Below are 144,179 nucleotides of genomic sequence, written 5' to 3' on the forward strand. Positions count from 1 at the left end.
TCTATTCTGAGGGCATGTAAATAATTTTTGTAAGTACAAATATTGCATTTTAAGGAGAAAATTATTCTGAGCAAAGAAAAGCTTAATTTGAGCGAACTGAATTCATTTTTGCGTACAAGAAATGTATGTCAGTGTTTGCTATTATCCATATACACACAATAACAGCCCCTGTCGCTCAGGTGTTGGCATTTGCTGTTGCTCAGGTCCCTGCTCGGTGTGCTGAGAGACCAACGTAGTATGTTTCATTTTGAACAGAATTACATCATTTTGATTGACAGCATTACTTTTCTACACAAGTATATTTGTCTTATTTCTAGTCAAAATATCTCATTATACTTCAAATAACACACAATAAGCTAAAGAGTAAAATTTCAGTAAGATATAATTGTTTTTAGACAGTGAATCATAAAACTAGAAAATTTTCACTTGTTCCATTGTCAGATTTTGCACTTATTTCAAGCAGAAATATCTTGTATTAAGTGAAAAAACCTGTCAATGGAATGAGTGGAAATTTTCTAGTTTCAAGCCTGTCTTAACCTGTCTTAAAACAGGTTCATATATCTTACTGAAATGTTACTCTTTAGCCGATTGTGTCGTATTTTAAGTGTAATAAGATATTTTGACTAGAAATAAGACAAATACACTTGGTGAGATTTTGAGCTTTTCCAGTATACAGCAGATGTTTAAGTTCAGTTTAAAGGGGAAGGAAGAATGGAGGCCACTGAGAAGAAGAAGTTACATTCTTATCTATACGAGGAAAACAGCGGCTCTTTCTTCTACTTATTTATTTTTGGAAACGAAAACACTTAAAGATTAGCTGTGGATCAGAGTGCAGCAGAGCTGGATGTGAGGATGAAGTACTCTTTGCTCTGTGTACCGGGGCTATTCTGTAAGTACAAAACTGATTTTCTCTGTTTATATGACACTGAATAAAGAAAACAGTTTTTCATTGTGTAACTTGAGAGTTTTTGAAGGGAGAACAAGTTTGTCTAAGAATTTGATTGGCGCTACATTGTGTTCAATTGTCTTATATCAGTTTAAAGTCTATAAGCACATAAATTAGAGAATGAGCACACAGTGTAATCTTCACCTTTTTATAAATGTTTTAGTTCATAATGAGATGATTTTCTGTCACTTTGATGATGTTTCAATCTTGATTTTAGTGCTCAGTTCATTCTTCTATGGAAATGCTGAAGGTAAGATGTGTTTTTTTTCTTTTGTTCCTCTTTTTTTTACATTAACAGTATAAATTATCAGGTAGTATATTTCTATAGATACCAAACAGGTCACTGTAAGAAATGTGGGGGGCTGGTTATCCATGGAGAGAAAGCCCCTGGCTCTCTGTGTCTTTCTGGTTTGATGAGGAAAGCCAGGAAGTGGGTGCGTTAGAATAAATTCGGGGTTACCAACAGGAAGTAGAAGGGAGAAGTGAACCAGCTGAGTGAGGCCAAGTGGTCAGGATAGATGAGAGTCTAAGAGAAAACAGAGATGGGGTCAGTAAGAACCGGAGTGAGTACAATTTAACTGAGTATTTGATGTGGCAGTTTGGGGATTTAGGTGCCCAGTATTTAAGGCTGGAGCTGCAGTGCTCCCAGCATACGTGAAGCTTCAGCTGTACTGGATCATAACAGAAAGTGAAAAGTGGAAGAGGGAATTACTGGAGGATGAGGTTGAGGGAGCTGATCTAACAATTTTATACGATACATTTGAAATTAAATTTAATAAATTTCAGTTTTAAAACTACCAGGTGAGAGCCAGAGTGTGATTTACTGATACAGATGTTTCTTTCTGTGCACTTATTTCATCATTTTTACAAACTGAATTAGTAATCCAGTACCACTGATGCCAAAAGTAGAACAGATATATTGCCTCACCTGTTTGATGTATTGGGGTACAGACTATCACAATGTACCTTTGTTGTATTAACTGAAAGACTCAAAGGTGTAAAAAAAAAAATAAATAAAAAAAAATAAATAAATAAATAAATAAATATATATATATATATATATATATATATAAACAAAACACACAAAAAAAACTACACATACAGACAATAATAGGAATAAATACTCTTGGAATCTGTGAATTGCAAGGATGAATACAATTCTCTGGCAAAGACTTAAACACTTCCAGGGATTTAAATAAAGCTGCAAGAGCAGAATATGCATCACAAGACCCAGAAATTCAGTTTCTCTTCATATCTTCATCTTTCTTCTGTGGATAGATGATCCAAATAGTCTTGACTACTTTTTCCCAGCAGTATTACTGACTGTCCACTATTGGACATCCTGTTTTGCCCACGAGGGTAGCGAGTCAGTCACATGACTGAAGACTATCAATACTGTATGATGAAATAAGTTTAAATTGAATGTGTTGTTTCAATAGAACAAGAACAGAATTAAACCCAAATTCAACAAAAATCTCTCAGGTTCGAATCAAAAATACACTTGGAAACTGAGGTCAAAAATGATTCAGATGTACAAATATCAGTGCAGTTATTGAAAAGATTTTCAAAGATCAAATGTGCAAATATCATATTATTATGAACAAGAGCAGCTTAAAAACAGAAGAAGAATCTAACACATTTCAAGGAAATATATTCAACCCTCTGAACATTGTAGTGTAATATGATGGCTCTGGGGACCTGCTGTCTATTTTTAGCCACAGCAATCTTAAAACTGCCTGCTCCCAAAAGAATTACTTTGCATCCCGCGGGACTACAGTCCCAAAGCTGGCTCTAATGCTGAGCTCCTGGACAGTGTGGCATGATATTTGGTGTCTGATGGATGGAAGCATAATATCCCAGAGGTGTTAAGCAGAGGATTCCAATGATTGGTGGGAAATCAATGGAATCAATTCCTTCACCCTCCAGGAACTGCCTGCATAGTCTCATCACAGGAGGTTGAGCATTGTCGTGAACCAGGTGGAACCCAGGACTCCAGCACAGGGTTCTACAATGGGTCCAAGCATTTCTTCGTAGTACCTTATGGGAGTCAGGGTGGTGTTGCCTGGCCTGTAGAGTTCTGTGTGTCCCTCCATGGATATGTCTCCCCAGACCATCACTGACACTGAAAAAGTGATGCAACATTATTTTCACAGCCTGTTTGATATAAAATGTGAATAATGATCTTGTTTTGTTGTATTTCTAACTTTCAGAACTTGGAGAGAAGGTCACTTTGACAGCAGACAGCACAAACATACCAACAGGGGACAGTGTGACACTGACCTGTGATGTGAAGGAGTCTGTTAAATTAAAATATGAATGGTTCAGACAAACTTCATCTGAAGAGAAGTCCATAATAACTCATGAATCAGGCAGAGTGATATCTGTCTCTAAAGGAGGAAATTACACCTGTAAAGCTGAAGGGAAAAATGTCACCATAACAGAAAGTGACTCAGTCACCATTCAGGAAACTGGTTAGTTTAAACATTTCATTTGGAATAAAACAACAAAGTCTTTAAGAAATCAGTTTGAAACTGTGTCTGTACAGGCACAGATAGAAGAATTCAGTTTTCTGTCTGCTTCTTGCTCAGTATGTTTTTACACATTTTTTATGTGTGTAGAAAAATGTATACACCTTTAGTTGTTACTGAAAAACATTAAATCATAATTCATGCAGTGTAATCAGTGAATTAACAATGTATAACAATATATTTATTGATCTGAACAGAAAAGTAAATAAAAATACAATGAAACAAAAATAACATATTCATTCTGGATCACTGTATGTTATTTTAACTTACCTACAATAATATAATAATATGTTTTATGGAAACCATTCATCTTTTAAATTTTTAATCAGCTTGCAGAGGAACAAACACAGCTTATCAAAATCTTAAAGTAGTTAACAGATGAGAATCTGCACACTGAATGAATCCTAAAATCAATATATGAGTTAATTTTAAAGATTGCTGCACAACAAGTCATTCACATAATTATGATAAAAAGCTGCTGCTGGAAACAGATATGTTTTTCTTTCCCAGTTCGTAACAGCATTACAGTGAAACTGCAGCACAGCTGGTCTCAGATATTCACTGGTGAGACAATCACTCTCAGATGTGAGATTCAGGGAGGTGAAGGAAAGGTGTGGAAATATGAATGGACAGCACCCAACACAAACAGCCCTCCAACATCCAGTGAATACAGGATCAGCAGAGTTTCAGTGTCCCACAGTGGAGACTACAGATGTCGGGGTAGCAGTGACTATCTCTTAACAGGATGGAGTGATGCCTTCAGACTGACAGTTTCATGTGAGTTGGACCATGATTCATGCTGACATTTAATGTTTTCATGTTTACATCTGTCTTAACAGGAAAACTCCAACAATGATCCAGCTGTCTGCAGGCAGCTCAGGACAACAGTTTTTCTCACTGTGCAAACAGAAAGGAGAGACACCATGGAGGCTCTTAAAATATCAGCAAGTTTGATAAGAGAATGATAAATCAGTGAAATCTTCAGTTACAGGCTAATGTGCAATTAATCTTTGTGTTCATAGATACATTACTCCATGAATGTTTAAAATGTGATCAGTACTGAAATTTGCTCTTAATGATGATTTAATGATTTAATGGTTTTGTTTCTTCAACAGCAAGTAAACCCAGAGCCACACTGACAGCACACAGTTCAGTCATACCAGCAGGGGGCAGTGTGACACTGAGCTGCTCTGTGGAGGGCTCTGCTGGCTGGAAGTATAACTGGTTCAGACGTGATTCAGTCTCTTCTAAAGCTCAGCTCATGAGAGGAAATAATGCAAACAGAGTTATTAGTGTCTCACAAGGAGGTCTGTACCACTGCAGAGGAGGGAGAGGAGATCCAGTTTACTACACAGAGGACAGTGCTCCAGTTACAATTCAGAAACAAGGTCAGAGTTAAGTTTTGTTGTGAAGTAAAACACAAAATAATGATTAAATTGAAATTAGAATTTATAACTATGATTTTTTTTTAATTCATTTTTTTTGTTTGTTTCCTGTTGATTTTTCTTTAAATGTTTGTTTTTTTGGGAACAGTTTTGGCTGCTGTGAAACTGCAGCACAGCTGGTCTCAGATATTCACTGGTGAGACAATCACTCTCAGATGTGAGATTCAGGGAGGTGAAGGAAAGGTGTGGAAATATGAATGGACAGCACCCAACACAAACAGCCCTCCAACATCCAGTGAATACAGGATCAGCAGAGTTTCAGTGTCCCACAGTGGAGACTACAGATGTCGGGGTAGCAGTGACTATCTCTTAACAGGATGGAGTGATGCCTTCAGACTGACAGTTTCATGTGAGTTGGACCATGATTCATGCTGACATTTCATGTTTTCATGTTTACATCTGTCTACTACTCTTTGGTGTTTGTGGATCAAAAGGTTAATTACTATTTGAGGTATGATTTTTTTTATTATTAATTAATTTATGTTATTATTGTTATTTTCCCTGAAGTAAATGATAATCTAACGTACCCCCCCCCCCTTGTAAACACAACAGCAAGTAAACCCAGAGCCACACTGACAGCACAAAGTTCAATCGTACCAGCAGGGGGCAGTGTGACACTGAGCTGCTCTGTGGAGGGCTCTGCTGGCTGGAAGTTTGACTGGTTCAGACGTGATTCAGTCTCTTCTAAAGATCAGCTCATGAGAGGAAATGAAGCAAACAGAGTTATTAGTGTCTCACAAGGAGGTCTGTACCACTGCAGAGGAGGGAGAGGAGATCCAGCTTTCTACACAGAGGACAGCAGTGACGTCACAGTTAAAGAAATTTGTGAGTTTAAACATTTCATTTAGAGTAAACAATAAAGTCTAAAACTCTGAGAAAATTCGGAGAATTGCAGTCACCCTCTTCTTATTGTCGATTTTTAAAACAACATTTTTTTTAAATCCTTGCTACTTACAACCATTAAATCATGTTGTCATGCAGAGTAATCAGTGGGTTAATGATGTCTAAAGTTATTGATCTGAACAGAAAAGTTTATATAACACATTCATTTCAGATCACCACATCTGCTTTCTTTAAGGTTTTAAACTGAATATATTAAAAGGTTTGACTTTGACTATTTTTATAGAAGCCATTTGTCTTTGAAATTTTCAATCAGCTTTCAGAGGAACCAACACACAGAGTCAACTACAGTTTATTAAAATGTTAAAGTTCTCGGGTACTAGGGCTGCAACGATACTGATCTGATACCGATACTTTGTACAAAAACTTAATGTTTTATTGTACACTGGAAAAAAGGGATTGGCCATCTCTTGGATTTATGTAAGCATCTTGCGTGTATTCAACACAATTGCCTCATGCTTTAAAGTTAAGTGTAACTATATAGTGTAGAAACTACATGATATGCAGAGAAGGTATATTAAATTGTTCATATCATGTTCGAGTAAAGTAAGTCAATAATATAGCAATGTTAAATCTCACGACACCGCACGTGATTTCATCTCGCACACTTTGGATCATGGTTTGAGGAAGGCATCCATCTCAGTCAAGTCGAGCAGCCGCCTCTATTTTTGGTATACCGAAAGAAGGACTGTTGGGTTTCTTAAAGTACAAAACCCCGCTGGAACACAAGACCAATAACTGCACGACAAAACAGGGCAAGAAGGTGCTCTTTGTGTTTGTGGCTCGCGAGGCAAGTCAGCCAAAGTTGAGGAAAAGATTCCTTCATCTGAACTCAGCCCACTTCGACTGATTCCTTCACTACAGCCCTTTTTATTGTCAGCAAGCAATCATTCATGAATATGCAATTACAAATACATTCTTAAGCAGGCATATCTGAACAACATCAGTGTCTGTATTCTGTGTGTGTGTGTGTGTAGGTGCATGTGCGTGTTTCCAACCATACTATACATAGACATACAACCTTTCAATGAACTTAAACTGTGTGTATGAGGTATGCAGAAAAGCAGAACTAAGTGTCTCGCTAAATGATAAGAACGGGAACTTGCAATAGGTCATGTCTCCATGTCGCCCTCCATGCATGGTAAGGAGCAATATTTAACATGTTTAACAATGTTTTACATTTTTACATTTTTCATACATGTATTATGAAACACACGACTACATATTAGTTTGTTTGTTTTTTTTAGACTTAGACTACCAGTGAAATACAATAAAATTCATATTCGAATGTTAGGAGGTGATCGTGGCTCAAGAGTTGGCAGTTCATCTTGTAATCAAAAGGTTGCCGGTTCGAGCCCCGGCACCGACAGTCTCGGTCACCTACTGGTTGCCTACTGCCTACACTGTAAACCCGAACAAGTTGACTGAACTTAAAACTTTTGTGGAAACTGATTACCTCAAAAGATTTAAGTACAAAAACTCATATCTTCTAAGTATGGGGTACTCAAAATTTGTATTTATTGTTAACCTAAAAATTTAAAATTATATTTTATATTTTATTAATTGAGCTTTACTCAAAGACTGTATACTTTAATTTCAATATTTTTGTGTTTCTTGTAGTTTATTATTTTGATGCAACACAATGCAATTATATTACAACCTAAACTCAAATTATCTGATTATTAATTAAAAGATATTTATGTTTCAATGTTTGAGTGTAGACTACTAACAAAAAAAAAAGTACGGAAATTCAGTTACTTTACATTTTGTTTATTTAACATTTTTTCATGAAAATTTAAAAACATCACAAATGTTTTTATAAAACAACTAACATGGACATCGGCACCATAAAGTGAGCATTATAAATTCTGTGTAGAACATTTATCTTTTTATAAAATCACAAAGGACGACATCAGTCCTAATTGCATCTTTCTCAAAATACACAAAAATGCAAAACAAAAAGTCAAATACTAATCACTTTTTTTTAAAATAGAAATGAAAAACAATTTTTTAAAATGGGTACAAAGACGATCAGCTTCCAAATAACCAGATAAGGCAGTCAAGTATAGGAAAATTAGGTAAACTGATGGAGTTAAATCCACCCAAAGCCTGTAGTAAACTTAAAGTGCTTAAAGTGCTTCAAACAAAGTGCTCAGTAACAGAGTGCGTGTCCTAACAAACATTGCCTTATATTCCTTAAGAGCATGTAGGCAGGGGTTTCAGGGGTTTGCCGTCATCAAGCCCCATGAAGATATTTTGGACAAAGGCAAATGTGTGAACCAGCTTCCTGGGGTAGTCTAAATGCAGAGCATAGATCAAGCCAAACAATAAAGAAAATGCATCTGCAAATCTGGGAATATCACGCATCACCTAGCCGCCTTTCACCACAACAGCCATGCTTGAGGAAGTAAAATGGACTGGACTGGGAAGCGCCGTCGGTAACCACTGTGAGAAGGGCAACTGAAGTGTCAATGAGGGTCGACTCATCCAATGCGTCCGCCTGGAATAGACACAGTATCAATGGTAAATGGCCTGTATTTGTATAGCGCTTTACACATTCAGTCATCCAGACATTCACACCCATTCACACACTGGTGATGGCAAGCTACATTGTAGCCACAGCCACCCTGGGGCGCACTGACAGAGGCGAGGCTGCCGGACACTGGCACCAGCGGCCCCTCTGACCACCACCAGTAGGCAACGGGTGAAGTGTCTTGCCCAGGGACACAACGACCGAGACTGTCGGAGCCAGGGCTCAAACCGGCAACCTTCTGATTACAAGGCGAACTCCCAACTCTTGAGCCACGATCGCCCCAATTAAATAAGTAAGGTTGGTTTGAGAGAATGTGATAAGCATGACCTGTAATCTAGCAAAACATTCAGCAGTGTAGTGGGTTACTTTGTAACGAGTTAGGGTACTCTACTTTTTTTGAAAAATGTACATTAACGTGTTAGCTTCTTGCATTACATAATTTGTATTTTTGTTATTTTTCTAAAAAAAAAAGTAATTTTTTATTTCATGACTTTATCTCAAAAAGAAACTAAATCTTGACTTCAGCCTGGTTTTTGGGCCACCTGCAGCATAGCCATAGTGCTGTGATACGCCTGTGCCCTGCTCCTGACCTGTGTGTGTGTTTGTGTGAGGGTTTTCTAAAGAGAGGGTATTTTGTTTGTACAATTTGGTAGCTGCTAGGGTATTAAATTGTATTTAAAAAAATCCATAGCATTTTATCTTACTGGCAGAATTTAAGTAATGCAAAAATACACTTACATTACATGTCTAAAAGAATTCTGGGTCCTCCTCCCGCAGGTATACAGGAAGGGCACGAAGTACTGCAGTGCGTTTCACATTGATATCAGGCGCCTCCTAAAAAGGGAAAAGAAAAGTTCATTTAACGCAAAGTTTTCAGGTGTCATTCTTTGGGGAGAATACATGTTTATGAAACTGCATGACATCAGACTCTACTAAATTTTGGAGACTTTTCTTTTAAGATACAACCTTTCTGTCTCTTGTGACAGAGAGTCTGTTTCTTAATCATTTGACAAAAACCCTACACAGTATTTTAAAATAGTGTTCTCCAGATCAGAGCTGTAATCTATATAGAACATGGGGTTCAAAGCAAGGAAAAATTGTGTGTTTATCAGTGAAAGTTTTAATTTGTGTTAATTTTATCATTATCAATATATGAAATCTTCACCTTAAGGGACTTAATGAATGGTTTCTTCTAAAAATTAGAAATGATTGAGTCATTTCACATCATATGAAAATATTAATTTTTAATACAAATTTGGCCCTATAAAAATGGAAACTCAGTAACAAAGATAATGGAGATTCTCTAAACACGAGCGAATATCACAGTAAAATTGTTGATTGTGATTTACACATTGGATGTATCCTCAGTGATTTGGTACAATTATACAACATTTTATAAGAACTGAACAACTGATGAAACAACTTACTTGTGTGACCACATATGAAGTGTTATAACTTACCAGAAAAGGTGAACTGTGCCACTGACCCTTGGTAGATCTGCACATGATAAAAAAAAAAAATGCATTATAAATACTAACACAGCTATTAATAATTAGGGGTACATTTAAGATGTTAATGTCACAAAATAAAATAGACTGGTAGAAAGAAGTACAAGGAAATGGTAATGGGGGGGAAAATAGATCTTTTCAACATGATTCAGTGTGACAAAGCCAGGGCATGATTTAAAAAAAACAAAAAAACAGGTTGTCACGGTCCTGGGTCAGTGACCCAGTGTTTTGAGTTTCTTGTGCCTCTGAGTTTTTTGTATTATGTTCTTAGTTCTCTTTGTTGTCCCAGCGTATTCTTTAGTGTAGTGTCTTAGTTTGGTGTTCTTGTATTCTGTTTAGTTCTGAGTATTTGGTAGCTGCCCTCTGTGTTTCTTAGTTGCTCTGTCTCCCCTAGTCTAGTTTGCGTCTGTGCTAATTCCTGTTTTACTTTGAAGGTCTGTGTCTCATGTGAGTGTATCCTACTTTGCTCCCTTGTCTCGTCAGTTCTGATTTCTCCCAGCTGTGCTCTCCTTCTGTGTCTCATTCCCCTCGTTACTTCCCATTGTATTTAAACCCTGTGTTTCTCTGAGTCAGTGCTGTGTTGTCCCTCAAGCTGTGTGTTTCCTCGTGTGCCTCTCTGCAAGCTGTGAGTTTATATTTTCCCAGTTTAGTTTTGTATGCTCGTTTTCTGTGAGCAGCAATTAAAGCTGTGATTTTGAGTTCATCCCCTAAGTCTGAGTCCTGCATTTTGGGTCCAACTCCTGCCTGCCGCACAGCGATTCATGACACGGGTCTTTTAACCTAAAAATGTTTTAATGGCCATGAAGAAAGGTCTCTTCAATAGATCTTTCAACTCACCTGTGTTTACTGTCTCCACCTGAAATTAATTGCAGTCTGAATTTTTTTTTTCTTCTGTCTTTTTGTCTTTGGTCTTCAGCCTTGGAAGAAAAAATAAAAATATTGAAAACCTTATCAGCACACTAAATATACAACACCTTGCTATATTTCAATTGTTTTAGATAGAAGTTACCACTGCTAGCTAAGTCACTTTTGAACGATGCTAATGAGAAGGGAAAAAGAAACCCCTGCCGAACAATGAGGGTGCTGTTGTAAAAACGCCAACTTTCTTGCGTTGGCAAGGGGTCGTTAAAATATCACTAAGACCCTTTCTTTATGTGTGATTCTTAGTAAAACTGTGTTTTAATCGGTTAAAACTGTAAAACTGACGACATAATCTATGTTTGAAAAAGAGCGCGAACAACAGCGAACAACAATTCACCACCTGGGTCTGTGCTTTTTAACACAACAGCGCATTCGAAAACAAGTTATTGGCTGCAACATATTAATATACTTGCTTTTTTACGGAAAAAATAAACATAACGAAGGTTCAGTTTTACTTACAAGTTTCTCCAAATGTGTTCTCCAGTCGCTCGAGAAGGGCAGCCATATTGAACAGAATTTTCTGTCAACGTCGTTCAGGTTAGAGAGATGACGTCATGACGTCCACATGCGGAGCTCGGAAAAAAACATTTACTCAAAAATCATAATTAAGAAAGCAGTATTTACTCTTAACTTCTAAGCCATGTACAATTATAACTGTTTGAATCGTTAACCGAACAGAAAAGTTTTAAGTTGTTTCAACTTTGTGAGGAATTTTAATTGTTATATCCACAAACTTTATAAGTCAGGTAGACTGTTGGGGTTTACAGTGTACTGGTGGTGGTCAGAGGGCCCGGTAGCGCCAGTGTCCGGCAGCCTCGCCTCTGTCAGTGCGCCCCAGGGCAACTGTGGCTGCAATGTAGCTTGCCGTCACCAGTCTGTGACTGTGTGTGTGAATGACTGAATGATTCACACACACATTCAGGATGACTGAATGTAGTGTAAAGTGCTTTGGGGTCCATAGGGACTAAGTTTATTTCAACTTAATATGTTTAAACTTTAGTTATTCAATTTATCAAGTATATTAAACAGATTTGACTGGTTTCCAATCTACTCAGTATTTTTAAGTGTAAAAGTGTTGCCTCAAAAAATTTAAGTGAATGTGAGTTTTAGTTTTTAGAATGTAGTGCTCCGATTACCACTGGGACCACTGTTACCTTCACCCTCCACATCTTCCTGAGCTCTTCTCTGAGCCCTTAGGATTTCTCAAGCTTCTATGTTCCTTCTTCCTGATGTTGCTGTCATTTTGAACTGCTACATCTACCATTACAGCCGTCTTCTTCTGTTTGTCTACCACCACTATGTCCGGTTGTTTAGCCACCACCATTTTGTCCGTCTGTATCTGGAGGTCCGACAGGATCTTACCACAGTCATTCTCCACCACCCTAAGGGGCAACTCCCATCTTGACCTCGGGACTTCCAGGCTGTACTCGGCACATATGTTCCTGTACACTATGCCAGCCACTTGGTTATGGTGTTCCATGTATACCCTGCCTGCTAACATCTTGCACCCTGCTGTTATGTGCTGGATTGTCTCAGAGGCATCTTTACACAGCCTGCTGGATTGTCTCAGAGGCATCTTTACACAGCCTGCACCTGGGGTCTTGCCTGGTGTGGTAGACCACAGCCTCTATGGATCTTATGCTTCTGTGCTGTCTTTCAGTCCAGCTTTGTCCAGACGCTGGTAGGACTTCTGGATGTCAGCCACTTCCTCTATCTGCCGGTGGTACATATCATGCAGGGGCCTGTCCTTCCATGATGGCCCCTCCTCTTCCTCGGGTTTCTGCTGCCCAATATTTTTTTTTAAATTTAATTTAAGTTTTTTTTTTGCCTGTCCCGTTCGGTACTTTAGCAATCAGAATTGTTGTCTGAAGGCCAGGAAAGATGCCCAATGGATTTATTTTTTCAAGTGGACAAAATATGCCAATGCCACATTGTTCCACTTGATTAATCTATATTGTCATTGTTTATTTATTTATTTTATTTTAAGTTATTACAATTTGGACAGACAATTATACGGAAAGGGAGAAAGAGAAAGAAAGGGAGAAAGAAAATAGAGGGGAAGGGGGGAAAGTAAAAGAAGACCCTGTGAAAATCCATTGGATCACCTGTTAAAAGAAGAAAATAGCAAACAAACACAATATAGCCCCCAGAGCATGAAGTTGGCGTGGAGGAGACCTGGGCCCGGACATCCACAGCCCAGTGGCTTCTATCTCCTCCTTTGGCCAGCTTATCACCCCAGCAGGGTACCTGATCATGGGCAGGGCGTAGGTGTTGATCGCCCAGATCTTGTTCTTACCGTTCAGCTGAGTCCTCAGGACTTGCCTGACCCTCTGCAAGTACTTGAAGGTTGCAGCTTTCCTAGTGGCCTCTTCATGGTTCCCATTTGCCTGTGTAATCCCCAGGTACTTGTAGCTGTCCTCTATGTCTGCAATGTTTCATTCTGGTAGTTATATCCCCTCAGTTCTGTCTACCTTCCCTTTCTTTGTTACCATCCAACTACACTTCTCCAGTCCGAACGACATTCCAATGTCACTGCTGTATATCCTGGTGCTGTGGATCAGTGAATCAATGTCTTGTTCACTCTTGGCATACAGCTTGATGTCATCCATGTACGGGAGGTGGCTGACAGCTGCTCCATTCTGTAGTTGGTATCCGTAGCCAGTCTTGTCAGTGATCTCACTGAGTGTTTCAGGCCTATGCAGAACAGCATTGAGGAAGGAGCATCTCCTTGGTAGATCCCGCACTTGATGGTTACTTGTGCTCTGGGCTTGAAGTTGGCCTCTAGTGTTGTACGCCACATCCCCATTGAGTTCCTGATGAAGGCTCTTAGGGTCCCATTGATCTTGTACAATTCTAGGCATTCCAGTATCCAGCTGTGGGGCATTGAGTCATAGGCCTTCTTGTAATCAATCCAGGCAGTGCACAGGTTGGTCAGTCTGGTCTTGTAGTCTCGGGCGACTGCTCTGTCTACCAGTAGCTGGAGTTTTGCACCTCTGGTATTCTTGCCAATCCCTTTCTGTGCCCCACTCATGTATTGACCCATGTGCCTGTTCATCTTAGCCAGTATGATGCCTGACAGGAGCTTCCATGTGGTACTGAGGCAGGTTATTGGTCGGTAGTTGGATGGGACTGGTCCCTTCTGGGGGTCCTTGAGGATCAGGACTGTCTGGCCTTCGTCTCTCGTCAACTAGCAACTGGTTCATTTGTGCTGCCAGGCGCTCATGGAGTACAGTAGGCTTCTTCAGCCAGTAGGCGTGAACCATGTCAGCTCCTGGTGCTGTCCAACTCTTCATACTAGACACCCTTTCTTGGATATCTGCCACTGTGATGGTTACTGGACCCTGTTCAGGGATGTTGCTTTGGCCTGCCCTCAGATTCACTAGCCACTGAGCATTGCTGTTGTGGGTTGCGTCCTTCTCCCATATGCTCTTCCAGTATTGCTCCGTCTCCAGCCTTGGCGGTGCTGTTGTCATATTGTTCCCCTGCCACTAAGACTACACCTTAGCTGGTTCTGTGGAGAACAACTGGTTTATTCTCCTGCCTTCGATCTCTCTGGTGTACCTCTTCAAGCGGCTGGCCAAGGCTGTGAGTCGTTGCTTTGCAGTTTCCAAGGCCTCGGGTATGGACAGCTTGCTGTACTTCTTAGGCACCTTCTTCATCGCACCTTTCTGCAGCTCTGATAGCTGGCTAACCTCCCTCCATGCTAACTTGATCTTAGCCTCTAGTCTCCTTCTCCATGGGGGGTATTGCTCCTTGTGGCTGTTCAACTTGTAGCCAAGCATCTCAATGATCACTGCTGCCGTAATGTAGATCAGCTTGTTAGTCTCGGTAATCGTGGCGGTAGGGTTGTCCGTAGCATTCACATCATTTAGTAGACCTTCTGAGGGTACTTCACGTAGTCTTGGTAACCAGCTATGGGGGATCCAGGTTTCAAGCTTCGCCATGATCCTGTCTTTCAGGTCAGTTACTCTCACATTCACTGATCCTTCTATCGCACTTGGGGCTTGGTGCCCGATCTCGGATGTTTTTTTTAAAGTATTTTTTATTATCCTTAATGTGGGTTGGAGATGCAATGACCTTAAAGCTGCAGGTGACCATCTTCACTGACCGCACCATCTGTGACGGAGGACTCATCTCTCCTGGTGTCCTGCAAGCAAACAATCGTATTTTTTAGAACACCAACTAATTTACTTTCCTAAAACATTATTTTCTGCATTTGCTATAGAATAGACCCCAATTTAGACAATCTCAGGCTCCCTCCCCACCAGAAAGGTGACATTCAATGTCCCATTTGTCAGTCTGGATAATTATCAGTCAATTTGGGCCTAAAGAGATATGTGCTTAAAAAAAGGCCCACCTAATTTAAATGTAATCATTACATGCTTGGCAGCACGGTGGCACGATGGTTAGCACTGTTGCCGCACAGCAAGAAGGTCCTGAGTTCAATTCCAACATCAGGCCGGGGTCTTTCTGTGTGGAGTTTGCATGTTCTCCCCGTGTTTGCGTGGGTTCCCTCCGGGTACTCCGGCTTCCTCCCACCGTCCAAAGACATGCAGCTTGTGGGGATAGGTTAATTGGAAAATCCAAATTGCCCATAGGTGTGAATGTGCGAGTGAAATTGAGTGTGAATGGTTGTCTGTCCCTGTGTGTTAGCCCTGCGACAGACTGGCGACCTGTCCAGGGTGTACCCCGCCTCTCGCCCTATGACAGCTGGGATAGGCTCCAGCGCCCCCCGCGACCCTGAAAAGGATAAGCGGAAGCGAATGGATGGATGGATCATTACATGCTTGTTAAAAGCCAACTTCCAATATGTAAAGTTTCTAATCAGAAAAAGGACCAGATAAAACATATGGCAGTGTTTATATGTAACATAGGCAACCCCAAAATGTTTCTTATGATTCAACTGTGGGATTTAATTTAATTCTTTAGAAAGACAAGTTAAAATTACTTTATTTTCAAATATAATGCCAACCTAGACTTTAAGCTAGACTTTAAGTATTCAACAGGCCACTAATCTGGTTTATGGCTTTGTATGGCATTATTTTTGTGCCTCTATTCTGAGCACACATAAAAAAGAATTTGCAAACGCAAATGTTGCATTTTGAGGAGAAAATTATTTTGAGCGAAGAAAAGTTTAATTTGAGCATCTAAAATTCATTGCTGCATGCAAGAAATGTATTTCAGTGTTTGCTATTATCCATATACACACACAATAACAGCCCCTCTCACTCAGTTGTTGACATTTGCTCTTGCTCAGATCTCAGCTAAATCTAGTGGAGTGGTGTGGTTTAAACTAGATTAAAACCAACAATGGTCTTAAAAAAATATAAATTTTAAAATAAAATAATTAAACATACTAACTGAAAATGGATTTAGCTACATACTGGACCGTGTTCCCAGAATGCAGTAGCTAGCGAGCTGATTGGAGACAGTAACAGCAAGGTCGCATCCTTCAGCTGACCGGGAGGTCGAGGCACGATGTGCCGGCAGTGCAGTATTCTCACCAGCTCTTGTGAGCCTTGACTTTACGGTCAGAGGTCTCTGAAAATTGACAGACCTGGGCATCAGTTCCCTCATCTGCAAATGGTTACTGGACTTCCTGACCAACCGCCCCCAACATGTCCGGCTGGATAACCACTGTTCATCTACAATCACGATGAACACTGGTGTACCACAAGGCTGTGTGATGAGCCCTTTCCTCTACTCCCTCTTCACCCACCTATTCGGAACCATGATAACAGGGTTCATGCTGATCGGCGTTGGCTTAGCCCTGGTTTATCAGAGAAATAAGAGAGCGGAACCGGCTGTTCAAACCCCCACAGGGCTGCCCGCTGGATTCGAAGCGACGGGACGAGGCGCGACCTCTCACAACGAACGTAATATGGTCAACACCTTGGAGACGCTTACAGCTGCTGTGAAGGCTCAAAACAACACCATTGAGCGTATGAGGGGAAACATCAGAGAAAGGCCTGCTCAAAATGACACCCTTGAGGGACAGTTGGAAAACATCGCGGAACGGATCACTGCAGTTGTGAGGTCTCAGAATCAAAAGACTGACAACACCATGGAACAGAAGTTTGATACCATCATGGGGAGGCTCGCGGCTCTCCAACGGGAGATCGAGGGACCAGTGTCAGAGTGCTAAATTCGAGCTGCTCACAAAGGAGAAATCAACAATATTCAACATTTGGACACCACGGCGCCAGCTGCTAGGCCCAAGGCTGGAGCCCACCAAAACAACTCCCTGATAACGACTGTGTGATGACTATTCTTCCCGTCCCATGAAGGCCACCTGGGTTGGCTGGCAGACTGTTTACTTAGTCTGATAGAGCGAAGGACACTGTCTCCGCTGAACTATGGACACGCACACACATACACTTACACTGATAGGCACTCACTCATCCCCCCTCCCTTTCCAACGCCTTCGATGCTTGTTTCCGGCGAGGGAACACGGCGGGTCTGTGTGCCGCGCTGGAATGATAGCGCTGTGCAGGGTGGCTGCTGTGTTTCTTCGGATTACTCCTCACCCCCCACCCACCCCTGTGGCTTGTCATGTCTTCACAATGTTGTGCTGTGGACATTTATGTGCTTTTTTGTGCAAAGGAGTTTTTTTGTTTCCTGTTCTCATCCTGTCCTACCATGGAAGCACAGCATAAGTAGGGGTCTCTTTTTCCTCTTGTACTTTCCCCACTGTAGTGTACATTTCAATGTTTTTTCTCTGATTCTACCAATCTCCGACCTGTATCCCCATGTAATGTTTGTGCTATATGTGTAAGGTCTGGGGGGGTCCCATTTCACTGCAGGGCAACCTGCATGTGACGAATAAAGCTTTGATTGATTGACGACTGCAGACCTGCTGATGGTTCCAACACCATCATTAAGTTTGCAGATGACACCACGGTGATTGGCCTCATCAGTGACAACGATGAGGCCGCCTACAGGGAGGAGGTGGATCGTCTGGCTGAGTGGTGCGACAGAAACAACCTGCTGCTTAACACCGAGAAGACCAAGGAGCTCATCGTGGACTACAGGAGGAATGCTGACCCACATCCACCCATCCACATTAAGGGGACGGCTGTGGAGCGTGTGAGCAGCTTCAAGTTCCTGGGAGTCCACATCTCCGAGGATCTCACCTGGACGACCAACTGCTCCAAGCTGGTCAAGAAGGCTCACCAGCGCCTCTTCTTCTTGAGGACTCTGAAGAAGAACCACTTGTCCTCAGACATCCTGGTGAACTTCTATCGTTGCACCATCGAGAGCATCCTGACCAACTGTATAACAGTCTGGTACGGGAACTGCTCTGCCTCGGACCGGAAGGCGTTGCAGAGGGTCGTGAAAACTGCCCAGCGCATCGCCGGAGCACCACTTCCTGCCATGAAAGACATCTACAGGAAGTGGTGTCTGAAAAGGGCTGGGAAAATCATCAAAGACCCCAGTCACCCATCACATGGACTCTTCACCCTCCTGCCCTCTGGGAGGCGCTACAGGAGCCTCCGGACTAAGACCACCAGGTACCGGAACAGCTTCTTCCCCACAGCTGTCAGACTCCTGAACTCTGCCTCCTGACATCTGACCCACGTTAACACATGGACTGAACACCCACACACCCACAATGGACAACTGTACCCTCAAACACACAATAATAACATGGACTGAACCACCACTCACAACCACTAGCACTTTATATAGCCTCTGTAGGAATTATATCTCACTTATCTTAACTGCACTACTGTATAGCTCTGTGTAAATAATCATTCTGTACATTCGATAATTTTTAACCCTACAACTGTTTACAACTTGCATAGTTCCCATTTCTGTATAGCTGTATATCTCAGATTTCTGTAAAGTTATTTATTTCATATTCTGTATAGTTTTTCATATTTATATCCTGTTCATATCCTGTACATAGCTTGTACTCACTACAGCCTGTACATACTTATAGTTATAGAATATTCACAACATACTTCATACCGTGTACATTATAACATACCATAATAGACCCATTTATGTAATATACTCACATATCTATATTATTGCTAATATATATTGTAATATATCTATATCACTAAAGCACTTCTGGATGGATGCAAACTGCATTTCGTTGCCCTGTGCATGTGCAATGACAATAAAGTTGAATTCTAATTCTAATTCTAAAATATTAGAGCACTTTTGCAAATATAAATATATGTTATGTCTTGATAAACTGAGCAGATATTTGAAGTTTACACAGCTACATTCTTGCCTGAAAATATCTTAAAAGTTTATTTTGTGACCCAGTAAAAGTAATATTAAAGCTAAGTAGCTACCACCATTGTTGGAAACTGGAATTGGCTGTGAATTCTGGGATAGGTTGGGCCACGAAGGACACATTTGGAGCAGACTCGAATGGAGAGCCTTCGTCGCCTGGCTGTGACATAATCGGCCTTCAAATGCACCCTTCAATGGATGCGCCCTATTTTGCGCGATCCTGCAAAAGTTCATTTTCATTTTTTTTCCCTCCAATGTCCCTTGCGGGGTTTTGTACAGATGGGGTTTGAGCTGCCAGCTTCGCACAGATCTACAAATGTAAAATGCGTTCAAGCCCCAGTGTAAAATTGGGATATCTAGGCTTCCAGTGTATCCCTGCGTTTCTTTTTCTAAATAAACGGAACAATTCGTAACCCCTTTTACTAGAAAACACAGATTTACCAATTACAGACACTCAACAGTAGCCTATAAATGTTTTCGTATTAGGTTTTTTATATGGTTTTTGTAAGTGAGGTGTTGATCTTTTTTTTTTGCTTGGAAAAGCCAGCCAGTCAGCAGATGGAGGACACATTGGTTGCACTTCACTGTGGATCATCCTCTGCAGTGAGTATATGCAAACTAATATCTGTTTATTTTGAATATAGAAATCATCCAGGTGAAATGGAATAACACTTTGATGGTAATCTTACCATTCTCTAATGAAACCAGGCTAAGATTAATGTTATCCTAATGAATAATCCTAAACATGTCAGGATATGGCAGGCTATTGTGTGGTGTCTGTAGATAATAAATATGTTTTCTCGTAAAAGTGGTTACATGTAGTTTCGTTTATTTAGAAAAAAGAAACACAGGGAAACACTGGAAGCCAAGATGTCGCAGTTTTACACCAGGACATGAATTCATTTTACATTTGCAGATCTGTGCAAAGCCGGCAGCATGAAGTTAGTTTCAAATCTCCATGTGGGTATCAAGCGATTTGTCCACGTGTGTTAAAGGTTTTTTTAAAAAGTAAAATTATTGGATTCATGATGTTGAACTTAATAAATCGTACATAATTGATCAGTATTTATTCACTTTTGGATTTACTCATTTGTAAAATAGATTTATGTGTGGTCAGCAAAGATGGGCAGTAACGCGTTACTGCAATCCGATTTACTTTTTTCAAGTAATAAGTAAAGTAAGGGATTACTATTGCAAAAAAGGTAATTAGATTACTGTTACTTTCCCGTAAGCACGCTGCATTACTGCGTTACTAAAACCGTGATTTCTTTTGCCAGTGTCTCATGAAAATGAAGTGAGTGCGACATTCGTGGCAACAGCTGTGTGCAGATCAACAATGGATAATAAATGGAGTGCAGAGAGAGTATGAGCGTGCAGCGTTTAAAGCGTGGAAGTACTGAACTTTGAGTTTGATTCCGTAAAAAGTGACAAAAACATTAGCGTCCACTGTTCACTGCGTGGGAAGAAAACGTCTTTTTACAGCGAAAAAAACCCTTAATTCCGAGCGAGCACGAGTGCGCTATGATGTAATGGGAAACTCACAGAGAAACTCGCGTATCCTTCCACTGACCGCTGCGGCACACCTGCACCAGGGCAAACATCCGCCTGCTATACAGGTGAAAACAGAGCAACAGGACCGCTGAGTCTTTGATTTTATTTATTTTCTGCTGTGTTTCACTTGCATTTATTTGAAAGACTGAGTGTAAACACCAAGAAAATATTTTATTTTATGTGCTGGAATGTGCAGAAAATTGGTTTATATGTTAAACAAATTTCTTCCAGTTAGAGAATGTTGCATATAATTTAATTTTTGCTTGATGCATAAAGTTAAAAGATTAAAATTAATAAAACAAGTTTTAAAAAGACTTTTCCATTTGATTACATTTTGTATGATGGATTATGCAGAAAAAGTAGAATTGGGCTGAAAGATCTATCGCTTTATCACCTATTCAGGTTGTAAATAGTGTTTTTAAAAAGTAACTAAGTAACTAAGTAATTAATTACTTTTGAAAATAAGTAATCAGTAAAGTAACGGAATTACTTTTTTGGGGAAGTAATCAGTAATTAGTTACTGATTACTTTTTCAAGTAACTTGACCAACACTGGTGGTCAGATTGCTTTGTATTTGTGTGTGAGTCATCCAGGCGCTCTCGAGTCTTTGAAAGTTACACACTTATTGTACACATCTGTAGATATTACTTTACCCTTCTGGATTATGTTGTACACATTTGCAACACTTAACACTTAAGGCAAATTACTCTCCATACCGATATTTATAAACAACCCAGGAGTCCTGTAATATGATCTGAACAGGATTGATTGAAGAGTTTAAAATTTGAAGCAGCCAATACACAAGTAGCCTCAGATCACCTGTATATCAAAGATGTGAGACTCTGCCTCGCACCTCTTTTCCCAAATTGCAAATCACTTCACAGCTGTACTAAGGGTAATGTATGTGGCAGTTATGCCTCATGTGAGCCCAGCATTTTTCTCCTAATTGGATATCTATTTATTTTTCTGTGAACAGTTCCCAGTAAGCCCACTGTGACCCTGCAGCCACCCTGGACTCAGATATACAGCGGTGAGACAGTCACTGTCAGATGTGAGATTCAGGGAGGTGAAGGAGCTCAGTGGACGTATGAATGGAGAGCAGCCAAGTTAAACACACCTCCAACATCCAGTGAATACAGAATCATCAGAGCTGCTGAGTCTGACAGTGGAGGATACAGCTGCCAGGGCAGAAGGGACTATTTCTTCTCAGAGTGGAGTGATATCATCACACTGACTGTATCATGTAAGTTGGAGATCTTTCATCTATAATAGTTAAAAAAAAAATGCTTCTTTTTGATACAACTTTGTAGCTGTCTTAGTGATGCTCACTAAATAGTTTTTGCTTTCAGTGGGCAAAGATCTTAAACAGATACTTTTTTCATTTTTTTTAATAAACTTAAAAGTTTTTTTTCTTTTCTGATGTTGTTGCACACGTGGATTACAGAAACTTGCAGAAACTGTATTACGATGTAGTTAGTTCAGGTCTTACTCTCTAAGGCCAAGGGGACACACAAGTTTGTAAATGTGATAACTAAAGAATGAAGCGACATGGCAGTTTGAAATTGATGCCATAGGTGGGTCTACTGGGAGGAATCCATTGTGTGATGTTTACATCTTCTCTTATGGGAACGCTGGCATCCTCCCACAGTCAAAACAAGTTTTACAAGTACACAACTCCAGAGATGTTGATTTCCACTATTCTTCTCACTGTTAAAGAAAAACCTTAGAATTAGAAAGTGTTCATATCTCTGCAGTAGAAGATATGCTTCTTCTAGAGTCTAATCAGTAAATTATTTCATACTTCAATATAATATTTACTATCATTTCAACAAATATATCTCTAAAACAATCAATTAAATATTAAAGATACAGTGCAGCTTACACTGGAATAAGAGCCTTGAGTGAGTCTGGCTGTGAGTGACACCCTGGTAAACCCATGATGGAATTGCAGGTGTAGAAACAGGAAATCCTCTTTTCCAGTGAAATAGACAAATCAGTCTCACAGTAAGGTTTCTGCTGAGGAGGAAGATGAGAGTTTGCTACACAGAGTATAGCCAGTCAGTTTAGATTAACTTCTTTTTTTAAAATTTGGGTTTAAAACACAATACAAGGTGAATTCATGTTTCTAAATTTCATTGAAGACCAAACAGAAAGACATTTGTTTAACCTGTTTGACATTATGATGTTCATATGGGAAATACTTGAATTATAAGTGGGAACAAAACAGCAGGATAAAAGCTCCAAATCAAAATGAATACAGGATTAGATCTGCTTCATCATCCAACAGTAGAAACTATCGCTGTAAGGGCAGAATGAAAAGTTCACAGCATGAAACAACAGAGTGGAGTGATTCAGTCACACTGACAGTTTCTGACAGTAAGTAGAGTCATAGTTCATTTAACCTGGAAATAGAAACAGTTTGTAAAAATGTGTTTTTATTAGTACATGTTGAGATATTTGACATGTTTAGATAGTCTCACTCTGAAAGTTCATCATAAATATTTGTGAGTCAACATTTTAGTGACATTGAATTCAGAGTTAAGAGACGAAACATTGAGAGAAAATCTTTGTTGAACAGATGAACCCCGTCCTGTCCTCACTGTGTCTCCATCATGGCTGAGTCCTGGAGCCTCAGTAACTCTGAACTGTGAGGTTGAACATCCGTCTGCAGGATGGAGCTTCTACTGGTATAAAGCTGTTCCTGATCTATCAGAGAAATCCTCCAGTTATGAGCTGCTACCTGATGGCAGTGGGACTGCACAGGACTCCTACATCATTCATGGACAGACACACACAGCAGGATATGTGTGCAGAGCTGGAAGAGGAGACCCAGAGTATCACACTGATCACAGTCAACCAAAGTTTGTCTGGTCTGCAGGTGAGAGATTTTGTCTTTCCTCTCCATGACTATTTACCCTCTATTTCCAGTGACAAAGATAAAATGAGATTTAAAGCCCATATTGGCAGATGACTGGTACTTTTATGTTTTCTAATTAGGTATTTCCTAATTACAACCTTTTCTCCACCATGGAAACATGGAGGGCAGATTACACATGGGGGGAGTAAAATGAGGAGATTATTTTGAAAAGAAGAGGACACAGACAGGCCCAAAGAAACAAACATCCACTCATCTGTTGACTTCCTTAACTCTAATTCAGGGTTGTGGGGAACATTGAGTCTATCCCAGCTGTCTTGAATGCTTGGAAAGAAGGAAACAGTTACCTTCTTTTCAAGTGCTCACGACTACGATGACCTGAGAATGAATGAGGACCCACAGATGTATCTCAGCTGTCACAGGGTGGTGAGAAATGGCCTGTATTTATATAGCGCTTTACTAGTCCCTAAGGACCCCAAAGCGCTTTACATATCCAGTCATCCACCCATTCACACACACATTCACACACTGGTGATGGCAAGCTACATTGTAGCCACAGCCACCCTGGGGCGCACTGACAGAGGTGAGGCTGCCGAACACTGGCGCCACCGGGTCCTCTGACCACCACCAGTAGGCAACGGGTGAAGTGTCTTGCCCAAGGACACAACGACAGAGACTGTCCGAGCCGGGGCTCGAACCGGCAACCTTCCGATTACAAGGTGAACTCCCAACTCTTGAGCCACGATCGTCACGAAATGGGGCCCAAGAAATGAACAACAAACTAAAAAAGATGAAAAAGACTGAATCAGAGAGGAAAAGAAAATACTGGTAGAAAAGAGGATAAATAGATGAACACAGAGACTGAGTGTTAACGTGTGACAAGAAATAAAGATTTGGAGACATGCAGAGGTTTAGTAAAAGGTTTACAATATTCACTTTTTCAGATGTTCATTCAGCAGCGTCTCTCACAGTGAGTCCTGACAGAGTGCAACACTTCACCTCTGACTCTGTCTCACTGACCTGTGAGGGAAACTTCACTGAGTGGAGAGTGAGGAAGTTCTCTGAGGACGGCTTCCTGTCTCACTGTGACTGCCAGAAACTGCGTGGATCCTCTTATAAGATCCACAGCTTACAGGAGGGTGTTACAGTGTACTGGTGTGAGTCTGACTCTGGAGAGTTCAGTAATGGAGTCAAACTCACTGTGCAAGGTATTCATTAGTTTTTGTTTTTCTAAATTTAAATTCTTCACAAATCCAATTGCGTCAATACAAATTTTAAAAATTTCATGCTGTCTGTTAGAGACACCACTCAGCAGGTTCTAACAACTGACTCTGTCATTTGTTTCTTTCATTATTAATTTATATATTTATTACTTCTCTTGGATTTTAGCATATATATATATATATATATATATATATATATATATATATATACACACACACACACACACACACACACACACATACACCTGAAATGAGTTTTCTCATTTCAGGTTTTGGACGTGAAAGAAGTTCATTTATCGTTCCGTTCATCATCGGACTTGTTAGTGGAATTATTGTCGTGCTGCTGCTGATGTGTTGCTACAGAAAAATAAAGAGTGAGAGATTTTCTGATCGACTTTAATTTTTTTTTTTTTAATGCTGCGACACTTTTAAACAAACTGATGTAATAATGTTTGTGTTTTTTACAGAACCCTGTTGTAAAAGGTTGGTGCAGCAGTTTAGTTTCATTTTAAACACAACAATAACTTTGAATTATTCCTCATTAAATTTAAATTATTTGCTAAATGTTTCAGTCTCACTCAGTCTCCGAGCACCAATCAAAGCTCTGCTTCACAACAAACATCCAACCAGAATGAAGCTCAGGTTTACTCCTCTCTTCTTCATGGTGAGACCAGAAATGATTACTTTTCTCTTTATTACAGTTTTTAACACTCAGTTTCTTATCAAGAAAAAAAAAAACTTTTATTAGATAAAAACAAAAATAAATCATTATATTTAACTTCTTTTATAACTCCTATTTTCAATGACTTGTAGGTGATCTTTCAGTCTATGAATCAATCAGAGGCTCTGGAAACACTGGAAGTGGTACAAACAGTATAAACTTTGATAATAGCAGAGCTGTAAGAAATGTAAATATTTATTCTGACTGATCAAACTTCATTATTATTTCAGCAGATGAATACAACAACGTCACATCTGGATTTCAGCTTGAAGGTCTTGATAAAAGGAGTGAGTACAAGAAACATGAAATGTAATAATTGGTCGATTGTTTTTGTAACTTGTGTAATTTTAGAGGAAGACAGTCTCCATGTTATTAAATACAATAATCCATCATCACAACAGGCAGACATGATGGCACAGAGGAGAGCTCTGACTAGGGATGGGTATCGAAACCCGGTTCTTGTTGAGAACCGGTTCCCACTGTTTCAATTCCTTGGAATTGTTTGCCATTTTTGCAAACGATTCCCTTATCGATTCCAGTCGCCCCGAATGACGTCACCACGTTGCGGAGCGTCATTTACTAAGCGGCTCAAACGCTCAAAAGTTTGGTTATACTTTACGAGACGACAGGGCAACTTGCAATAGAGATTGAAAATGTGACGTCACTCAGGGGTAAAACTGCAAAGAATTCTGGGAACTCGTGGCAAGAGGTACTAGCGCACGCAGGCTTTCAATTGAAATCAGTTAAACAGCGATAAAAAGAAACACAAAAAATGGCAAGAAGCTGTTGTATTATTAACTGCAATAGCCGGTCGCATGACAGCCACGGAAAGCCGACGGGTAAAGAGATCAGTTGTTATCGGATTACGTCGTCGAAGAGAAATTGTTCGAGCCATGTTTCCGAAGTAACAAAGAGGCGACTGGATTGCAGCCATTCAAAGACCAAATATAATGTCCCAGAACACTCCAGCTCACAGGTTAGTCTGCTCCAAGCATTTCCACAAAGGTCAGTCTGCTGTTGTAGTTAATGCGTCATTTTTCTTAACATAATTGGTGATATAGGTTACAAGCACGTCTGGCGCTGAACAGAAATTGTCGCGCTATGTTCCTTTGTTTATTGTGCATAAATAGTAAATTGTCCTGACCAGTGTTGGGTAAGTTACTTTAAAATAGTAACTTAGTTACATTATTAGTTACTTCTCTCAAAAGTAACTCAGTTACTTCAAGTTACTCGTTACTTTCAAAGTAACTGAGTTACTTTTAAGAGAAAGTAACTTTGGTTTTACTCAGAATTCTCTTGTTAATGTGTTGCTTCCATAACTTTGCCAGTCTTCTAGCTTGCTTACTTGCCACAAGTGCACTGTGCCACCTACCAATAGAAAGGATATGATAACGTGCATATTTCCACAAGAGAAATTCCACGCCTGGACCGTCATTGACTGCTGCCATGATTCTAGCCTACGTCACAGTGTCATGTGCGCCTTTTACATCCAACACAAAAACTGCAGTTGTGGTGCTTTGATTGTACTCAGAACTCGGAAATTCTGCCTTCTGAATAGGAAGATGTAGGCAACACCAGACTGCAGATGAGCTGCATACAGGGCTGGACTGGGACAGAAAATTGGCCTGGGCATTTTGACTAGAGACCGGCCCACCATTATAGGAAAAATCATAAAGCCTTTGAATGAAAATAAACACTGTTTTGATGGTATATATGCATCAATCTATCAATCGTTTGTTGTAAGATTCAGATAATTATTTTTTAAATGCTAGACATTTTAAATGAGAATAAGAAAGAAAAGTATTTCATTGTGGCCCCCTTTCCCTGTTAATGCCCTACATGCCCCCCTGGCAACACTTTGCTAGACCCGCCCCTGCACAGTTACCAGCTGTCGGCTACCTAAAAAAGGATCCTGGGGTTATTTGTCTCTCAGAAACAGTTCATAACTTCCCTTCAACTCATTCATGTCACCTAAAAGGTAAACCTGTTTCTCCATCACCTGTTCAGCTCTGATGATCCAGTAAGGACATCTCCTGGTTTCATCTTCATGTTTCCCTCTCACCAGATATCCAAACCATATCATGACCAGCTGCTTTTTTGCAGCTGTGGCTCCAGCAAACATCAGCTGATACTAGAAATTAATATTAAATAAATTCTAACAACAGCTGATCAAGCTTAAACGTGCTGCTGTTGTTTAGCGCGACATCCGCTGGTTTCCTCTTTCGGCGCAAAGTGGGCGATAAATAAACAAGAGAGAAAAGATGATCAGCTGATCATTGATCAGTTTCATGATTGAAGTAGAAATGGGAGAGGGAGGGTGAGAGGATGAGAGAGGAAGAGGCAGCTGTGCAGCAAAGACACAGAATAACTCCAGCTTTGTGCCTTTTTCATTGTAGCTGAATTACGGGACAAACTGTTCCTTTTCACCTCAATAAGAAACGCGTAATATTTTCTCTGAATACGAGACGGGATGGTTGGCAACTCTAATAACTTATGAACAAAATAAAGTTCAACATCATTAACTTCATAGCACCCACCCAGCTGTATAGAAACTCCGTCATGCTAGCTAGCACGCAGTACGGGAAAAAGTCAGAATAACGAAAATAAACTCCACCTAAACTTGGTTTATATCTGACCCAGAGAGACTGCAGGTCATAACTTCTTACCTGAAGTTCAGTTCACACTTGGACCGGCGGCCGCCTCGGGTCTCTTTTCCTTCTGCGTCCCTTTTCCTTCATCCACCTGCTGGCTTCCACCACTTGCTAATGTTACTGAATCTGTGGAAGCTCCGCGATAGCCACCACACGAAGTAACGAGTAACGACCCTATCTAAATCCCAGTAACGAGTAACGCGTTCCTGATTTTGGCATAATAACTAGTTACCGTGCTCGTTACCACAATAATAACGTAGTTACTGTAACGCGTTAGTCCCAACACTGGTCCTGACACAATATTGCGTTTCGCTTCTGTTATTACCATGGTACATTGACAAAAACATATACTTTTATTCACAGGATAAAACAGTTGTTTTGTATCACTAATTGCCCATTACGATTACAGCATACAATATTATTGTCACTGCTACATTTCTGTGATGCTACCAGAAATAATTTCCACTACTAATTAATTACCATTGAGCTCAAAGGTCCTATTAATAAACTGTTAACGAATGTGTATTTATGAAGACGATTTGTGAGACTGGTAAATATGTACGATGGTCTTTACTTTCTACACGGTGCATTTCAAGGTCCTGTACCCATCCGTCGGTAAACTGTACCTGGGCTTGTTGCAGTGACCTGAAGTTACTAAACTTCATGAGTGTATGCACTCACTCCAAGAACCGTATAATTATAAATATAAGCGTGGTGAAAGTTGGGCAGCACGCTAATGTATTTTGTCCCTCTGTGTGCTCGTAAGGGTCTGACCCTTTCACTGGTTTGATTTTTTTCCTCGTATCTTTTCTTTGTCTTTTCATCAAGTCTGTCTTTGTACGGACCGGCATTGTTCTCCTTCGTTTTGTACATACCTTTTTGGGGGGCAAAGAAAAAGCAAGAATTCACTGGAACCGAAGAATGAACGTTTTGCGGTGCTGCAAATGCTTGCATTTGATGCAGGTACTTGGATTGTTTTGCCACGAGTTCCCGGCATGCAATGCACGAAAGTCACGTGGTCTGTCAATCTCTATACTTGCAAGTAGATATTTCTTTTAAGGGAGGAAACACTACGAATATGCAAAAGCATTTGCTCACAAAACACGCAATGACCTTAAATGAATGTCGTGTTTTTAATTCCGCTCCGGACTCATGAATCTCAACCCAGCAGCAGCGGTAACGTTTGTATGTCCTCTCCCGTTAATGCGGCAGGTAAATAATCAACTAACAGCGCATATTATGTTAGCGCGATCTGCCTTATTACAAAACCTGCCATTAGTGTGCATTTAGGCGACCATGATGAGAGAGACAGACAGAAGCTGTGTTCCAAAACGTCGGCTGCATCCTTCGGAGGACCCGGCCTTCGCGGTCTACGTGGGCTGGGTCCTTCGAAGACCGAGAAGGCCGGAAGTGCGAGGCTGTGAAACGGAACGGTCTAGCCTTCAGATTTGCGTCTAGCCTTCAGATTTGCGTCACCGCTGTCTCGGTGGAGTTTAATAAACTTGGCCGTCTGCTCCTTGCTATCTAAAATATAACAGGACACTGGCGTAAATTCTCGACAGTCTCACACTTCTGTTTAATCAGTTTTCTGTTTGACGTTTATTCAGCTGTGTGAAAATCCCGGAGGAACCCACCAGATAGATTAATAACGTTTTATTTAATCTAATAATCTAATAACTTTGATCTCAGCCAAACTGATTTACTCCGGAACCAATAAAACACCGAAAAAAGGCAAACAATTACATTTTTAAGTTATCCGAGTGACTTATATGTCATGTTTAACCTGAGTAGCGAAAGAGCGGCGGTCTGAAAAAGACGAAGCCGTGATTCCGCTGCTCTCGCCGGCTCGAGTGACCACTGAACCCCCCGGCTTGCTATCCAGCAGGTGGCTAACAGACGTCTCCAAAAACGTCGGCGCACTTTTGCAAATATGCAATGTCTTGATAAACCAAGCAGATATTTGAAATTTACACAGCTTCTTTCTCGCCTGAAAATATGTTAGAAGTTTATTTTGTGACCCAGAAAGATTAATAAGAGTAATTTTAAAACTTAGCAGCGGCCGCAATTGTTGGCAGCTGAAATTTGGCTGCGCCGCGCTATGAATTCTGGGATATGGTTGGCCACGAAGGACACACCCGACCCATCCTTCAAATTCGGGGAAATGAAGGACGCATTTGTCGGCCGCATTTGAAGGAGTCGACGAATTGGTTGGCTCAGATGCTGGCAGTTCTCGCTGCAGTCTACCGTTAGCGTCTCCTTTCAGGCCAGGATATACGAATGCCACCGAGCAGTGTCTAAGTTTGTGGTAAAAGGCTTGCACCCATTTGCACCCAGAAGTGTGAGACGGTCGATTTTCGGTAAGTGAATGTGTTTAATTGTAGGCAGGGACATTACTGGATATTCTTGTGTAATTGCTACAGAAGAATATTTATTTTATTATTTTACATTTACAATTTTTTTTCCTGGGGACCCCGTGACACCCCATTGAAGAGCCATAGGCTGGATCTCTTAAGGATCTCTTAAGATCTCACTGTTGGGTTTGTAAGGCCATGTTACTCCTAAATTTCTATCTTATTCAAAGAGAAGATATAAAACAAAGTTCTAAGCTAATCGACCTTAGTGTTCTCCTTTAAAAAAAAAAAAAAAAAAAAAAAAGAATCGATAAAGAATCGAATCGTTAAACAGAATCGAAAATGGAATCGGAATCGTGAAAATCTTATCAATACCCATCCCTAGCTCTGACTACAATAATGTGAATCCTGAATCAGCCTCAGGTACAAATGTGAACTCTACACACACTGAATCATTAGTAATCAGATTACATGTGCAGTAAAATGTGTGACATCACTCTTAAAGTTTCAGAGTTTTGTAAAACTGATGAGCTGAATCACGACTTTCTTTAGTTATGTTGTGTTTCTGTTGTGGTGTCTGAATAAAATAATGAGCCTCTTAAATTTCAAACACACATGCACCTAAAATGTGGGAAAGTGTAAGTTTCCCTGATGAGATCAGTTCTGTGTGATTAAAGGATGAAAGTGTAAAAGGTCAGAAAGCATCATCACATCTTTGGCACCATTATTTCTTTGTTTTTCATTTTTGAAGTCGTATTTGTTCTGATTTTGTTTCAGGTCCATAAAAAGATTATTTCAACAAAACTCAAGACTCACGAACAACATCAGCAACAAAATCCAACTCAGAACATTTTGACAACGTTTAGAGAACTGCCAGCATCCAGATCAACAGCAGTTATATTAAACAATGACATGCTGTTGGTTTAATGTCAGAAGACTGATAATATGGTTCATCTTTGTATTCAAATCTTATTGTGTTTATTTCTGTTGTAATAAGTGGAGGTTGGATGGTGTTGGACATTGTTTCCATCATGACAAAATTTCATGATTTGGTTCTGTGAGTTTGTTTCAGTCTCTTATTTAAAAAAAATATCTTTATTTATCTTTCACTCACTTCCTCCTGGATTTTACCTGCGATCTTTAAAGCTTACTGTATTACATTTTTATTGCATATTTTTGCATATCAGTAACAACAACAAATAATAATAATAATAATACTAATAATAAGAATTAATAAGAATTAATAATTTTCATGTTAATTACATTACTTGTTGCCAAATTGTGATGCACAAAAACTGTATAGTCATTGTTCAGATTTTACAGTGTGATTCATGTCATCACTGAGGCCATGAAAGAGAAAAAATTGTGTTTGATCAAAATGATTGTTTCTGTAGGTTGTGTCTTTTCTGCTGTGTACAGTTTGATGTGTGTAAAATAATTTTGGTGCTTTAAAAACTAATCAAAATAATATCACAACAACACTTCCTCTGAGTGACCCGTTATGCTTACATGTGTATAAAAATGTTGTTTCTTCTTTATCCATTTTATTAAACTGCTGAAAATGACTCATGATTTCTGGCTGAGCTCCCAGAAAAGAGGAAGTGCAGCCTGTGGATGAAGAGAAAAATGTTTTGTTTAGTAAATGACTTGTTTTAGCAAAGAGGCAACAAGAAATGCAGACAATAACAGCACAGTGGTGTTCTCTTGACAACTTCATGCTGACATTGTCAAATATAAATATACCAAATATTAAACATCATTGTGCAGCACATAAGATCAACAGAACACAGTGTGCGTTGAGGTAGGAGCCAAAAAGGGTGTAGTTTGTGGGTGTGATCACCCGTGTGTACACCTGTGAGCATGGACGTGCTTGTTTTTTATTTTTTAAAAGGTTCCTTCTTGTAATAATCTGCTAGAGGGTGTGGGGGGGCCACAGCCCCGTCCTCCAGGGCATGAAGCAGGTATGGAGGAGAGCAAACTCCAGACATCCAGAGGCCCCCAGAACACAAGAGACCAAGGAAGACCAACAGAGGGGCAGCCGCGCCACTGTCCCGGAAAGAGCTGAGGAGAGTCCCAGATGAGGGCTCACTCAGCAGCTGCGGAGCAGAAGCCAGGGGGAGTTGAAGTGATGCGCCCGTGAGCTCCGCCGGCAGCCAGCCGCGCCTGAGTGACCGAGCCCCAGGCCGAGAGGCCGGGGGCACCCCACCTCCGAAGTGGCCCGACTTCCTAAACGGCCGGGTAAGCAAGACATGCTGTGCCAAAGCATGGAGATAGCACAGGGCAACCTGGCTCCCAGCTGTCTCCTTGTGCAGGTCCCCAGTGGGAGATATTCGTAACTCTGCATTTACTTGGACAGGTGAAATTCAAATAGGTCATCATCATCATCATCGTTTACTTATATAGCACTTTAAAAACACACAAGGCCGACCAAAGTGCTGAACAAAAGAAACACAACAGATACCATAAGAATAATAAATACGATAAAATAATAAACATAGCAAAAACAATAAGATACAAGTCAGTCAACCACTGAATCAAAAGCCAGTGAATAAAAATGCGTTTTCAATCTGGATTTAAAAACCATCACTGATGTCGATTGCCTAATTTGAAGAGGAAGATTATTCCAAAGCTTAGGAGCCACAATAGAGAACGCTCGGTCTCCTCTCAGTTTCAACCGTGATTTGGGGACTGAGAGCAACAGCTGCTCAGCTGACCGGAGCGAACGAGTGGAGACATAGGGCTTCAGCAAATCAGACAGATACGCAGGTGCCAGACCATTTAAAGATTTAAAAACCAATAAAAGAACTTTAAAATGAATTCTAAATTCAATTGGAAGCCAGTGCAGGGAGGCCAGAACCGGAGTAATGTGCTCAAATTTCCTTTTACCGGATAAAAACCATGCCACAGCATTCTGTACTAGTTGCAGGCGTGTCAGAGTGCCCGGTCCAACCCCTATTAAAAGGGAGTTACAATAATCCAAGCGTGAGGTTATAAAAGTGTGGATAACAGTCTCCAAGTCACGCCTTGAAAGAAAAGGTTTAACCTTCGACAGACGCCTGAGTTGATAGAATGACGATTTCACCACCCCATTCACGTGGCCATCAAAGGTAAGTGCAGAGTCAATTTTTAACCCAAGATTGGTAATCGAGGTCATCAGCAGCAACCCAGAGTTAGGCCAGAGGATAACCCCTGTGTCACCTTCATCATTGCCTTTGGACCAACAGAGCATGCAACACACAAAGGATCATGTCAACTGCAGCCTTGTGGAGGTCCAGCTGGTGGACCGCACACCAGGAGGCAAACAGCCCCCAAAGAAAGCAGTAGGCAGTCCTGGTGGATGGTGCACAAAACTCCTGCAGCATTCTCACTTTTAGATCAGGCCAGGCCTGGAGCCTCTCCCTCTCAAGGTACAGGCTGTCACCCTGAGTCCTACTGGGAAAAGATGGAACAGTGACCCCCTCACCTGGGACAGGAGGTCCCTCAGAACAGGGAGCTCCGAGGGTGTCCTGGCCATGACTGGCAGGAAAACTGAAAACTAGCATGTAGGGCCAAAGAGGGGCCACCAGGATCAACCTCAACTCCTCAGTCTGTACCCGGTTAAGGAATAACTGGAGGAGGAAGTATGGAGAGAGAGCTTGTGGCCAGGAGTGCAACAGGTTGTCTCCAGGGAGAAGAACAGATGGCAATGTGTCGATTCTCTGGGGGGAAAAAAGGTCTACTTCTGCCCCTCTGAAGTGACTCCAGATCTGGTGGACCACATCTGGATGGAGTCTCCACTCCTGTTGGATTGGGCTACCCCACGAGTGAAGCCCAAATGGGTCTAGGCACACCCCAAAGGTCTGCTGTCAATTCAGGGTGAGGGACATGGGGGCTCTGTTGGACTCCACGGTCATGCCCAGAAATCATGTGATGTGGGAAGGCTGCACGTGACATGAGCAGAGCTACATGGCTGCAAAACTGTCCTTTAGTGCTGCAGAAGGATACGGCCCAATGCAGTGGGAGAAACTCTCACTCACTGGGTTAACAGCCAGTCAGCCACAGAGAGGACCCACTAGCCACGTGAACGCACTGACAGAGGTGTTCTGACTTTCATGCATGTTTCTCACACAGCATGCTGGTGTTCTTGGCTTCTTGGTCTTATGGGGTGCAGATACTCTCTCAGCACAATTTACCACACTGCTGGGTGTTATATACACTAGTGTATTCAGCTTTGCTGTAATGTTTTGGTTCTGGGTCTCATCATGATGCACCTTCCTTGTGTTTCCGGGGTTTTGATATTATGAAGATTAAGGGCACAACTTCACAAATCTGAATACAAACACACACACAAAGAAAAGAAAGGGGGGTGATGATGTTTCAGATTAATATTAATTGACAGATGCCTCAGCGTGTAGACAAGAAGACATGTGACATGTGAGTCTAGTGGTTCAGGTCACCCTTTAATTCTTTTCTGACCCCCCTTTGTTCTTCTGTGCAGACTGTGATGACTTCATGTGTGTAAAAGACTGTTGTAGGTTTATTTTTATCTGCTGAAAATCTGATACCACAAAATTTCTGTCTGTGCCTCCAAGAAAAGAGGAAATGCAGCCTGTGGTTTCAGCCTGAAGTCTAACGTTCATCTTCTTTAAAGTCAACACAGCAGAGTGGAAATGTGCAGGTATGACAATGTGTGAAAACAGGTTAAAAGTAGCTTTATTGTGGTGATGACACATGCTGGACTAAAGAATAAATAAAGCATGTGGGCATCAAGAGAAACAGTGAAAAGCTTGTTTCTCACGCTCATGTCTTTAAGAGTCTCTGCATGGACGTGCTGTAAATGTTCATTTATCTCTGAAATAAATAAAATCATCCATCACTCTCTCTGTCCACAACATCATATACAGACATGTTTTTCTTCTTACTGCAACTTCCAAACAGGCCAGTTCCTCACAGTATAACACAAAAATGTGTAAGCTGCAAATAAGCTAAAAACATGAAATTATATGTTAATGTATTTTACCTTTCAAAGAGAAAAGTAATGGGAAGAAGAAACACGCCTGCTGTTAAAGAATCTAAAACACCAGGATGTCACCATGTTTGTATGTGTAGATGATACTGCACCAAACCTTAATTATAACCTTTGTAAGAAAGTGTTTGACAGGATTAAGGATGGAGGCTGTGTTTGCATACTTTAACTTAGATTGATATTATAGACTGTATATTGACAATGGCCACTGTCTTGTTTTTTGAGTGATAAACTGAGGTACACTGCATGCTCATATGGAGGGGACTAGCCAATCGCAAAGTTACCACAACTTAAAACATTCACTGCTCTGTTGTTCTGTTGTCTTTTTGGACTAATTTGGGTCGAGCCTATAATAACCTTTATATTGTGAAAGATGAGTTCCACTTAGACAGGTTATGGAGAGACAGACAACCATTCATGTTCACATCTACACCTAGTTGCAATCACCTGAATCACCAGTTAACATAATAATATGTGACTTTTGACTGTGTGAGGAAGCCAGAGTACCTGGAGAGAACCCAGACAAGGAGAACATGCAAACTCCACACAAAAATCCTCAGCTGGTGGATTCAAACCTGCAACCTTCTTAATGTTTAATGTCTGTGTAGGTTCTCAGTCATCCATCGCATGGTAGTCTAAGGAGTTTGGAAAGAAAGTGACTAAACTTCTTTAAGTTTCTTTAAGACGTGTCACCTCTCATCTAAGAGGCTTCTTCACTTCTAGAGGCAAACAGTGGAGACTCCAGTGGGAGTTGTCTCTTAAAAAGGTTCGTATACCCAATACTAATCATGTGTGTCATCACATGAGCGAAGGTGTGAATAAAGGTTTGGGTCATTATGCTGCATTGAAGACACCTCTGAACTCGGATGTTGGAAATTGGGAGTGACGTCACTCCTGAGTTAGCATGTTGCAGAAAAAGCTAGGAAACAGGATTTGTTTTGGTTCTTGGTAAATTAGAGCCACGCAGGTATGAATAGCAGTGCAGCATAATACTTGTTTTTTTGACTAATTGGTGCTCAAACCTAATCACAGCTTTTTTAGTGAGTCAAAAATACACCACAGTGGCAGTACAGACTTTGTCGTGGCCAGATGACTGGAGAGTGGCGCGAGCGCAAAAGCGGACGGTTGAGACAGGAATGAACTTAACAAAAAACAAACCGTTTACTTTAGGCTGGATCAACAATATAAACAAAAGCAAACAGAAACTAGGACGATATTAACAGTAAACTAAACTGGGGAAAACTAACACTAGACACAGTGAACATGAAACCTGAATGTGGCTAACATGGACATGAATACCTGAGACTTGACTGAACAGAAACATGGCACATGGTGAAAAGATGACCTGCCAACGAACGAATGAAAACTCACACCAAAAATACACAAGAGGCTGACGAGGGAAGTGGAACACACGGGAAACACAACTGCAATAAACATAATGACGCACGAGGAAGACAAACCAAACACAGGACGTGATACTGTCAAAATAAAACAGACAAAACGGAAAAAGACACCTGAACCAGGGAAGAAACAGACATGGGGACATAGAAGCAGAAATGGGAGGCGAAAACAGTGACATGACTGGACACAGAACACACGTGGACATACAAGACTGACAGAGGCGACATGGAAGTACGAGGGGAACGTGGCAAGGGAACAAGGAGACGAGACACGGACATGACTAAGGAACAAACACAGAGTTCATGACTCAGACAGGAAACAGGAAATGACACAGCGACAAGAAAACATCCATCAGAAATATGACTAAACTTGGAAGCAAAACCAGGTCTAACCTCAATACTAACTAATAGAAAACTAAAAGATCACAACACAAAGAAATCACAAAAACACAAAAAACTCAAACTGCTGGGTCAAACGACCTCGAACCATAACAGTTTTACTCCTGTTTATGTTCAGTGCCGCCATCTTGGATCGTTAACTCAGAGTACGCTGGTCTGCTCAGACTTTCAGAGTGGGAGATCTGAGTTGAGGAAGCGTTCCACAAAAAAAATTCTGACTGTCAACTTTTGACTTATTCAGGAATTCTAACCAGAGATTTCAGGGGAGACCTTGCCTCACCCTATCATGTGACCAATTCAAGTCACCTGTGGTAAAATTTCTTATATGAATAAGAATCTTTTAAAACAATGCTCTAAGTTTGTTTGTTTTGTTTGATTTTCTCTCAGTTTGATCCTGATGCTGTTTAATCTTTACTTCATTACTCAGTACTCTTTTCTACGTTAATGCTGATGGTGAGACATTGTTATTTTTCTCTTTACTCAATAAATAATTAGATTTTTATTTTTACTTTTTAATGTTAAGAAGAGTAAAGATCACTGCAGATGTTTGCATTTTAGAAACGCAAATATCTGCAGTGAAACTTCAGAGACAGAACATATCAGAGTAGTTTTATCATTGTACGTGTGTAGAGTAGGGTTGTCCAAAATTGACACTTCCTTAGTAATCATCACTAAAACAGAATGAAGATGCTCATTTGCATCAATGTTGATATCAGTAGTCTTGTCTTGGCTTCCTCCAGCTGAGGCATAATTTGACAGCACTGCTGCAGACAGACAGGGACCCAGCTCCTCCCCTCACTAACAGCTGAATGATCATAATGTTCAACACTTTAGTAGGAAAGGTCAGAGGTTAGCAAAGCTCCTGTTTCAGACGCTGACATCATCAACTTCAAACAGCGTGCAGTCAGGACCTTAGAGGATGCACGAAGCATGTGTTGGGTGGGTGAAAGTCCCTCCCAATGAAAAGTCTACACAGTCGACACATTTGCAGGACTCTGCTCTCGAAGCTGAATCCTGCTTCTGTGAATCAGCTGCGCTTTGATAGTTTGGAGGGACACATAGTGCCACCTGCCGCAGAGATATTGTTAAATAGTGGTTAAAAATCTGTAAATGATATCAAACATAAGATATGAATGCTGTAGAAACTCATTAACCTGAAGATGTAGAGCACAGAGCGATGAATCAAACATTTTTATTCCCATTAATTGTTTTATTGTTGAGTGCGCTCCCAGTGCAGCTGTTGATTTCTGAGGCTCTGAAACTTTAAACTGGATCAATTTAAACTTTAAAGGTTATAGTCCCACAGCCTAAAAAAGGAAACATGGACATAACTTTATTTGCAGATGAAAGTGAAATAAATTTGATTTGCATGATCAGACACTCAGAATCAGAATCAGAATCAGAAAGGGGTTTATTGCCAAATGTTGAGCAGGTTTACAACATTAGGAAATTGCTGCGGTGCTTCAGTGCAAACATAGTGTCATAAATAGCACTTAAATAGACATGAAAAAATAAAAGTAGGGATAAGAATTAAAAGTGCTACGTAGAAAGATATGTGCATGAGCTATACATGAGATATATACATGAGAATAAGAATTAAGAGTGCTACGTAGAAAGATATATACATGAGTGCAGGTGGTGATCAGTGCCAAACATGGAATGATGCAGTGAACACAGCGTAGGGTCATGTGTTAGTGGTGGGAACAGTCATATGGTTATTGTTCATGTGTCCAACAGCAGAGGGGAAGAAACTGTTCTTATGGCGATGCATATCTCTTGCATCTGTTCTCTGTAAAAGACACTTAGTATCAGTCAGCCTAATTTCTGATACAATGGATCCATGCTTTCATGATGTTATGCCAAATTCTGACCCTACCATCTGAATGTTGCAGCAGAAACTGAGACTCATCAGATTAGACAATGTTTTTACAAACTCATGTTGTCAGGTTTTGGTTTTGAATTATAGCCTCAGTTTCCTGTTCTTAGCTGACAGGCATGGCAGCTGGTGTGGTCATCTGCTGCTATATGACATTTACTTCATGTTGTGCATTCAAAGACACTGTTCTGCATATCTCGGTTGCAATGAGTGGTCTGGCCATTCTCCTCTAACATTGAGTTATTTTCACCCAGTGAACTGCTGCTCACTGGTTATTTTCTCTTGTGACTATTCTCTGTAAAACTTTGCTGCAGTGTTAAATCTAAAAACAGACATAGATCAGGAAACTAAACTAAACTAAACTAAACTAAACTAAACAAAACAAAACTAAACATGGTTTAAAGCACAAATGTTAAAACTACATTCTTCCTGTTTCACCACTTACAACATTCATATAACTGCTGTGTTTGTGGCTGTGCTGTATCCAAATATTTAACCTTCCAAATGAGTTATTATCATCTGTTTTTACTGCAGCTGTTCTCACTGAAAATATTTTATGAGAATTATTTGTGTTATTATTTTATGTTAACAATATTTAAATAAAATAATTGTTTTTCACACTTAAAACAAGTCTTGGACTTTTGTTCTCCTCATTTCCTCTTTAACCCTCAGTCAGCTCACATATGTGTAATGAAACTTACTGTCTGTCTGTTATTGGTCAGTTTAGTCTGTGTGTTAAAGGCCTTTTCATAAAAATCTGGTCAGACCTTGTTAAGTTGTTATTTCTGTGTAAAAGGAAGGAAGCAGAGAGAAGTTTTAAAACCTCTTTGTTTCCTTCTCAGCTCTTTGGTATCTGCTGTGCTGCTGCTTCACTCTCTCTCTTTAAAGAAAGTTGTAGAAGTTTTAAACTCTTTGTTTCCTTCACAGCTCTTTGGTATCTGCTGTGCTGCTGCTTCACTCTCTCTCTTTACAGAAAGTTGTAGAAGTTTTCAGACGTGTCACTGCTGGATGTGAGGATGGGAGCCACTTTGCTCTGTGAGCTGGGCCTATTCTGTGAGTACATCACTGACTTCTATTGTTTGATTCATACTGATCCATAAACATGTTTTAGTAAGAAGAACAGAGCATCAGTCATTTGACCATTTCAGGTCATGTGATCAGAGGACTCTCATGTTTGTTACCAACATGGTTGTTTGTAGACTGGATTAGATTTTAAGATAAGATAAGATAAGATAAGATAAGATAACCTTTATTAGTCCCACACGTGGGAAATTTGTTTTGTCACAGCAGGAAGTGGACAGTGCAAAAGTTATGAGGCAAAAATTAGAATACAATAAGAATAAATACAGTACACAACTGTACAGAATAGAATAAAATAAAATACTATATACAGTAGAATAAAATAAAATAAATATACAATAAGATAAAAATAGAATACAAATACAAATACTATAAACAACTGAGTAAAAATACAACGATGACAGAAAGGATTATTGCACTTAGTATTATTGCATATGTATGGATGTGTGTGCTTGATCAGTTAAAGTCTTTGTTGTGGAGTCTGACAGCAGTGGGGAGGAAAGACCTGCGAAATCTCTCCGTCCCACACCGTGGGTGCCGCAGTCTCCCACTGAAGGAGCTGCTCAGTGCTGTCACAGTCTGCTGCATGGGGTGGGAGATGTTGTCCATCAGGGATGACAGCTTAGCCGCCGTTCTCCTGTCACTCACCACCTCCACTGGGTCCAGAGGGCATCCTAGAACAGAGCTGGCCCTTCGGATCACCCTGTTCAGTCTCTTCCTGTCCCCAGCAGAGATGCTGCCGCCCCAGCAGACCACGCCATAAAAGATAGCAGAAGCCACCACAGAGTCATAGAATTTCTTCAGGAGTGGGCCCTCCACTCCAAACGACCTGAGTCTCCGCAGCAGGTACAGCCTGCTCTGCCCTTTCCTGTAGAGGGCGTCTGAGTTATGAGTCCAGTCCAGTCTATTGTTGAGATGAACACCAAGGTACCTGTAGCTGTCCACAGCCTCAATGTCCATACCTTGGATGTTCAGTGGTTGCAGTGGAGAATGCTTGTGCCTGCGGAAGTCTACCACCAGTTCCTTGGTTTTACTGGCGTTGATCTGGAGGTAGTTCAGCTGGCACCAGTCCACAAAGTCTTGGGTCAGACCTCTGTACTCCTTGTCGTCCCCATCAGTGATGAGGCCGACTATTGCAGAGTCATCAGAGAACTTCTGCAGGAAGCACTGGGTGGAATTGTGGGAGACGTCTGCAGTGTAGATGGTGAAGAGGAACGGAGCCAGAACCGTTCCCTGTGGGGCCCCCGTACTGCAGACGACCCTGTCCGACACACAGCCCTGAGTCCTCACATACTGTGGTCGGTCGGTGAGGTAGTCCAGGATCCAGGTAGTGAGGTGATGGTCCACTCCAGAGTTCACCAGCTTGTCCTTTAGAACCGAGGGAAGAATGGTGTTGAAGGCACTGGAGAAATCAAAGAACATGATTCTCACAGTGCTTCCAGCGGTCTCCAGGTGAGCGAGGGAACGATGTAGGAGGTGAATGACGGCATCATCCGCTCCAATGCCAGGCTGGTAGGCAAACTGAAGTGGGTCCAGTGATGAGCTTATTAGGCGCCGAAGCTGAGCCAGGACCAACCGCTCCAGGGTCTTCATCAGGTGCACTGACTCAGATCAGAGTGGAGCTGGTTTAGTTTATCTAAGAAAGGTTTGTTTCTCCATCAGTGATAATTTGATGCTTATTACATCCTAATATAAAATGTAACCAATCATAGAAGACACTGATTAAATATTTAACAGCAGTGATTAAAGCCAGTGCTAGATTTAAACAATTTTTAATGCAGACTAACAGTAAACTGCTTCCTTAGTCAAGGTATAAAAGAGTACTACACTGATCCTACTCCTTATTAAATGAAACTTGCTTCCTAAAGGAAGATTAGAGCTCGTCCAGCCATAAATAGAGATTTTTTTTAAACTCCCAGTAGGCAGGTTTAACTTCAGCTTAATGGTGTTTGCTGTTGAAGACATGTGAATTATTTCCACCTTATATTATATACCACCTTCTAGAGAAATTCTTGTTGAGAGAAGTGACCCATTGCAATTTGTCAATGACATCACTTTTTGAGATTGTCAAATACATAAAGGAAATACTGGGGAGATCATTTCCCTGTTGGAAGCCAGTCGTTCATCTGTTGCCCAAAGAGGATGGACTGTACCGTTTTTAGGACACTAATGTTTTGTTATCACCATGTTTTGTTATCACCATGTAGACTGGATTCTATTTTAGTGCACTGACTCAGATCATAGTAGATGTAAATCTCCAAGTGTTTTAAGGCGCTTGGTAAGAAAGCGACTGCACTTTAAACCCTAGTGGGATTGTTCCTTAAGAAGGTCATTAACTCACCAAAAACAACTGTGGGAGCAATCATCAGAAAATGGAAGACATACAAGACCACTGATAATCTCCCTCGATCTGGGGCTCCACGCAAGATCTCATCCCGTGGGGTCAAAATGATCATGAGAACGGTGAGCAAAGATCCCAGAACCACACGGGGGGACCTGGTGAATGACCTGCAGAGAGCTGGGACCAAAGTAACAAAGGTCACTGTGACAAAGTGGCTAGGACAGAATTCATTTGCCATTTGTCACTTGCGTATATTGTTATTCTGTGTTCTGTTATTTTACAGTCAGCCATAATGCTTTAATTTAGACAGTGCTGGTGTAACTTCTCTTAACACACAATATCCCGGGTTTTGTTTGTGGTAGCAGTAGTTACATTCTTTACATCCATGCATGTGTTTTAAAGCAAACACTACTAACCATCAGATCATCTGAATTTTCTTTTGTTTACAGGCACATGTCTAGTAAATTATGTTTCTTTATGTTGCTTTGGTTATACTTACCATGGTGTCCATGTTGTGCATTCAGGTCCTGTATGTGAGACGGGTGTATGGGAAGGGCCGCCCACTACTTCCTGTTTATATAGGGTCATGAGGTCAATGATTGGATCACTGGGTGTAACCAAATGGAGGGTTTTTCATTTTGTATAGTATTGTTTGTTTTCTTTAAAGTAGCCTTTTGAGTTATATTGTATGCAGTGTTTTACTTTACAAACCATTTAGTTGAGTAAATGAGTTTGTCAGTTTCATGCATGACTTTATTCCTGTTCTTTGTTTAGAATTGTATTATTTGGTTTGACCTATTTTGTTCAATGGTAGGGACTAACGAGGTCAGGTGTGGGCAAAGTCTTGTATAAAGCCAGTGGGATTTTTGCATGCCTGATTGATTGTTTTATGGTAAAAGGGAGATGCTAGCAATAAAGTATGCTTAAAAAGAACTTCAATTGTCTGCTAATGCTATTTACTTATCACCTTCCTTGCTGCTTAAGTTATGCTACATCACATCACATCAGTAACACACCACAACGGCAGGGAATCAAATCCCGCAGTGCCAGACGTGTTCCGCTGCTGAAGCCAGTGCATGCCCAGGCCCGTCTGAAGTTTGCCAGAGAGCACATGGATGATACAGCAGAGGATTGGGAGAATGTCATGTGGTCAGATGAAACCAAAGTAGAACTTTTTGGTATAAACTCAACTCGTCGTGTTTGGAGGACGAAGAATACTGAGTTGCATCCCAAGAACACCATACCTACTGTGAAGCATGGGGGTGGAAACATCATGCTATGGGGCTGTTTTTCTGCCAAGGGGACAGGACGACTGATCCGTGTTAAGGACAGAATGAATGGGGCCATGTATCGTGAGATTTTGAGCCAAAACCTCCTTCCATCAGTGAGAACTTTGAAGATGAAACGAGGCTGGGTCTTCCAACATGACAATGATCCAAAACACACCGCCCGGGCAACAAAGGAGTGGCTCCGTAAGAAGCATTTGAAAGTCCTGGAGTGGCCTAGCTAGTCTCCAGACCTCAACCCCATAGAAAATCTGTGGCGGGAGTTGAAAGTCCATGTTGCTCGGCGACAGCCCCAAAACATCACTGCTCTCGAGAAGATCTGCATGGAGGAATGGGCCAAAATACCAGCTACTGTGTGTGCAAACCTGGTAAAGACCTATAGTAAACGTTTGACCTCTGTTATTGCCAACAAAGGTTATGTTACAAAGTATTGAGTTGTATTTTTGTTATTGACCAAATACTTATTTTCCACCCTGATTTACGAATAAATTCTTTACAAATCCTACCATGTGGATTCATGGATTTTTTTTTTCACATTCTGTCTCTCACAGTTGAAGTGTACCTCTGGTGCAAATTACTGACCTCTGTCATCATTTTAAGTGGGGGAACTTGCACAATCGGTGGCTGACTAAATACTTTTTTGCCCCACTGTATATAATGTTCTTCCTCTACACCCCCCCCCCCCCCCCCCCACCCAATTTTTGCACATGTCGAGGAGCGTGTCAGGCTACATTTCACTGTGTGTTATACTTGTATAACTATGCATGTGACAAATAATAAAGAACCTTGACCTTGACCTTGATATATATATATATATATATATACAGAGAGAGAGAGAGAGAGAGAGAGAGAGAGAGAGATTAGTATGCTTTGAGCATTTGCTTTTCTAATTATTTGCTTTGTTTTCATTTTCAGTTCAAACGCCAAATGACATTGTGCTGCGATACAAATCCCTCCTCAAGACATTTCCAAAGACGAAGACCATGACCAAAGCTTTTCAGAAGCATGGGCTAGACAGGAACACTGTTGTGTCCACTTCATCAGTTGGGGAGCTTGCTATTGCGGTCCCCAATGTGTACCAGGAGCTACTGTCCAACAGGCCTAGTGGAGATACGGTACTAGCTTTTGCTAAGCGATGTGAGGCTGCAATTCAAGGCAGTGATGAAGTAAAAAACAAAATAGAAAGTATGAAGGCCGCTGGTACTTTGCTTCCAATTCGAAGAGGGAAATCTGTCTGAAACCCTAATTTGTTCTAAGTGGTTTTGTTTTTTTGAGCATATTGAACTGAAGAAAAGATGTGCAAAACCAAACATTTTTCAAAGATCTGTTCACATATGTGTTGAGTTTCCACACAACTAAGAGATTTACCTGTTAGTTTATTTTATTGTTTTTTTGTTTTTTTTTTTGATTTGTATAAATGTGTGTAGAGTAAATAATACAGCTGTGCAGTTTCAGTTAAGGTATAATAATTTATTATATTATAATTATTATAATTTTCCTTTGTTTTATGCCAGTGGTGGATTTAGGGATGGGATTTGTTTCCTTAATATAGTTTTAGCTATCTTTAAAGGGCTTGTATATAAGTTTAGCAATGCTAAATAACTGTTGGTGCTTTATACTTTTTATAGTAATGCCTAGTAATACTTAGAAATGTTTGTTGATCATAAATAAATGTTGACATGTTTTAAACTTTACAACAAAACTCTCTTTTGTCATTTATAAATGTTTAGTAGTCATAAATAAATGGTGTCATGCTTTACACTTTACAATAAGGCTCCCATTTGGCATTTATAAATGTTTATTTGTCATTAATAAATGGTTTTATGCTTTACACTTTACAATAAGTCTCCCATTTGGCATTTATAAATGTTTATTTGTCATTAATAAATGGTTTTATGCTTTACACTTTACAATAAGTCTCCAGTTTGGCATTTATAAATGTTTATTTGTCATTAATAAATGGTTTTATGCTTTACACTTTACAACAAAGCTCCAATTGATAGTTGTGGATATTTATAATGCATTTATGAAGTACAATTTTATATGATAAAAAATATGTTTACAAATGCTGATTGTGCTTACAGGATAGTAACTTAGTCTGAAATGTTTAATATAGCAACTCTAGATAAAATATATAGGTGAACACATTTGGCTCACTATTTGGCAACAAACCGGTCAGTTTTTTTTCTTTTTCTCACCCTTAACTAATGCATAATAAACCATTAATAATGGTTTATAAAGCATTTACAGATTAATTAATAATATAGCTATAAACTATTTATTAGCATCTATAAGGGGAGACTTATTGTAAAGTGGTACCATTTATTGTGATTTTGTCAGTTGTATAATGTCTGATGATGTTTCATTCATTATTTTAGTGCTCAGTACAGTCAGACATGGAAACACTGAAGGTGAGAAACTGTTTTCTTCTTCTTGTGTTGCTCTAAATGACGTCCTCTGTGTTATATTTTGTATCATGAACCAAACATTTCATTGATTTATTGGTTAAAATGTTAATATAACCATGTTAACTGTGTGAGCAATCAAACACACACCCACGATACAAACTGTACATTTACTGAAGAGCTGTGGCTTCATACATGTAGATTTTCTTTTCATGTTTATCTGATCTGAAAACATCAACAGTGTGTGTAGTGCAGATTATCTCACTGAGTTTTGCTGTTCTTCACATCACACTGACCTGTGATGTGAAGAACTCTGCTGACTTTGAATATGACTGGTTCAGAGAACCCAGTGTTTACTCTAACCAGAAGACCAAAGTAGCTGGTGAATCAAAGGGAGAACTTGTGACCTCTAAAGGCGGCATCTACGCCTGCAGAGGACGTATAAAAGGGACAAATTTACTCACAGTAGAAAGTGATCCAGTCATCATTCAAGAAACTGGTGAGTTTAAAATGTCATAAGAAATAAAACAACATGGATTCCCCAAAGTTTGGAGATCAGAGGGGGATAATATTATGACAAAAACTTATGTTACAAAGTGATTTACGGCCCCAACCTGCCAAGTTATTTCTGAATATATAAAGTGTTATAAAGTTAAAAAATAATAAACAATAATGGGGTTATAATATTTGATAATACTGTTTTTATTTTTAATGATAATATGTTAATCAGTCAGAAATTAAATGTGTGGCTCAGTCGTTCATAAACGTGTTTTGTGATTTGGCCCCTGATGCTCCAGTTGTCACGGTTCAGCATTTTGAGTCTCGTGTGTTTTGGTATTTTATAATATGTTTTATGTTCTGAGTCCTTTGCTGTTTTGATTATTGTAGTTATTATTATTATTATTATTACCCCAGGATCAGTTATGGCTGTTATGGTTTTAGTTCTTAGGTTTTGTTTTATGTGTTCATGTTGTGTTTACTCTGTGCATTTCTGTCCCACGTTTCAGGTCTCTATGTTCTGTCTCAGTCTCTGTTAAGTTTACATGTCTAGAGTTCAGTCGGTGTGTTTCCTGTTTTACTTTGAAGGTCTGCGTCTCATGTCAGTGTTTCTAGTTTTGTTTCCCTTGTCTCGTCCCCCTAATAGACCCTGTGCACGAGAAAATGATAACTTCCTGGTTTGAGACAGGATCTGGGGTTGTACATTTCTGGTAGCTTTACTTTGTGGTCAATCGCTACTGTGAAGACATCCTCCAAAATCATGTCCAGAACACAAAAACTGAAAGATCGCGTTAAGTTATAAAGAGCAGAAGGTGGGAACACTCACCACTGTGTGTCATAAAAAAATCTAATGATCAATTTTGACGTTTAAAGAGTTTAGATCAATCAGTTGTTTACATCACTCAACACAAGCAGAACTGCATCACTGCAGCAGAAGACACATCGTCCACATTCAGAAGCACATCTCTGTATAGTGACTGGTCTTATAATTTAAACAGGCAAATGTTCAGCATTCAAACTACAGGTGAAGAATAGTCAAACCAGATGTTTCCCTGTTATGTCGATATCAGCTAGTCAAGCACACACCTACACAGCATGTTAACAAACCGTGAAAAAAGCCACACAAAAAATGAATGATTGCTGGTAAGGGTTTCTATACATTAGTATTTATGAAGGGTATGTTGTGACGTACCTTCAAAATTACAGTGGTCCTTCGCTATGACGCGGTTCACCTTTCAACTCGCTGTTTAGCAGATTTGTTAGTGCAAGTTTGCACGTTTTTTTTTTTACATCACATTGTGTCCTGCGTCCTGATCGCTGCAGACGATCTCCTCCGTGCCGTCTCTGCTGCACAGTACACAATCGCTGCATCGATGGCTAGCAGTGTGACTCTGAAGTGCAGTCACACTGCTTTTTCCCCAACAAACACAACAATGTCGACGAAACGTTTACCACCATCAAAAAAATAAAATTGGCTACTTGATTTCACCTATCGCTGGTTATTTTTAGAACATAACACCCGCGATAAACGAGGGACCGCTGTTTACAAATACTGAGAAATATAGAATTTAAATCCTTTCTCTGTTCTGCTCTGAGGCGCGGGGGAAAAATATCGACAGGTCTATGAACAGCATCTACATACATATTCCGTAAATGCCCAAGACATCTCGAGAAATGTAAATCTCACCTCGATTCATCAATTTGGTTGACTTGTTTTGGAAAAAGCGGCAGTAAACAAGGAGCGAATATAACACCGGAAACGAAGCGCCCTACAGGAGTTTCCCCACCGGAAGTAGCATATGCTAATGTGGACATAGTCTATTACTCCCAGCTGTGCTCTCCTTCTGTGTCTCATTCCCTTCATTATACTGCAGCTCTGTTACCATGTTGAGACAGAAATCAGAGAAAATTTGAAATGTCTTAAACTGAGAGGAAAGAAAAAACAATATAAAGAAAATATTTGTGTAGATTTTGTTTTGTTGGAATTTGAGTCACTTGAAGAAATCTTTTAAAATTTAGGATATTTTACATTTACATTGTATCAGGTGTATATTTTCTTACCTGCTTTTTCATAACAGCATATAGACCCAGGGCCATATCCATTTACCCAGAGTCACTAACTGAAAATCTTCAGATCTGTTTTAGGTATGATTGATTGTTTTTATGCAATTTTAATGAATCATCTGCATATTTATATAATTTTCCTCCTTTTTCATAACATCAGATAAACCCAGGGCCACACTGACAGCAGGAACTACAATCATACCAGTAGGGGGCAGTGTGACACTGACCTGCTCTGTGCAGAGCTCTGATGGATGGAAATATGAGTGGTTCAGACGAACCCAAACAACCTATGAAGGTAAAATCAGAGATCAACAAAACAGAGATATCAGAGTATCTGAAGGAGGAATCTACAGCTGCAGAGGAACAAGAGGAAACCCAGGTTACTACACTGATAGAAGTGATGATGTCACCATTGAGATAACCTGTGAGTTCAGTCATTTAGTTTGAAATATACATTCACTCATGATTATCAAACATACAATGTGAAGTTTTCTGTGTTGATTTCATGTTTCTGTTTGTAACTCAACTGTTAATATGTGTAAACAGTTTCCAATAAAGTTGTTGTAAAACAACGACCCAACTGGCCTCAGATATTCATAGGTGAGACGATCACTCTGACATGTGAGGTGCAGGAAGGAGGTGAAACCACTGAGTGGGAGTATGAATGGAGAGCACCCAGCACACCCACACAGTGGACACACAATAATGATGTGACATTCAGAGTTTCTGAGTCCAGCAGTGGAGACTACATGTGTAAGAGTCGACGCAGAGATGACTCATATTCTTCAACAGAGTGGAGTGAAGCCTTCACATTGTCAGCATCAAGTAAGTCATGTTTGTTGTGTGATCTCCATTTGACAAATGTCATCATGGTCAGCACAGGATGAATTCAATGGTCTACAAAGCATGTTACATTGTTAGTCAGACAAAGAGCTGCAGCTGATAGTAGCCTCATTGTAGACAGTTTGTCACCACTTTGTGTCACGAACTTTCAGCTGGTATAGAGACGCCAATGCTGACCTGCTGCTCCATCACCTGAGGACAATAATGACACAAACAGGATACAAATATAGTTCTTCAAACTTCCTCAACAAATGAAAACAAATATGAAACTTCTTTAAAAAAAGAATAAAAGTCATTCAATCATCTCATCATTGAACTCATTGATTTGCATGTTAGCCTCAAAGTGATTTTATGAAAGCAAATCAAACTCATTCCAACTTCTTCCTGAAAAAGTCTCATATGTACAGATAACGACTTTGTGGAGAAAAGTGTGTTTATGTTCATTCTTTAAAAATAAGTTTCTGTCTGTGATTCAGCTGTTTTACACTCACTTTATTTAAAAACAAAACAAACAAACAAACAAACAAAACAAACAAACAAACACAGGTAAACAACAGAAGCTCAGATGTCCCAGTTTTACTGCTGGGCTCAGATCACTAACAGTTAACAGTTCACCCATCTCTGCATAAATAAAAGAATTAAAACAAATAATGTGTTATAATTTTAAAAATTGTACAAATACATGAAAGTGATGAACGTCAGCTTAACATTTTATTTTGCTGTTGTAGTAGCTGTGTACAACATTTAAAATGAAATGTTAAATGATAGAAAATAACTTCCAGTCAGCTTTTGTGTGTGAACTTGATTTTTTCAAATAACTTTTTAATAATATTTGTAGTAAGACGACTTTAAAAACACACACATACTTCTCTTTCAAACACTCTCCTCCCACTCCGACAGAAAGTAAAGAAGTTGTTCACGGCACTGTAACTATTAAAGCAGTAATGACCAGAAAACAGAGATGAGGCATTCAAACTATTTTTGATTTGAAAAAAAAAAAACTTTTCTAGGAGTCGAAGTCTCACATGCAGAAAAATTACACATTGTTTTCTAAATTGGTCAATGTTTAGTAAGTAGAGTCATAGTTCATTTAACCTGGAAATAGAAACAGTTTGTAAAAATGTGTTTTTATTAGTACATGTTGAGATATTTGACATGTTTAGATAGTCTCACTCTTAAAGTTCATCATAAATATTTGTGAGTCAACATTTTAGTGACATTGAATTCAGAGTTAAGAGATGAAAGATTGAGAGAAAATCTTTGTTGAACAGATGAACCCCGTCCTGTCCTCACTGTGTCTCCATCATGGCTGAGTCCTGGAGCCTCAGTAACTCTGAACTGTGAGGTTGAACATGCGTCTGCAGGATGGAGCTTCTACTGGTATAAAGCTGTTCCTGATCTATCAGAGAAATCCTCCAGTTATGAGCTGCTACCTGATGGCAGTGGGACTGCACAGGACTCCTACATCATTCATGGACAGACACACACAGCAGGATATGTGTGCAGAGCTGGAAGAGGAGACCCAGAGTATCACACTGATCACAGTCAACCAAAGTTTGTCTGGTCTGCAGGTCAGTTTGATTCTGTCTATCTTTTTTCAAGTAATGCAACAGCAAAAAAGTGTAAATTGATGTTTGTTTTTTTCTTGGAGGGGGGGGGGGGGGGGGGTAGCATTGAAGGTGAAAATTATACGAACACTGCGTCTTTTAGCACTGACCTTTAAACATTAAAGCAAAAGAATATGTTCACTGTGATATGTTGATCCTAACATCTGTGAGCTTTGTCTCTTCACTGCATGTTGTTTCCAGATGTTCATTCAGCAGCGTCTCTCACAGTGAGTCCTGACAGAGTGCAACACTTCACCTCTGACTCTGTCTCACTGACCTGTGAGGGAAACTTCACTGAGTGGAGAGTGAGGAAGTTCTCTGAGGACGGCCGACTCTCTGACTGTAGGAGAATGACTGGATCCACATGTGACATCAACACATCAAAGTCAGATACTGCAGTGTACTGGTGTGAGTCTGGATCAGGAGAGTTCAGCAGTGCAGTCAACATCACTGTACAGAGTATGTTATTATACATTTACTACTTGGATTTGGATGATTTAGATGTCACATGAACATTTGTTCCAGCTTTGCTGTATGTGAAGTAATTTCATGTGGGAAAAATAAAACACATACAGCAGTTTTTAAACACAGAAGATCAGATCTTCATGATGAACATTTGTACAATCTGTTCTTATTATTGTTTGTCAGCTTTTTCTCAAAGTGTGCAGCAGCTGATGTGACTGAAACAATTGTGTGTGATTGTGTCACAGATGATGGTGATGGTCCTATCCTGGTGAGTCCTGTTCATCCTGTGACTGAGGGAGCTTCTGTTAGTCTGAGCTGCAGTTTGAGAACACAAAAAATACTTTCCAATGTGTTTTTCTATCACAATGACAAACTTATTCAAAATGATCCCAGAGGGGAGCTGAAGATCTCTGCAGTGTCAAAGTCTGATGAAGGTTTCTACAAGTGTCAGTACTCAGGAAGAGAGTCAGCACAGAGCTGGATGTCAGTTGAAGGTGAGCAGGATCAAAAGATTTGATGGATTTTTCTAAACCAATGACTGAGAAGGAACATTAGATTGTCTGATTTAAGTCTCAAAGTCACTTGGCTCTATTTTATAAATGCATTTATTCATAAGATTATAATTTATTAATAATTAATTTCTGTTTTGTGTTACAGTAACCATGTCAGGAGCTGACAGCTCTTCATCTCCTGTGTGGTTGATTGTTGGACTGGTTTGTGGAGTCTCTCTCATTATTTTTCTCCATTTGACAAATGTCATCATGGTCAGCACAGGATGAATTCAATGGTCTACAAAGCATGTTACATTGTTAGTCAGACAAAGAGCTGCAGCTGATAGTAGCCTCATTGTAGACAGTTTGTCACCACTTTGTGTCATGAACTTTCAGCTGGTATAGAGACGCCAATGCTGACCTGCTGCTCCATCACCTGAGGACAATAATGACACAAACAGGATACAAATATAGTTCTTCAAACTCCCTCAACAAATGAAAACAAATATGAAACTTCTTTAAAAAAATATAAAAGTAATTCAATCATCTCATCAAATACTGGCGTAGATTAAAATTAATCTGAAGCACACACACACGAGTGGGTTTGATAGAAAGGTTTTTGATTTTATTTCTATTGAACTCATTGATTTGCATGTTAGCCTCAAAGTGATTTTATGAAAGCAAATCAAACTCATTCCAACTTCTTCCTGAAAAAGTCTCATATGTACAGATAACGACTTTGTGGAGAAAAGTGTGTTTATGTTCATTCTTTAAAAATAAGTTTCTGTCTGTGATTCAGCTGTTTTTCACTCACTTTATTTGAAAACAAAACAAACAAACAAACAAACAAACAAACACAGGTAAACAACAGAAGCTCAGATGTCCCAGTTTTACTGCTGGGCTCAGATCACTAACAGTTAACAGTTCACCCATCTCTGCATAAATAAAAGAATTAAAACAAATAATGTGCTATAATTTTAAAAATTGTACAAATACATGAAAGTGATGAACGTCAGCTTAACATTTTATTTTGCTGTTGTAGTAGCTGTGTACAACATTTAAAATGAAATGTTAAATGATAGAAAATAACTTCCAGTCAGCTTTTGTGTGTGAACTTGATTTTTTCAAATAACTTTTTAATAATATTTGTAGTAAGACGACTTTAAAAACACACACATACTTCTCTTTCAAACACTCTCCTCCCACTCCGACAGAAAGTAAAGAAGTTGTTCACGGCACTGTAACTATTAAAGCAGTAATGACCAGAAAACAGAGATGAGGCACTCAAACTATTTTTGATTTGAAAAAAAAAAAAACTTTTCTAGGCAGTCGAAGTCTCACATGCAGAAAAATTACACATTGTTTTCTAAATTGGTCAATGTTTAGTAAGTAGAGTCATAGTTCATTTAACCTGGAAATAGAAACAGTTTGTAAAAATGTGTTTTTATTAGTACATGTTGAGATATTTGACATGTTTAGATAGTCTCACTCTTAAAGTTCATCATAAATATTTGTGAGTCAACATTTTAGCGACATTGAATTCAGAGTGAAGAGACGAAACATTGAGAGAAAATCTTTGTTGAACAGATGAACCCCGTCCTGTCCTCACTGTGTCTCCATCATGGCTGAGTCCTGGAGCCTCAGTAACTCTGAACTGTGAGGTTGAACATCCGTCTGCAGGATGGAGCTTCTACTGGTATAAAGCTGTTCCTGATCTATCAGAGAAATCCTCCAGTTATGAGCTGCTACCTGATGGCAATGGGACTGCACAGGACTCCTACATCATTCATGGACAGACACACACAGCAGGATATGTGTGCAGAGCTGGAAGAGGAGACCCAGAGTATCACACTGATCACAGTCGACCAAAGTTTGTCTGGTCTGCAGGTCAGATTGAGGAATTTTAATCTTCATGTTGATGATTTGAAAGTCTGTAAATCTGGCTGCATAACTAGCAGGACTCCTGTGACCCTCACAGAAGTCAAACTTATATTTTCACTGTGATATTTTAATCCTAACATCTGTGAGCTTTGTCTCTTCACTGCATGTTGTTTCCAGATGTTCATTCAGCAGCGTCTCTCACAGTGAGTCCTGACAGAGTGCAACACTTCACCTCTGACTCTGTCTCACTGACCTGTGAGGGAAACTTCACTGAGTGGAGAGTGAGGAAGTTCTCTGAGGACGGCCGACTCTCTGACTGTAGGAGAATGACTGGATCCACATGTAACATCAACACATCAGAGTCAGATACTGCAGTGTACTGGTGTGAGTCTGGATCAGGAGAGTTCAGCAGTGCAGTCAACATCACTGTACAGAGTATGTTATTATACATTTACTTCTTGGATTTGGATGATTTAGACGTCACATGAACTTTTGTTCCAGCTTTGCTGTATGTGAAGTCATTTCATGTGGGAAAAATAAAACACATACAGCAGTTTTTAAACATAGAAGATCAGATGTTGATGATGAACATTTGTACAATCTGTTCTTATTATTGTTTGTCAGCTTTTTCTAAAAGTGTGCAGCAGCTGATGTGACTGAAACAATTGTGTGTGATTGTGTCGCAGATGATGGTAATGGTCCTATCCTGGTGAGTCCTGTTCATCCTGTGACTGAGGGAGCTTCTGTTAGTCTGAGCTGCAGTTTAAGAACACAAAAAATACTTTCCAATGTGTTTTTCTATCACAATGACAAACTTATTCAAAATGATCCCCGAGGGGAGCTGAAGATCTCTGCAGTGTCAAAGTCTGATGAAGGTTTCTACAAGTGTCAGTACTCAGGAAGAGAGTCAGCACAGAGCTGGATGTCAGTTAAAGGTGAGCAGGATCAAAACATTTGATGTGATTTATTGTAGATGAATTCTTCCCCCGTGTCCTGCAAATGTGTACGTTTGTTTAAGGATTTAGTTTTTTCATCAATAATGTTCAACATTGCTGTTTTATAAATTTTTTAATTAAGTACTTTGTGAATTTAGTTCAGCTTAATTTTTTTAAGCTAAATCATTTATTAAAAATGAAATGTTCTTATTTACAGCTGCTGTGTCCACACCTGAGAGCTCTTCATTTTCTCTTCTGATGATCTTTAGATTAATTCTTGGATTCATATTTATTTTCCTTCCACTCATTTTGTTTGGCTGCAGATGGTCCAAAGGTCAGAACTATATTTTTTTCTTCTTCTTCATATATATATATATCTTTAAAGACACAGATCATAAATAAAGTGGAAACAAGTTAGTATCACAGACATGAGGTGACTGATTTTCTCTGACCTGCAGGTGATCGTTGTGTCTATGAGACAGTCAGAAGATGTGAAAACACTGAAAATGGTAAAGTTTACACTTTCATTAATATAGAGCTTGTGGAAGCTGGATGATTATACAATAACTGTGTTTAACATTAAAGTCAATCAGATTATTATTTCAGGTCCAGCAGAAGGTGATTACACCAATGTCACATCTGAGATTTAGCTCAGAGTCATTAACAAGACAAGTGAGTGCACAAAATGTGAGATTTGAAATGCAAAATATACATTGGTAATTATTCTCACTGATAATAAATGCATTTGTGGACAAAACAGATGGAGTTTGTTTTGAAATGCTTTCATTTGATCACCTCAACAGGGCAACGTGGTGACCCAGAGGAGAGCTCTGACTACAATGATGTCAATCCAAATTCAGCCACAGCTGTAAAATCTTAACAGCAGCTCTTTAGCTGTTTTTCTCTTTAAAGTTTCTTAAATGTGGGCGATTGTGGCTCAAGAGTTGGGAGTTCGCCTTGTAATTGGAAGGTTGCCGGTTCGAGCCCCGGCTTGGACAGTCTCGGTCGTTGTGTCCTTGCGCAAGACACTTCACCCGTTGCCTACTGGTGGTGGTCAGAGGGCCCGGTGGCGCCAGTTTTCGGCAGCCTCGCCTCTGTCAGTGCGCCCCAGGGTGGCTGTGGCTACAATGTAGCTTGCCATCACCAGTGTGTGAATGGGTGGATGACTGGATATGTAAAGCGCTTTGGGGTCCTTAGGGACTAGTAAAGTGCTATACAAATACAGACCATTACCATTTAAATACTTGAAACCACTTTGAGTGAAAAAGAGAAGATTTTGAATTCAAAGCAATGATCCTGATAGTCTGAGTTTATATTGTCTTCAGAAAGAATCACTCAGTGTGTTTTGCTTGTTTCTCTCCCTTTAGAAAATAATTTTAATGGACTTTAATGTTCTGTAGGTCTGTTTTTTTTAACTGTTTCTTTTATTTGTAATATATATTATAAAGTCTTTCTGGAAGCACTTTGTAACTTTGTTAATAAAAGTGATATAAATAAAGTGTGTTGTTGTTGTTGTTGTGTGTCAGACTGAGAGTACATGTTACAGCTGTTCAGTGTTGTGAATCCACTGAAAGAGAGCTTTTATTTAAAGACACTCATTGTCATTTCAAACAGCTTCAAACCCTCCAACATGATCTATCAACATAATGAGAAGTAACAACTGCTCTGACATTATGCTCAGCAGCCTTTTTACTAACTTAATTGAATCACAGGTGGAGGTGATTCTGTGTGGAGTTTGCATCTGTGTGTGTTTCCTCCATGAACTCCAGCTTCCTCCCAGTGTCCACTGTCCCTCTGTGACCCTAAACTGGAGACATTGTTACAGAAATGGATGAATGTGTTTCATGTTTTTCTGTGACTTGTGCTGCTTTTGTGCTACGTTTGCAGTCTTCATGTGGTCCTCTTACATTTCATGGCAGCACTTCCATCATGTGTCACTGTTCACACGGTTTGGTCACATCAGCAGCAACAAACTCATCTGAAGAGTGTTTTATCAGAGCAGTTGCACACCAGAGCAGGTTTGTTTTCTGTAGGTGATGTTTGTGTCTTTTATGACGCTTACAGTTTAATGTGCATCAAATAATTGTGGTGCTTTTAAAAATGCAACATTTTCTACGAAATAATATCACACAACACTTCTTTGTTCCTCTAAGTAAACTGTGATGCTTACATGTGTATTAAAATGTCATTTCTAACTGCAATATGTTGTTTATTAATCATCTGAAAATGACTCATGATTTGTATCTGAGCCCCAGAAAAGTGGAGAGAAGAGAAAAATGTTTTGTTCAGTAAATAACTTGACAACTACATGCTGTAATGGTCAAATATAAATATAAAGTATTTCCTTAGTTGAAGGCATAAAAAGTGTCAGGTTGATAGGTTTGTAGCATAAACCTATTCGCTGGAACGTTCAAGACAATTCAACCACACAGCGAAAAGCATTGAACACCAAGCAGGCAAAGTTCTTTATGTTTCTCGTGCACGGGAGAGAACTGGACAAACGCCGTTACTTCGCTTGATCCCAGTCGCTCTCGTCTGCTCCCCCCGTAACACTGCTCTTTATTGAGGTTACATGAGTATGCATAGGTTCATTAACATATGACGTATGCATACAAACAAAGAGCACCTTGTCTGTGCGTTGTGTAAGTATGTGTGTGTGTGTGTGTGTGTGTGTGTGTGGGGGGGGGGGGGGGGGGGGGGGGTGTGTCAAGATGTGACCCCATAAACGACTTCCCCAAACCTGCTGGTCTGGAAGTCCAGAGTCTATTAAGAGTCTATTAAGAGTCTATTAAGTGAAGGAGGACAGAGTGTCACATTTTGACAGAGTATCAGTGAATCCTTACAGAATGGTTATGATTGGACTGTGTGAGCACCAACATCACTGTGCAGTTTGTTTGTACCTCTTCACAGCAGTTTGATTCATCAAGAGAAAGCATCGACCCCTCTGTGACATTAAAAGGTGGCCATGAGTATAAAATGAAGGCGTGTGTATTAGAGGAGGTAAAACATGTTTTTGATGTCTGTGAGAAATTCAGGGCTCACAAATGAACATTAATATGGCAACTTTTTCTTAAAATGGTGTAATAACAAGAGTGATCAGTAGGAGGCAGTGGAGTGATCATTACTGGAGCCTCTGTGTTTCCTTCCCATTAACTCTTTTGAACTGAGCTCAGCAGCTACAAACTACAGTCAGCTGTCCACCTCAAACATATCAGCTCGTTTCTTGTTCAGAAGTTTACACAAAATTAAATCATATCCCATCATGCATCTGTGGTTATTTGCTGAATATGCTCAGTGCTCTTGAATCCACAGTGTCTGTCATGTGTTGTGTGGATATATATAACACTATGTGCAGAAATTTTGCATTTTGCTAACTGTATGTGAAATAAATTGATTTCAGTTAGTCCTCATCTCAACACCTGGTTATTATCACAGGATGGAGGCCCTAAACCACACACTCACACAACATTAATATTCAGTGTCATGTTGCTGATCTGAGATCAGCTGACAACATGCAAACATGGAAAACCTGAAGCAACAGAACAGGATCAATGAGCAGCTGTGACATCGACTGAGTCAGAAACAACATGAACTCAGAGATTTGTTGTTTGTAGATTTATATTAATTATCCTCGTTCTGTTGTTGTGTGGCTAAAGGGTGAAACGTTTCTTGATAATTAGCTGAAAGTGATTCATAATTTCTAATATTGTGACACAACATGTGTGATATTATCTTATGTTGTGTTGAGACTTTTTCTTGTGGACAAATCTTTTTTTAATGGAAAAATAAACACCACACTTAATTCTTTTGCTCTTTCCTATTCTGCTGATAACCACCTGGCCTTCCTGATCCCCGCCCCTCTGCTTCCTCCTCCTAATCTGCTGGTTAACTTGGTGGTTTGGACATCGTACATTGTATTTGTTTTTGCCTCCAGGTGGAGAAAAATGTAGATTTTTTTGATAAATGCAAAACTTTTGCCAGACCTGAAAATATATACAGTGATCTGTTTTATTTAAGAAGCAATGAGCAGTAAAAATACAAGATTAAACCATAAATAAGACAATACAGAATAACATCTTTGTTCCTCTGAACAGACTGTGATGTCTACATGTGTGTAAAGACTGTTGTTGGTTAAGTCTTTTCTCCAACAGGTTTATTTTTATCTGCTGAAAGTCAGATACCCTTATAAGAGGAAATGCAGCCTGTGGTTTGTTTTCTTTAAAGTCAACACAGCACAGTGGAAATGTGCAGGTATGACAATGTGTGAAAACAGGTTAAAAGTAGCTTTATTGTGGTGATGACACATGCTGGACTAAAGAATAAATAAAGCATGTGGGCATCAAGAGAAACGGTGAAAAGCTTGTTTCTCACGCTCATGTCTTTAAGAGTCTCTGCATGGACGTGCTGTAAATGTTCATTTATCTCTGAAATAAATAAAATCATCCATCACTCTCTCTGTCCACAACATCATATACAGACATGTTTTCTTCTTACTGCAACTTCCAAACAGGCCAGTTCCTCACAGTATAACACAAAACTCCAAAGTATAATCACTGCTTTGTAACCAGCAGAGGAGCCAGTAAATCATCTAAACCTACTGATACTAATGTGTCTGTTTGGCTGCTGTTACAGAAATGGTTCCTACACCTGTGATGATGACGTCAGTGTTTGACTCCAAACTGTCTGCTGGACTCTGCAGTATCACAGAGTCCACAAGTTTTTAGGCCTTTTTAGACTTTATATCTTGAAGCATTACAATATTAAAATATTGATAAGTACTGAAACTTCTGCACTTAACTTTTACATATAACATGAAAATAAGCTAAAAACAGGAAGTTACATTTTAATGTATTTTATCTTTCTAAAAGAAAAGTGGTGGGATGAAAAAAACACACCTGCTGTGAAAGATAGCCTGAGTTACAAACTGAGACACACTACATGCTCATGTGGAGGGACTAGCCAATCACAACTCAACCGCTCTTTAAAGTATTCACTGTTCTGTCCTTTTGGACTGAATGTGGGTGGAGCCTATAGTAGCTGTCATAGTGTGAAAGATAACCTAGACAGGTTATAGAGAGACAGACAACCATTCATGTTCACATTCACACCTGCAGGCAACAACCTGAATCACCAGTTAACATAATAATATATGACTTTGGACTGTGAGAGGAAGCCAGAGTACCCAGAGAGAACCCAGACAGACAACCAGAGTTGGAGTTGTCCCTTAAGAGGGTCATGAATCCACTATTAATTATGTGTGTCATGACATGAGACAAGGTGTGAAAAGTGGGTCATTGTGCTGCATTCCAGATACCTCCGAACTTGGATGTTGGAAATCGGGCGTGGCATCACTCCCGAGTTGCAGAAAAAGACAGGAAACACAGGATTTGTGTTGGTTCTTGGCAAGTTAGAGCAATGCAGGTATGATAGTAGTGCAGTATGATGCTTGTTGTTGTGACTAATCAGTGTTCAAACATAATCATGGCTCATTCAAGGAGTTAAAAATACACAACAGTGTAAAGTTTTTTGTCAGGTGGCCGGTGCGTGGTGTAAGAGTAAGAGCAGATGTTCGAGACAGGAATGAACAAAAACTGAGACGTTTACTTTAGGTTGGACCAACAATATAAATGAAGATCGAAAGGAAACTAGAACGATGTTAACAGTAAATTAAACTGGAGAGAACTAACACTAGAGACAGTGAACGTGAAACTTAAATGTCACCAACATCAATGACATGAATGCCTGAGATGTGACTCGTGATGAACAGAAACATGGCCCATGGTGAAAAGATGACCTGCCAATGAACGAATGAAAACTCACACCACACGAGGGTGACGAGGGAAGTGGAAACACAGCTGGAAGCAAAACTAAACACAGAACGTGATATTGTCAAAATAAAACAGGAAATATGCAGACTAAGAAACACAGACCTGAGACTCAGACCAGGGAAGAAACAGACATGGAAGCAGAAACGGGAGTTTGGAAAAAATGACATAACAGGATGCAGAGCGAGGGACAGAGAGATCTGTGTTATTTAGTGCGTTTATTGAGTGGATGTTTGGTTTCTTCAGTGTTGAGGTCCAACACCTCGCTGCGTATGTCATGACAGGACACTGCACAAATCACATAAAAGTCTCTGAGAATAAAACATAATTATGAGCTGGTAAATATGTCACCTGACCTGAAACAACAGAAGGTAAGAAGCAAACACAAGAAGCAAGCCTGCATGTTTGCAGTGGACAGGAAATGTGAACACGTCACACAACTGCTGTGGTCAAAGCTACAGGAGCTGTTTGAGGTTTGTATAAAAGGAAAGGAAGCACAGAGAGGCCACAGTCAGAAGAAACACTCTGGTCTTATCTGTATTAAATGCAGCTTCTCTTTTTATTATTGATGTAAAGTCAAAGTGTTTGAGATCAGCTGAGGATCAGAGTGCAGCAGGGCTGGATGTGAGGATGGGGCACTCTTTGCTCTGCATGACGGGGTTATTGTGTAAGTACATTTGTGACATTGTTTGAATGGCACTGATTAATGAAAGTGTTCCTCATGTGTGAGAATTAGAGTGTATCACTGGTTTGAAGTGTTTATGTGAGAGTTTGAACAAAGCATATTTGTGATGTTTATGATAGTTACAGACAAATGTTGGCTGGTTCCTTGGTTCAGTTTAGTCTGAGTATCGTGTTGGATACATCGCTGCTTGTTGCACTTGACTCATTGTCATTGTCTTTAAGGTCATATATTAATACATTTTAAATTAAACTTTTATAACATTTTTTATAACTATAAGTTTAAAATGTTTTCTCATGTGTCAAACGTACTTTTTATGCACAGAGAAAGAAAGATACTCTTAAACTCTTAAAACTAATGTCCTAATTTAGTTTGTTTTGTTTGATTTTCTGTCAGTTTGATCCTAATAATGTTTAATCTTTACTTCATTACTCTCTTCTACGTTAATGCCGATGCTGAGACATGGTTATTTTTCTCTCCTTTTTGATGCTCAATAAATAATTAGACTTTTATTTTTACTTTTTAATGTTAACAAAAGACAATCAGATTTTAGAAATTCAAACATCTGCAGTGAAATGTCAGAGACAGAAAATATCAGAGTAGTTTTATTATCATAGAGATTAGATCTAGAGTAGGGTTAGATATCTACACTGTGTTGTTAATCAATACTAAAACAGAATGAAGATACTCATTTGCATCAGTGTTGATATCCATAGTGTTGTCTTGGCTTCCTCCAGCTGAGGCACAATTTGATGCATAAAGGAGCCATCGCACGCCAGATTTACGCTCTCGCATGTGTGCATTGTTGACCTTTGAAGTGTTTTTTGTGCTTCTTCCTTTCCTGCTGTATTTCGCTGCACTTGCCAACCAATGAACATTCAGCAGACGCTGACATCATCAACTTCAAACAGTGTGCAGTCAGGACCTTAGAGGATGCACGAAAGCATGTGTTGGGTGGGTGAAAGTCCCTCCCCCTCTCTGTCCCAATGAAAAGTCTACACAGACGACACTTTTGCAGGACTCTGCTCTCGAAGCTGAATCCTGCTTCTGTGAATCAGCTGCGCTTTGATAGTTTGGAGGGACACATAGTGCCACCTGCTGCAGAGATATTATTAAATAGTGATTAAAAATCTTTAAATAATATCAAACTTAAAACATTAAAATGTAACACTGCTGTAAAAAAGGATAAGATATGAATGCTGTAGAAACTCATTAATCTGATGATGTAGCACACAGAGCAGTAAAATAAACATTTTTATTCCTGTTAACTATTTTATCATTGAGTCCAGTCTCAGTGCTGCTGTTGATTTCTGAGGCTCTGAAACTTTAAACTGGAAACATGTAAACCTTAGAGGTTACAGTCCCACAGCCTAAACAAGGAAACATGGAAATCACTGTAGTTTGTTTGGAGATCAAAGTGAAATTAATATGATTTGATTGATTTGGTTCTGCCAAATTCTGTCCCTACCATCTGAATGTTGGAGCAGAAACTGAGACTCATCAGACCACTGTGTGGTTACAGGACGCTAAAAACAATGTCTTTCGCTATTAATACAATTATAACAGTTATAGCTACCTACAAGGCAACACCTCTTCCAGCTGTCTTAGGGTGAGAGACGGAGCACAGACAGGTTACATCAGGGGTTGAAAACACCTTTAATTAGTTCCAGCAGTGTCTGCTTGCAGGTAGAGGGAGTTTGGTTTTACTCTGTAGATATATTTATTGATATTTACTCTCCTTTATTCATACATCTGTGTGCTTGAGGTTTGGAAATATTTATTAAAATTATAAATAGCCTTTGAAATAATGTAAGACAAATGTTTGATAATACTTACAGTTTATGACAAAGATGATGATGATGATGATGATGATGATGATGATGATGATGATGATGATGATTATTATTATTATTATTTTTATTTTTTTTTATTTGAATAATATTTAAATAAAATAAATGTTTTTCACATTTAAAACAAGTCTTGGACTTGTGTTCTCCTCATTTCCTCTTTAACCCTCAGTCAGCTCACATATGTGTAATGAAACTTACTGTCTGTCTGTTATTGGTCAGTTTAGTCTGTGTGTTAAAGGCCTTTTCATAAAAACCTTGTTAAGTTGTTATTTCTGTGTAAAAGGAAGGAAGCAGAGAGAAGTTTTAAAACCTCTTTGTTTCCTTCACAGCTCTTTGGTATCTGCTGTGCTGCTGCTTCACTCTCTCTCTTTACAGAAAGTTGTAGAAGTTTTCAGACGTGTCACTGCTGGATGTGAGGATGGGAGCCACTTTGCTCTGTGAGCTGGGCCTATTCTGTGAGTTCATCACTGACTTCTATTGTTTGATTCATACTGATCCATAAACATGTTTTAGTAAGAAGAACAGAGCATCAGTCGTTTGTACCATTGCAGGTCATGTGATCAGAGGACTCTCATGTTTGTTACCAACGTGGTTGTTTGTAGACTGGATTAGATTTTAGTGCACTGACTCAGATCAGAGTGGAGCTGCTTTAGTTTATCTAACAAAGGTTTGTTTCTCCATCAGTGATAATTTGATGCTTTTGACATCCTAATATAAAATGTAACCAATCATAGTAGACACTGATTAAATATACAACGGCAGTGATTAAAGCCAGTGCTAGATTTAAACAGCCTTTTAATGCAGACTAACAGTAAACTGCTTCCTTAGTCAAGGTATAAAAGAGTACTACACTGATCCTACTCCTTACTAAATGAAAATTGCTTCCTAAAGGAAGATTAGAGCTCGTCCAGCCATAAATAGAGATTTAAAAACAACAAAAACAAAAAACCTCCCAGTAGGCAGGTTTAACTTCAGCTTAATGGTGTTTACTGTTGAAGACACGTACATTATTTCCACCTTATATTATATATCACCTTCTAGAGAAATTCTTGTTGAGAGAAGTGACCCATTGCAATTTGTCAATGACATAAATTTTTGAGATGTCATTGATCTCAAAAATACATTTTGAGATAAGTACTGAAAAGTCAAATACATAAAGGAAATACTGGGGAGATCATTTCCCTGTTGGAAGCCAGTCGTTCACCTGTTGCCCAAAGAGGATGGACTGTACCGTTATTAGGACACTAATGTTTTGTTATCACCATGTTTGTTTGTAGACTGGATTCTATTTTAGTGCACTGACTCAGATCATAGTAGATGTAAATCTCCAAGTGTTTTAAGGAGCTTGGTAAGAAAGCGACTGCACTTTAAACCCTGGTGGGATTGTTCCTTAAGAAGGTCATTAACTCACCATTGATCAAGAAATGAGACACATCATTACCAACAGTGTTTTATTTATGTTACATTTCAAATCTAACATCAACAAAACACTCACATGATTTGAGTGTCTTTAGTTTGATAATGTCTGAAGTTTCTGTCTTTATTGTAGTGCTCTGTACGCTCGTCTGCAGTGGACACGCTCAAGGTGACTGAACAGTTTTCACTTTTTCTATTTCTTCCTTTTTATTTAGCAAAGATTATTCTCAACCTGTATGACTCTACATAAATAAAGTATTAATAATCAATCAACATTCTGCCTTGAGCATAAAGTGTTTCAGATTGTCTGTTGTCTGATTGTCTGTTTGTGTTGGATTCTAGTTGCTGTGCTAACTATTGAACCCAACTGGTCCAGTTATTTCATTGGAGAGTTTGTTACCTTCAAGTGTGAAATGAATGAAGGAAGAGACACTGACTGGTATTACAAAATCAAGAAGGATGGTCGAGACTATGCCCCCTACAGTTCACACAAAGACTACACATTCAAAATTAGCTCGACAGGCCACAGTGGTGAATATCAGTGCTCTGGTAGCTGGAAGGAGTCACATTATATAAAGAACAGTAATACTGTCTTTATAACTGTATTAGGTAAGTCCTCAGTGATTAATACTGTGATGATTCCTGTTAAAATACTCATCTGAATTATAAAAAATATGTGTTTAATAAATGTTTCATTGAAAGTATTGTATTTCTTATGTGTTGGAACTTTAGCAAAGATCCTTGCATTTTACCTAACTTTGTGTTTCCTTCAAAGGTGAACTGCATTAGTTTACATTCAGTGTGAATTAGTCAGGCCTGAGAATGGACAAATGTTTATACTGTGCTTATTTAGAGATCTACAACCTGAATTACTGCAGCTCTGTCGCCATGTTGAGACAGAAATCAGAAAAATTTAAAGTGACTTAAACTGTAGAAAAAAAAATATATATATAATGAAGACATTTGTAGATTTTATTTGGGGGGGGGGGGGGGGGGGGGTGATTTAAAAAAAGGATTTTTTTAAACCTTTTATACATTTATATTGTATCAGGTGTGCATTATGTTCTCTTCTTTTTCATATCTGCAGATAAACCCAGGGCCACACTGACAGCAGAAACAACAATCATACCAGTAGGGGGCAGTGTGACACTGACCTGCTCTGTGCAGAGCTCTGATGGATGGAAATATGAGTGGTTCAGACGAACCCAAACAACCTCTGAAGGTAAAATCAGAGATCAACAAAACAGAGATATCAGAGTATCTCAAGGAGGAATCTACCGCTGCAGAGGAACAAGAGGAAACCCAGCTTACTACACTTATATAAGTGATGATGTAACCATTGAGAAAACCAGTGAGTTCAGTAATTTAGTTTGAAATATACATTCACTCATGATTATCAAACATACAATGTGAAGTTTTCTGTGTTGATTTCATGTTTCTGTTTGTATCTCAACTGTTAATATGTGTAAACAGTTTCCAATAAAGTTGTTGTAAAACAACAACCCAACTGGCCTCAGATATTCAGAGGTGAGACGATCACTCTGACATGTGAGCTGCAGGAAGGAGGTGAAACCACTGAGTGGGAGTATGAATGGAGAGGACGCGGGACACCCACACAGTGGACACACAATAATGATGTGACATTCAGAGTTTCTGAGTCCAGCGGTGGAGACTACATGTGTAAGAGTCGACGCAGAGATGACTCATATTCTTCAACAGAGTGGAGTGAAGCCTTCACATTGTCAGCATCAAGTAAGTCATGTTTGTTGTGTGATCTCCATTTGACAAATGTCATCATGGTCAGCACAGGATGAATTCAATGGTCTACAAAGCATGTTACATTGTTAGTCAGACAAAGAGCTGCAGCTGATAGTAGCCTCATTGTAGACAGTTTGTCACCACTTTGTGTCACGAACTTTCAGCTGGTATAGAGACGCCAATGCTGACCTGCTGCTCCATCACCTGAGGACAATAATGACACAAACAGGATACAAATATAGTTCTTCAAACTTCCTCAACAAATGAAAACAAATATGAAACTTCTTTAAAAAAAGAATAAAAGTCATTCAATCATCTCATCATTGAACTCATTGATTTGCATGTTAGCCTCAAAGTGATTTTATGAAAGCAAATCAAACTCATTCCAACTTCTTCCTGAAAAAGTCTCATATGTACAGATAACGACTTTGTGGAGAAAAGTGTGTTTATGTTCATTCTTTAAAAATAAGTTTCTGTCTGTGATTCAGCTGTTTTACACTCACTTTATTTAAAAACAAAACAAACAAACAAACAAACAAAACAAACAAACAAACACAGGTAAACAACAGAAGCTCAGATGTCCCAGTTTTACTGCTGGGCTCAGATCACTAACAGTTAACAGTTCACCCATCTCTGCATAAATAAAAGAATTAAAACAAATAATGTGTTATAATTTTAAAAATTGTACAAATACATGAAAGTGATGAACGTCAGCTTAACATTTTATTTTGCTGTTGTAGTAGCTGTGTACAACATTTAAAATGAAATGTTAAATGATAGAAAATAACTTCCAGTCAGCTTTTGTGTGTGAACTTGATTTTTTCAAATAACTTTTTAATAATATTTGTAGTAAGACGACTTTAAAAACACACACATACTTCTCTTTCAAACACTCTCCTCCCACTCCGACAGAAAGTAAAGAAGTTGTTCACGGCACTGTAACTATTAAAGCAGTAATGACCAGAAAACAGAGATGAGGCATTCAAACTATTTTTGATTTGAAAAAAAAAAAACTTTTCTAGGAGTCGAAGTCTCACATGCAGAAAAATTACACATTGTTTTCTAAATTGGTCAATGTTTAGTAAGTAGAGTCATAGTTCATTTAACCTGGAAATAGAAACAGTTTGTAAAAATGTGTTTTTATTAGTACATGTTGAGATATTTGACATGTTTAGATAGTCTCACTCTTAAAGTTCATCATAAATATTTGTGAGTCAACATTTTAGTGACATTGAATTCAGAGTTAAGAGATGAAAGATTGAGAGAAAATCTTTGTTGAACAGATGAACCCCGTCCTGTCCTCACTGTGTCTCCATCATGGCTGAGTCCTGGAGCCTCAGTAACTCTGAACTGTGAGGTTGAACATGCGTCTGCAGGATGGAGCTTCTACTGGTATAAAGCTGTTCCTGATCTATCAGAGAAATCCTCCAGTTATGAGCTGCTACCTGATGGCAGTGGGACTGCACAGGACTCCTACATCATTCATGGACAGACACACACAGCAGGATATGTGTGCAGAGCTGGAAGAGGAGACCCAGAGTATCACACTGATCACAGTCAACCAAAGTTTGTCTGGTCTGCAGGTCAGTTTGATTCTGTCTATCTTTTTTCAAGTAATGCAACAGCAAAAAAGTGTAAATTGATGTTTGTTTTTTTCTTGGAGGGGGGGGGGGGGGGGGGTAGCATTGAAGGTGAAAATTATACGAACACTGCGTCTTTTAGCACTGACCTTTAAACATTAAAGCAAAAGAATATGTTCACTGTGATATGTTGATCCTAACATCTGTGAGCTTTGTCTCTTCACTGCATGTTGTTTCCAGATGTTCATTCAGCAGCGTCTCTCACAGTGAGTCCTGACAGAGTGCAACACTTCACCTCTGACTCTGTCTCACTGACCTGTGAGGGAAACTTCACTGAGTGGAGAGTGAGGAAGTTCTCTGAGGACGGCCGACTCTCTGACTGTAGGAGAATGACTGGATCCACATGTGACATCAACACATCAAAGTCAGATACTGCAGTGTACTGGTGTGAGTCTGGATCAGGAGAGTTCAGCAGTGCAGTCAACATCACTGTACAGAGTATGTTATTATACATTTACTACTTGGATTTGGATGATTTAGATGTCACATGAACATTTGTTCCAGCTTTGCTGTATGTGAAGTAATTTCATGTGGGAAAAATAAAACACATACAGCAGTTTTTAAACACAGAAGATCAGATCTTCATGATGAACATTTGTACAATCTGTTCTTATTATTGTTTGTCAGCTTTTTCTCAAAGTGTGCAGCAGCTGATGTGACTGAAACAATTGTGTGTGATTGTGTCACAGATGATGGTGATGGTCCTATCCTGGTGAGTCCTGTTCATCCTGTGACTGAGGGAGCTTCTGTTAGTCTGAGCTGCAGTTTGAGAACACAAAAAATACTTTCCAATGTGTTTTTCTATCACAATGACAAACTTATTCAAAATGATCCCAGAGGGGAGCTGAAGATCTCTGCAGTGTCAAAGTCTGATGAAGGTTTCTACAAGTGTCAGTACTCAGGAAGAGAGTCAGCACAGAGCTGGATGTCAGTTGAAGGTGAGCAGGATCAAAAGATTTGATGGATTTTTCTAAACCAATGACTGAGAAGGAACATTAGATTGTCTGATTTAAGTCTCAAAGTCACTTGGCTCTATTTTATAAATGCATTTATTCATAAGATTATAATTTATTAATAATTAATTTCTGTTTTGTGTTACAGTAACCATGTCAGGAGCTGACAGCTCTTCATCTCCTGTGTGGTTGATTGTTGGACTGGTTTGTGGAGTCTCTCTCATTATTTTTCTCCTGCTCTTGTTGTGTCGCTGCAGACAGTCCAAGTGTAAGAGCCTCTTCTTTTCATGCTGTATTAGAGAGTTTATTTACTACACACACTTTAATTATTCACACATATACATGTTTTCTGATCTCATGACACAAAATAAATGTGGAGCAATTCACATGACAAACATGTGTAATAACATTTGTCTCTTTCACAGGTTCCTGCTTCACCAGGTTGGTAAAATACTTTTAATTATCATTTTAAACAAACATCAGTTACTTTTGAGTTTATTGTGTTTATTTCCTGTTTCAGGTCGATCCAGTCTGAGAGTCACAGTCCGGGCTCCTCCACAAATCATGGAGTCAACCAGGATGAAACTCATGAACACAACTCTGTTCATCCTGGTCAGCACTTAAACCGATCTTTATTATCATTATTAATATTGACTTTTCATTCAGTCTCCATTAACAGGAACATTTCTTAGGTTCAGTTTGTGCTCAGCAGCTTCTCAAAGAACATTTATCAAAATCCAGCTGGACAAACATCCAAATAACCAACTGACTACATGCACAAAAGATCAGAAACAAACAGGATTTTACAACCTGATTTTATCTTTAACTCGACTGAAAGAATCCACAAATGTTATTGTTTCATATCAGAACAATACAAACAGTAACACCATGATGGGTTCATGCTCTAAAAATATCTGACAGTCCTGGATTTGAAAACAACTAATGAAATTGAATATGATGTGTTTACAAACATTCTTACATTTCAGGTGCAGATGAACCGCGAGATGTCACATACTCTCTTATTAAACTTCAAAACTTTGGAAAGAAGAGTGAGTACACAAAACACTCGGTGTAGAAAGTTTTTTAAGTGTTTAAAATGTTTTAATTATTTTCATGTATCTGATCATCTTCACAGAGAAGCATCATAAAGCAGAGCAGAGTGCTGTTTACTCTGAGGTGAAGACAGGAGCTGCAGGTACAGTCACAACAGTCTCATTCAGTGTTTGTACTTGAATGTGTCATCACATCGTTATATTGCAGGTAATTATAGGTCAACATGGAGTTTAGTTATTCACTGACCAAGCTTAGCTACTACATACGACCACTACACATCAGCAGACTGAATCTTATACACATCGAGGGCCGTTCAGAGTTTAGTGTAAGTTTGTCTGCTTCATATACAGAATGATATTGTTATTGTACAGTATGGTATTGTCCATCTATATGTCCCCCAACTAAACAGTTTCTCTCATGTTTTTACTCTGTAATGTTCTTGTCATCATATCTGTGCTGAACAAATGTGTCCTGAGCTCTGACGTCTCTTTTAGAGGACAGTCTGATGTATGCTGAGGTCAAACAGCCCAAAAAAGAAAAAGCCAAGAAAAACAAAGGTGAGCAAAGTCTGCCATCATCTCCACTGAATATTGTTCATCATGTTTATCTGCTCTTACAATGTAAATCTGTTTGTTTTAATATTTATATTTAGGTATTCACAAGTATTCATTACTTGGATTATAAAATCTATCTTACTCTTTACATTAGTGGAGACATCCAGTTTCCTCCTGGTTAATGATATTATTGTTTTCAATGATCTTCTCTTCATTCACAGGAAAATCAAGTCCTGCAGCTGATGCAGCAGTTTATTCTGAAGTCACATCAGGAAGCTCTCTCAGTAATTCTGCTGCCATGCAGGCTGATTTATTCTTCACATTGTTAAATGTCTTCAGCTCATAATATCTTTACATGTTGGAAATCACTTTGTCTTTTTGTGCTTGTCTTACAGGTCAGTGAGGAGAGCTGTAGCAGCAAGAAGAAGCTTTTTATGAAGCCACTCTTGCTCCTCTGCTGCCCAAATATCAGACATGCTCAGCTTTATGTACAGTTACAATATTACATCATAATATCATATAATTCAGTATAAACCAAATGGAGGTGTATTCATATTCAATATTCATGCTCTTTATCTTCTGTTACTTTTACAAAACAAATTGTAATAAACCTTGACTGTATCTAACATGTTCCAACAGCAGTGAGAAATATGTGATGTTTAGTATCTGACAGCACAATTTACAGTCAGTGTTTGCAGTGTAAATACTGATATGGGCACCAACAAATACTTTAACTGTATTTGTTTACATTATATAAATAAGAATTATATCATAGGCAGTGAATACATTTGAATGTATTTCATGTATATTTTTGTGTTTCTGATCATTTTTTGCATCTTTTAGTTAGAAGGTAGAAATAAAATCTTTTGACATTTAAACATTTCATGTTTATGTTTGATTTTTGTTTCCTGTATGAAATTATCCACAAACTAATCAGATCATCTCGCTATGTGCTGATAGTTAAATGAAAAGATAACTTGTACATGGGCTAAATCTCATATGACAGATTGCATGGAGACAGAACATCACAGAGAATTAAAGCTCTGCATCAATCACGGTCAGCACGACTCAGAGAAGTAGCAGTATTATAATTCATTAATACGAGACAAACATCAGAGCTAAAAATCCAAACGGTTCTGTCGAAACCAAGACAGAAACAAAACGTCTCTTTGACCCTGCATAGTCTGATTGTTTAGTCACAGTGAGGAGGAGGCACAGGTCAGTCAGGTGTAAACTTAACCAGCTGGGTTGAGCCTGGTTTGCATTTTTCTGCAAAATCAGCATGACGGTGATAAACAGTGCTGATCATATCCTCTAATACAGGGTGACCATAATTTGATTTACAAAAAAGAGGACACTTGCGCCAGTCATGAAGAACCTTTATAATACTGTTTACATGAAGAAAACATATTTAAACAATAACATCTCTGTGCAGTTAATGAATGGTGAAATAAAAAATGTCATATTGTGGAGGTAAACACAGACGACACGAGAGCTCTCGATAAACACTGCTCGTTTATTACTCATCACCACAGAACTGAACACTTTCCCTCCAAAACACAGCAACAACACTTCCTGAGAACTGGGTGTGAGTGGAGCCCTCCAGTGGTCCACCACACATGCCCCCCCCGAACACCCAGTAGGGTCATCCCCTAGTCCAGAACCCTTGCTTTGATTAAACGTCCAGAACGGCTGAACCGGGGAGGTGGAGAGCTGGCGGAGGGGAAACGAGCCTGAGGGCCAGGCTGGCATGGGCGGTCAGGAAAAACTGAAGATAGCTTGGGCCCCGCCAGGTGGGGGGCGCTCCCAGAGGAAGAAGCAGGGTTGTCCAGTCCAGTGGAAGGCGGGCGGCCACGGCGGGGGGCCTGAGCCGGCACCACCTCGTCATCCAGAAGCACATGTGCTGGTTTAAGTCTGTCAATAGAAACAGCCTCCTGCCGACCCCCAAAATCCAAAAGGAAATGCTTCCGGCCCGGTTGAATAACCCGAAAGGGGCCGTCATACAGTGGACGCAGCGGAGGCCTATGAGCGTCATGCCTGACAAAAACAAACTGCGAAGAGTCCAACGACCTCGGAACAAAGGTGTCGGGCACACAATGGTGCACTGGGCCAGGAAGAGAAAACGAGTCTCTTGGGGGACGGGGAGACAGCACAGAGGGAGCAAAGCACGGGGGTGGGCTCTCAGGCAAGAATTCCCCGGGGACCCGGAGGGGTTGACCAAGGACAAGTTCAGCCGGGGAAACCCCAAGGTCTTCTTTAACCGCGCAGCGCAACCCCAGTAAAACCCATGGAAGGCGGTCAACCCAGTTGCCATCTGTGAGAGAAGCACGGAACGCGGCCTTAAGCGACCGGTGGAAACGTTCGCACATCCCGTTGGCCTGCGGGTGGTACGAAGTGGTTCGGTGGACCTTGACCCCCAGGCCGTCAGCCATGGCAGACCAAAGCTCGGAAACGAACTGGGGGCCCCTGTCTGAGGTAATGTCGGCGGGGGGACCGAAACGCGAAACCCACGTTGACAAAAATGCCCTGGCCACTGCTGCTGCTGTAGTGGACGCCAGAGGCACTGCCTCAGGCCAGCGGGTTGTGCGGTCCACTACAGTCAAAAGGTGCGTGAAACCTTGTGACTGCGGCAGAGGACCAACCAGATCCACATGCACATGATCAAAACGCCTCCCTGGAACGCGGAAGGATTCGAGGGGCGCCTGTGTGTGCCTATGGATCTTAGCGCGTTGGCATGGGATGCACGCGGCTGCCCAGTCTTTCACCGATTTACGAAGGCCCGGCCAAACAAACCTAGAGCTGACCAGCTTGACCGAGGCCCGGACGCCTGGATGAGAGAGGGCGTGTACGGAGTCGAAAACGCGACGACGCCACGAAAGGGGAACTACAGGGCGTGGACGGCTGGTGGAAATATCGCAAAGCAGGCTAGGCCCGCCGTTCCACACGGGTCTGTCCTCCAGTACAAGGTCCGTTTGCGCAGACCGAAGGGCAAGGACGTCCGGGTCGGCCTGTTGGTCCGCGGCCATAGCCTCAAAGTCTATGCCAACATAAACAGGAGAAACCAGCACGCGGGATAGACAGTCAGCCACGCAGTTGGACTTACAAGCCACGTGCTGAATGTCAGTTGTGAATTCGGAAATGGCTGCCAACTGGCGCTGCTGGCGCCCGCTCCAGGGATCGGAGACCTTGGACATCATGAATGTCAAAGGTTTATGATCGACGTACGCGGTGAAGCTCCGACCCTCGAGAAAAAAACGAAAATGCCGCGTGGTGAGGTGTAGGGCCAGCAACTCCCTGTCAAAAACGCTATATTTGCGCTCACTGTCTCTAAGCGTGCGACTAAAAAAAGCGAGCGGTTGCCAGACACCGGAGACCCGCTGTTCTAACACTGCGCCCACTGCCACGTCCGACGCGTCGGAGGTCAACGCAATCTCCGCCGACGGAAATGGATGGGCCAGCAGAGCGGCGTTTGCCAGCGCGGTCTTGGCCCCAGAAAATGCCTGGATGCGTTCAGGGAGCCAATCAATCGGGTCCTTAGCTGTTTTACCCTTCAAGGCAGCATAGAGAGGCTGCAGCAGGTGCGCAGCTCTGGGGAGAAAGCGGTTGTAGAAATTGACCATCCCCAAGAACTCCTGCAGCGCTTTAACGGACGCAGGACGCGGAAAAGCCGAAACGGCCCGGACCTTGTCTGGCAACGGAACCACACCGTCGGCGGAAATGCGGTGGCCGTGTGCCGCCAAGCGCTGGAAAACCTGATGCAGATGGGACGCGTGCTGACTTTCAGAGCAGCTGGCCACCAATATATCGTCAAGGTACACGAAGACGAAAGGCAGCCCGTGCAAAACAGAGTCCATCAACCGCTGAAAAGTCTGGGCGGCGCCTTTCAGGCCGAACGGCATGCGCAAAAATTCAAACAGGCCGAAAGGGGTAATAATGGCAGTTTTGGGGACGTCTTCGGCGCGCACGGGAACCTGGTGATACCCCCGCACCAAGTCAATTTTAGAAAAAATCGAGGTGCCGGCGAGGTGGGCGGAAAAATCCTGGATGTGGGGAATGGGGTAACGGTCATTCTCCGTGACATTATTCAAACGGCGAAAATCCCCACACGGGCGCCACCGACCGTCTGACTTGGGCACCATGTGTAGCGGAGAAGCCCAGGCACTATTCGAGCGCTGCACTATGCCGAGGCGCTCCATTGCGGCAAACTCTTCCCGAGCGACGGAGAGTTTCGCGGGGTCGAGGCGGCGCGCGCATGCGAACACTGGGGGACCGACCGTCGGAATATAATGTTCAACCCCGTGCTTCGTTGCCGTATTCGAGAAATTAGGAACAGTCAGTGAAGGGAACTCCAAGAGCAAACGCTGAAAAACATTCCCTGAAGTCACTAAATTAGCCCGATTCAGGGGCTCGATGGCGCGAGTGAAACAGGGCATTGAAGAAAAAGACAGTGCGTCGATTAAGCATCTGTTAGCGACATCGACCAGCAGTCCGTGGGCACAAAGAAATTCAGCGCCCAAAATAGGTACAGAGCTAGCGGCAACAACAAAGGTCCATTGGAAATCCCGACCATGAAAACAAACAGTCACGAACCTTTCCCCGAACGTTGCGATGGGAGAGCCATTAGCCGCAATAAGCTGCGGTCCGCAGCCCGCTGCTAAACTGTCGGCTCCGGACGGGGGAAGGAGGCTCTTCTGGGAGCCGGAGTCGACCAGGAAACGTCTCCCAGAGCGCGAGTCTTCTATGAAGAGCAGTTTTTCTTTGTCGCCAGCGGTCGCGGCCGCTACAGCGCGCTGGCGGGGTCCATGTCCCAGGGTCGGAAAAGCGCAAGGCGGCAGGCAGCGGCGCACTCCAGCGCCAAAACGCTGATGGTAGAAACAGAGGTCCCGTCCGTGGTGTCGCTGTGCCGCGATCTTTGCCGTCAGCGAAGGATCGGGTACGTCGTGGCAGGTCAGCAGGGAAGTGGAAGGCGCCGCCGGCAAGGCTGGAACTAGGTCGTGATCGTGGGAAGTGCGGGTAGCCAGGAGGATACGATCCGCGTCCTCAGCCAGGGAGCGATAATCCTTCGTGCCCAGAAGCGGAGAGTTGGCGAGGCCGGCTCTCACGGCCGCCGGCAGCTGTCGGAGGAAAATGTGGGCGAAGAGGAATCCCCCGTCGTCCGGTCCGAGAAAGGATAGCATGTGCTCCATCAGTTCGAGAGCCGTACCACCACCCAGGCCTGAGAGGGAGAGGAGCTTCTCGGCTCGCTCTGCGTCGGTGAGGGCATAGCGCCGAAGAAGCAGCTCCTTAAGGGCGACGTACTTCTCTCGGGTGGGTGGGTCCCGGAGGAGAGTCAACGCACGACGGGTGGCTAGCGGGTCGAGAGAAGCCACCACATGGTGATATTTCGTGTCGTCAGCCGAGATGCCACGAAGGGCAAACTGGGCCTCCACGTGCACGAACCACGACGGGGGATCGTGAAGCCAAAAGTCCGGCAGCTCGAGCGCCACAGCAAACGTAGCTGCAGCCGGAGGCAGAGGGCTGGTGGCTGCTGATGCATCCAGAGCGGAGTCGGCGCCACCATCGGACAGCAGCATGTTCGAGTCAGGGGTCACCAATGTGGAGGTAAACACAGACGACACGAGAGCTCTCGATAAACACTGCTCGTTTATTACTCATCACCACAGAACTGAACACTTTCCCTCCAAAACACAGCAACAACACTTCCTGAGAACTGGGTGTGAGTGGAGCCCTCCAGTGGTCCACCACAATATAGTCTTTTACAAGTCAACAAGTGGTCACCGTACTCTAATAGCTCAGCTGTGCTGTAGATGGGTTTCCCTCTTCACTATCAATCATGTCTTTGTCCTATAAAGTGGGAGAGCAACTACAACTACACTGGTGACTTTTCATTTTGTCCTGTTAACATTTGTAACTAATTTGTTGACTTTATGTCATTTTAGTTTCTAATAAAATGTCATGCAGTCCTGTGATCCCTGTTTTAATTAAATCTGTGAATTAGGATGCAGAAGCAGAAAGTTTAGAGGTTTTATTGCAGGGTTAATAAATGGTGGTGTGAGAGAAATTCTGCACAGACTCTGAGTCTGAAAGACGAACAGTGTTTGGAGTCTGCTGTTACCATCACAGCTGTGTAGGTGGCAGTAATACAACTTTATGCTGGTTCTCAGCCACTAATGAAAAAGAAGTGAGCTTCTTACAGCTCTTCATAACTTACTGTTATTACTGTATTTTTATTTTATCTGATCAGCAATAATTCAGTTCATTAAAGTGTTTGAAATGTTATTAGTGTTATTGCTCATTATTATTACTGTGATTAGTGTAATGGCTTTAGGACCCAGGGGATCAAACAGAGGGTATAAAAAAGGAAGTAGCAGCAGGTGCTCTTCTTCTTCTTCTCTCCTTTGTTCTGATGTGAGGCTGTGGACTGTGGTGTTTTTGGGATGCTGCAAAGTTTTGGAGTGTGAACAGAGTGTGCTGAGGAGATCGTGTCACCATATAAGTGAGCATACTGCCCTTTAGCAGAGATTCAAGGTATAGACTGAATGTTTTTAAGTTATCTTTCTTTAAGCCTTTAAATTAAATTTATTTAAATTAATCTTTAAATTACCAGTTAAAATATTATCCTACAGGATCGAGGCCTCAGTGCTCCGGTGTTTTTGATTATTATATTAGTGTATTTTTGTTTATTTGATCAGCAATAATTCAGTTTATTATGTGTTTGAAATAAATTGACTGACTGAATCACAGCTGAAAGTGTTTTTTTGTTCTTGTTGTTTAATGCATTTACTCTGAGTGTGTGATTATTGTGCTGCTGTTACAGTCTTTCTGTTTTACTTCTCAGCACTGCCATCATGTGTCTGAATATACAGCGTACAGTCAAACTCAACAACCTCAGTTAAAGATTTGCTAACATTTAAAGCTGTTGAGCACCAGTGCAGGTTATTTTTGACCTGTGTTTGTGTTTTTGAATAAATCTCTTGAAGTTTTTGCAAATTAAAAATGTTGTATATTTCTGACGGATGTAAAACTTTAAAAAAACTGAAAGAAATTTCAAATAAATTCAGATCTGCAAAGAAATGCATTGATTATGTTTTATTCAAGAATCAATATCAAACAGTATCACAAGATCAAACTGCAAAGAATAACGTCTTTACTCTTCTGACTGGCCTACATGTGTGTGAAAGACTGTTGGTGGTCACCATCTTTTCTGCCACAGGCTTATTTTTATCCACTAACAGGCCTCATGGTTTCTGGTTGGGTCACCATGAACAGAGAAAATACAGCCTGTGGTTTCAGCCTCAAGTCTTCAGTGTAGCTGATGTTTAGTTTTATGTTATCAGCTCACAGCAAAGAGTTAACAAGGAGCACAGACAAAGAGCACAGTGGAAATTTCACTTTGACCTCTGTGTGCATGACACATGTTTACATGATGTGCCTGTACTGGAATAACAGTAATGATGATCAAATATTCATTTATCTACATAAAATCATGTCTCGCTAAAGTAATGGTAAATGGCCTGTATTTATATAGCGCTTTACTAGTCCTTAAGGACCCCAAAGCGCTTTACATATCCAGTCATCCACCCATTCACACACTGGTGATGGCAAGCTACATTGTAGCCACAGCCACCCTGGGGCGCACTGACAGAGGCGAGGCTGCCAGACACTGGCGCCACCGGGCCCTCTGACCATCACCAGTAGGGTAAAGTGTCTTGCCCAAGGACACAACGACCGAGACTGTCCAAGCCGGAGCTCAAACTGGCAACCTTCCGATTACAAGGCGAACTCCCAACTCTTGAGCCACGATCGCCCCACAGTAAGAGAGTAAGAGATTATTTTGTAAACGTCTTCGTCTTCATCATTTTTCAAATCAAACTATTATTTGCACCAAAGTTAATTTATTCAAAGCTAATAACTGAAAACAAAATGAAATTTCTTCATATTTTTGTTCATTTTTTGCACTTTAAGAAAAGTTTTTTCTTTAAAGTGTGAATATTTCTGTAACTGTTGGTGACCTCATAGCTGCAGGCTTATCTGCACCATCTCTGCACTTAAACATTACAGTGACTTCATTATTTCCATCAGCCTGCAGAACTAAAATGAGGAAGAACAATTGAAGCTAAATATGAGCTGCCTTCCAGATCACATGCTTTAGCTCTGACAGCACAGACAGATGATGAGGAGACTGTGAGACGTTAAACAGGCAGAATACAGAGCTCAGAGTTTTACACGTTCTGGTTTGTTGTCTTTCACACTCCTTAAAACGTGAGAGAATGTTTACTGATCTTCATTTTACTATAAATAACACCTCGGTGTGTAAATTGCCTTGATTGCTAATTTACTGTTAATAGTTAATATTTATTATTATTATCTGAAAAAGAAAACCATAAGAATCTAAAATCTAAAACAAGATGCTAAAACAGGGCCAACTTTCTCTAAATGTAATCACACAGAGCTCAGATGAGTAGAGAGTGAACAGGCAGGTGTGTGTTTCCACAGCAGGTGTGTGTTTGCACAACTGAAGGTTTGCAGGTTGAACACTGGAGAAGATCAGAGACAGAAGAAGACTGGATTAAGTGGATAAACTACAAGGGTGATTCTCTGCAGTCAGGCCAGTTTCCTCAGTGTGCTGTAACTCAGTGAGTGGATGAACAGTCGGTCCTTTTATGTGCAGCTATTTGAGGATGGAGAACAAATGTGCCAACCTGAGCTGACTGGAGCAGGTGAGGAAGATGACTAACACATCCCACTGACAAGGAAGAGCTGTGGAGCTGTGACAGACTGTGGAAACATCAATGAAAAAAGGCAGAAATCTAATAATTATTTTATTACAGTCCTGATATCAGACCTCTGTTTATTTGTTTATTAGAAGCTCAGATATTAACCCTCTAAAGCCTGAATCATAAATAAAATGACATTTTTTTATAAGCTGGTGTGTCTTTTTGAACCTTCTGAGAAATAAATATTTTTCACATGAGGTGGAAAAAATCTTTTTTAGCTGCATCTGGCATTTTTTGTACAATTTGTTTCTCAGTTTATCTTCAAATAGAAACATTAAAGTTTTTTTTAACACATTAAACTTTGAGTTTCCTTTCAAAATGTTCAAAAATCTTTTAGAAAACTGGTAAAAATGTCTTTGAGGAATCGTTGAAGGCTCGTTGACTGATGTCAGCCATGTTGGATGTACTTGTGACCTCTGACGCCGGCATCTACAGCTGCAGAGGACGTATAAAAGGGACAAATTCAGTCACAGAAGAAAGTAACTCTGTCACCATTCAGAAAACTGGTGAGTTTAAAATTTTAAACTGGAATAAAACAACTTGTATTCTCCAAAGTTTCTCCATTTCTAAATATGTGGAACCTCTTAATGTAGAGTTTGTGACCTTTGATTGTCTCTGAAAATTTAGTTCTATGTTTTATATTTAATTAGTGGATAAATCATTGAACCTAATACAGCTGATTAAAGTTATTGACCTGAACTGCAGAAAAGAAAACATCAAACTTCTTCATCCTGTCATGTGATGAAAAATGAGGACCTAAATGCACTCTGAGACAGACTGAATAAGAAAAAATGAAACTTTACACACACACACACACACTGAGAGGGAAGTAAAACTCAACATAAGACACAAGAAACAAATGAATACCAAAATAAAACAGGAAGACAACAAAGAATTTAACCTAAAAACCCCTCAGAAATACAAAGTAAGACCCGGGATCATGACACACTCCAGATTTCTACATCCTCTTTAGTTTCATCAAATATTCCCATATTTGATGATTTGATTAAGATTTAAATTAGAAGCTATGTAACCCCAATAACTTTCAGTTATGTTGTGATATTTTTTTGACTTCACTTGCATCAAATTCGTTCAGTGGGTTTTTTTTGTTTTGTTTTGTAATTCTTAATTACAGGACATGGAGTGAATATCACTGTAACAGCAGACAGCACAACCATACCAGCAGGGGGCAGTGTGACACTGACCTGTGATGTGAAACACTCTGCTGACTTAAAATATGAGTGGGTCAGAGAAACCTCATCTGCAGTGAAGTCCACAGAAGCTGTTGGATCAGATAAAGTGATCAGGATCTCTAAAGGAGGAAAATACCAATGCAGAGGATGGAGAACATACCCAACTTCACGCATAGCACAAAGTGATCCAGTCATCATTCAGGAAACTGGTGAGTTTAAAAATGTCATATGAAATAAAACAACATGGATTCTCCAAAGTTTGGAGAAGCTCAGAGAGGGACAAAATTATGACAAAAACTTATGTTACAAAGTGATTTACGGCCCCAACCTGCCAAGTTTTTTATGATAATAAAACTGTTACAAAGTTATAATAAACAGAATCAGAATCAGAATCAGAAAGGGGTTTATTGCCAAATGTTGAGCAGGTTTACAACATCAGGAAATTGCTGCGGTGCTTCAGTGCAAACATAGTGTCATAAGTTGCGCTTAAATAGACATGAAAAAATAAAAGTAAGAATAAGAATTAAAAGTGCTACGTAGAAAGATATATACATGAGATATATACATGAGAATAAGAATTATGAGTGCTACGTAGAAGATATATACATGAGTGCAGGTGGTGATCAGTGCCAAACATGGAATGATGCAGTGAACACAGCATAGGGTCATGTGTTAGTGGCGGGGACAATCATATGGTTATTGTTCATGTGTCCAACAGCAGAGGGGAAGAAACTGTTCTTATGGCGAGAGGTTCTGGTGCGAATGGACCGGAGCCTCCTGCCTGAGGGGAGCAGGTCAAACAGACTGTGTCCAGGGTGAGAAGGGTCAGCTGAGATCCGAGCTGCACGCCGCAATGTCCTGGAGGTGTACAGGTCCTGCAGAGATGGGAGTCTGCAGCCAACCACCTTCTCAGCAGAGCGCACAACACGCTGCAGTCTCTGTTTGTCCCTGATAGTGGCTCCAGCGTACCACACGGTGATGGAGGAGGTGAGGATGGACTCGATGATTGCGGTGTAGAACTGCATCATCGTCCGTGTTGGCAGGTTGAATTTCTTCAGCTGCCTCAGGAAGTACATCCTCTGCTGGGCTTTCTTGATGACGGAGGTGATGGTGGGCTCCCACTTCAGGTCCTGGGTGATGGTGGTACCCAGGAAGCGGAATGAGTCCACAGAGGTGATGGGGGTGTCAGTCAGGATGATGGGGGGGAGTGGGGCTGTGTGCTTCCTGAAGTCCACAATAATCTCCACTGTCTTCTGGGCATTCAGCACCAGGTTGTTGTGGCTGCACCAAGACACCAGACGTTCAACCTCCCTCCTGTAGGCAGACTCATCCCCGTCCGAGATGAGTCCAATAACGGTGGTGTCATCTGCAAACTTGATTAGCTTGACAGACTGGTGGGTGGAGGTGCAGCAGTTGGTGTACAGGGAGAAGAGCAGAGGAGAAAGAACACAGCCCTGAGGGGAGCCGGTGCTGATGGTCCGGGAGTCCGAGACATTCTTTCCCAGCCTCACATGCTGCTTCCTGTCCGTCAGGAAGTCAGTGATCCACCGGCAGGTGGGATCAGGCACATTCATCTGGGAAAGCTTGCCTCGGAGATGGTCTGGAAGGATGGTGTTGAAGGCAGAGCTGAAATCCACAAACAGGATCCTGGCGTAGGTTCCTGGGGAGTCCAGATGCTGCAGGATGAAGTGTAGGGCCATGTTGATGGCGTCGTCTACAGACCTGTTGGCTCTATATGCAAACTGCAGGGGGTCCAATAATGGGGTTAAAATATTTGATAATACTGTTTTTATTTTTAATGATAATATGTTAATCAGTCAGAAATTAAATGTGTGGCTCAGTCATTCATAAACGTGTTTTGTGATTTGGCCCCTGATGCTCCAGTTGTCACGGTTCAGCATTTTGAGTCTCGTGTGTTTTGGTATTTTATAATATGTTTTATGTTCTGAGTCCTTTGCTGTTTTGATTATTGCAGTTATTATTATTTTTATAGCCAGGATCAGTTATGGCTGTTACGGTTTTAGTTCTTAGGTTTTGTTTTATGTGTTCATGTTGTGTTTACTCTGTGCCTTTCTGTCCCACGTTTTAGGTCTCTATGTTCTGTCTCACAGTCTCTGTTAAGTTTACGTGTCTACAGTTCAGTCGGTGTGTTTCCTGTTTTACTTTGAAGGTCTGCGTCTCATGTCAGTGTTTCTAGTTTTGTTTCCCTTGTCTCGTCCTGCCTAATTACTCCCAGCTGTGCTCTCCTACTGTGTCTCATTCCCTTCATTATCCCTCAGTGTATTTAAGCCCTGTGTTTCTCTTTTTCAGTGTTTGATCTCCCTCATCTGTGTCTGTGTGTTCTGCCTACAAGCCTGTCAAGTTTATTTTTGTTTTCCAGTTTAGTTCTTTTTTGTGTGCAGCAATAAAGCTGCTATTTTGAGTTCTAGTTTTGCTTCTGTGTTGAGTCTGCAGTTTGCACACAGACCATGTCACTAGTTGCTGTTATCAGTTACAGTTTTAGGAGAGAGTGACGTCGCTCTATGTGATTGGCTCATTTCAGAGGCCATCCTGACCAATGGCTGTGGAGCTGTCATAGAAACATTTTTGAATTATTTTGAAGATACTCTGAAGAGTGTTACGAGTTCAAAATTGGGGATGGATACAAAAGGAAAAACCACAATAACAACACTGGTCCGGCCGGGTTGAGTCAAACGATGATTTTAATGATCACACGCGTGGGAGATGGACACCGTACGCAGACAGCATCAGATCTCAAAATGGTGGAGCATTGATCAAACTTTTATAGCCTCTGGTGCCCCCACCTTATCATAAAAGCCTAAACATTCACATGCTTTTCTCTCACACGGCGCCTAAGCTACGACCTTGGCTCCCCGTTTATCTGCTCCTGCTGAGATGGGGCAGAAAACTCCGGTATATTCTGTTCTCTTCTAATCAGACATATAAGGCAATAACTTTCTGCGAGCAGTATTTCTTATAACTCAGCAGTATAATGCATCATAAACAATATCATTCATTCACAATAAATCAGCAGTCTACTGTAATGCAAATCAGTTTAACAAATGCAATAGTTATCAGCTTCTTCTAATTCAGGAGAATAATGCAAACTAAAACTACATAATAATTCACAATCTTTAATTAGGGGTATAACATGACATAAAATAATATTATAATCTAACAAGAGTCAGCTCAGAGATGAGAGATAGTTTAATAAAGATTTCTCTGAGCCTGTGATTCTCACGTGATTATTAACAGGACTGACTGAGGATCAGTGAAGAGGGTGAAACACAGCGAAGGTGTAAAGAACTTCATGTTCTGGGACCATCAAACATCTTTGTCTGTGAGACAAACAATGAGACAATTATAACAATAATAATAGTTTAATATTTAATGACTGAAACAAAATGGTTTGCTATGTTGGTTTGCTATGAGCTGCAGATGTGAGCAGCACATTTTCTGTACAGTCACTGACTGGGCGATCAGACCTCTGTACTGGTTGTTTGTGGCTCTGTAGACAGACATGTGACCTAGAAGCACGGCTGCAGTCATCGACATCATCATGAACTGTGAAGCAATAATTACATGTGTGTGAACAAATGTGTGAGCCAAGTCTCCTAATTTTTTAAAGATGATTTTTTTAGGCCTTTTATCTTTTATTGGATAGAGACAATGTAGGGGTGCAGATGGGACTTGAACCTGGCCGTACTGCTCACCCACTCAGCTGAATTTTTAATGATATAATGGTTCTGGAATAAAAATACAAACATAGATTTGTCATGTTACTATGAAGGTCAAACAGCATTATATCTTATGGTAACCTCTTTGGCATTGTAAAAATGATCTTATTGGAAATGGTTGAATAGTCATGTAAAATGTGGAGTCTAGAGAATCAGTGTCAGGAATGTGATCCAAGGAGGGGAGACTAGGTGGGATTATGAATGTGAAACAATCATTTTCAGCAAATCTCCAAATCAACATAAATTCACAATTAGTTCTGTAACAATTCTACAAGTAAGACTGCAAGTAGTGTAGAACAGGAGTCACAACATGAAACCACAGAGCAGAGTCATGCTGACAGTTTCTGACAGGAAACAGAAAATCTCAATGTAAACATCATTTTCTAGTTTCAGGGTTTGGATGTGAAAGAAGTTCATTTATCGTTCCGTTCATCATCGGACTTGTTAGTGGAATTATTGTCGTGCTGCTGCTGATGTGTTGCTATAAACAGATTAAGGGTGAGAGACTTTCTGATTGACTTTTTAAAGGAAAAATAATTTATTTTAATGCTGTGACACTTTTAAACAAACTGATGTAATAATCTTTGTGCTTTTTACAGAACCCTGTTGTAACAGGTTGGTGCAGCAGTTTAGTTTCATTTATATAATTTTAAATGAAACTAACTTTGAATTATTCCTCATTAAATTTTCATTATTTGTTTCAGTCTCACTCAGTCTCAGCACAAATCAAAGCTCTGCTTCACAACAAACATCCAACCAGAATGAAGCTCAGGTTTACTCCTCTCTTCTTCATGGTGAGACCAGAAATTATTACTTTTCTCTTTAATACAGTTTTCAACACTCAGTTTTCCAGCAAACAGTGACAAAAACAAAAAGAAATAATATTTTTCTTCCTTCTTTCTTATTTTCAATGACTTGTAGGTGATCTTTCAGTATATGAATCAATCAGAGGCTCTGGAAACACTGGAAGTGGTACAAACAGTATAAACTTTGATAATAGCAGAGCTGTAAGAAATGTAAATATTTATTCTGACTGATCAAACTTCATTATTTCAGCAGATGAATACAACAACGTCACATCTGGATTTCAGCTTGAAGGTCTTGATAAAAGGAGTGAGTACAAGAAACATGAAATGTAATAATTGGTCGAATGTTTTTGTAACTTGTGTCATTTTAGAGGAAGACAATCTCCATGTTATTAAACACAATAATCCATCATCACAACAGGCAGACATGATGGCACAGAGGAGAGCTCTGACTACAATAATGTGAATCCTGAATCAGCCTCAGGTGCAAATGTGAATTCTACAGACACTGAGTCATTAGTAATCAGATTACATGTGCAGTTAAATGTGTGACATCATTGCTAAAGTTTGTGGAGCTGATGAGCTGAATCACTTTTTATACGATTGGCTTTAGTTGTGTTCTGCTGCTGTTGTGATGTCTGAATAAAATAGATGAGATCAGTTCTGTGTGATTAAAGCATGAACGTGTAAAAGGTCAGAAAGCATCATCACATCTTTGGCAACATTATTTCTTTGTTTTTCACTTTCAAACTCGTATTTGTTCTGATTTTGTTTCAGGTCCATAAAAAGATTATTTCAACAAAACTCAAGACTCACGAACAACGTCAACAACGTCAGTGTAAACAATGACATGCTCTTGGTTTAATATCAACACTGGAAGACTGATTATATGGTTCATCTTTGTATTAAAATCCTATTGTGTTTATTTCTGTTGTAATAAGTGGAGGGTGGATGGTGTGGGACATTGTTTCCATCAAGACACAATTTCATGATTTGGTTCTGTGAGTTTGTTTCAGTCTCTTTGTTTTATTTCTATAAGATGTTCACTCACTTCCTGCTGAATTTTACATGTTATCTTTAAAGTGTAAGAATAGATTATTTTAGTATTAGGGATTTAGTTGTATTAACGATAGTAAAGCATTATATCCGTTATTCATTTAAGTAGGCCATAGGTCAAGCTGCTAAACACTCACACATAGAGCAGACACACAGAATTGGGAGAATAAGTCAGAGGTGTATGTGAGAAGCAGAGGCGACAGAAAGGAGAACACAGTGTGCGAAGAAATGGGCAGCAAGGACACGAGAAAGGGAGACAGCAGATAGAGAGACATTAGCAGGCGCCTAGTTTTGAGAAGACAAAGGTTGTTGACCTCTGTGTGCTGTTGGGACTGCCCCAGCAGATTTTGATGATTGATGCTGAACTGTGAAAATCCCCATGTACATGTAATAAAATTAGTTGATTATTTGTTCTGAGAAAAAACAGGAATGAAATATTACACTGTCTTATGATGCATTATAGTGCTGATTTATAAGAAATGCTGTTTGCAGAGAATCATAGCCTTATTTGTCTGATTAGAAAGAACAAAACATACTGCACAGGAAGCCAAGGTCATAACTTACACTTACTGAGAGAGAGAAAAAATGTAAATGCTTAGTTTAGAGGGAGGCTGAAGCTACAAGAGTGTGAGAAACGGTCAGACACTTCGAGATTTTGCCAGACACCCTCCTGTCCACATCTCCCGTCTGGCCGTTTGTAATGCTCAAAGTGTTGTATGGAATAAAGAGAATTGTATCGATTAAAGAGATTGTTGATTGAGCATTTATACACCGAGTGTTGTTCTTCCTTCAGCGCAAAGATCAAAGAATTGGGGAATTTAAAAAAAGTTTGCTGCATGGAGATGTTTATTGCATATTTCTCATATAAGTAACAATAAATAATAAGAATTATGTTAATATACATGTTTCCAAATTGTGATGCACAAAAACTTATTGTCAATGTTCAGATTTTACAATGTTATTCATGTCATCACTGAGGCCATGACAGAGAACATTTTGTGTGTGATCAAATTGTTTTCTGTAGGTGATGTTTGTGTCTTTTATGCTGTGTACAGTTTGATGTGTGTAAAATAATTGTGGTGCTTTTAAAAATAATCAAATAATATCACGACAAAACGACTTTGTTCTTCTGAGTGACCCGTGATGCTTATATGTGGATAAAAATGTCTTTTCTAACTGTCTGTTATATCCTATTTATTAATCTGCTGAAAATGACTCATGATTTCTGCCTGAGCCCCCAGAAAAGAGGAAACGCAGCCTGTGGTTGAAGAGAAAAAGTAAATGACTTGTTTTAGCAAACAGGCAACAAGAAATGCAGACAATAACAGCACAGTGTTGTTCTCTTGACAGCTACATGCTGATATTGTCAGATATAAATATAAAGTATTTCCTTAGTTGAAGGGATAAAAGTGTCAGGTGTGCCCCTGTAGCACTGCACTTGTTCTCTGTGTGGACTGCACATTTTATATGATCTACCTGTACTAGGAAAAATACCACACTGTGAGAACTGATGAAAACTCTTATTTAGAAAAATGTCAGACAAAAATACAGTGCCGAATGGTACAGACAGAAAACAGCAGATATCATTGTTCAAAGGTAGGTCCTTTAAAAGACCCTTTACCAGGTATCATAATCTTGGCTGTAAAAGTGTCAGAAATCATACTGTAAGTGACAGCTTTTGCCCTTTTTTCCCCCAGAAAATCCTCAGCTTTCAATACCTGGCAGTCGTTATACTTTATTGTATTCGTATGACAGTGGAACAACAGTGGAGAAAAAACAGACTCTGTTTTTTCAGATTTATAGTGAAGTGGAAACAGATTTAACATAAATGAAATGTAATACAACATCAACTTTAAATATGAACTATACTAGTACAAAAAAGTATTTGAGCCTAGCCCACTCAATTTTTTGTATATCCTTCTTTTTATATTGCAAATCTCTCTCTATTGTGGAGAGCCAAGTGCTCCACGTGTCATCATTACCTACCTGTGATTGGACCGTGCATTCTAATGATGCACCGTTAAGTTTCGTAATGTTTTTCTTCTCATCTTTCAGTAACCGTTTCTCTCTAGCCCAACTGGTCGAGAGATACAGTAGTGCGAGTCACCCTGGTAAAACCAGCCGGAGTTGACTTTTCTGTGTTAAGACAGCGATAGCGTGTGATCTAGGGTAACCAACCGTCCTCTTTTCCCCGGACATGTCCTCTTTTCACCTTCTGTCCGAGGGGATTTTCGAGACTGATGAAAATGTCCGGGTTTTTCTATAGGCCTGCAGGTGTGACATCACACATATGGGTCATATGTGTGACGTCACACGCTGAGCTGCTGCTTTGTGAGTGGTTGTTCTGCCTCACAGATGGAACAGATGATCTTTAAAAGATGCCAAAGCGCAAGTGCAGCTTTTCAGACGAACTGCAAAAGAAATTTCCCTCGTACCATCGCGGTACAGGTAATTTTTCTTATACAGAAAAATTACCAGTACCAGTACCAGTATACCATTTTTTTTAATTCCAGAGGTTTTTAAGTTATTTTTTGTTTTGCACTTCTTGCCTAAAAGCCTATATCACATTTTTTATTTCACCATTCATTAATCGCACAGAGAAGGCATCGTTTAAATATGTTAAAATTTTCTTTAAACAAACAGTATTAAGAAAATTCTTCATGACTGGGCGAAGTGTTATCATTTTTGGAAATCAAACTATGCTTACACTATTGTGATTGTACCGTAATACACCAAATATCCCTGTAAATCTCAGCTTCTCTTCTTTTCTAAACCGCATTCTCCGCTGGTGGGCCCATGGTAAATAAAGGTAAGTGTCAGTGTGGACATACAGATATAGTTCCTCTCCCATATTTCTCATGTCAGACTCTGAACACAGCTTCCAAGTACAATCACTGGACTGTGTTTACAGCTGGTGGCCAATAGAGGGAGACATAATCCATTTATAATTTATTGTATCTGTCATGGTCTCCCAGTCCTCCTGGTCAACCAACACGTTCTTTTTCCTTACGAGTGTAATGAACTCGATACTTTACTTTCTGTTTCTTTCCTGTACGCACTGCTGCAGTTCCATCTAAGAAGCAACCTGGCTGTCTTAAAGGTGATGAAAATTCATTCAGAATTAGCAACACTGATGATGGTAATTATTAAAAAGTATTGGTACTGGTATCAGTATCAGCGATATAGGCCTGGTATTTACTTGGTATTAGATTGATACCAAATCTTGCAGTATTGCACACGACTAATAAGTAGTGATATTAAATTCATTAAGGGCCACAGGGGAGAAGCCATAATAACAAAGATGAAATTCTTACAAAACAGCTAAAGTTCAGGAGCAATGAAGACAGTGCACTTGGTTCACCTTCCAGAATTCATCTCAGTGGTGTGTGGACTTCCACCCCCTAAAGGGGCACACATGCCTTAAAATCAACAGTTCCACCTTTTGTGTTGCTCCACTTTACTGTCCTTCTGCACAGTCCGTGTAACAAAACAATACGTTACAAATACTGGTCATGTCTCCAAAATGACTTTCAGTCCTCACAATTACTAAAATAAACTGTTAACGAATTAAATAAAAGAAATGAAAGCATTAATAAAAGTGGACACATATTCTGGGCGCACCACATAATCGTAAGTCAGTCAGGTCACTGATTATCTTGGGATTCAGTCTATAACCAAACTCAAACATATCAAGAGTGTCATTTTCCTTCACAAAAGCTTTTATTTGCATAAATACAGCTTTTTCTAATACTTCACTAAACGAGGGAGGTTTAAAATTGGTTTGTAATATATTTGTGTCCAAGTTTGAATTCTTTAAAATGACAATAAAAATTGATGGTGGTTTTAAATGTTAAGTTTGAGATACAGGCTGTATCCCAATTCGGGGTCTGCAGCCTTAAAGGCCGCATTTTAAGGCCGATTACATCACACCGACCCGACAAAGGCTGTCCCAATTCGAAGGCTGCTCGAAATGCGGCCCTCAAATGCGTCCTTCATTTCCCTGAATTTTAATCTCTGATGACTTTCTTTCTCTGCTCACACACTTAACTCAGAGTGAACATACTCAATGAACATGATTTGCTAGTTCACCTCAAATTCAGTTTTTATGAAACTGGTGTGACTGATGGGTCCAGAGATTTTTGTTGTGACCCATCTTTATTCAGTACATGCATCACACCACAATTTCCAACCACTACTTCGCCGTGTTTTTAACACCATGGGTGTGATTGTGAATGCCATACAGGTGCGTCCGCACGGCACCACAAACCACGCCCCACCACAGAAACCAAAGCATACTTAATCCAACTCATGAAAAAAATATATATACAACATCAATAAAAAAATAACAACTGAATGATGTAAATGCTATGAAACTTTACTAAAAGTCATAAATTGAAGTTGTTTACATGGTATCATAACTTTGTGTGTATATGTGTTGCTGTTCATTCTTCTAAACAGTTTCTGTCTGTGAATCAGCTGTTTTTCACTCACTTTACTCTCATGTTTTAAACAGCAGAATTTTTATGTTTCTATTTGTATCTAACTGGATATTTTCCTGTGAACAGTTCCCAGTAAGCCCACTGTGACCCTGCAGCCATCCTGGACTCAGATATACAGCGGTGAGACAGTCACTGTCAGATGTGAGATTCAGGGAGGTGAAGGAGCTCAGTGGACGTATGAATGGAGAGCAGCCAAGTTAAACACACCTCCAACATCCAATGAATACAGAATCATCAGAGCTACTGAGTCTGACAGTGGAGGATACAGCTGCCGGGGCAGGAGGGACTATTTCTTCTCAGAGTGGAGTGATATCATCACACTGACTGTATCATGTAAGATCTTTCATCCAGAGTATCTAAATAAGGAAAAAGCACTTCTTCTTTCTTACAGCTTTATAACTGTCTTTCATGTTGGTCAGTAAAATGTTTAGTTTTTATTCCAACAACAAAAACCTGAACAGCAGCTTTTTATTCACAGTGAAGAGAACAAAACATATGAGAGTAACTTCTCTGCTGTGCAGCTCTAATACATGAAAGATGAAATGCAGAACAAATGCTGGATTTGTCTCAGCTGCTCCACCACATCCACTAAGAAACATTAAATCCACTGATTGTTCCTCGTGTGTGTTTTTAACTTAGAAATGCAGCAAATTAAATATGAATATATTAAATATATATGTGTTTGTGTGATAGTTGTACAGTTTGTTGTAGCTTCACCATTAAAGTTATGTGATATTTATTATTTCCATATTTCCACCAAGTTATTTCAACTGGTTTGATTCAGTCATTGACTTTTGTTCTTTTTCTAAACTGAACTGCAGATAAACCAAAGGCCAAACTGAGAGCTGATAACACAGCTGTTCCAGTAGGGGGCAGTGTGACCCTGACCTGCTCTGTGAACCCATCATCATCATCTGGATGGAAATACTACTGGTACAGAGATGAGAAATCCTCTGAAGCCCTGAACACACAAGATGCAGTTTTCCACTCAGATGGACAAATCAGTGTCTCACAGGAAGGACTCTACAGGTGCAGAGGAGGAAGAGGAAACCCAGTTTACTACACAGAGGACAGCCAGTCAGTCAGGATTGGGAAAACTGGTCAGTTTAACATGAAGTCAGATAAATTCCTGATTAAGGAGGAAGATGAAGAACAAAAGGCATTAACATTTTTGACATTCATGTGTTTTTATTGTACTTTCTTGAACAGTAACAGCCTCAAACAGGCCTGTTGTGACTCTGTATCCAAACTGGTCTGAGATATACAGAGGAGAGACGATCACTGTCAGATGTGAGATCCATGGAGGAGACACTGAGTGGGATTATGAGTGGGAAACAAACAGCATGATAAAAGCTCCAAATCAAAATGAATACAGGATTAGATCTGCTTCATCATCCAACAGTGGAAACTATCGCTGTAAGGGCAGAATGAAAAGTTCACAGCATAAAACAACAGAGTGGAGTGATTCAGTCACACTGACAGTTTCTGACAGTAAGTAGAGTCATAGTTCATTTAACCTGGAAATAGAAACAGTTTGTAAAAATGTGTTTTTATTAGTACATGTTGAGATATTTGACATGTTTAGATAGTCTCACTCTTAAAGTTCATCATAAATATTTGTGAGTCAACATTTTAGTGACATTGAATTCAGAGTTAAGAGACGAAAGATTGAGAGAAAATCTTTGTTGAACAGATGAACCCCGTCCTGTCCTCACTGTGTCTCCATCATGGCTGAGTCCTGGAGCCTCAGTAACTCTGAACTGTGAGGTTGAACATCCGTCTGCAGGATGGAGCTTCTACTGGTATAAAGCTGTTCCTGATCTATCAGAGAAATCCTCCAGTTATGAGCTGCTACCTGATGGCAGTGGGACTGCACAGGACTCCTACATCATTCATGGACAGACACACACAGCAGGATATGTGTGCAGAGCTGGAAGAGGAGACCCAGAGTATCACACTGATCACAGTCAACCAAAGTTTGTCTGGTCTGCAGGTCAGCTTGTTTCTGTCTATCTTTTTTCAAGTAATGCAACAGCAAAAAACTGTAAATTGATGGGGTTTTTTTTTTTTTGGGGGGGGGGTAGCATTGAAGGTGAAAATTATATGAACATTGCTTTTAGCACTGACCTTTAAACATTAAAGAAAAATAATATTTTCACTGTGATATTTTGAATCCTAACATCTGTGAGCTTTGTCTCTTCACTGCATGTTGTTTCCAGATGTTCATTCAGCAGCGTCTCTCACAGTGAGTCCTGACAGAGTGCAACACTTCACCTCTGACTCTGTCTCACTGACCTGTGAGGGAAACTTCACTGAGTGGAGAGTGAGGAAGTTCTCTGAGGACGGCCGACTCTCTGACTGTAGGAGAATGACTGGATCCACATGTGACATCAACACATCAAAGTCAGATACTGCAGTGTACTGGTGTGAGTCTGGATCAGGAGAGTTCAGCAGTGCAGTCAACATCACTGTACAGAGTATGTTATTATACATTTACTACTTGGATTTGGATGATTTAGAAATCACATGAACATTTGTCCCAGCTTTGCTGTATGTGAAGTCATTTTATGTGGGAAAAATAGCAGTTTTTAAACATAGAAGATCAGATCTTGATGATAAAAAGCATCTGTACAATCTGTTCTTATTATTGTTTGTCAGCTTTTTTCTAAAAGTGTGCAGCAGCTGATGTGACTGGAACAATATTTGTGATTGTTTCACAGATGATGGTAATGGTCCTATCCTGGTGAGTCCTGTTCATCCTGTGACTGAGGGAGCTTCTGTTAGTCTGAGCTGCATTTTGAGAACACAAAAAATACTTTCCAATGTGTTTTTCTATCACAATGACAAACTTATTCAAAATGATCCCCGAGGGGAGCTGAAGATCTCTGCAGTGTCAAAGTCTGATGAAGGTTTCTACAAGTGTCAGTACTCAGGAAGAGAGTCAGCACAGAGCTGGATGTCAGTTAAAGGTGAGCAGGATCAAAATATGTGATGGATTTTTATAAATGAGTTTGATGACTGAGAGGCAACATTAGATTTTCTGATTTACGTCTCAAAGTCGCCTGGCTCAATTTTGTAAAATTATATATATATATATATATATATATATATATATATATATATATATATATATATATATATATATATATATATATAAATACATGTAATTCATTAATGAATAATTATTGTTTCTTGTAACTGTGTCAGGAGCTGACAGCTCTTCATCTCCTGTGTGGTTGATGGTTGGACTGGTTTGTGGAGTCTCTCTCATTATTATTCTCCTGCTCTTGTTCTATCGCTGCAGACAGTCCAAGTGTAAGAGCCTCTTCTTGTCATTGTGTATTACAGAGTTTATTTACTGCATACGCTTTAATTATTCACACATATACATGTATTCTGATCGAACAATTTACATCACAAACATGTGTAATAACATTTGTCTCTTTCACAGATTGCTTCACCAGGTTGGTAAAATACTTTTTATTATCATTTTAAACAAACATCAGTTACTTTTGAGTTTATTGTGTTTATTTCCTGTTTCAGGTCGATCCAGTCTGAGAGTCACAGTCCGGGCTCTTCCACAAATCATGGAGTCAACCAGGATGAAACTCATGAATACAACTCTCTTCATCCTGGTCAGCACTTAAACCGATCTTTATTATCATTATTAATATTGACTTTTCATTCAGTCTCCATTAACAGGAACATTTCTTAGGTTCAGTTTGTGCTCAGCAGCTTCTCAAAGAACATTTATCAAAATCCAGCTGGACAAACATCCAAATAACCAACTGACTACATGCACAAAAGATCAGAAACAAACAGGATTTTACAACCTGATTGTATCTTTAACTCGACTGAAAGAATCCACAAATGTTGTTGTTTCATATCAGAACAACACAAACAGTAACACCATGATGGGTTCATGCTCTGAAAATATCTGACAGTCCTGGATTTGACTTAAACACAACTAATGAAATTGGATGTGATGTGTTTTTTTTTTTGTTTTTTTTTTGTGTCCCGTTTGGATCTTTAGCCATCAGAATTGTTTTCTTAAGGCCAAGAAGGATGCCAAGCGGATTTATTTTAGCAAGTGGATCATCATGGCCTTGCCATATTGGTCCATTTGATTGACCTTTATTATAATTATGAATTTATTTTATTTTCAGTTGGTACAAACGGGACAGACATGACTGGGGGATAGGACAGGGAGAAAGAATGAAAGAAAGAGAGGGAGAGAAAGAAAACCAAAGGGGAGAAGAGACGGTGAGAAGGGGGGGAAGAAAGAAAAAAACAAAAACAAACAAACAAACAAACAAAACACCTGGATCACCTGTATGGAGAAAAAAAACAGAAGAGAAAGCAAACAACAAAGAGCAACATAATAAAAAAACAGCACCATCACAATAAACTAGCTAGCAGTAGATAACAGTAGATACTAAATAATAAATGATATTGTGCAGCACGCAAGATAGACAGCGCACAATGTTCTTTGAGGCAGCAGCCAAGAAAGCTGTAGTTCGCGTCTGTGAACACCTGTGTGTACACCTGTGTGCATACCTGTGTGGATCAGCATGCTTGTATTCCAAAGGTTTTTCCATGTAACGATCTGCTAGGGAGTGTGGGGAGCCACAGCCCCGTCCTCCAGGGTATGAAGCAGGTATGGAGGAGATCCAGGCCCCAGACATCCAGAGGCCCCAGAGTACAAGGACCCGAGGAGGACCACCAAAGGGAGGGGGGGGACCGTGCCACCCTCCTGGGAAGAGCTGAGTAGAGCCCCAAAGGAGAGGTCACCCCGCAGCTTCGGAGCAGAGGCCAGAGGGGGTTGCAGTGGCGTGCCCGCGGGCTCTGCCGGCAGCCAGCTGTGCCAGAGAGGACCGAGCTTCAGGCCCAGAGGCCAGAGGCCTGAGGGCATCCCACCCCCCGGAAGGAGCCCAGCCGGGCCACAGGCGCCCGGCCCCGCCAATCGGCCACCAGGTGTGAGCTGGTACATACATGAGCGCCCAGCCCCAGACGACAAGGACCACCAACACACCAACGTCTGAGGGCATCAGCCACCGGCAGGGAGTGTGGTGAGGGGAGATAGGCCTCCATACTTTAGAGGGCCTGAGATGTACCCAGAGAGGTTGAGTCTAAGACCCAACCTGACATATAGACACAGACGAACAGGCACACGCGGACACAGACGTGCATTCCCACCCCATATGCACAACCAAATACTTGGCACTTACCCAACGTGTAGACAGACACAAATAGACACTGCACAGACAGTCGCACTCCCCAAACATACTCTATATCCCAGGTCCAGGTACCCCCACCCTCAGAGGGGCAAGCCGCATCTAGACCCAGGAGATGTAACCCTTCTCTCTGGGGTGGAGGCAAGCAGACCACCTCCTTATCTGCAGTAGCGGGGAGGCCCCGCATCCCAGACCCCAGTCTGACGGCTAACAGAACCGGGGTGAGTGAAGACCTCAAACCTCCCTACGCCCGCTCATATGTAGTGTTGCTGTGTGCTGTTCTAAAGTGCATTTAAAACTCAGGAGAGCATGGTACTAGCTTCCTCTCAGAGAGCAGCACGGCTCTTCCCGAAAACCCTTAGTGTCTAAATGCATTTAAAATTGAGGGTAGGGCACCAGCGCCAGAGGTGGGTTGGAGTACACCGACCATCCTCTGGATGCTGTAAAACGTGCCCACCCCCAAGGCCCTATATGTATGTGTTATGTGAGAGTGTGAGTAATGTGGATGTCTAGGTTGCAGAATAAAATTGAGGCACAGGCGGCCAGAACGGGACAGAGGGGGAGTGCCTCCCCTGCACCCTGGTGACATACCTGCACCCCAAGCCCTGCGTGTGTGGGAGGGTGTGGTAGAGCGGGAATAGGGAGGCAGCTGAGGATGGGGAGGGAAGAAAGGGAGGGGCAAGCAGCCCCTCCCTGGGGCCAGCTCCCCCGCTGACCCCAGTAGGGACCCCCACACTCTGGAACCCACCAGGGCAAGGGGGCCCAGGCCCATCCGGACCGGGGCCCTCAGCACCCCAGACCGGGGGGCGGAGCACCCCCAGACCCCCAAGCCTCCACGCCCGTCCCGGACCCTCCCAGGGGCAGCAGGCTACCAGGCCAGTAACCAATGTCCGCCAGCACAGACCCTCCCCCATCTCCGCTGTATGCAGCCACAAGGAAAACACCATCCAAGAGCCCCAGAGCTCCTAACCAGGTCATGGCCACATCCCTCAGGTTAGTCCCTCTAGGGAAACGTCCTTAAGGACTCCCCAGACGCCCTAAGGCCGTCCCTACCCCCATATCAACCACAATAGCGAAGGCAGGACCAAACCATGATCCCCCAGCCCCACTAGGTGATGAAGCCGATCAAAGGAGCCCAAAGGGATTGATCAAATGTGATGGCAGATGTTGTATCAAGACTAATGTGATCTATTAGATGGTTTCTATATTGGTTACAATTAAGATTATTTTTATTTTTCCAGTTAATGAGGACCATTTTCTTGGCAATGCATAGGGCCGTAAAACAACGTGGGCTGTGTTTATTTCTGCAGTGACCTCATCCAAGTTGCCCAGCAAGCACACTAAAGGGGAGGCTGGAATGTTACATTTCAGACACTTTGATAAGTCTTCACATATCTCACGCCAGAATTTCTGAATTGGTGGACAGAACCAAAGAGCATGGATGTAATTGTCCGTTGTATTTGCTGTGCAGTGTGAGCAGTTGTTGGAAGGCGTATAGCCCATCTTGAACATCCGATGACCAGTATAGTGCACTCTGTGTAATATTTTGTATTGTATTAATTGCAAACTGGGATTTCTGATCCATTGAAAGGTTTTTAAGCATATCTGAGACCAAAGGTTTGGGTCTAAGTTGATTGATAAATCTGCTTCCCATTTTACAATAGGAAGGGATATTGATTCATCTATTTTAGAAAGTGTTCTGTATATTTTAGACAATAATTTGGGGGGTTTTAGACTAAAAAATTGTACCACACTTGGTGGTGTTTGTAATTCAGCTTCACTGGGATTAAATTTCTTTTTTTACTATGGATTTAATTTGTTAATATTCCAAAAATCGTTTCTTGTTGATCCCATAATGTGCAACTAGTCTGTCAAACGAAATAAAGTCTGTTCCTTCCCACATATGTTCCAAGTATTTAATTCCTTTGCAATTCCAATCTGGAAAGTTTATCATATTATTGTTTTGTAATATGTCAGGATTGTTCCAGATAGGTGTACTTTTGCATGGGATTAATGAAGACTCTGTCATTTTTAGAAACTCCCACCATGCTGTCAGAGAAGAGCTAATATTGATGCTTTTAAAGCATTCATGTCGTTTGATGTTTGAGCTGATAAATGGTAGGTCTGAAATTTCTAGGTTATTACATAGTGCCTGTTCTACATCTATCCAAGGTTCATCTAAGAGGGTGTGTTTAAACCATCTAGAGATGAACTGAAGCCTGTTGGCTAAAAAATAGTGATTAAAGTTAGGCAGATCTAATCCTCCTTTATCCTTGGTCCTTTGTAGTGTTTTTAAGCTGATACGTGGGGGTTTATCTTTCCAAAGGAATTTAGAAATATACGAGTCTAGAGATCTGAACCAATCTTGTGATGGCTTATTTGGGATCATTGAAAATAAATAGTTTATTTTTGGCAAGACCATCATTTTTATAGCGGCGACCCTTCCCATGAGTGATATGGGTAAAGATTTCCATCTAGCCAGGTCGCCTTCTACTGTCTTTAAAAGTGGGATGTGGTTTAATTTAGTTAATTCTGAAAGTTTAGGAGAGACATTAATACCTAAATATTTTATATTTCCACATTGCAGTGGGGAAGGAGAAGAGTTATGGAAGGAGCAATTAATCGGAAGAACTGTTGATTTCGACCAGTTAATTGAATAATCTGAGACACTTGAGAAGGAATTTATCAATGCAATTACCCCAGAGATATTGGTTTGTGAGTTTTGGAGAAAAAGTAACACATCATCTGCATAAAGGCTGATTTTACGTTCTATATTCTTACATTTTATGCCCTTAATTGTTGTAGCCTGTCTAATTGCTGCTGCTAGTGGCTCAATAAAAATTGCAAACAGTGAAGGGGAGAGTGGGCATCCCTGTCTGGTGCCCCTCAGAAGAGAGAAGCTGGAGGATGTTTGGTGTGATGTGTTTACAAACATTCTTACATTTCAGGTGCAGATGAACCCGGAGACGTCACATACTCTCTTATTAAACTTCAAAACCTTAGAAAGAAGAGTGAGTACACAAAACACACAGTGTAGAAAAAAGCCTGGAAAGTTTTTAAAGTGTTTAAAATGTTTTAATTATTTTCATTAATCTGATCATCTTCACAGAGAAGCATCATAAACCAGAGCAGAGTGCTGTTTACTCTGAGGTGAAGACGGGAGCTGCAGGTACAGTCACAACAGTCTCATTCAGTGTTTGTACTTGAATGTGTCATCACATCATTATATTGCAGGTAATTATAGGTCAACATGGAGTTTAGTTATTCACTGACCAAGCTTAGCTACTACATACGACCACTACACATCAGCAGACTGAATCTTATACACATCGAGGGCCGTTCAGAGTTTAGTGTAAGTTTGTCTGCTACATATACAGAATGATATTGTTATTGTACAGTATAGTATTGTCCATCTATATGTCCCCAAACTAAATAGTTTCTCTCATGTTTTTACTCTGTAATGTTCTTGTCATCATATCTGTGCTGAACAAATGTGTGCTGAGCTCTGACGTCTCTTTTAGAGGACAGTCTGATGTATGCTGAGGTCAAACAGCCCAAAAAAGAAAAAGCCAAGAAAAACAAAGGTGAGCAAAGTCTGCCATCATCTCCACTGAATATTGTTCAACATGTTTATCTGCTCTTAAAATGTAAATCTGTTTATTTTATAGTTTATATTTATGTATTCACACTTTGTCAGCTATTTAAAATCTTCTCTTTTATCTTTGCATCAGTGGAGACATCCAGTTTCCTCCTGGTTAATGATATTATTGTTTTCAATGATCTTCTCTTCATTCACAGGAAAATCAAGTCCTGCAGCTGATGCAGCAGTTTATTCTGAAGTCACATCAGGAAGCTCTCTCAGTAATTCTGCTGCCATGCAGGCTGATTTATTCTTCACATTATTAAATGTCTTCAGCTCATAATATCTTTACATGTTGGAAATCACTTTGTCTCTTTGTGCTTGTCTTACAGGTCAGTGAGGAGAGCTGTAGCAGCAAAGCCAAGAAGAAGCTTTTTATGAAGCCACTCTTGCCCAAATATCAGACATGCTCAGCTTTATGTACAGTTACAATATTCAATCATAATATCATATATAACAGGGGTCAGCAAACCAGGGCACGCGTGCCACAGCTGGAACGCGAAGGGTTAACTGTTGGCATGACCGTAGCTGGACCAGCCATCGGACATTTGCTCGGTGGGCCAATGTTGATTTTTCGTTTTTATGGGCCGATGATTTTTTTTTTATTTATTTTTTTTGCAACGGTATAAACAATGAAAGGTGGTGGATTGGCCAGATGCTGGTCAATGTGTAAAAATAACTCGAGAGACCCATTTTCAGAGAAAATATCAGGCGTTTCGTGTTGAGCTGAGAGGGGACACAGTTTGTCCCGGACTTCAGCTACAATGGAAAAAGACACAAAGCTGGATTTATTCTGTGTCTTTGCTGCACAGCTGCCTCTTCTTCTCTTATTCTCTCCTGTTGCTACTTTAATCATGAAACTGATCAATGATCAGCTGATCGGCTTTTCTCTCTTGCTTGTTCATTGCCCACTTTGCACCAGAAAGAGGAAACCAGCGGATGTCGTGCTAAACAACAGCAGAACGTTTAAGCTTGATCAGCTGTTGTTAGAATTTATTTAATATTAATTTCTAGTATCAGCTGATGTTTGCTGGAGCCACAGCTGTAAAGCTGCTGGTCATGTTGTCGGTTTGGATATGTGGTGAGAGGGAAACATGAAGATGAAACCAGGAGATGTCCTTACTGAATCATCAGAGCTGAACAGGTGATGGAGAAACAGGTTTACCTTTTAGGTGACATGAATGAGTTGAAGGGAAGTTAAGAACTGTTTCTGAGAGACAAATAACACCAGGATCCTTTTTTTACTTAGCTGACAGCTGGTAACTGTGCAGGGGCGGGTCTAGCAAGGTTTTGCCAGGGGGGCAGGTAGAGCATTAACAGGGAGAAGGGGGCACAAATAAAATACTTTCTTATTCTCATTTAAAATATCTAGCTTTTATTAAATAATTATCTGAAGCTTACAACCAAAGTTTTTATCTGATGTAAAATGTATAGAAATCATACATATACCAACAAGACTGTACGTCACTGTCACAACAGTGTTTGCTTTCATTCAGGCTTTATGGCTTTAATACCTGGTGGGCTGGTCTCTAGTAAAAATGCCCGGGACGATTTTTTGTCCCAATCCAGCCCTGGGCACGACACGCAGTGAATTAATAACATTAACATGTGTATCTCTGTATTAACAAACGTGCCATATTGGCCCATTTTATTTTTCTTATCATTGTTGTGAGGAGACCATAAATAGCATTTGCATTTTCTGTTGTACAGTTCATTTGCTGTTATGGATAAAAAAGTGGCTTTTTGTTGTTTGAAAATAGCTGATAACTATTCACTGATAGCTGCCAACATCTGCAAACAAATATAGTTCTATAAAGTGGTTCTGTGTGTAACTGTTAATATAGAGCGTTGTTAAATTTATTGCTAATGCAGTCATATGGCACATTGACTTCTGAGGAAATTTTAGATGGCACTCGTCATCAGAAAGGTTGCCGACCCCTGATATAGACATAGTACTCTCTTATAGTATAAAACAAATGCAGATGTATTCCTATTTAATATTCATGCGTTTTATATTCATATATTTTTTATAAACATTTTGTAATAAACCTTGACTGTATCTAACATGTTCCAACAGCAGTGAGAACAAAGTGTGAAATATGTGATCTTTAGTATCTGACTCTAGCAGATGTCTTGTTTTATGTTATCAGCTCACAGCAGAGAGTTAACAAGGAATTCAGACAAAGAGCACAGTGGAAATTTCACTTTTCGCTCTCTGTGTGCATCACACGTGTTTATATGACCTGTCCATACTGGAGTGATAGTAATAATTGTCACTGCTACATTGCATGACACTATGTGAAAACAGTTTTCGAATAAAGTCACTGTGGCCATTAAATCTGTGGGCATAAAGAGAAACTGTGAAAAGCTTGTTTCTCATGCTGAAAAGCAGCTGCCTGTAAGAGTCTCTGCTGTAATTGTTCACATTAATTAAAAAAAACACTCTGTCTCTTTCTCTCTGCCCTCAACATCATATAAAGATGGATTTCAATAAGTCCTGATATGTGACTTTTTTGAGCTTCCGCAGCAATTCACTAAATTATTATTATTCAGTTAAAAATATCTGCAAACTATAATAAAACCGTAAACAAAGAACATGTGTTGGTCATCTGGTTTTAAGTTTAAATGTGTACAGTGTAAGTGTGTGCAGTATATGAGTCTACAAGTTAAAGTCTTTGTGAAATGGAAACCACACACACACTATGTTGCATATTGGAAAAGAATTGGATCATTTTGATTGGTGTAGTTTTCCACACAAACATTGTTTTTTATTCTTCATCTATTTCACCCTCTACAGATGTAATCAGCCCATTCAATGGACATAATTCAAATATAAATTTCCGTTTAAGTAGTTTTCTTATAGTTAAAGGGATATAAATTTACAGGTGTGCCCCTGTAGCATTGCACTTGCTCTCTGTGTGGACTGCACATTTTATATGATCTACCTGTAATGGGAAAAAATACCACACTGTGAGAACTGATAAAAAGTCAAAATCTTTTTCTGCAGCGTAGTAGGATTATTCTTTAGTCAGCAAAGACCAAACCAAGTGTGTTCACTTTAGCTAGAGTCCATCGTGTTTTGCATGAAGCCTCTCAGGACTGTCAGAGTCAAATATGCTGACATCCAGCCGCTGACAGTGTCCAAAAACCTGACAAATATTCTGCTATGATAACAATCCAATGGACCACAGCAGTTTGGTTAAAAAAGAAAGGAGTAAAACTATAAGCTGAGTGAAAATGCTGTCTGACTTTAAAAATTGTAACAGAACATTTTTAATAGAAAATAGAAAGGGAACAACATAAGGAACAAACATGTATGTTCTGAATGGACAGGAAACACAAACACTGCTGCGGTCGAAGTTACAGCAGATGTTTGAGCTCAGTTTTAATGGGAAGGAAGCATGGAGGCCACTGAGAAGAAGAAGTTACAGTCTTATCTATATTTAGTACAGCAGCTCTTTCTTCTGCTTAATTATTTTTGGAAACCAAAACACTTAAAGATTAGCTGTGGATCAGAGTGCAGCAGAGCTGGATGTGAGGATGAAGTGGTCTTTACTCTGTGTACTGGGGCTATTCTGTAAGTACATTACTGATTACTTTTCTATTTATATGGCACTGAATAAAGAAACAGTTTTTCTTTTTTTTGAGCAGGAGAACAAGTTTGAGAATTTGATTAGTGCTACAATCTGTTGTTTTACACTAGCAGTTTAAAGTCTACAAGCACAGCAATTAGAGAATGAGCAGGAATGTGTCATCTGAAAATTCACCTTCTTATAAATGTTTTAGTTCATAATGAGATGATTTTCTGTCACTTTGATGATGTTTCAATCTTTATTTTAGTGCTCAGTAAAATCTTGTATGGAAATGCTGAAGGTAAGGTGTGTTTTTTTCTTTTGTTGCTCTTTTTTATATTAACAGTATTGAACTTAGAACCTAAATTATTAAGTAGTATACTTCTATAGATACCAAGCAGGTTACTGTGATAAATGTGGAGGGCTGGTTATCCATGGAGAGAAAGCCCCTGGCTCTCTGTATCTTTCTGGTTTCTTCAGCAAAACCAGGAAGAGGTTGAGTCAGAATAAATTTGGGGTTACAAACAGGAAGTAGAAGGGAGAAGTGAGCAAGCTGAGTGTGGCCAAGTGGTCAATATATATGACAGAGATGTGGCTCAGTAAGAATCAGAGTGAATAAGATTTAACTGAGCATTTGATGTGCCAGTATGGAGATTTAGGTGTCTCAGTGTTTAAGGCTGGAGCTACAGTGCTCCCAGCATACGTGAAGCTCCACCTGTACTGGAACATAACAGAAAGTGAAAAATGGAAGAGGGAATTACTGGAGGATGAGGTTGAGGGAGCTTTTTATTTATTTTATTTTATACGATACATTTGAAATTAAATGTAATAAATTTCAGTTTTAAAACTACCAGGTGAGAGCCAGAGTGTGATTTACTGATACACTCTGACATACGATTTATTTCTGTGCATTTATTTAATAATTTTTACAAACTGAATTGGTAAACCAGTACCACTCATGTCAAAACTAGAACAGATATATTGCCTCACCTGTTTAATGTATTGGGGTACGGACTATCACAATGTACTTTTGTTGTATTAACTGAAGGACTCAAAGGTGTATTTATAAAAAAAAAAAAATACACAGACAATAATAGAAGTAAATACTCTTGGAATCTGTGAATTGCAAGGATGAATACAATTCTCTGGCAAAGACTTAAACATTTCCAGGGATTTAAATAAAGCTGCCAGAATATGAATCACAAGACCCAGAAATTCTCTTCATATCTTCATGTTTCTTCTGTGGATAGATGATCCAAATAGTCTTGACTACTTTTTCCCACCAGCATTACTGACTGTCCACTATTGGACATCATGTTCTGCCCACGAGGGTAGTGAGCCGGTAACATGACTGAAAACTATTAATACTATGTGATGAAAATAGTTTAAATATGTTGAATGTGCTATTTCAGTAGAACAAGAACAGAATAAATACAAACAAATTTAACAAAAATGTCTCAGTTTTGAATCGAAAAATACACTTGGCAAATGTGCAAATATCATATAATTTAGTGCCCGATGGACAGAAACATAATACCCCAGAGGTGTTCAGTTGAATTTAAGTCATCCTCCAGGATATGCCTGTATAGTCTCATCACAGGAGGCTGAGCATTGTCGTGCACCAGGCGAAACCCAGGACCACCTGCACTAGCACAGGGTCTGACAGCGGGTCCAAGCAGTACCTTATGGAAGTCAGGGTGGAGTTTCCTAGCCTGTAGAATTCTGTGTTTCCCTCCATGGATATGACGCCCAGACCATCACTGACACTGAAAAAGTGATTTAACATTATTCACATTTCATATCAAAGAGACTGTAATTTTCTTTTTTTTTTGTATTTCTAACTTACAGAATTTAGAGGGAAGGCCACTCTGACAGCAATCATACCAGCAGGGGGCAGTGTGACACTGACCTGTGATGTGAAGGAATCTACTGACTTAAAATATGAGTGGTTCAGACAAACGTCATCTGAAGAAAAGTCCATAATAACTGATGAGTCAGGCAGAGCAATCTCTGTTTTTAAAGGAGGAAATTACACCTGTAGAGCTGAAGGGAAAACTGTCACCATAACAGAAAGTGACTCAGTCACGGTTCGGGAAACTGGTGAGTGTAAACATTTCATTTGAAATAAAACAACAAAGTCTTGAAGAGATCCATTTTAAACGGTGGCTGTACAGGCACAGATGGAGGCGTTGAGTTTTCTGTCTTTTTCTTCTTGTTCAGTATGTTTTTACAGATTTTTTAAATGTTTAGAAGACCTGCATGGAGTATTTATACACCTTTAGTTACTGAAAAACATTAAATCACATAGCATGCAGGGTAATCAGTGAAATAGCAATATATAAATGTATTGATCTGAACAGAAAAAATACAATGAAACATAAAAATAGCATATTCATCCTAGATCACTGCACCTGTTTTTAAATTATAATAATATATAATACATTATATTGAAGCCATAAGTTTTGAAATTTCAGCTTGCAGAGGAACCAACACAGAAATACAGCTTAACAAAATGTTAAAGTAGTTAACAGGTTAACCTATTAAGTGTGTCTGTACAATTACACAGTTAATCCGAACATTGATATTTGGGTTATTTTGAAAGATTAATGCACAACAAATCATTCAAACAAGTATGACAAAAGGCTGCTGCTGGAAACAGTGATGTTTGTGTTTGTTAGTTCGTAACAGGATCACAGTGACTGTGCAGCACAGCTGGTCTCAGATATTCACTGGTGAGACAATCACTCTCAGATGTGAGATTCAGGGAGGTGAAGGAAAGGTGTGGAAATATGAATGGACAGCACCCAACACAAACAGCCCTCCAACATCCAGTGAATACAGGATCAGCAGAGTTTCAGTGTCCCACAGTGGAGACTACAGATGTCGGGGTAGCAGTGACTATCTCTTAACAGGATGGAGTGATGCCTTCAGACTGACAGTTTCATGTGAGTTGGACCATGAATCATGCTGACATTTAATGTTTTCATGTTTACATCTGTCTTAACAGGAAAACTCCAACAATGATCCAGCTGTCTGCAGGCAGCTCAGGACAACAGTTTTTCTCACTGAAATCACTGAAATCTTTAGTTAAACAGTCTAATGTGTCACATGCAGGGAAACGAATTATTGTTTGTTTTTGTAGATAAATTACTCTGTGAATGTTTAATGTGTGATTAGTACTGTAAGAAATTTTTCTCCATGATGATTTAGTGTTTACTTTGTTTCCTTCTTTCTTTGTCTGCAAACTCCATAGCAAGTAAACCCAGAGCCACACTGACAGCACAAAGTTCAGTCATACCAGCAGGGGGCAGTGTGACACTGAGCTGCTCTGTGGAGGGCTCTGCTGGCTGGAAGTTTGACTGGTTCAGACGTGATTCAGTCTCTTCTAAAGCTCAGCTCATGAGAGGAAATGAAGCAAACAGAGTTATTAGTGTCTCACAAGGAGGTCTGTACCACTGCAGAGGAGGGAGAGGAGATCCAGTTTACTACACAGAGGACAGCACTCCATTTACAATTTACAAACAAGGTGAGGGTTTACTTTTGCTCTGAAAAAAAAAAACCCATTCACAATTAAATTAGAAAAAAAATAAAACAACTTTATATCTATGGTTTCTTTTGTTTTTGGTCTCTGTTGGAGTTGTTTTTAAATGTGTGTTTTTGTTTGTTTGTTGAACAGTTTTGGCTGCTGTGAAACTGCAGCACAGCTGGTCTCAGATATTCACTGGTGAGACAATCACTCTCAGATGTGAGATTCAGGGAGGTGAAGGAAAGGTGTGGAAATATGAATGGACAGCACCCAACACAAACAGCCCTCCAACATCCAGTGAATACAGGATCAGCAGAGTTTCAGTGTCCCACAGTGGAGACTACAGATGTCGGGGTAGCAGTGACTATCTCTTAACAGGATGGAGTGATGCCTTCACACCGACAGTTTCATGTGAGTTGGTTTACGAGTCAAACTGAAGTTTCCTTTTTTGTGTTTTAAACTCGACATCAAGAAACAATTCAGACCCTCCAAGAAACTCACTGTGCAAACAGACACACAGCTGAGTCCACTGTGACTTCACAATGATTCAATTAAAGGGGAATGTAAAGAGATGATAGTTTTAATAAATAAATAATAAATCAGGTAAATCTGTTGTGTAGTTTTGAGCTAAGACAGATCGCCTGTGTGAGATTATAACCTTGTGTTTGGTGCCAGTCAGAGTCAGAGCCACACTGAGAGCAGAAAGCACAATCACAGCAGTGATACCAGCAGTTCTTCAGTCTGTTTGTCTTTCAGTGAGGTCACATTAAAACCACCAGGACACAGTTTATGAAATTTGGGGGATCAAAGCCAAAGAAAGAAGCCATTTCATTTCACTGTGTGTAGCTGGTCTGGCCTCACACTGTTGCTGCAAACTGTGTTGTGTCAACGAGGAGATGAGTCAGCTGTTGCTTTGCCTGCTGAGTTTATTCTCCAACACTGTTTAAATAAAAATCAATTCAGTTCAGCAACTTCATGTGATTGGGCTTCTACACGCACAGCTTTAAAAGAAACAGTGTCTTTGAATACAGCAACCAAGATTTGAACCATTTTAGCACTTTTACTGTGCTTAACCTCTGTAACAGGATCATTAGCATAATCTCATCTCTCCCCAGCAGGGCCTCCTTCAAAACTACAGGAAATGTAGTCAAAGGTTATAAAAAATAAAAGCTTTCAAATATTAAAAATAAATACACAAAATAACTAGATACACATGTATGACTTGGGTATAAAAAATAATGACAAAACCAAATAACAGACAATGGATTCTCTGTGAAATATAAATAAATATATTTCAATGCATGTTTTACATGTGGATACATGTGGATTCATTTCATGCACAACACATTTGTACCTTTCAATTGTGTCTGTTTGTGCGTCATGCAAATAAACCTTTGAAAAGAATGAAATGACACTAATATTTCACTAGTGTTGTAACATCACATGTCGTTAGCGTAGTCTGCCTGTGTCTTTTCTCTGCAAACAAACATTTTAGAGTTGGTTGTTATATACTGTCTGTATAAGTGTGGTTAATCTAATAAACATTTGTAAGGAGATGGCAGTTACTGTGAATGTACAGCAGGTGATTAGTAATAAACAGTCAGACAATGACTCTGACAATCTCATTCAATCTTGCAGATCGAATGCACCTTCTGTGGAAAGTGGTACCACACAGTGTGTGTGGACTTCCCCTGTGCAGAAGGTGACTACAAATGTTGTGGGTGCTAAATAAACAGAAAAAAGTGATCCCTGTTGTCTTTGCTTACTGATTGTTTTTAGTGTTGACAATCCACATTGCTGGCATTGCATCTTTCAACATGTTTGTGGGTAGATCTGGATGTACCAGGGGTAAGTGCAGCCACTCAGCCTCTACTCAATGTCATCATAGCAGCAGGTGTGTCACAAGTTAATCTAGTAGTAGGCTGTGGCACTTGGCCACAGGTGGCAGCAGTGGACTGACCTCCATTTGAAACTGCTCCAGCTGCTGTGTGATAGTGGATCTGCTACAAATTGAAGATCATAAGCAAGTTTTGGAAATGAACCCTTGTATTATGTTGAAGAACAAACAATTGACATTGATTTTGTTGCGGGTCATTTAGATCTGTACTGTGTAAATCCACTCAGAATTATCCAAAAACTGCAATAAAACAATAGCAACTTTATTTCCCATCAGATAAACATGTAGAACACAGACATACAACAGTTAGACTTTCCATAACTATTTTAGGAACAATTTGGTTTTTCTTACAAACACGTCTTTTGAACTTGCCCAACGTTCTCAGTTTTTCAATGCTCAACATTTTCAATTTTGTCCACATGATGGACAGAATGTAACTGTGTGCTTTCTGCAGATGTATTTCTTGCATTTCTCACAAAAGGTGCTTGTTTTCAAACAGGAATCTTCCTAACTAAGATTTAAAACAAAAGATTTCTACGTCTCCTCCAGTCTCACAAACAGATGACAAACCAAGCGACACACCTGAGTCACTGACTTTCTTAAATCCACTCACTCTCACTGGCTGTTTATTACTAATCACTGTGTAACTGCTGTGAATTCACAGTAACTGCCATCTCCTTACAAATGTTCATTAGATTAACCACACTTATACAGACTGTATATAACTACCAACTCCCCAGCCATGTTGATGGATTACCTATATTGGCTGGAAATATTAATTTCCAGGGAAAAGACACAGGCAGACTCTGCTTACAGGATGTGATGTGACAACACTAATGAAATATTGATGTGTCATATTTGTCCAAGGCATATTTCATTGTTATGGAAAAAGAGAATATCAAAATCATGATGACCAATTGGAGTGGTGATTTCTATGACTTTGTGTATATAATTTGGAATTTTGTACAAATGTAGGCCAATAAGGAATATATGATATCATTTCATTCTTTTCAAAGATTTATTTGCATGACGCACAAACAGACACAATTAAAAGGTACAAATGTGCAAGAAACGAAATCAAACGTGCTGCAGATGTGTGCCACAGGTTGATCTGGCTGTAGGCTGTGGCACTTGGCCAGAGGTGGCGCTGGTTGACTCGACTCCATGTTAGTGCACAAAGTAAACTGCACGCTGTAGTTGTGAAGCAAAAACGCTGAAACCGGAGAAACAAACCGTGCGAGGGGAACGGTAACGACGACAAGAGTCTCCCGATCGTTTACTCTTGCTGTCCCGTGAACAACATCGGCGTGGTGTTAATTGTTTGCTGTTTTCGCGATCGCGTCGCGCATGAGGATATCACCAGGTAAACTCGCCACATTTTTAAACATTTTGTTGTTCAACAGCATCAAGACTGACGGAGTGTGTTTGAGATAACCTCACGTGTCACAGATGACACATTTGGCGTTTTTTGCTGGTTTGTCGGTAGCAGCTCCTGAAACGCAAGTCTGCCACACATCTGTTCGACCAACGCCAGTTGATCTAAACGCCAGTAGATCTGGAACACCGGAAAAAGTGCAGGTCTTCAACAACGTCAGCGTGTCCAGAAATCCAGTTGTGCGACGCATTGAAGACTTGTCAGCCAACATTAAACTGCAACTGTCTGATAAAGCTGTGCTTTTGATTTTTACTCCATCGCATGCGATGAGAGCACCGATGCCACAGACACCGCACAGCTGCTAATTGTTTTGCGGGGAGTGGACGAGAGCACGAGCACTTTAGGTGAGTAAAAAATATATTCCACAGTAAATTCCACAGTTAATAAGCATGCATGTGCAGGTACACATGCTTCATATATCAATAATGCGCATCAATTCTGTCACTACCCTGCTTTTGCGCACCACTTTCTTATATGCGTTTTTCTTGTTAACACACAGAGTACACACCGCTGTGCACAGCGCACACACACGCGAAGTCAGCTGATCTCATCTGATGCAGATCTCCTCCTTGATCAAGTGACATTTGTCCGGATTTTTGCCACGAGTGGCGATCAGCACCGCAGCTGGATGGCCTGATTTACATACCCAGCGCAGCTGATACTCACCAGAATAATTTACTAAAATTATATGCACTCCTGTTATTAAGTCCAGTTCAGTCTGTTAATGTTGATAATCGTCTCAAACAGACGATAATAGATGTTTTGCTAAGCCTAATAACTTAAATAACAAACTTGAAATTTACCCGTCCCATTTTCCACTTTATTGTTTTTTCTCTGTGCTGTAAATCTTCTGTCTAAGAAGAAATCTGAGGCTGCTGTTCTGAGAATGAGCTACCAAAGCTTTTTCTGAATAAATCAATAAAGATCCATTTATGGAAAGCTGTGATGAAGGCTGAAGGAAAAAATGTCCATCCCGGTTTTCCCTCCAAGGCACGAGCGATAAGCAGAGTTCTGTCCTTTCCTTCTAAGATTCCTAATTATTTAAAGTAACACTCAGGTATGCCATTCAGCGTGTTAGTACGAGCTCGGGAGCAGCTTGGGAGAACAAGAAAACAGAGACTGCTTTAGGTTGCCTTCCCAATCGACTCAAAGGTTTATTTGATACACAGCAGTTTATATAGAGGAAAAAAGGTTCGTGTGTCAGCTTTCCCAGTTCAAACCGGTACAGACTAAATAAGGAAACGTCTTCCTGCCTTCTGAGCAAAGTATCCCTTGTGTAGTTTATCAGTTCAGCTATAATTTATGATCATCCCAGCAAAATACACTCCTAGACATAAAATACAGAGTTCTTTCATTAGTGAATTCTGAAACAAACCACCTAGCCTTTAACGAGCCTTTTCCAGGAGATAAAGAAAAAGGGAGGATGGGAGTAAGGAAGTGGTCTCATCTCTGTGGTGTTTTCGACCTTGAGGTACCAGCCTGTAAGTCTTACACATTAATTCTTGGGTCACAGAGAAAGAGAAAAACAACTAGTAGATGGGCCATATTGAGTAACAGTTTTCCTGTATAAAACAATATCCTGTAAATGCTACTATGGTATCAAAATATCATAACAGTTCTCCCCTTTTATCATGAAATGATAACATAGTATAAAGACAGAATGTAATAACATAATATAAAGATAAATCATAAATGTGAAACAAATCATAAATGTAACTAGTCCTTTGAGGAAGCTTAATATCAAAATTTTAAAAAGAAGAAAAGAAAAAGAAGAAAACGTCATCCTCTTCTTGAACAATCGAGTAATTCACAATCTAATGCTCAATACATACATCAGGATCATCATCGATGACATCTGACACATAATCTGGGTCAATTTGTGCCAATTGCAAATACATTGAAGTAGCTGTACTAGTAGCTATACGGGTTATCATTGAACGTACACAGGGTACCACACAACAGACAATAATCATCAAAAACATGCTGCAACGGTTACAAAGGCTACAATTAGTTCCTTCCATCTTCCAAACGTGTCCTGTAGCCACTTATGTAGCCACTGACCGTGACCTGTATTGGCAATTAGTTCTATCTGCAATGCTTCAAGTTTATTCATAGCTTGTGTGAATGAACCGTTAGGGGCGGTGTTATTGGGAATGAAAGTACAGCATACATCAACGGTTACTAGACCACAGGTACCGGTCCAATTAACAGGTAAAGCTAATCTAAGGGTATTATTGCACAACCAATAAGCATGTGGGATTGGTCTGGTCAGGCGCGTGATCATGTGTGATTTAACTAACTCCCCCCAGTCAGTGTCATTTAATACACCGTCTGGGGGAACAATGATCGATTCTCTGCTCGAACTTGAACTGTGTGTGTGTTCCTCCAGATATGATAAAACTTCAGCCACAGAGACAGCTAGCCATGTCTCATTACAGCGTGCACCTGGGGAGTCAGAGAAGAATGTATAGTTATCCTTTGTATAATCTATGTGTGTGTCTGGGCCAGTTAACTTTAGTCTGCGCAGACATATCATACTAGTATTAAAATGGAGAGGGATCTGTCCTAAGGGCAGTGAGGGTTTTAACCTATTCTCAGGGCGTTTCATTGGGGCGCAGGTCCCTGCGGTGTCATTAGATAACTTCAATAATTCGCCTAATGGAGTCTCAGGGTTAGTTGGTGTGTGTGTGTGTCTAAGTAGGCAGTCGAGAGGGCTCAGAGTCAACTGTAAAGTGTCTTTAAAGAGAGCATTATCTCCGCCGATTTTCTCTAGTCCCTCAGTGAGGAGGAAACCGGATATGGGGTATCCTACTATTACCTGTTCTGGATTAGCCTTTGAACAGACATAACAGTTACTGTTTCCTAAATCACGAGCGGCTGTTCTGGCATTTTCATACCAGGCGTTAGCTCCTGTTCTAGAGGGTGCATAAAATGGTTTATTAGTGGCGTCTATGTTGCTATTTACTGATTTTAGGGAACGTGAGGAGTGCATTAAGTAGGTGTCTTGCAAAATGGGGCATGAGGTATAGTCAGCAAAATATGACCTGCAGAAATGTGAACATGGTTGCAGTTTACAATACAAAATAGCAAAGAGAAATCCTAAGGTTAATGCGATAGATATGATAAATAACCTAAATATATAAGAAAGTATATAAGAAAAACAGTTCTTCAGTTGTCTCCTGGCCTGGTCCCAGGTTCGAGAGACACAGAATAAGCGTCGTATGATGACAATGGGCATTTCATTTTCTCCATTATCAGGATGGAATGAGTCTGGCTTTATCAGGTTAGACATCATGTGGTACTTCCGGCTTTCTGTTCCTGCTGGATGTTTGAGTACCTTGTTGTTGTTCTTTCAGGCGTTGTGTGTTAATCAGTGATTGTGTGTGTGTGTACATTGGATCCAGGCGCTGGCTCGCCTGAGATGTCATCTACCCGTGTGTTTATTTGCTCTGGATCCGGGCGCTGGCCCGCCGGAGATGTCATCTGCTTGATCCGACGCCTGAGATGGTCCGATTGGGCTGGTCTTAACCCTGCTGGCATGAATCCACTGAGGTTGTCCGTCTGTGAGGATGCTGGTTCTTCGTCACTGCCAGTACAGTCTGGGGCTGGAACACGCGCGGCCTCCCAGAGTGTCCTTGGTTTTAGCAATTTCTCCAACATGCATCTCCTTGTCTCCACTGGTGGAACTGTGGAGGGGAAAGGCTGAGAGAGACAAACTTTCTGATAGTTATTATTCAGTTTTTCTACCAGGTTGTGAACATCAGTGGACAATGCAATATACATCACCTTCTACTAGCGGTGCCCCTCTGGAAGCTGACCATGGTGTTGGGAATAGTCTTATTTCAAATGGAGATAATTTGGTTACTGCAGATGGAGTCATTCTAATCTCACAGAGGACTTGAGGAAGTAATTTGACCCCGGTCATTAAAGTTTTAGCACACTTTTGAATTACTTCTGATGTGAATGAAGATCCTCTATCACTGTTAATCTGGTGAGGTATTCCGAATCTGGGTATTATTTCATTGCTCAACTTTTGATAGACTACTTCTGCAGTTTCTTTTGAGGTTGGATAAGCTTCTACTCATTTACTAAATTGATCCACTATTACCAGTAAGTACTTGATGCTTCCTTGCGCTGGCATGTGTGTAAAATCAATTTGTAATGTATGAAATGGAAAATCTGGTTGTGGTAAATGCTGATGTTTTGCTTTTGAGCTACCTACATTAGTTCGCGCACATGTTAGACAGGTTGCTAATATGCTTTTTACTGCATGTGATGTTTTCTCAATTACAAATCTTAATTTTATTGCCCCTATTACCCCTCTTTGTCCGACATGACTCACACAGTGAAAATGTCGGGCAAGGACTGGCATCAGGGAATATGGGAGGGCAATCAAACCCTTAAGATTTTGTATAAGCCATCTCTGTCATCTAAGGTACAGTCATTATTCTCCCAATAGGTGTAATCACATGCAGAGGCTTGCTCTTGTATGAATTTTAAATCAACATTTGTGTCTAAATAGTCTGGGAGTGTAACAAGTGGCAGCTGTATGGGCACAGATAATACTTCCTGCGGAGGTGGGAGCTGTGATGCAGCTGCAGCCTTGGCTGTCACGTCTGCTAAGGCATTACCTGTTGCTTCGTCTGTGTCAGCTGTACTGTGTCCTTTCGTTTTTACAACTGCAACGGCCGATGGTAGCTGTATAGCCTGAAAAAGTCTTTGAACAAAATCAGAATTTAGCAATTTATTTTCCATCAGCAGATCTAAATCCTCTTTGTCTCCACAATGTGCCAAAGTCATGCACAACGCCAAATGCATAGCGGCTGTCTGCGTAAATTGTCACATGCTTATCCAAATGTAGCTCACAGGCGCGTATTAAAGCCATGAGCTCTGCTTTTTGTGCTGAGTGAAATGGTAATGAGTGAGCCTCTAGTATGATGTCAGGCACTGTTACCACTGAATAGCCACAAAGAAATGAGTTGTCACTCGGCCTTGAACAGGACCCGTCCACATAAACCGTGGCTGAGTCTGGGATAGGTGTTTGCTCTAAATCTGGACGTGGTGCTGTGGATTCCTGTATACGTGTCATGCAGTCATGATCGTCAAGCCTGTCTGAGCCATCCTGTCGGTCAGAAGAACACAGCATAGGATCAATAAATGTGCTGGCGAATCAGGTGTGCTGCTCGCTTTTATAGTGAGATTTGCATGTGTTGTGTAGTTATGTTTGCTAGAATGGTCGTGACCTGGTGATTGGTGTGTAGAATAGTGTCATGTGAGAGTGTGAGCTTCTCGCAGTCCCTTATCATGATAGAGCAAGCTGCTACTGCCCTCAGGCAGGCCGGCATTCCCTGAACAATTCAGGCAGCACCTTTGAGTGGCGGAGGTCAGCACTCCCTTTAATGCATTGAAAGAGACAGTCATTTCTGTGGATCACAGTATTCGAGGAGGCTTGTCTTTTTTACAACAGTCACGCAGAATGTGGTCATGAAAAGAACAGTCTGGTATCCACTGTCTGCAATAGTTCACCATGCCTAGGAAGGACAACATTTCCTTCTGTGTAGTGGGACGAGGGACGGAGGTCACAGCTTTGACCCTGTCTGCAGTCATGGAACGTTTTCCGTGAGACAGTGTGAATCCCAAATATTGAACAGAAGTCTGACAGTACTGCATTTTCTTTGCTGATGCTTTGTGGCCAGTCTTTTGGAGGTGCTGGAGAAGCATGTGTGTAGCAGTTTGACATAGTTTTTCACTTTCAGCACAGAGGAGGAGGTCATCCACATGTGGATCAGGGTGCAGCCCTGGAGGAGTGCAGCACCATTGAGAAAGCAGCAGAGCCGTCTATCATGCCTTGGGGCAAACGAGTCCAAGTGTACTGCTTATTTCTATGTGTGAATGCAAATAACGGCTGTGTGTCTTAAAAAGGAGCGGAGCATAAATCCACCACGGTAAAGTGTGTATGCAATGCATGTCAATATGCTGTGAACATCTGAAACGAGAGGTGGCAGAGGAATGTTGACTGCATTAATTTGCCTTAAGTCTTGTATGAAACGCCATACGCCAGGTTTGTTAGGCTTTGGCACAGGATTGACAGGAGTGTGGGCTTTATTGCTCCTGTAGTCAATAAATCTCCTATCATGACATCTAGGGCTGCGGCTTTTTCGGCAGAAATGGGATGTTGCTTGACATATACTGGCTTGTTGTGTTTTAATAGGTGTGCGTGATAAAGTGTACAGTCAATAAATCCTATATCATTCTCACTTTTTGACCACAATGTCATATTCTGGTATTCAGCTGGCAACGTAAGTGCAGAAATAGTACAGTCGATAGGGTAGGTTAGATCTATGTGACGACATATTTCGTAACCTATGTCTGAGTTATGTAACAAAATCACTGTTTGACCTTAGAGAAACAAAAGTGTGGCTCCCAGTCATGGGATTACCTGGTAGTGGCGTCTGTACACGTTTTTTTTTTTTTTTGGCACAGTGTGTGACATAGAGTACCGGACAAAAAGGATGTTGAGTTCATTCTCTGCTGAGGGTCCAGCTGACACAGAGGATGTTCCTTCTCCATCATGTCGGTACATAGGGCAGAGAAAACATAAGCTGTTATCAGTGTCAGCAAACATTTCACCCTTTATGTTAAATGAAATACACAAATTCATTTTTGCTCTGGGTGTCTGCGGCTGCTGGAAAACTGAGCTAAATTTGCACCTCTAGCTTGTCCAACAGTGCATAAAGCGTTTTATGAATACTAGGATAGATTCATCAGGCTTCTGTTTACACATAGTTACTGCATTTAAGTCAATTTTGTCTCTGGACATTGTTAGCAGGAATTTCTTTAGATTCTTAAAGAAATTGGTGATTTTGTCATTATTTACCCACAAAAACTCTGCAGTTGTGGATGCTTTATCATGCTTTGGGTCTGTTTGTTTACTACCGCGAGTGTTGGCGTGAGGACCTTTGTCATTCCGGCTTTGTTTTTCCTTTTTTCCTTTTAGATAAGTCTTTATTAAAGTTCGGGTAACAGGTATTTCTTTAGCTACCTCTAAACCTCTAGCTACGATATCGTGGCGTTTCATGTGGGTGTCTATTGTGGACACTGCCTGATGCAAAAGTTTTTCTTCATAGTCGTCTAAATTGTTTTTCATAAGTTCCTCACATTCTTCTTTCAAACGTTTTTCTCTTTTTTTATGTTCTGCTAATTCTTCCTTGCGGCGTATATATTGTTTTTCCTGATCCTGTTTAAAGAGATGGCTAAGATCCGTTGCATGTGATTCAGATTTTTCGTCGCTTTCTTTTGAGCTGGTTGGATCAGAATGCTGACATTGTTTGCGTGCAGCTGCTACAGCGACTATTAATTCGGTCTCATCGTAAGGGTGTGGGGCTGTAGGCTGAACGGCTGAGCATGCAAGACTAGCTTTTCCCGCAGTAGATTTATGTTCTTTGCTAGAGCCTGCACTAGTTTTATTTGATGTTAAAGCATCTACACCTGGTTCCGGTCCCTTTTTCCATAGTGGTAACATTTGATGTATCACGTCGCGGCATTCTATCATATATTTTCTACAGGACTTTTTAAGCAGACTACTTTTCTTATCACAAATGATATTCAACATTTCTACTGACCTGGTTTCTGGCGATAATCGTTCGGGATAAGGCTCCAGAAATAAATTAGAATGCATTGAACTTCTTAAGTTGTAAACAAAGTCAGTCACATAAGCACTCCCGCATGTTCTGGATACGTGATCATGGACGTCTTCACCGATTCGTGGACGTAGGTTACACGTAACCGGAAATGGGAGTTGTACTGAGCCGTTATTTGAGACTTTATTTTGTATTTTATTAATTTTTTGGTTTTACAGGTACTTTAGATTTTTTATCGGACCTGTCTGTGGTCTTTGAATAATTCTGACCCATGTTCAGTGATTTCCAGAGGGGTTTACACGCTAGGAGGATTTAGGTTAGTATTTTCGCTGCGGCACAGCTGAGGTCACTTTAAATTTATTGCTAGCAATTTTTTGTTTGTGTGAGCAACTCTCACTTAGCGAGCAACTTCTCGTAAAACAACAGGCAACTTCCTGTGTCTTTCTGCTTTTAATTTACTGCTTTTAACCCTTGTATGGTAATCGGGTCTGTGAGACCCGTTTTCAGTTTTCTTTCGTTTTTTTTTTTTTTGTTTTTTTTAACAAAATTAAATTTAATTATTTACTAGCTTTCTGTGAGTGAGCAACTTCTCACTTTTTAACGTACGTTTCAAGACAACAGGCAACTTCCTGTGTCACTCTTTGGTGAGCAACTTCTCACTTAACGAGAAGTATTTAAGACAACAGGCAACTTCCTGTGTCACTCTTTGGTGAGCAACTTCTCACTTAACGAGAAGTATTTAAGACAACAGGCAACTTCCTGTGTCACTCTTTCTGAGTGAGCAACTTCTCACTTTTTAACGTACGTTTAATTAAACAATTAATTATTATTATTATTATTATTTTTTAAACAAAATTAAAATATTCAAGACAACAGGCAACTTCCTGTGTCCACCAACACCACACAAGGGTTAATTTACTTTATTCGGGGACTGAGGAAGTCGTCAGTGTATCTCTCTGGATCACTAAGTGAAACTTCGTCAGCATATCCCGTTTTTTTATGGATCGATCACTGAGAGAGGTATAATAGGTCTCTATATAAATATGAAAGACGCATATTTACCTTCTGTCAGTCATCCCACTTCTGACACCAAATTGAAGGAAAAAATGTCCATCCCGGTTTTCCCTCCAAGGCACGAGCGATAAGCAGAGTTCTGTCCTTTCCTTCTAAGATTCCTAATTATTTAAAGTAACACTCAGGTATGCCATTCAGCGTGTTAGTACGAGCTCGGGAGCAGCTTGGGAGAACAAGAAAACAGAGACTGCTTTAGGTTGCCTTCCCAATCGACTCAAAGGTTTATTTGATACACAGCAGTTTATATAGAGGAAAAAAGGTTCGTGTGTCAGCTTTCCCAGTTCAAACCGGTACAGACTAAATAAGGAAACGTCTTCCTGCCTTCTGAGCAAAGTATCCCTTGTGTAGTTTATCAGTTCAGCTATAATTTATGATCATCCCAGCAAAATACACTCCTAGACATAAAATACAGAGTTCTTTCATTAGTGAATTCTGAAACAAACCACCTAGCCTTTAACGAGCCTTTTCCAGGAGATAAAGAAAAAGGGAGGATGGGAGTAAGGAAGTGGTCTCATCTCTGTGGTGTTTTCGACCTTGAGGTACCAGCCTGTAAGTCTTACACATTAATTCTTGGGTCACAGAGAAAGAGAAAAACAACTAGTAGATGGGCCATATTGAGTAACAGTTTTCCTGTATAAAACAATATCCTGTAAATGCTACTATGGTATCAAAATATCATAACAAAGGCAGTTTTGTCTATAATTATATTCAACAATATAACATATTCGACCACTTTTAAGTGATTTTTCTAACTATACACTAAAGTTAAGGTTATATACCTAATTTCTAGTAAGTGGCCCAGCCCCTCCTATATTTTTATGTATGTGGCCCTCAGTGAAAAAAGTTTGGACACCCCTGGTGTAAAAGGTCAGAAAGCATCATCATATCTTTGGCACCATTTTTTCTTTGTTTTTCACTTTTGACGTCGTATTTGTTCTGATTTTGTTTCAGGTCCATAAAAAGATTATTTCAACAAAACTCAAGACTCACGAACAACATCAGCAACAAAATCCAACTCAGAACATTTTGACAACATTTAGAGAACTGCCAGCATCCAGATCAACAGCAGTTATATTAAACAATGACATGCTGTTGGTTTAATGTCAGCACTGGAAGACTGATAATATGGTTCATCTTTGTATTCAAATCTTATTGTGTTTATTTCTGTTGTAATAAGTGGAGGTTGGATGGTGTTGGACATTGTTTCCATCATGACACAATTTCATGATTTGGTTCTATGAGTTTGATTCAGTCTCTCTCTTTTTTTTAATCTCTTTAAGATGTTCACTCACTTCCTGCTTAATTTTACGTTATCTTTAAAGCTTACTGTATGGAGATGTTTATTGCATAGTTTTCATGTCAGTAACAAAAAAATACTAAGAATTATGTTAATATACATTACTTGTTTCCAAATTGTGATGCATAAAAACTAGTCAACGTTCAGATTTTACAATGTGATTCATGTCACAGAGAAACAGATAAAAATCAAAATGATTGCTTGTTGTTGATTGTTGTGCTTTAAAAAATAGTCAAAATAATATCACAACACTTCTTTATTCCTCTCAGTGACCTGTGATGCTTATATGTGTATAAAAATGTTGTTTCTAACTGTCTGCTATATGATATTTATTAATCAGCTGAAAATGACTCGTGATTTCTGTCTGAGCCCCCAGAAAAGAGAAAATGCAGCCTGTGGTTGAAGAAAAAAATGTTGTGTTCAGTAAATGACTTGTTTTAGCAAAGAGGCAACAAGAAATGCAGACAATAACAGCACAGTGGTGTTGTCTTGACAACTACATGCTGATATCATCAAACATAAATATAAAAAATTTCCTTAGTTGAAGGGATAAAAAGTGTCAGGTGTGTGTAACCCACATAAAATGGGGGTACCACTTTAAGGACTGATATGAGGAGAGATGGACAGCCTGCCCAACCAATCGAAATGCACAGGTCCCAGTATGTTTTGACCAATGGGAGAGCAGCCTGCCGCTGTATGTCCCACCTACGTGCTCTGTGTTCGCTGCTATGTGTGGAGGTAGTCGCGTGCTGGCAGGAGAAAAGAGAGACTGAAGCTTTTGAGCTGGAAAAAAGTATTAGATATAAGTTGCAACCAACTGTGTTGCACATAAGTTCACTGGTTATCAGCTAACGTTCATGTTAGAAGTAGCCGCAGTGAGTAAACAGGCAAATGCTGCATTTTTCTGGTGACTTTAAAAAGTACCGCGTGGAGCTAAACTGTTAGCCTTTGTTAGCTCTGGTTGCTATCAACTGCCTGGAAGTTCATCTCAATCTGCTTCCAGAAGTAAGGTAACACTTGAAGCGCAACTTATGTTTATTTTTCCTTCATGTCGTATTACGGTTATTAAAGAGAAAACATGTCCTGTTACGTTATTTAGAGCCCTGCATTTTCCGACCGAGAGACACTATGCCATTGTCTTCGGCCGTGATGCGCTGAGATCGGTGAGCACATGTTGTATGTCTCAGTTAGTTCATGTCTGTTTCACATTTTATCGTTGAGAAACTGAATTAATCTCAATTGTTTGATTAATAATTGCCGCATATGCGACATATATGCATATGCACTGACTTTACTTGGTTTAATGCATAGTTTGTGTAAGAGAGATGTTTTATTTTTGCAAAATTGAGTATTTTTATTGCAAATTTATGTTGAATGTGATTTAAACAAAATCCTAAGTTGTGAATTATAGCTAGAACAGCATAATTAATATTTGAATTGCTCTTCTGACCCTGTCTGTTGACAGGTCAGGTTTTTTTTGTATGCTGAATTGTTCCTGAGGTGGATTCCTCCAGTGAAATAGGATTCCTCCAGTGAAATAGATGGCGAGCCTTCCCACCTGGACTTAGAGAGACTGAGATTCGCTTCTTTTCCACTTGATGATCTGCTGCACCTTGCGGTGTGGTAGGACTGTATCACTCACACTTTCACGCACAGCTGGTTATACATAAGACCACTGACTGACATTCTTTCATCCCTATTCTCTTTCACACCCTGGGAATTTTTTGGACTTTACCCCTTGGACATTGTTTATTTGGGACTTTAAATAATGAGCTGTTGTGTAGAGCATTCTCCACATGTGAAAAGAGTGTGAGATTTTCATTTGAATGTACATTGGATTTGTGTAATCTGTTCTATAAGAGTTAAGGAGTCAGGTTACTAGGGTGCACCCGAGCATTGAAACCCGAACATTGAAAACCAAAAATAACACTTGGCCAAGTCATTGCTTTAGTAGTTTGTGTTTTACTTTTCTTTTAATTTTTGTAAGTTTCCTTTCTACCATTGTAAAGTGTCTTTAACCTGTGCTTGTCAACCTTATGGTTTATGTCACTAAAGTTGGCTGGTTCTTTTGAGTTACATTCTTGTCTCTGTGTCTCATTTGAATACACCCCTGTGCTCCTATAGTCGAGCCTATTGGCCCATTGATATATTCTTTTCAACAATTCCCCTTACTGTGTTACAGTGAGAGCTTTGGCGAGCCAGCCAGGAGCATGGTTGTGTGTGTTTAAGTGCTAGACAATTTGTGTGTGGTGTTTAAAAGTGCTTAATCTGAGCTATAACTTCTAGAGAGAAAATGGATGTTGTGCTAAGTGAATCCGTCAGAATTCCCAATTCTGTAGTTGTTAGTGGGATCACAGGATCAGAGACTGATGAGGAAGTGTCCACTTTCCTCCAAAAATATGGTTCCATCAACCGTTACTTTCGTCTAGACAATCCTGAGTCAGATTACCATAAGCACATGATCATCGAGTTTACACATGAGACTGCCATGCACACATTGGAGCCACTGTTACCTCTCCGGCTTCCAAGTACAACCCAAGCAGGCATCGTGTATGAGTTAAAGGCCTTAGGAAGTGTTTACTCCCTTGATGCCAGAAACAAAGCCACTAAAATGTACATGGAACAGCTCCGTGAAATTGCCAAACTGAGTGGAAATTCATTAGAGGAGATGTTAAAGGAAGAACTTAAAAATCTGGTTTCATCGGCAGGAAGTGCTATTTCCCAGTCATCTCAAACTGGTCCAGAATCCTCAACTGTACAGAGCCCACTTCCACAGAAAGACTTAACCAGCAAGGGAGACGTTTCATTTTCTGAGGACCCTCAATCAGGTGTACCTCTAGACTCCACAGTTTTGACATCACCAAATAACGCAAGTAAATCTCTTACCTCTCCCAATTTCAGTGAAAACCTGACTGATTTCAGCCCCTCACAGACTCTTCCAGCTTCTTCTGGGGCCGCTTCTAGCCCCATAATTGATGTTAATCCAACTGCTGTTCAGCGAGTAGTTGTTGAGCATGTAGTGCGCAGCAATGAGAGCTCACCCCAGTTCGCATCATCTGGTAGACTCAGGGCTTATTCGGGCAAGAGCCCACGTCCTAGCCATGAGGCAGATTATGATACGTGGCGAGCTAGTGTTGAAATCCTTATTAGAGATCCTTCTGTGTCTGATCTGCACTGCACACATCGTATACTTGACAGTCTGCTTCCTCCTGCTTCCGAGATGATTAAACATCTGAGTCCACAGTCTAGACCCTCTGCCTATCTTGAGTTGCTTGACTCTGCCTACGGAACAGTCGAAGATGGTGATGAGCTGCATGCTAGGTTCATGAGCACATTTCAAAATGATGGAGAGAGAGCTTCTGTTTTCCTGCAGAGGCTGCACACTGCATTAAGTAGAGCCATGAGACGTGGTGGTGTGTCCGCTCATGATTTTAACCAACAGCTCTTAAAGCAGTTCATTCGAGGTTGTTGGGAGAATGCACTAATAATCGATCTTCAGCTAGAACAAAAAAAAGAAAACCCACCTTCCTTTGCAGAGCTGCTGCTTCTTCTTAGGACAGAAGAAGATAAACAGGCTGCAAAACTGAGCCGCATGAGGCAGCATTTTAGTCATGCTAAGTCTGCCCAAAACTCTAGAAAGCAGCACGCCACGTCACACGTGCAACTCGCTCACACCACCAATAATCTGGTGGACAAATCTGATCTTGAGACGCTAAAGCAACAAGTTGCTGACCTCAGCATTCAGCTTAACAGTCTTGTATCTGAGAATCATAAGACGAAACAACCTAAGCAGCAAAAAGCGAGGTCCGTCACACCTGACACCCACGGTGTGAAACCAAAAGTGGCCAGTCAGCATCCCTCCACATTTAAAGCTAACAGTAGACCACGTCCATGGTACTGTTTCCAGTGTGGGGAGGATGGCCATGTCGTCTCAGTTTGTGATAAAGCGCCAAACCCTTCCCTTGTAGCAGCTAAGAAAAGACAGCTGAAAGAAAAACAGGCTGCTTGGGAAGCCTCTAATGCTTCTCGAAGTGAGGCACATTTAAACTGAAGCCTACTCCCATAGAGGGACATATGGGAGTGGAGTCTCGCAATGTCAGTCCCAAAATCCTGAAACCTGCCATTAAAAACGTTAAAGTAGAAGGATCAAAATTTCCACATGGCCTTGTAGGAACTAAGACCACAGCTCAAGTAACTATTGCAGGAAGAGACACAAACTGTCTTTTGGACACGGGTTCACAAGTCACAACTGTACCCCAGTCTTTTTATGAAGAACATCTTGCAGATCTGACCATTCATCCCTTAAATGAGTTGCTTGAAGTGGAGGGTGCCAATGGCCAGTCTGTCCCTTACTTAGGATATGTTGAGCTTACCATCACCTTTCCTAAAGAGTTTGTAGGCTCTGATATTGATGTTCACACTCTGGCCTTGGTTATCCCCCATCTCCGCTCTACAGCCCATGAGCAGGTACTCATAGGCACAAACACCCTTGATGCCCTCTATGCTAATTACCAGAAGCTTTCACCCTTTCAGCCTTTGTTTAATGGGTATCAAGCAGTTCTCCAAATACTTGAGATGCGACAAAGAAACTTTAACTCTGGTAGCCTTGGTTGTGCAAAACTGACAGGTAAGATGCCTGCAGTCGTTCCTGCAGGACAGACTGTTGTCCTGGAGGCCTCTGTCAATGTAAATCCCGTGAACATGCAAAGAGATGTTGTCCTTGAACATCCTTCAGCCTCTTCACTACCAAATGGCTTGCTAGTTTCAGCAATTGCAGTCACTTTACCACGCAAACGTCAGTGTCTTCTCCCTGTTGTAGTGAGAAATGAAACCAACCATGACATTGTCATACCCCCCAAAACACCTTTGGCAGATGTTAATGCTATCTTGCAAGTGCTACACAAAGAGCAAACTGTCAGAGAACCAGACTGCTCTAAATTTCAAGCTAAGTCTTCCTCAGAACTGAGCTTTGATTTTGGAGATTCGCCCTTACCCACTGAATGGAAGGAGCGAGTTACAAACATGTTAAACGACATGCCAAATGTCTTCTCTCAGAACGAATTGGACTTTGGACACACTGACAAAGTCAAACACCATATCAAACTCAGTGATGAGACACCCTTTAAACAAAGAGCACGTCCCATACACCCCAATGATGTGGATGCTGTGAGACAACATCTACAGGAACTCCTTGATTCTGGTGTTATACGAGAATCTGAGTCCCCGTTTGCTTCCCCCATTGTTGTCGTTCGTAAAAAGAATGGCTCTGTTCGTCTGTGTGTAGACTACAGAAAGCTGAACCTGCAGACCATCAAAGACGCTTATGCCCTTCCAAAATTGGAAGATGCATTCAGTGCTCTTGCAGGTTCTAAGTGGTTTTCGGTCCTAGACCTCAAGTCTGGATACTACCAGGTCGAGATGGAGGAAGCGGACAAGAATAAGACCGCATTTGTTTGCCCACTTGGATTTTGGGAATTTAATAGGATGCCCCAGGGGATCACAAATGCGCCTTCGACGTTCCAGAGATTGATGGAGAAGTGTGTAGGAGATATGAATCTCAAAGAGGTTCTGGTGTTCATTGATGACCTGATTGTCTTCTCATCATCCCTGGAGGAACATGAACAGCGTTTGAAACATGTCCTGCAACGACTGATGTCATATGGCTTGAAACTGGCACCAGAAAAGTGCAAATTCTTTCAGACCTCGGTAAAATACCTTGGTCACATTGTTTCCGCAAGAGGAGTAGAGACTGACCCTGACAAAGTTGAGGCCTTAAAGACCTGGCCCATCCCCACAAATCTTAAGGAACTTCAGTCCTTTTTAGGATTTGCTGGATATTATCGAAGGTTTATTCAGGGGTACTCTGTCATTGTCAGACCACTTAATGAACTAACCTCGGGCTACCCACCAATTAGGAAGCGGAACAACAAGCCAAGGACACACGCAAATTCAGAGTATCGCAACCCAAAGGAACCCTTTGGTCAGCGTTGGACACCTCAATGTCAGGAGGCCTTTGACCAAATAATAGCAAAGCTAACCTCCGCTCCAATCTTGGGATTTGCAGACCCCCAGCTTCCATATGTTTTACATACGGACGCCAGTACCATTGGCCTTGGTGCTGCCTTATATCAGGTACAAGATGGACAGTCCAGGGTCATAGCTTTTGCAAGTCGTGGTCTTTCAAAGAGTGAGAGAAAGTACCCAGCCCATAAGCTGGAGTTTTTGGCCCTTAAGTGGGCAGTCACGGAAAAATTCTCTGACTACCTATATGGTACAGACTTTGTAGTAGTGACTGACAGCAACCCTCTTACATACATTTTGACCTCTGCAAAGCTTGATGCAACAGGGTATAGGTGGCTGTCCAGTCTTTCCACCTATTCATTTAGTCTTCAGTACAGAGCGGGAAAACAAAATATGGATGCTGATGCGCTCTCGCGTCGTCCTCACAGTCCACCAGAGGATGATTATGCATCTAAGAAGGAGAGTGAGAGAATCCGGCAGTTCACACTGTACCATCTGAGCAACCCTGAGAGTCCAGAGACTGTTCCCTTGGATGTAATTCAGGCTATTTGTGAGCGCCATATGGTCACCTCAGCCGTAGCTAATGTTGGATCCACCACTTCTGGGTTGACCTTAGTTGAATCCCTCACTCACCAGTCCACAGCTATTCCTGACTGCTTCCAACAGGAGCAAGTGGATGGGCTTCCCATTGCCCACTCAATTTCTGAAGAGGAGTTGAGGCAAAAGCAGACATTGGACCCTGCTATCAATGCAGTGATTGTACTCTTGGAGACTGGCGAAACTCCACCTCCCAGCCTTAGGTTAGAGCTACCAGAACTTCCCCTGTTACTCAGAGAGTTAAATCGGCTTGAAATACAGAACGGAGTGCTCTACCGTAAGCGGCAAGATGGTCCCAACACCTCATATCAGCTTGTGCTCCCTGAGGAGCTAAGAGCCACAGCACTTACAAGCCTTCATCATGATATGGGCCATCTTGGAGTCGAACGAACAGTAGACTTGGCAAGGGCCAGATTTTATTGGCCGAAAATGCAAATGACCATAGAAAAAATGGTCAAATCTTGTGAGCGATGTATTCGTCGAAAAACACCTCCAGAGAAAGCTGCTCCATTGATAAACATTAAGACCTGCAGACCTCTCGAACTAGTGTGCATGGACTTTTTATCAATAGAGCCAGATCGCTCAAACACGAAAGATGTATTGGTCATAACTGACCATTTCACAAAGTATGCTGTGGCAGTGCCAACTCCAAATCAACGAGCACAGACTGTAGCAAAGTGTCTCTGGGACAACTTCATTGTCCATTATGGTTTTCCCGAAAAGCTTCTTAGTGATCAGGGTCCTGACTTTGAATCAAAGACCATCAAGGAACTCTGTGAACTTACTGGCATGAAGAAAGTGCGTACAACCCCCTACCACCCTAGAGGGAATCCGGTTGAGAGATTCAACCGCACTCTTCTCCAGATGCTTGGGACACTGGATCGGTCAGATAAACTCCACTGGAGAGACTTCGTCAAGTCTCTGGTACATGCTTATAATTGTACGAAGAGTGACGTGACTGGATTTTCCCCCTATGAATTGATGTTTGGGAGGCAACCAAGACTGACCATTGACTTAATCTTTAGGTTGCCCACTAATGCTACTAAGCAGACTCATTCCCAGTACGTCGGTAACCTAAAATCTCGTTTGGAAGAAAGCTACCGGATTGCCACCAATAATGCACAAAAGAATGCAGGTCGCAACAAAGCCAGATTTGACCGACGAGTGGTTGAATCAACATTGCAGAGTGGAGACAGAGTTCTTGTACGAAATGTGAAGCTGCGTGGAAAACATAAGCTGGCAGATAAGTGGGAAACGGATGTTTACATTGTCCTTAAGCGAGCTGGAGAAATGCCGGTCTACACAGTTAAACCTGAGGGTAAAGATGGACCTGTGCGGACTCTACATCGTGACTTGCTTCTCCCATGTGGATTTCTGTCAGCAGCTGCAGAACCCGAGACAGTCAAAACCCATCCAAACAGGAGACCCAGAACAAGGCAGTGTTCTGTTGTCGAGGGGGAAGATGAAATTCCCTCTGATATGGATGATGTATCTGATTGGACATTTCGCCCTCTCATTACATCAAAGTCCGACGTATATGTCCCAGTACATGAAACTCACAAGTTGAGTAAACCTCCTTGTGTGGTCAGAAGATCAGCAGAACCAGAGGTGCCTACAGTTTCACTTCCACCTGATCCTCCTGCCACTGAATCCCTTGTAGAGGAAGGTGAAGGAATGATTCAGGATGTACCTGACCATGGCAACTCACCTGACCGTGACAACTCACCTGAAGCAAACATACTGCATGGGCTTGACTCAGCCAAAGGACTTCCTCAAAGTTCAGAATTGCAGCAGTCTGAGGAAGCTCCTCAAGATGATGGGATGAGCTCTGATGCAGCATGTGAAGAAGGATTAAGTGATGTGAACAGACCTGTTACTGAACAGCCTGAACCTGTGATGATCCAGAATAATGGACTTCAAGATACTGAGCCATCTCTTCGTCGTTCTAACAGATTGCAAGCAAAGCCCAAGAGACTGCATTATGTGACACTTGGGAATCCTCTGATAACGGTGGTGAATTCTCTTTTTCAAGGCCTAAGTGAGGCATTGACTAGCTCTTTAAATGGATTTGAAGATCCAACTAGTAATTATGTTGGAAAGGTCAAAGCAGTGTAACTCAGTGCCACCCTGCAGATGCCCAGGGACGGGCATACCATCAAGAGGGGAGGGTGTAACCCACATAAAATGGGGGTACCACTTTAAGGACTGATATGAGGAGAGATGGACAGCCTGCCCAACCAATCGAAATGCACAGGTCCCAGTATGTTTTGACCAATGGGAGAGCAGCCTGCCGCTGTATGTCCCACCTACGTGCTCTGTGTTCGCTGCTATGTGTGGAGGTAGTCGCGTGCTGGCAGGAGAAAAGAGAGACTGAAGCTTTTGAGCTGGAAAAAAGTATTAGATATAAGTTGCAACCAACTGTGTTGCACATAAGTTCACTGGTTATCAGCTAACTTTCATGTTAGAAGTAGCCGCAGTGAGTAAACAGGCAAATGCTGCATTTTTCTGGTGACTTTAAAAAGTACCGCGTGGAGCTAAACTGTTAGCCTTTGTTAGCTCTGGTTGCTATCAACTGCCTGGAAGTTCATCTCAATCTGCTTCCAGAAGTAAGGTAACACTTGAAGCGCAACTTATGTTTATTTTTCCTTCATGTCGTATTACGGTTATTAAAGAGAAAACATGTCCTGTTACGTTATTTAGAGCCCTGCATTTTCCGACCGAGAGACACTATGCCATTGTCTTCGGCCGTGATGCGCTGAGATCGGTGAGCACATGTTGTATGTCTCAGTTAGTTCATGTCTGTTTCACATTTTATCGTTGAGAAACTGAATTAATCTCAATTGTTTGATTAATAATTGCCGCATATGCGACATATATGCATATGCACTGACTTTACTTGGTTTAATGCATAGTTTGTGTAAGAGAGATGTTTTATTTTTGCAAAATTGAGTATTTTTATTGCAAATTTATGTTGAATGTGATTTAAACAAAATCCTAAGTTGTGAATTATAGCTAGAACAGCATAATTAATATTTGAATTGCTCTTCTGACCCTGTCTGTTGACAGGTCAGGTTTTTTTTGTATGCTGAATTGTTCCTGAGGTGGATTCCTCCAGTGAAATAGGATTCCTCCAGTGAAATAGATGGCGAGCCTTCCCACCTGGACTTAGAGAGACTGAGATTCGCTTCTTTTCCACTTGATGATCTGCTGCACCTTGCGGTGTGGTAGGACTGTATCACTCACACTTTCACGCACAGCTGGTTATACATAAGACCACTGACTGACATTCTTTCATCCCTATTCTCTTTCACACCCTGGGAATTTTTTGGACTTTACCCCTTGGACATTGTTTATTTGGGACTTTAAATAATGAGCTGTTGTGTAGAGCATTCTCCACATGTGAAAAGAGTGTGAGATTTTCATTTGAATGTACATTGGATTTGTGTAATCTGTTCTATAAGAGTTAAGGAGTCAGGTTACTAGGGTGCACCCGAGCATTGAAACCCGAACATTGAAAACCAAAAATAACACTTGGCCAAGTCATTGCTTTAGTAGTTTGTGTTTTACTTTTCTTTTAATTTTTGTAAGTTTCCTTTCTACCATTGTAAAGTGTCTTTAACCTGTGCTTGTCAACCTTATGGTTTATGTCACTAAAGTTGGCTGGTTCTTTTGAGTTACATTCTTGTCTCTGTGTCTCATTTGAATACACCCCTGTGCTCCTATAGTCGAGCCTATTGGCCCATTGATATATTCTTTTCAACAATTCCCCTTACTGTGTTACATGTGCCTTTGTAGCACTGCACTTGTTCTCTGTGTGGACTGCACATTTTTATATGATCTACCTGCGCTGGGAAAAATACCACACTGTGAGAACTGATGAAAACTCTCCTTTAGAAAAGTATCAGGCAAAAATTGTGATTGCTACAGTGCTGAACGTGACAGGCAAAAAAACAAACAAAAAAAAAACCATAACAAAAAACAGTCCTGTGACAGACCCCCCCCCCCCCCCCCCCCTGTTTTTTTTAGAAAAGTATCATAAGCTTGCCTATAAAAGTGTCAGAAATCATACTATAAGTGAATGCTTTTTTTCCCAGAAAAACCTCAGCTTTCAATATCTAGCAGTCATTACATTTCATTGTATTCGTATGACAGTGGAACAGCAGTGGGGGAAAACAGACTCTGTTTTTTCAGATTTAGAGTTAAATGGAAACAGATTTAACATGAACAGAATGTAATACAACATCAGCTTTAAATATGAACTACACTGTTCCAAAAAATAGTAATGTCAAAGTATCTTACTGTATATTTTACTGTTTTGTACTGTCTTTCTAGAATATCATGAAATTTACATAAGTAGACTGTGATTTTACATGTCAAAGGTAAAATAACATAACATCACTGTAAATATAGTAAAACACAATTTACTTGTTTTTTAAATATATTTTTTTGTACATATGCATATTTAGATTGTAAAAATACATTCAGAAATGTATCATGATTTCACAAATATTTGTCTCTTATGTGAGAGAATGATCTCTTAAATTCAAGTGTAATACTATGGAAAAATATATAAAATGATCGAAAATTAATGAGAATAATCAATAATTAAAGGAGTAATTGAATTATAATTTTGCTGAAAATTTAAAGTCATCTAGGTCTGATTCAATAATTCAGAGGTAACAAGTGAAAATATAATTAATAGGAATAAAAACTAAAAAAAACATAAAACATTGCACGGCCACACTGTGCTAATTATATATTTTTAAAAATAAATGTAGAGGTAGGAATTGCAATTAATATAAATCTCAAAAGTATTCACAACATTCCTGAACAGAAATAGGCCTCTGCACCTGGGGTGAGGGTGTGGCCATGAAAACAGTGTGACATGCCATTGGATGTTGGGACACATAATAACATGACGCTAAGCATCGGCCAATGAATGTGAACTAACAACCACAAGGTCGTGGGTATGGCTGCACTGTAGGAAAACACCGTAATATAAAAGTATTTTACTGTGCATTTTACAGTTTTGTTCTGTTCTTCTAGAATATCATTAAAGCTACGTAAATAGACTTTGACTTCACATTTTGAATGTAAATTATCGTTAAATCACTGTAATGTAATAAAACATAATTTTCACGATTATTAAATGTATCTGTCTGTACATATGCATATTTAGATTGTTAAAATACATTCACAAATGTATCATGGTTTCACAAATATCTGTCTGTTATTTGAAAGATTGAACTGTTGAATTCAAATGTAATGCTATGGAAAAGTATATAACATGATTCCTATAAGCTTGTGTTACATCACATAAGTATTATTATCATTGCTATTTAGGGTGATCGTGGCTCAAGAGTTGGCAGTTTGCCTTGTGATCAGAAGGTTGCCGTTTCGATCCCTGGCTCGGACACTCTCGGTATTGTGTCCGTGGTCAAGACTCTTCACCTACAGCCTACTGGTGATGGCCAGAGGGGCCAATGGTGCGATATGGCAGCCTTGCCTCTGTCAGTCTGTCCCAGGGCATACATTATTATTTAAACCAACTGTTAACTGTATATTTCTGTACATTTACGTATTATGATCCCTATTGCCACATTCATTGACCTTGTTTATAGGTAATTTCATTGTTTGATCATGTAAAAATGTTCCTAATTTGATGTCTAAAAGCACTTGGAAAAGGCAGAATCCCATGTAAAATTAGCGCAACAAACTCTATTTTCATTACTGAAAATAACTGTATTTTCATGAGAAAGTTATTTTCTTTTATTTTATGGTAGTATTTTGGCACCCCAGCTGCCGGAATATTACCGTTTTTTTAAGATGTTTTTTTTAACAGTGTATACTAAATAAGTCCAAAAAAGTTTTTGAGCCTAGCCTACTCAATTTTTTATATATCCTCCCTTTTATATTGCAAATCTTCAGGCGTTTTGGGCAGAGGCAGAGGAAGACATTTGATACACCCGGGGCTTAGCCCTAAAGGATAGTATGCATGTGGGATTTTTTTTTTTTTTTTTTTTTTTTTTGGGGGGGGGGGGGGGGTTGAAATGACTGAAAGATTAATAGGCTCTGTTTTGAGTTTTGTTCAAAAAAGAATGACTTCATATAGGGAAAAATATATATCAAATATGCAGGACACCTTAAACTAGTTTTTTAATTAAGCAGCTAGGCAGAACAAAGTCGGGGCTGTATCAAGACACGAGGACTAAACCCCAATTCAACCAGACCCAGAACTGATCCGGAATTAAAACAGGACTACAACAGTTCAAAATCAGGACTACTGAGGACTTAACCAAGACAGAACCAGAGTCAGAACTAGATGATAGTAGCACTAAAAATAATCATAGACCTGCACTACACTTATTTTTTAATTCTACCAAAGTACATTATTTAGATTGAGAAAAGTTTATATAATTATTTAGCCTTGTTGTGCAAACAAGCCTGTGTAACCGACCCAGTGTTTGGGACGGTAAAACAGATTAAATGTTCCTGCAAAACAGGGAAATGATGAGACAGAGACGACTGGTGAAGTTTCTCTTTGCCTCGCTTCTGCCATATTTATTTATACAATCACATGTATTTTCAATTTGCAGCACCAACATTCTCCATATGCAACAGAAATAAGAATACAACCGTCTGTATGTTCAAGCTGCGATACCACGATCTTTACATGGAAAACAAAAATACTTCATGTGTAGCAACCTTTAAATCATCTACTCAGCTATTCTCTCTGGATGACAATTCAAACAATATGAAATGCATGTTCAAATACATTTTTACCTCTATTTAACTTTTAACCCAAACACCTATGTATTCTGATTGTTTTAACCACCATACCAGTGCTTGGTCTTAAACCAATTTAGCTTAGTAGCTCACAAATACATGAAAGAGGCATGTGTATGCTGGCAGGCTTAGCTTTAGCTTTAACATTCTCAAAATCACTTTTTGGAACTAGTAAACAGTCATTCTTCACTGCCAACAACATATTAACATTCATATTCACAATATCAGGATACAACAGGGAGCTTATTCAGCTAAACGTCCTGAAATAAGTGCAAAATGAAACCAAAATGGTGCCCGCGGCTGGCTAGGCTTCGGCATTTTTCCAGTCCTTCTACTTTATAAAACGTAACAAATAACAGGGTTTACCCACTGATTTATACCCCCACATTTAGCTGTGTTTCTTATCAATATTTTACAATGTTTTAATATAGTTTTACCGCAAAACAGGGAAATGATGAGACAGAGGCTGTATCCCAATTCAGGGTCTGCAGCCTTAAAAGCCGCATTTTAAGGCCAATTACGTCACAGCGACGTGACGAAGGCTGTCCCAATTCAAAAGCTGCTCGAAATGCGGCCCTCAAATGCGTCCTTCATTTCACTGAATTTTAAGGATGTGGCTGTCACTACCCGATCCGTACCGGAAACCCGATTGGTACCCGGCATGCGCGAAAGGTGTCTACTTCCGGTCGAAGCGTTTTACGATAGTTACAGGTCAGAGTATCTGTTAAGATGTTAAGAATAATAAGTATCTCTTAAAATGTTTGCAATAATCAATCATTTCAATATAATGTAGACAAAAACGAAAAATAAAAAGATAGTTATGGATCAGGACTCACCGATCCTTACTGCGCATGTGCAAAGTCGGACCGTACAAATCGGGTCTACCCGATCCGTACCGCGCATGTGCAGGGGTTTTCTTCTTCTTCTGTTCGTTTAATGGCAGTTTACTCCCCAGTGTACGAGGATACTGCCACCTGCTGACCGAGCGAATGAACCCTATTGTAAACCGAATTAGCATCATTACAAACGTGTGTTAAATTTGATTTAGTGATAGTTGAGTGTGTTTAATGCTTGTCTGTGTGGAGAGGATTGATTGGAATAGTGATGATGATGTCCGCTATCACTGTCAATTGTCAGTAAACACTTCATCTGGCTGATGAATCTTCACGTGACATGTTACAAAGTCTGTATTACTAACTCTGTAATTAGGCGCCATTCTTCTTATTTTACGGCGCTGTTGTTCAATCAGGGAACGCTCTCTGTTGAGGAGAAAAGCATAAATTTGTTTATATATGAATTATCCATTGTTTAAATGTCCCGGTAGTCGAAAAGGAGGCAGAGCTGTTGAGAAATGCTAGGAGATAACTGGGCGCTAACCGTATCATTCAAATATATTGAATGTGGCAATGTTGGCAAAGAGAGGAAGTGACGTAAGATTTGCGCATGCGGGGTACCGATCGGGTTTCCGGTACGGATCGGGTAGCACATCCTTCGGAGGACCCGGCCTTTGCGGTCTACGTGGGCCGGGTCCTTCGAAGACCGAAGAGAAGGCCGGAAGTGCGAGGCTGTGAAATGGGACGGTCTAGCCTTCAGATTTGCGTCACCGGTGTGTCGGTGGAGTTTAATAAACTCGGTCGTCTGCTCCTTGCTATCTAAACTATAACAGGACACTGGCGTAAATTGTCGATCGTCACACACTTCTGTTTAATCAGTTTTCTGTTTGACGTTTATTCAGCTGTGTGAAAACAAAGGAGGAACCCACCCGATGGATTAATAAAGTTTTATTTAATCTAATAACTTTGATCTCAGCCAAACCGATTTACTCCGGAACAAATAAAACACTGGAAAAGGGTAAAAAAATTACGTTTTTAAGTTATCCGAGTGACTTGTATCATGTTTAACCTGAGTAGCGAAAGAGTGGGGGTTTGAAAACGATGAAGCCGGGAGTCCGCTGCTCTTGCCGGCTCGAGTGACCATTGAACCCCCGGCTTGCTATCGAGCTGGTGGGTAACAGACGTCTCCGAAAACGTCGGCACACTTTTGCAAATATGCGATGTCTTGATAAACCGAGCAGATATTTGAAGTTTACACAGCTACTTTCTCGCCTGAAAATATGTTAAAAGTGTATTTTGTGACCCAGAAAGATTAATAACACTAATTTTAAAACTCAGCAGCGGCCGCCATTGTTGGCAGCTTAAATTTGGCTGGGCCGCACTATGAATTCTGGGATATGGTGGGCCACGAAGGACACACCCGACCCATCCTTCAAATTTGGGGAAATGAAGGACGCATTTGTCGGCTGCATTTGAAGGAGTCGACGAATTGGGACAGCCTTCATCGCCTGGCTGTGACGTAATCGGCCTTCAAATGCGGCCTCCGGAGGATGCAGCCGACGTTTTGGGACACTGGCAGTGTAGACTTCGTGGCCCAGCATATCCCAGAATGCATAGCGCGGCGGTGGGTGTGGATAATTTTGCCGGGAAAAAAAACGGCGGAAGAGGGGCGGCCAAAAAGTAAACTTTTAAAAGTAAGTACTGAATATTATGTTACTTATTTATGTGCGAATGTTTAATAACGAAGAACATTAAACATTACTGTTGGCCACATGTCGGCAAAGTTATGTGATATTAGTGATGTTTGTAGTAACTTGGTTTTAAAGCCTTTACTTTAAAATATACGCCGTTCAATAGTTGACGTTAATCTTACAGAGAATGTGATGATTTTATGGATATTTAAAGTAAGCACTGAGACAAATTTAGCAATGCCAACATATTAAAAGAACAATATTTGTCTCTCATATATATAACACAGTTATATATACAGTGTCAAAGAAACTTGTCTTTGAGTGAAGATTTAAGGTGACAGGAAATATAAATAATATAAATAAATGCAGCTTGAATCTTTACTGAAGCTCAGTATTTGAAACAGAGTTCATTCACTGCTGTAATAACTAATAATGATTGAAATTATAACTTTAATATTGGCCATATTATATTTACATTACCAAAGTGAGATGACTTTAGTCTCATGAACAACATTAGGTAATTATTATTTACTTGCTAATCTTAAATGACTCTCTAAAGAAACAGCATTGTTGTTGTTCGGCTTTTCATTTCGCCATTTGTTGATTCACTTGAAGAGCAAGTAACGTAATATGGGTCAAGTGATCAGTTTGATATCAATCTTTCGTGATACACCGTCAAATTTACATTATTTGTACAGTACGAATGATTTTCTTTGGTACCTGGTCAAACTTCAGTTCTCCTCTGTCTGCCTGGTAGTGATGTGTTGGTCGCGAACGAAATGGCTCTTAGAGCCGGCTCTTCGACATTAACGACGCGAGCCGGCTCCTTATTGGCAGCCGTGTTCTCTCTATCTCTATCTCTCTCTGCACTTTTTCCGGTGTCACTCCGCACACGAGCCTTGTGCTTTGCGCTGGGAAGAGGGGGGAGGGGCAGTAGTTACACTCGCAGTAGCACAGGAACAGAGCGGGAAGGAAAGAGAGAGAAAGAGAGCCAGAGACAACAACGTCACATTAGAAAGGCATAGTAATCATCCACAACTATTTTCAGTTGCGGATGATAAAGGATTCAGAAATCATGCAGGCCCATATGACAGAGAATATGCATCTTTTTTTTGTTTTCATATTTTAATTTATATTTAATTGTGTTGTGGTTTGCAGTGTTTTGTGTTGTTTCACTTTAAATTTGTTTAAAAGGAAAGAGCTGAAAATTTAAATAGTTAAAAGTTGGAATGTGAATAATTGGTTTTTGTATTATATGATTTATTTATTACATTTTATGTGAAGTGAATAAATAAAAGTATATTTACGGTGGCCCCTACAGACAAAGTAAAAACTCCAAAACACGTACAAAAGACAATAGAAGTGCTCCAGGATGCTGGGAGCAGTGTTGAGCTTTTGTTACCTAGTGGTTATACAAGCCAGCAAGTACCAACGACCGGATTTGGTGTGTGGTAGTAACAGGTAAATGACCTTTTTTTTAAATTATTTGAATATATATGAGTGCTTGTGTATAAATACACAAACAATACACATATGTTTTCAATTGTGTAATTTAAGTGATCTAGGTAGCTCTGATTTGGAAGTTCAGTTAATGCTAGAAATGTGTTTTGGAGTTTGTACGTGTTTTGTCTCTAGGGGCCACAGCATATATTTATATATAAACATATATAAATAAAACCACTTCTTTTTTTTACTTTAGTAATTCCTTTTGTGCATAATTTTATATTATTGTTAATAATAAATTAATTAAAGCAACAAAACAACCTGAAGAGCCGGTTCGATGCCGAAAGAGCCGGTTCTCTAAAAAGAGCCGGAAATCCCATCACTACTGCCTGGCTGCGCTTCTCCAACAGCACACTCGCAGGCAGCAGCTCCCCCCGCCCCCTCGCTCAGTCGCTTAGTGTCTGAGCTCAGATCATACCGATATTAGGGGGGATTTACGCACAGTCGTAAATTCGCACAGTGTGCGCTATGTGCTTCGAATATTGTGTGTAGTTTTTGTTTTATACAGTTGTCAGCCGGGCATCTAACTAGGAAAAAATTACACTCCAAAAGACCCCGGGCTTCTGAAAAAACAACCCAGGCTTAAGCCCAGTAAGCCATCCCCCCGCTCCGCCACTGGTTTTGGGGCGTTGTCACTTCTCCACACCTAGCTCTCTGCTCCATGTGTCATCAATTCTTGCCTGTGATTGGACCGTCTTCGAACGTGCATTCTAATGATGCACTGTAAAGTTTCATAACGTTTGTCTTCTCATCTTTCAGTAACCGTTTCTCTCTAGCCCAACTGGTAGTTTGAGTCACCCTGGTAAAACCCAGGCGGAGTTGACTTTCCTGTGCTCAGACAGCAGTAGCTTTGTGCTACCGTAATACATCAAATATTCCTGAAAACCTCAGCTTATCTGCTTTTCTAAAGCGCATTTTCCACTGGCGGGCCCATGATAAATAGAGGTAAGTGTCAGTGTGGATATACAGATATAGTTCCCCTCCCATATTTCCCATGTCAGACTCTGAACACAGCTTCCAAGTACAATCGCTGGACTGTGTTTGCAGAGCTTACTTTATATTTTTACATGCCGTAGAGCCATTTTTGGGAGCATTTCAAGTTGCTATACATCAATACAACTGTTATAGCCCATATTTTAATAATATGTATGCATTACGTCCATAGTAACTACATAAATTGCAAAAAAGTGCAATAAACTACAAAGAAATTGAAAATTGTTTTTGGTTGTTTTACATATATTTCTATTGGAGAAATTTAAGAGGTTTATTCCCCAAAACTTAAAATACAAAAAAGTTGCAAAAAATAGTTTACAACAACAGGAAATTTATTTTGAGTGTCTTCATAATTTTATTTTTGAGATACACCAATTTTTATATACTGCAGGAAAAACGAAAAACAATCCTGTGATGCAAATTTGCAAAGAAAACAGCATGTGCATCAAAATAAACTATTTTAAGCAGTGCAATTTGAGTTCAAAGCATCCCAGCAACCATTCAGAAAAGCATAAAGTCATAAACTTTTAAAAAGCCTATGCTTTTAAGGCCTACAAGTAAAAAACTACATTTTCCGCGAAAATGACGTCACTTCCGGTTTCGAGAAGTGTTACGAATAGCTGATCGGATCGGTGTCGTGCCCGCGACACCGATCCGGGCATGACATCCGCGACACCGGTGTCGTGCCCGCTCCGACTGGCTTTAAAGGGTTAAACCATTTATAATTTGTTGTAGCTGTCATGGTCTCCCAGTCCTCCTGGTCAACCAACCCGTTGTTTCTCCTTACGAGTATAATAAACTCGATACTTTACTTGCTGTTTCGCTCCTGTATGCACTCCTGGCTGTCTTAAAGGTGATGAAAGTTCATTCAGAATTAGTGACACTGATGATGTACCTTAACTATTAAAAAGTATTGGTACGTATCAGCAATATAGTCCCTGTATTTACTTGGTATCAGACTGATACCAAATCTTGCATTATTGAATACGACTAACAAATAGTGATGTTAAATTCATTATACTGTTATTATTTCAGCACCATGGACAGCACACAAGGTGTTCGCTGCATGAGCTGTGCTCTCTAACACGTGACTGTTTGTAGTGGTGGACAAATTTAGCTGCATGCACATATAGCTCTCTCTCTCTCTCTCCCTCTCTCTCTCTCTGTGATAGGTTAAAAATTTTAATTACAAAATAATAATTTAATGTTGTACTGTTTCCCTTTCACTGGGTATATGTGTACTCTGTAGAGCACATCAGGTCACTGCAAATGTTTATGTATATTTGAATAAAGAAATCTTAAGAGAATCTGTCACCCTCTGTACCCACAATATTATATAAATATATTTTTCTTTCTGTAACTTAAGATTGACAGATCATTGTCATTCTCCACCTTTCCCATACAAAAGTATCTCTCAGATATAATCACTGGGTTGTTTTTGCAGCTAGTATTCAACATAGGACAGAATTTAAAAAAAAAAAAAAAAAATGGTAAATGGCCTGTATTTGTATAGCGCTTTACTTGGTCCTTAAGGACCCCAAAGCGCTTTACACATCCAGTCATCCACACACACAATCACACACTGGTGATGGCAAGCTACATTGTCACCACAGCCAACCTGGGGTGCACTGACAGAGGCGAGGCTGCCGGACACTGGCGCCACCAGTAGGCAATGGGTGAAGGGTCTTGCCCAAGGACACAACGACCGAGACTGTCCAAGCTGGGCTCGAACTGGCAACCTTCCGATTACAAGGCAAGCTCACACACACACAACAAAAAGGTGAATGATGATGTTTCAGAATAATATTAATTGACAGATGGCTCAACCTGCAGGCAATAGTACATATGACATGTGAGTCTAGTGGTTCAGGTCACCCTTTAATTCTTCTAATTAAAGAAGAATTAAAGGCATTTAATTATTTTTTAATTAAACACACACACACCCTTGTTTTTCTGAGCAGACTGTGATGACTGCATGTGTCTAAAAGACTGTTGTTGGTGTATTTTTATCTGCTGAAAATCGAAGGTGACAAAATCTGTGGCTGGTCCTCGAAGAAAAGAGAAAATGCAGCCTGTGGTTTCAGCCTGAAGTCTAACGTTTGTTTTCTTTAAAGTCAACACATGCCATAATCCACCACTTCTGGTCAATGATGGTCATTCACAGTGGACATAGATGGCCTCTTTCACTCCTCTTTCAAACTATTGGTCTTGTCACTTCAAAATGTGAACACTGGCACCTTTAAATGACTGATATTTCATATGATATTGGGAGCAAATTAAACCAAAATAAATAGTTTGAGATCATTTTCTGTGCATAATCCTGGAGAGTGAGTGAGTGTGGTGGCCAGAAAGTGAGAACAATACATTTTGGGAAGACAGCATTCATGTATGGCACAATAAATGTCTGTGGATGTTCAGAAACATTTGCTGATAAGATGACTCGAGATAAAATATTTCAGCTTTATGATGACCACACAAGACACTGCACAAATCACATAAAAGAATAAAAATAAATAATAATAAAACATAATTATGAGCTGGTAAAATATGTCACCTGACCTGAAACAACAGAAGGTAAGAAGCAAACACAAGAAGCAAGCCTGCATGTTTGCAGTGGACAGGAAATGTGAACACGTCACACAACTGCTGTGGTCAAAGCTACAGGAGCTGTTTGAGGTTTGTATAAAAGGAAAGGAAGCACAGAGAGGCCACAGTCAGAAGAAACACTCTGGTCTTATCTGTATTAAATGCAGCTTCTCTTTTTATTATTGATGTAAAGTCAAAGTGTTTGAGATCAGCTGAGGATCAGAGTGCAGCAGGGCTGGATGCAGTGGCGGAGCGGGGGTGGCTTACTGGGCTTAAGCCTGGGTTGTTTTTTCAGAAGCCCGGGGTCTTTTGGAGTGTAATTTTTTCCTAGTTAGATGCCTGGCTGACAACTGTATAAAACAAAAACTACACACAATATTCAAAGCACATAGTGCACACTGTGCGTAACTCCCCCCTAATATTGGTATGATCCGAGCTCAGACACTAAGCGACTGAGCGAGGGACGGGGGGAGCTGCTGTCACTTTATCTAAAAAGCAAAAACATAAACCAAAAAAACACAGGTGTACAGTGGAAGCCCACGCCCCAGTTTTACAGCAGGTCTCAGACAGTGTTGGTTAAGTAATTAGTTACTTGTTACTAATTACTTAACTTGGTCCCTTAGGGATTACTTAGGGATCACGTAACATTACTGATTACTCATTTTCAAAAGTAATTAGTTACTTATTACTTAGTTACTTTAAAAAAAACAGATACACAACCTGAGTGCGTTATAAACCGATAGACCTTTCAGCCCAGTTCTATTTTTTTTCCATAATTCATCATGTAAATTGAATCAAGTGGAAAAGTCTCTTGTCTTGCATAAAAAATAAAATTTCTTTGTGTTTACACTCACTCTTTCAAATCGATGAAAGTAAAACACAGCAAAAAATAAATAAGCCCAAAGATTAAGCAGCACTAAGTCCTGTGGCTCTTAAATCTAATTTCATCTATTTAGCAGGAGTGAAGCAGTAGTAGATCTGCAGTGGTCATGCCAGTGGGTGGATCCGAGGGTTTCTCTGTGAATTTCACATTCCCACATTAGTGTGCTCTGTGCTTGCTCGGATTTGAAGTTTAATTAGTCACTGTACAGGGTGTACAGGGTACGCTAATGCTTTTGTCATTTTTTACGGAATAAAACTTGAAGTAATGTAAGTACTTCGACACTTGAGATCTTGCAGTGAAAAGTTTCAGATTTAGTTTTAATAACAAACAACAAAACAATTGTTTCTGTATTGCACTCCTCTCCATTTGCCCATGTTGATGCCTTTGCAGCTGTGCTTTGCAGTTCTTGATGTAGCACAGCACGCTATCAACAAACAGCTATCGGTTAGGATGTTCGAAGATATCTCAGTACGTCCTCTATGAAGCAGTCCTACAACTGCTGAGAGGATTCCTGAGATGTGGTTTAATCCTGTAGCCTGTTTTAGCATGATCATTTTCACTCACTTTACTCTCATGTTTTAAATTCTTATGTTTCTATTTGTCTCCTTTTGGGATTTAAATATATATATTCTTAGTGCTTATTGTCTGATTATATTGTTTTATGTATGCCAGACCCAGACGAGAACTATGTTAAGGGTGACAGGTTGCCCTGGCAACAGACTTATGAAGAGGAAGTGCAAAGCTGCACCGGAAATTTGACACAAAGAAAAGAGGAACTTGTACCATATAAGGAGTTGTTTGTGTCAAAACTGGGTGTGACGTGCTGCAAAATATAGCGAGATGGGGTGCTGATGCCTCAGACTTGGGCTGGCGTGTTTGTGTGTCTGCTCAGTCTCCATATTCCGGAATATGTAAAATTAAAGATCATTTTTTGAGTTAAACCACTTTGAGCCGTGTCTTTCTTGGCCGTTAAAGAATACAAAGACCTGAATTTAATACTCCTAACTGGATATTTTTCTGTGAACAGTTCCCAATAAGCCCACTGTGACCCTGCAGCCATCCTGGACTCAGATATCCACAGGTTTCTGTAAGAGCGTACGTAGGCTGCCATGACAGACCACTACTTCCGTTGTCCGGTTTTATACTTCCGGTTACTCAAAGCGAGACCCAGTGTTCAGTCGTTGCTAACAACAAAATCAGTTACTTTGTGCTGTAATAAGTGGCTTTACCTGTTCGAGTATGAGCTCGGGTTCAACGTGTGCTATTGTCGGCTGCCACAATAATTCAAGAAAACTGAAAAACGCATTAGAAACATTTTGCCTTGAGCATCAACAACTTAGAAAGGCCTGTCCGTGCCCACCGCCCTACGCACTGCTTTCTATGCCGCGGAAGGAGGATTGGAAACTAGCGTGGCTGGCAGCTTCTTCTGTTCTAGAAGAAAGGTTATGTGATACAGTACACATATATATATATTAGGGGTGCAACGATACACAAAATTCACGGTTCGGTTCGGTTCGATACTTTGGTGTCACGGTTTGATATTTTTTCGATACAAAATAAAATGTTCATGCCTTTTTAATTTGTCATTTATTAAAATTATAAATATATATTTTAACTCAAAAGTACAGTTTTTAACCCTAACCCTAACCCTTGTGCGTGTTTTTTATTTTGACAGCGAATGCGCACCTGCGGACCCAGAGCGTTCTCACTCCCGAGGCGTAACATGTCGACGTTTTGTCACGTCCCGCGGCGTTCCTGAGGAACGCGAAAGGAGACCTTCGGCGTTCTTATGGTACGCGGCGGGTTATGGCTGGAATCCAGTGCAATGACGCTCCCGCGGTAGTAGACGTTCCAGCCCTGTATTCCAGCCCTAAACCTAACCTTATCCCTAGCCCTGACCATAACCTTATTCCTGACCTTAACCAGGACTTTAATGATGTTAAATAGCGTGTTTGTAAGCGATTTGAAGAAAAAGAGCGAACATGTGTAGGTTCAGTCCAGACGGTTCTCATATTTCCTCTTTTTCCGAGGTCGTCATTTAGGAACGTGGTGGGTAGCCGAAAACGTAATATGGTGACGATTTGTCACCTAGCGTAAAATGTTACGCTTTGGGAGTGAGAACGGGTTGGCGGACCACTTATGTGCAGCCCTGGTTATTTAGCTCGTCATATTGCAGCCACAGAAATTATTTTGTCC

General features: G+C 40.3%; 3 protein-coding genes and 5 long non-coding RNA genes across 11 annotated transcripts; 7 read left to right on the plus strand and 1 right to left on the minus strand.

Moving 5' to 3' along the window:
- Window positions 1–794: 794 nt before the first annotated feature.
- On the plus strand, window positions 795–99,995 carry LOC309703071 (Fc receptor-like protein 5). The gene is made up of 13 exons (XM_082527774.1): window positions 795–889; window positions 1,164–1,196; window positions 3,157–3,417; window positions 5,008–5,268; window positions 65,837–66,100; window positions 66,223–66,501; window positions 91,597–91,879; window positions 93,975–94,090; window positions 94,282–94,410; window positions 98,958–99,020; window positions 99,119–99,178; window positions 99,531–99,593; window positions 99,808–99,995. Exons 1-13 carry the CDS (start codon window positions 853–855, stop codon window positions 99,930–99,932), a joined length of 1,974 nt encoding a protein of 657 aa, XP_082383900.1. The 5' UTR covers window positions 795–852; the 3' UTR covers window positions 99,933–99,995.
- LOC309702811 lies at window positions 7,527–11,547 on the minus strand. The gene is made up of 4 exons (XR_014275738.1): window positions 11,241–11,547; window positions 10,698–10,777; window positions 9,091–9,186; window positions 7,527–8,319 (listed from the first exon to the last, which is right to left on the minus strand). It is a non-coding gene; the product is annotated as an uncharacterized lncRNA (long non-coding RNA).
- LOC309702803 (uncharacterized protein) lies at window positions 24,261–55,885 on the plus strand. Of its 3 annotated transcripts, none has more exons than XR_014275733.1 (7): window positions 24,261–24,662; window positions 24,947–25,051; window positions 25,145–25,160; window positions 25,250–25,341; window positions 55,435–55,485; window positions 55,570–55,648; window positions 55,780–55,885. XR_014275733.1 is itself a non-coding variant. In XM_082527436.1 (7 exons), the coding sequence occupies exons 1-6, from the start codon at window positions 24,356–24,358 to the stop codon at window positions 55,624–55,626; spliced, it is 615 nt and encodes a 204-aa protein (XP_082383562.1). In that variant the 5' UTR covers window positions 24,262–24,355; the 3' UTR covers window positions 55,627–55,648; window positions 55,780–55,885. The 3 variants fall into 3 exon arrangements, 2 of the variants coding, with proteins under 2 accessions (XP_082383562.1, XP_082383561.1); XM_082527436.1 differs by having other exon boundaries at window positions 24,262–24,662; window positions 55,583–55,648; XM_082527435.1 differs by lacking the exons at window positions 55,435–55,485; window positions 55,570–55,648; window positions 55,780–55,885 and adding exons at window positions 25,491–25,541; window positions 25,629–25,685; window positions 31,178–31,770 and having other exon boundaries at window positions 24,275–24,662.
- Window positions 69,486–70,128, plus strand: LOC309702828. The gene is made up of 3 exons (XR_014275758.1): window positions 69,486–69,541; window positions 69,621–69,712; window positions 70,087–70,128. It is a non-coding gene; the product is annotated as an uncharacterized lncRNA (long non-coding RNA).
- LOC309701668 lies at window positions 85,338–87,122 on the plus strand. 2 transcript variants are annotated; one of them, XR_014275213.1, is made up of 4 exons: window positions 85,338–85,386; window positions 85,471–85,527; window positions 85,642–85,704; window positions 85,998–87,122. It is a non-coding gene; the product is annotated as an uncharacterized lncRNA (long non-coding RNA). The 2 variants fall into 2 exon arrangements; XR_014275214.1 differs by lacking the exon at window positions 85,642–85,704.
- A 3,161-nt stretch (window positions 99,996–103,156) lies between the features above and the next one.
- On the plus strand, window positions 103,157–107,184 carry LOC309703072 (Fc receptor-like protein 5; the record flags this gene model as incomplete). The annotated part of the gene is made up of 5 exons (XM_082527775.1): window positions 103,157–103,226; window positions 103,490–103,522; window positions 105,070–105,321; window positions 105,900–106,166; window positions 106,898–107,184. The coding sequence occupies exons 1-5, from the start codon at window positions 103,190–103,192 to the stop codon at window positions 107,182–107,184; spliced, it is 876 nt and encodes a 291-aa protein (XP_082383901.1). The 5' UTR covers window positions 103,157–103,189.
- A 13,796-nt stretch (window positions 107,185–120,980) lies between these two features.
- Window positions 120,981–122,166, plus strand: LOC309703902. The gene is made up of 2 exons (XR_014276074.1): window positions 120,981–121,253; window positions 121,556–122,166. It is a non-coding gene; the product is annotated as an uncharacterized lncRNA (long non-coding RNA).
- Window positions 122,167–127,721: 5,555 nt separating this feature from the next.
- LOC309702156 lies at window positions 127,722–130,385 on the plus strand. The gene is made up of 2 exons (XR_014275391.1): window positions 127,722–129,472; window positions 129,775–130,385. It is a non-coding gene; the product is annotated as an uncharacterized lncRNA (long non-coding RNA).
- The last annotated feature ends 13,794 nt before the right edge of the window (window positions 130,386–144,179 follow it).

Source organism: Aulonocara stuartgranti, assembly GCF_965226115.1.
Source record: "Aulonocara stuartgranti genome assembly, chromosome: 3".
Taxonomy (NCBI): domain Eukaryota; kingdom Metazoa; phylum Chordata; class Actinopteri; order Cichliformes; family Cichlidae; genus Aulonocara; species Aulonocara stuartgranti.

What these genes read in the sequence shown, in the direction of transcription:
- LOC309703071 (XM_082527774.1), top strand. Translation starts at nt 853, where the DNA reads ATGAAGTACTCTTTGCTCTGTGTACCGGGGCTATTCT. An exon ending in ATACAACTCTCTTCATCCTG is followed by an intron (nt 94,411 to 98,957) that starts GTCAGCACTTAA and finishes CTTACATTTCAG; the next exon opens with GTGCAGATGAACCCGGAGAC. An exon ending in AAAAGCCAAGAAAAACAAAG is followed by an intron (nt 99,594 to 99,807) that starts GTGAGCAAAGTC and finishes CTTCATTCACAG; the next exon opens with GAAAATCAAGTCCTGCAGCT.
- LOC309702803 (XM_082527435.1), top strand. Translation starts at nt 24,356, where the DNA reads ATGCAGAGGTTTAGTAAAAGGTTTACAATATTCACTTTTTCAGATGTT. An exon ending in TTACTCCTCTCTTCTTCATG is followed by an intron (nt 25,342 to 25,490) that starts GTGAGACCAGAA and finishes AATGACTTGTAG; the next exon opens with GTGATCTTTCAGTCTATGAA. An exon ending in CTCTGGAAACACTGGAAGTG is followed by an intron (nt 25,542 to 25,628) that starts GTACAAACAGTA and finishes TTATTATTTCAG; the next exon opens with CAGATGAATACAACAACGTC.